The sequence below is a fragment of the Clupea harengus genome, chromosome 10 (genome assembly GCF_900700415.2).
Source record: "Clupea harengus chromosome 10, Ch_v2.0.2, whole genome shotgun sequence".
NCBI lineage: Eukaryota > Metazoa > Chordata > Actinopteri > Clupeiformes > Clupeidae > Clupea > Clupea harengus.
This window is the reverse complement of record NC_045161.1, coordinates 6210601-6354779: the sequence shown is the minus strand read 5'-3', so window position 1 is coordinate 6354779 and position 144179 is coordinate 6210601. Positions and strand designations below refer to the sequence as shown.

General features: G+C 41.7%; 6 protein-coding genes, 1 long non-coding RNA gene and 1 other non-coding gene across 10 annotated transcripts; 3 read left to right on the top strand and 5 right to left on the bottom strand.

Moving 5' to 3' along the window:
• Positions 1-28274: 28274 nt before the first annotated feature.
• LOC116222081 lies at positions 28275-30864 on the top strand. The gene is made up of 3 exons (XR_004164453.2): positions 28275-28468; positions 28957-29024; positions 30177-30864. It is a non-coding gene; the product is annotated as an uncharacterized LOC116222081 (long non-coding RNA).
• Positions 30865-53262: 22398 nt separating this feature from the next.
• Positions 53263-56425, top strand: nppc (natriuretic peptide C). Its single transcript, XM_012828342.3, has 3 exons — positions 53263-53492; positions 54730-55025; positions 55980-56425. Exons 1-2 carry the CDS (start codon positions 53400-53402, stop codon positions 55000-55002), a joined length of 366 nt encoding a protein of 121 aa, XP_012683796.1. The 5' UTR covers positions 53263-53399; the 3' UTR covers positions 55003-55025; positions 55980-56425.
• Positions 56426-59941: 3516 nt separating this feature from the next.
• Positions 59942-67024, bottom strand: ncl (nucleolin). 2 transcript variants are annotated; one of them, XM_012828370.3, is made up of 18 exons: positions 66876-67024; positions 65551-65649; positions 65323-65428; positions 65126-65224; positions 64860-64946; positions 64365-64475; positions 64154-64255; positions 63822-63971; positions 63660-63740; positions 63358-63481; positions 63086-63222; positions 62875-63001; positions 62508-62647; positions 62159-62297; positions 61917-62056; positions 61607-61733; positions 61048-61325; positions 59942-60555 (listed from the first exon to the last, which is right to left on the bottom strand). In XM_012828370.3, the coding sequence occupies exons 1-18, from the start codon at positions 66891-66893 to the stop codon at positions 60491-60493; spliced, it is 2130 nt and encodes a 709-aa protein (XP_012683824.2). In that variant the 5' UTR covers positions 66894-67024; the 3' UTR covers positions 59942-60490. The 2 variants fall into 2 exon arrangements, with proteins under 2 accessions (XP_012683824.2, XP_031430982.1); XM_031575122.2 differs by having other exon boundaries at positions 64365-64480; positions 64868-64946.
• LOC116222212 lies at positions 61417-61548 on the bottom strand. Its single transcript, XR_004164543.1, has one exon. It is a non-coding gene; the product is annotated as a small nucleolar RNA SNORA75 (small nucleolar RNA).
• Positions 67025-80446: 13422 nt separating the features above from the next.
• On the bottom strand, positions 80447-84638 carry b3gnt7 (UDP-GlcNAc:betaGal beta-1,3-N-acetylglucosaminyltransferase 7). The gene is made up of 2 exons (XM_012828375.2): positions 84423-84638; positions 80447-82552 (listed from the first exon to the last, which is right to left on the bottom strand). Coding segments are annotated over exons 1-2 (1236 nt in total). The 5' UTR covers positions 84425-84638; the 3' UTR covers positions 80447-81318.
• A 6157-nt stretch (positions 84639-90795) lies between these two features.
• Positions 90796-120216, bottom strand: LOC105900989 (lisH domain-containing protein ARMC9). 2 transcript variants are annotated; one of them, XM_031575121.2, is made up of 26 exons: positions 119925-120216; positions 119110-119198; positions 118824-118949; positions 118549-118719; positions 116651-116806; positions 116450-116539; positions 115470-115494; positions 114899-115056; positions 114629-114727; positions 113946-113987; positions 111921-111955; positions 111200-111311; positions 110755-110850; positions 107205-107295; positions 105975-106098; positions 105562-105701; positions 105069-105145; positions 104541-104615; positions 104252-104342; positions 103829-103887; positions 103113-103211; positions 102209-102318; positions 99896-100035; positions 96986-97091; positions 94946-95115; positions 90796-92272 (listed from the first exon to the last, which is right to left on the bottom strand). In XM_031575121.2, exons 2-26 carry the CDS (start codon positions 119158-119160, stop codon positions 92250-92252), a joined length of 2466 nt encoding a protein of 821 aa, XP_031430981.1. In that variant the 5' UTR covers positions 119161-119198; positions 119925-120216; the 3' UTR covers positions 90796-92249. The 2 variants fall into 2 exon arrangements, with proteins under 2 accessions (XP_031430981.1, XP_012683830.2); XM_012828376.3 differs by lacking the exon at positions 113946-113987.
• A 3653-nt stretch (positions 120217-123869) lies between these two features.
• Positions 123870-126350, bottom strand: polr2h (RNA polymerase II, I and III subunit H). The gene is made up of 6 exons (XM_012828333.3): positions 125435-126350; positions 124953-125045; positions 124716-124799; positions 124539-124632; positions 124352-124435; positions 123870-124233 (listed from the first exon to the last, which is right to left on the bottom strand). The coding sequence occupies exons 2-6, from the start codon at positions 125023-125025 to the stop codon at positions 124116-124118; spliced, it is 453 nt and encodes a 150-aa protein (XP_012683787.1). The 5' UTR covers positions 125026-125045; positions 125435-126350; the 3' UTR covers positions 123870-124115.
• Positions 126351-128805: 2455 nt separating this feature from the next.
• On the top strand, positions 128806-143275 carry ap1m3 (adaptor related protein complex 1 subunit mu 3). Its single transcript, XM_031575120.2, has 12 exons — positions 128806-129058; positions 131712-131868; positions 132045-132112; positions 132327-132457; positions 134373-134520; positions 135440-135566; positions 138083-138225; positions 138789-138860; positions 139590-139748; positions 141057-141182; positions 141422-141497; positions 142010-143275. The coding sequence occupies exons 1-12, from the start codon at positions 129017-129019 to the stop codon at positions 142030-142032; spliced, it is 1272 nt and encodes a 423-aa protein (XP_031430980.1). The 5' UTR covers positions 128806-129016; the 3' UTR covers positions 142033-143275.
• Positions 143276-144179: the final 904 nt, after the last annotated feature.

Genomic DNA, 144179 nt, shown 5'->3' with positions numbered 1-144179 from the left:
AATACAATTCTGTGTGGAATAATCTGAAACATTTCTTTATTTTGCAGAATAAAAACATTTACTGAAGCCCATGACCAAACCAAATTTGGCAAAGAGCTGTTCCAACTGTAAATGACCGTCTTGCGTACTAAACAGCACCTCAAATATGCCTTTAAAACCCAATAGATAAAACAGGGAAGGAAATCACTGTGCGCAGTAGACAAAATGGACCCGACTGCAGCAATATTATTGTACAAGCAGGTTTTATGCTTTATTAGCACACTCTTCCTCAAAATCAACATGATCAAATGGTGGACAGGGTCAACTGGACCCAATCCAAAACATGATTATGCAGTGTCTTGCTATTTTACCAAAAGTTGAACCCAGACAAGGGTTAAACACAGAATGGTTCCTTGGTGACTGACAAAAAAAATCAGACCCATCTGAAAAGTAATATCGCCTGCACAGGAATTGTGGGGTTAGGATTTCAATGGCACATCTTGGAAATAATTGCTTTAAATCTAAAGGAAAATATGAAATAGGAAATGATTTATAGACGTGATTCACAAAGGAGGGGAGAATAAAAATCCGGGGTAACATTACAGTTCCTGTGTTTACGCATCTGGTTTGCATGGGTACGGTGTAACATATCCCCTTACACACACCTACAGTTTTGCATATGTTGGCAACCTGCACGAAGCACATCATCAGATCATTAGTTCCACATAAATGTAATTGATTGCATTTTTGATTGCGGGAAACTTTGTCGGTCGAGCTGAAAAAGACATTGTGAAAAGTTAAGTTTGAAACAATGAGTGCTAGTCAGCATGGCGAGCGAGTGAGCGGCGCACATGATGTAGAACGCAGGGATGAGGGGTAAATCCCCTGTGTGTGGTGAGTTTTCCCTGAGTTCAGCCGGACAGCTTAATGAGACTTACTGCAGCTCAGAGATGCAAAATCCCCCCTCCAGTCTTCTCGTCAGCTCCAGGCTCACAGAGAAGCATGGCAGTAAACAACCAAACCCATTTAGTAGTGGTGTGTACTCGTAGGAGTATGGGGTATATAAAACATATGTGGTATTGTATAGTATTTTCCTGATGTTAATTGACACTCATTACACAGATTAAAAGCACCATCAACCGTTTAGTAATATAAACCAGGTGAATACAAGACCAGCTGCACGCTGGCTACCACATAGAATAAAGGTTTAAGCTAAACTCGCACAAAGTCTTAAGCAAACAGTCAGACACACACAGATACATTCAAATACACAACATACATGAAAGAAATGTTACAAAGTTGGCTGTGAAAATTGTTCTGAAGGCTTCAGATATACTATGTAATGAAAATATGGTGAATTAGGCAAGTAGGTAACACCCGACCCAGAAAAGACAGACTGCTGTTTAGACAAAAACACATGCAAATGTCTGTGTACACACACACAAGAATACACACACAAACTCACACAGCAGTATCAATTAATTTGTGCATGTCATGGATACAAACAATGCCTTATGGATTGAACACGTGTACATTCTTCTGTAGCATATATGAAACATGATTATGTGAAGGTACGGAGATGAATTTAAACCCTTTTCATAAATTTTTTAAAAATCAGGGATTAGTGTGCTGTAACAGAATGAGTCAGTAGAAGTGTGTCATACCCTGTGGGATTCCAGAGGGAAGATAAAACAAGACAATTACAAACTAATTGATGGCTTAATTTGGAATGGAGGCGTGACTATGTCAATCTAATATGCTTTGACTAACTTACCTAATTGTCTACAACAGTCAGTCAAAGCTGATGACACAGATGTGTGTTCAGGAACTCTCACTCCAGCTGATAGCCCCCATAGCAACCCTATGTCTGTAAACCACTAGATAAGGAGGCGGAGAAAACTTACATTTAGACCTGTTGAAAAATTGTCTCTTAATGGAAACTTTTGCAACATTTAGAGTATTTGGCCAGTGTTTGTTCAAGAACACAGAATGATAGTCTGAACACATAATGATAATTTCCCAGGTGACAGGTTTCCCAGGTTCCTGTGACCAGCAACATGAATGGCAGGTGGCTAACTAACACTAATGGTCTGGAATTGTGTTTGGTCTTTTTTGCTGAGAACTGATGATAGGAAAGTCTGTCACCTTGAAGAGGCTTGATATAGATGTGGGGGTGTAGCCCATTGTACACATCACGGCTTCCTCTAGACGAGGCGATGGAGGCCATAGTCTTTTCAGTCACTATGTAGCCATCAATAAAGGTGTCTAGTTGTAGGCTTTTTGACCTTCTAAAAAAAGGCACAGACTGTTCAAGACATCAGGGTGGGGGGTGATGACTGCTGGCTTTTTCACCTTTGTGCAAAGTTGGGCCAAGAGGGACATCACAGTCCCTGCCAGTGTAACAATGGCCAGCGGGTGCAGTGAGTACCTTCCTCCCCGGCGCCTTAAGAGATGTGTTAGTGGGTGGGGGTTCAACTCCAGTGCTGGACCGTGTTTCTCAGAATGCAGATTACATCAGACCCACAATGGGCTGTGCTAAGGGCATTATGCTGCAATGGATAAAGACAGCTCTGGAAGAACTCTGTGTGGGACCCTAACACCTCCAGATGATCACAATGACTTGGCAGCATGCTGTTCACTATATCATGCAATCATGAATGTGGACATCATGCTTCCACAATAAAAAGATGTCTGGATACTTCAGTACTGAGTGGTGGGGAAAACCCCTCTTTGGGTGCCGTTCAGTGCGGATCATCAGTGCAGAAAAATTCATAAGAATCAGCATCCAAAAAGACAGTTTACAGGTTTTTTTATTTTAGTTATACACAGGATAAAAAAAATCATCATGCTATTGGTTGGGGACTATTATAACAACAGGGTGTACTACAACCATCATACCGATACTTAACAATACTTCACAACAACAAAGATGCCTCCATGAGCATTTCACTGGGGTTGTCAAGCGGGCACCTTCCTTCATCAGTGTTTCATTGAATTAGGCCCACGACATCTCCAGAAGGCTCAACAGTGGTGTCTGGCATCCCAGACCAACCCCCCTCCATAGTCACGATGGGTTAATACACGTGTCAATACCAGGGACAACAACAAATGCACTTCAAAAAGATTTCACATGCAAATTTAAACAACGGTCTCATTATACTATGCCACAGGCTATCCAGAGTAAGGGGTAAGAGGGCTGCGGTGTGCAAAAGGTGTACAAACTCAGGTTAGGGTAAGGCTTGGAAATGGATATGAATCCAGGTTAGGGTAAGGGAATGGGTTGGGAGACCCCCCGGGATTACAAACCCGAATTAGGGCAAGGGAATAAAATCGGACAAACCCTGGTTACCTCAGGCACCCAAACATCTTGCGACAGGCTTCTTCACATCATACAGGTTAATTCACATTTCCCCAAGTAGTCTGTGAGCTCCTCAGCCATAACCACTAGCTTGCATTTTCAGCAGCCATGGTGAAGGCCAACGATGAAATGGAGCATCCAGCCATGATGTCAATCTCCAAATGCTGCCAGGATGTGGTGTAGTTACTTGTGTTGAAGAACAACTGAATCTCCTCAAAATATGCTTTGACTAACACTGAAATCTTCTCAGGGACATGAAAGTAACTGAATGCCTTCCGCAATAGACTGTTTAGCGCTGATCCTAAACCATTAGCAAGATTCAGAAATACCACACCGAGGTTTTCTGTCCTTGCTGCCTGTATTTGAAGCCAAATCATGCTACTATGTTCCAAACACTCAGAAAATCCTGGGATTCCTCTCTGCACAAAAATATCTATGAGGCTTCAAATAAGAGTCTAACCTACTTGCTACCACACCAAAGAAGATATTTCCTTCTACATTAAGGCCCCATGCAGACGAAGCCTAGTTTGCCTGAACCCGGGTTCATTTTTCACACATATCAACTTTTTAAATCGCGTGCGCATGAACCCAGCGAATCCGATTGACTCAGCTGTAGTACATCCCCCACGCCTGTTGGTGGCGCTTTAAGGTGCTACAGACTACTGAAGAAACGGAGAAGAAGACAGGAGCATGCTAATAAAGTAACATATGACAGTAGTTGAGCTCCAACTAGCAACGTTTAGCTTAGCTGCATAGCCTACACTTAATCTGCACAGTAACACATTATGGTGGTTTATAAAATCAGTGGTAAGAGCAGACTGTAGGTTAAGCGAAAAATAATTATATTTGTTATTGATAATAAAGAGTTTAGAACAGTGCAACAAAGCAATGTGCAACATGACATGTCTGAGTTGTTTAAATGCCTGTGCTTTATGGAGATGCTGAGCTTGAGCACGAGAGACCACAATGCAAGTGCTGTGGATCCTGGATGTTTCATGGTTTACAATTGCTTCCAATTTCATGGTTTTATTACTAACAACAAATGTAGGCTATTGTTGAGGGCTTTGTCCTTCATGTACTGTAGGCTACCTCTGAAGTAACGTTAACGCTAGCTAGTAGCTATCGCTATCGTTGTCTGACAGGACTAAAGCTAACGTATTCATCTGTTTTGAAACTTCCGTCTATAATAAAACATCTTTTCACACCAGATTTGCTCATATAGGCTATTGCTGACACTTTTAAAAACTGTTTTTTGAAAAATGGTCTGATGCAAATAGATTAAACAGTGATAGATTAAAGTGTGGCTTGTTAATGTCATCCCTTTCCTAACAACAGATAGATAGATACATTTGTATTAATCCTGTTAGGGAAATTCACGTGGAAAAGCAGCAAGGTAATAGGAAGAATTTTTTTTTAACTGGAGAGCTGTTATAACTGGCTCCCACACTCACTGCGCCATGGCAACCCATTCAGTTATTAAATAATGCCGGTTGTGTCCTGTTCTGGCTGGTCTAATGATGCGATCACGTGGGGCAATCCGATTAGGTATGCGGATAGCGTGCAGACGAACACCAACCGCAACCGGATTTCGAGTTTACTCACTTTGGACCCCCGATTCGAGGGAGTGCGGATACAGTGCGTTCGTCTGCACGATAGGGCTATCCGGAGACGGGGTTCTCCGGGTTCAGGCAAACTAGACTCCGTCTGCATGACCCCTAAGAAGCCTGAAAGGTCGACATTGGCAGGAGCTCCACCCTCCTCACCACCTCTGCCTGCAGTCCACTAATCCTTTCTCTGTTCATTTGCTCATTTCCATTGCTTCTTCAGCTGCCTCCTCTCTCAAATCAGCCTTTCTATATCAACCTGCTGTCTTCGCTTGACTTGACCTCGCTTTACCCTCCTAGCTTTCTGACAAACTCCATCTCCTTCCATGCCATAACATTTACATCAGTTCAATTCGTCTTTGCCAGTTCTCACCATTTCAAAGTGGAGGCCTAAGGGCTGATTTGTAAAGGTCAGTGATAAAAAATCCTTTTTATGCACCTGTGTATAGTAGACGCCTCCTATCACGTTAGTGATAGGACACCCAAAGGGAAGGTTTCCTTTTGTTATTCTTTTTTTGGAGTGTCCTTCTTCATTAGAACACTCCACTGAGGTCCCTCGACATCAGTAAGATCCAGGAATTGAAACCACCATTTGCTCTCATGTTTTGCCGGTTGCTTCACAGCGGCGTTTCCCTGGAACATTCCTTTAAACTGCCTCTTGACTTACTAGCATCAAAGTTCCAACCATAAAAACCTTATCTGATTTGGCACAAGACCCTTGAAGAAGGGAAAATGGATACTTCACTCTCGGTCCATACTGCCTCCTCTTTCTAGGTAGTGATGGCCTGCTACTTGGCAGACGAATGGGCCACCAGCCTCTATCCTGTCCCTGGTTCTTTTTGACTGGAGCACACTGAAACTTACCCGAGATCCTCAACCTCCTGATGCTGTATACTCACTTTGATCAGGGCTTGTCAGAACTACAACAGGTTGATCAGCCTGAGCTATTAAAAAAAAACATAGCACTCCATTTTAATGGGAAGTGGGCTGTAGCTCTGCTGTGTACTGGGCAATGACGGAGATGAAAGGAAGTCCAGGGGCATTTTATGGGGGGATCAGGTTAAAAGGTTTTAGCCATTCTTTCAGATCAGCTGAAGTGAAATGTTTCACATAGTGGCATCAAGCACAAACCCTGACTCAAAACTGTAGGGATCCAGCGTGAACTATGAAAACACTAATCTTGATACTGCAACATTGACCTCCAAAAACTATTTTCCTCCACACTGGGTTATTGTGATCATAGTGACATACTTAATTCCTGTAATCAGGTGTTGGAAGATGACTACATTCTGCCATGGATATTATAGGCCTGCTGCTGAGGTGCCACAACATCAGTTTCAGTTCTTTCTTTGTGTCCTTTCTTATATCCCTGCATGCTGAATGCTCCCCTGTAGCTTGGTGTGTTTTTTCTTCACTGTCACCTGGTTGGAGACAATAGGAGATAGAGTGGGGGACAATGATCATCGTGTTGGTCTGAGAGGATCCTAGTCATCTTTGATGAGAAGGGAGACACAAAAGACAAGCAGCAGGTGGCTCTTTCGGGAGTCTGTGTCACGATGTCGACTGCAAAGCTCGCAACAGATGATGAAGGACACATCTTGAAATTCAATTAAACCCTTTTGAAGTCAGCTGCATTGTCGGCAAAGCAGAGAAAGTTTCAAAATCCTTGAGAAATGCCTTGGCCTTTTTATGTTTTTCCCCCATCTGAAAACATTTCTCCCAGAGTGCTCATCAACAATAATCTGAGAGCAGTAAGGATGTCATTATTACAATATTTTGGATCCAGAGCTTTAGAAGATCCAATTTTATTGGATTTTTGGTTCAAATATTTGTAAAAACCTATATTCAGAGCTGCTGAGATATATAAAAAAAGACACACTTAGTGTTTGTAGTGAAGACAGTTTCATTTAGTTTGGTTACTAAAACTTACCTGCGATTAACACATTAAGCACACACACACACCTCCACGTCATCTTCCCAATCGCCTGCAAATAATGTTTTCTTAGTCTTCTAAAAGTGAATCTAAAATGATATAACAAAAGTATGTATTATCATAATTTGTTAAATGTAGCTATTATGTAGTTCTTAAGCATTTTGGTGTATTTGGACAGCCTGACATTTTTTTATTCCAAGATGCATAGTTCTTGATTAGTTGAATCATGTCTAATTAAGCTTGCTAGCTCGCTCCACCAAAACTAACGTTGTTATGATTACTCACATTTTTATGACGCAAAATGACGCAAATTGCGGTACAGCTGAACTTGAACTGATGTTTCGACTGAATGGCAATAACAAGGAATGTCACAAGTCACTGGCTAGCTAGCGTTAGCTAATTAGCAAGATTACATACAATCCATTCACTAAAGTTGACAATACAACACTTTGATATTTACCAGTATTCCTCACTTGTTGACAAGTTGCCGTGTTTGGCTTCCTTAATGGGTGTGCTATGCAACGAGTAAGATATGTGTAGTGTTGTTGCACTGGCTATTGGTTTTATATGTGCGCCCCTATTTTAATCATGTCTTTTTTTGTATAATGTAGAATAAATGGACATATAATTTTTTATATACCCGCCTCTGTAAAATCATTAAAAAACTATGTGACAGGGAGTAGGAAAACTTTCAATGATAAGGTACATCTTTTCTTCTTAACTCCACTAAAGTGCCGGGGGCAATTCACACATTCGTGAACGTTTTCTTATCTGGAATTCATTCTAGGCTAGAACAGGATTTAAGGATTTACCTTTCTCCTTGGCACGTTTCTCTTCCTCTTCCTTTCTTTTCTTCTTAAATTGCGCCCCGGATGGCTTTTGCCTCTTCATTATTTTGTTCTTCAAAGTTTCTTGAACACACACACACTCTAACCAAACGCCTGTGCTAGCATGTTCTGACAACACCAGGGACGTACATACCCCTTCCGTTTTCGATTTTTGGCTAATTTTACCCTAATGTTAGATTATTATTTTTTTATGTCAAAATATTGGTTGGAGATATAGAAGGGGGCGCAAAAAAAACTCTGTCCAGCAAAAAAAAAACACAATTCTTGTTTTTTGTTTTTTTTGCTGGGCGCAGTTTTTTGCGCCCCCCTCTGAGTTGCGCCCTAGGCGACCGCCTATACCGCCTGTAGGAAAAACCGCCCCTGAGTGAGGGTACTGGTGGGAGAGTAGAATTGGGCTTAGTGGACACATAAAGCTCTGTATCAACAACATAGCAGTACAAATATATACCACAATGTCAAAAGATGTTGCCAAAAGGGAGGAGGTAAATAATGAACAGGAGTGGCCCCAAGACTGAACCCTGTAGAACTCCACCGTGAACTATGGTGCTTTCTAACCGGTAATTTTGTATTTGTACTAAATGTGTCCTGTCTGCCAGATAGTAGGCTTATCACTGATAAACAGTGCCACAGACTCCAATGCTAGTTAGATGATCCATGAGGAACTAATGGGATATAGTGTCAAAGGTGGCACTGAGGTCAAGGATGAGGAGGATAGAGAGTATACCAGAATCAGCCATATAGAGGAGGTTGTTGGTGATCTTAACTAGGGCTGTTTCAGTGCTGTGTTTCAGTGCTGTGTTTCCGAGCGAAATCCGGATTGGAATTGCTCAAAGAGATAGTTGTTAGCAAGGTAGATCTGGAGTTGAGATGCAACTACCTCCTCAAGAATCACAATTATTGTACAAACCTTGTACCTAACCTTATTCAAACAAATAAATGTGATTTTTAACACTGTAAAGTTGCTTAAATAAAAAAAATATCATATCAGAACCAATAAAGTGCCTGAATCTAGGCCCAGACTCCTGAGTGGCAATCTGAAAACAGTGCTGTGATTAGTGAAACCCTTTATGTAACAGGATAAATGGCAAAACCCCAAAAGTATCTAATCTTGTTGCTTAAATAACAAAAAAGCAAGTGAGAACTTCTTCCATTTAAATATTTGTCAAACATTATTTGCACATCCAAGTGTTGACGTCTACCACTCCTTTTCCCCTCCAAATATTTACAAAGAATGCTAATGTGTGGCCCATGCCAAATAGCCCTCCATACACTCAGATACACACACATACACAGGAATGAGAAGCAGCCACCACCACACACACAGGAATGCAGGGACGAGATGTGACCATCACCAGAATCTATGACTGAAGTTAGATAATCAAAACACTGAAGAAAATAACAAACATAATGAAATAATATGCTAATAGGAAAGTAAAGCAGCATGACAGGACAACATTAAAACTATGTCTGGAATGCGTGAATCATTTGGCAAACCAACTTCATAACCCATGCTAATTTTTTAGGATGACTCTCTTCCCATATATTATGGTTGCTTGAAGATACTGAATCTGGCTATGGATATAGATACAGATGTTCTTTAGTAAGTTCATTTCACATCTTTCACATTTGCTCCAGGGTGGAATAGCCAATAGGCTTGGGTGACTTGGCTTGGGCCCTGGCTGCCTAATTTAGGGCTTTGCATTCCTGTCTTTGGGATCTGTAAGGAAATTCTGACAGCAAGAGTGTGAATGAACAGGGTGAAAGGGAATCCGATGGGTGGGACACTTGGTGAATGCTAAAGTGAGTGTCATCAGAGGTGAAGTAAGCAGTGTTCACAAGTAGAGGAACTTGGATCGACGCAATGGAAATTGTCCTCCCTACGTTTTGGTAGAAACAGTCCCATCACCAACACGGATCATGGAGAGAGAACCTCTGTGTGTAGGCAATGTGCATCAATAACCCAAACTAAATCTAACACAAACAGAATTGTACAGCATTGTATGACATGGGATGACTACAATGAAAATGAATGCCATAAGAATGTTTGCTTCATAAAAGATTAGCAAGAGGAGGCCAATGCCTCGACTGACCATGCATTATGATGCTTGGGTGATGCTTTGAGAATTTACCTTAGGGCATTTTTAAGAGCATTGGCTGTATTACAAGAGGAGACCAATCATGTTCACAAGCAAACAGAGAAATAATTCTTCCTTTTCCTTGAAGATGAGAAATAATGGTGTTTTCAAACGGTGGTTAATATATCCACCCTCTGATCATCCCTATTACATGTTTATCGTACCCTGCAGTCTCCATGTGAAACCATGCTATGCTCTATATTTAACAGATATTTCTTAAAGAATGAAAACAAATGCTTACCAAAAACCTGGTCAATCTCAGGTCTACTACCGCAGTGCATATTGTCTCATCAGTTATGAGGAGGCCCAGCCCAACATAACAAAATCCACAATCTAAGAAGTCCATAGAACTAACTGTGATATACAAACACTGTACTGTTTGGATTACAAACCAAAATCACATGTGCTAAAAAAAAAAAACCCACTCCATCTTAAATCCCTCTGTTTACAAAGCAATTCAGTGCTTCTTTCCTATTTCTTGCCCTTCAAATAGCCAAAACAAACATAAACATGTGAATTCTGACTTCAAAACGCAAAGGGAAGATGGAGGAAATGAAGAGATTTAATGGGCCGGCATCCCATCTCATGTTGCATGGGAATACAGCATTGCTCCAGCCACCGCCATTGTTGGTTTTCCCTTTTTGATTGAATGCAAAGTGTAAAGATAAAAGAGGCTTAGGGGTATTTCACGAGAGAAAACGCCATTTCATGCAATTCAGACACCGACTGATCCAACCAGCATGAAGCGCTACTATTTTTAACGTTCACCTTACCCAATGTGTGATTCAACAAGTTTCAGGTCACAGGAGTGTTTGTAAGCGCCATGGTTTGGAAGGGTGCACTTCAATTTATTTTTTTGGACGTGTTAAACCATTGATATGTGTGTGCTGCCACAGGCACGTGTGTTTATATGTGTGTGTGTGTGTGTCGGGGGGGGATGATTTTTGTCATCACACAAAAAAGGACCATTGACCATAAAAAAAAATCAGCAAGGAATCTCAGTCAGCCCGATTTGACGGCAGATAATTGTAAAGTGAGGGAGAGAGGGAGAAAAATAACATCAGCCTTTAGCAGTCAGGGGAAAAAAGTACTACACTGTGCAGATCCCAGGAGTGCTGGGGTGCTCGACTTTCCGCTGGACCACCTAAAAAGCTCTTCAATAAACTCAGCATGTTCTTCTAAGAGGACTCGCAAGGTACACACCCATACCATGTGCAACTCGGGCTCACCCTTTTACCCACGAGAATCAACATTAGCATTGTAGTCTTCTATCATTCCAATATACACTCTATGTCTGTTGTCAGTAACCACTTCACAATGAATGGGGGGGGGGAGAGAAGGCATGGGAAGATGGGGTGTGGTAATGACCTCATTTTCCTGAGGTGCTTGGGAGAGTGGGCACTGAGGTGCATGAATATTTTGTCGTTTGGCAATTGTTCAATATCTCATCCACCCAATTTTTCCCACAAACCACAGAGCCTCAGTGCATGTATGTGATGCAGTAGGAGGTACAGGTTAATTTGCACGTGTGAGGGAGATAGCGTCCACCTCATCCCTGCAGGTCTTTTCTTTGAACAGGAGAGGTCTGTGTTTACACTGTGCAGATGGCTAATCTAACAGTGCTCCGTGCTCTCACAGAGAGGTCCAAAACCAACATTATGAAATGAACAGCACAAATTACTATAAAAATAGAGGAGTACTTTAAAATAAACCCAGCTGATTTCACATTCACTGAAATATTAGTTCATCTGAGACTTTTTTCCGCTTTTCTCCCCCTTCTCCCTCCTCAATGAAAAATAAAATGTAAACACTTGCCTAGGCCTGTATTTCTTCTCTTGTGAATGACTAACATTTCCTTCCTTTTTAAAAGATCAAAAACCCAAATAAATATGTGGTCCATTCAATGCCAAGGGCATCCAGGTTCAAAAAACGTATGAAGGTCATGGCTTAAGTAAACTTCTGCCATCCTACGAACACAAACTACTGTTTTCCTGGTTTGTCCTCCACAATGTTTTGTAATCAAGAACCAATTCATTTCCTCAGGAATCTCCCCCAGGTAAGATGTAAGTCCCCCAGGTGTGATGTAGCCAATTGCTCTTAATGACTGTGGCGCCAAATCATCACTTCCTGTCAATACATTTTTTAACATCAGCTTCAATCAGTTTAATTTGACCCCCGTTTTAGCTATGGTCAAAATCGTTTCATGTAAAAACCACTAAAGCGAATAAACAGTTGCAAACCAGTGTTGAAAAATAGACCAGTGTCAAGACAGAGAAGTATGTGGTTTTCAGTGTGAACCCCCGTTCCACCTGATTTCCTCATCTTACACACGGGTGTCATTACTCCTCCATGACAGAGAGGTCACATGAGCACGTGTTATTCTAAAGGATGAGAGCTGACTGGCTGGCGTTCTCTCTCATGATTACCCTGCCCTGTTATAGCCATGGAGTGGGACGGCAGAGTCAGACTGCAGAGTAAATGCCGGAGTGATTAACATCATTTCATAGACTATTAATAGACGACACTCATTTATATTCAAGTACAAAAATAATAAATGGATGAAATAAAATTCATGCCTTTCCACTTTTTTCTTCCAAGCTAAAGAAAACCAGGGAGACAATGACTTAAGTGGAAGGGTATCGTATAGCTTGCAGTCTGTTTCGCTAATGAGCTTTGTCTGTTTGCATGTTGCTCAGCTACAGACCAAGTGAGGCACAGGCTTGGGCTCTGTATAAGATTTTTTTTTCTTTCGTTTAAAGCAGTAGAATTTTTTGAAACATAATTCCTTTGTGGAAAATCTTTAATGAGTCACATTATGTCATAGACCAAAATAAATGATTCAAATGAGCTTCAGTGATATTAACATAACAATTACCCTTTTCCTTTTTAAACTCAGTGCAATTAATCAACATACTGTAGGATTTCAAATACTCTTTACATTTCAGGAATAAAAAAAACGTGGAATCATGAGTTCACACAGACAGATTCAAACTTGACCATTTTGACGTCTTATTGGTGAGTTATTGATGAGATATTCTGACAGATAATATTTTGTTTTCAATTCATATTGAACCACAGTGTTAGGATTGACCTGCATGCATTGTTAACAATATAACTGTGTTGCATCCTATATCCTAGCCATTAAGGTGCATTATCACTATGAGTAATTATCATGACTTTTTTGTGATTGAGCATCATGTGTCTATTAACACATCTCATGTGAGTTTGTAGATGTCAGTTCTAATTTGAGAATAAAATGGGACCGTAAATGTCATCAAATGAGGGAATACTGTATATGGTACACCATCAGTTTTCACTGGATGTATTGTCTCTAAGTCTTTGAATGGTATGGTGTCAAATGAATAAAGATGTAGAACAAGCCAAGCCAGTGTCCTACCTTGATGGCTAGCACGCCCCCAAAAGTGGGGGGTGAATTTTCTTTTATAAAATACGATAGGCCACGGATTCATCACAGGACAAAAAACAATCACTCCTTCACCGTCACTCAAGTTCAAGGTCCTCACCCGAGCACCTATAGCCATTGAAATGAAGAAAGATTCAGTTCGTTTTAAATGTTTGGTCTGTTTACCGCGCACAAACGTCATCAATGCCTACAAAAATCTGATGTCCTACCTGAGAAAGCACGTCGTTGTTTAATTCCAGATGAACATTTTAAATTAAATTGTCTGTGCTTGTAGTAAAATGTTGAGTTCATGTTACTGACTAAAGTTCTTTCAGAAATATGTTTTCATTCTGTCAAACAAAAACTACTTTTAGTATGGATGGGTACCAAAACCTGGTGTTAAACGGCCCCGGGACTAAATTATTAAAGACCAAAGCATTCATAAGCTCCGACATTACCAGTTCTTTTATCAGTACTTTGAAACATTTTAGTGTAATTCATTATCACACTGCAGCCTCTCCCCTGATCCCTGTTGGGGCGGAGGTCCTTCACATACACACACACACACACACCCACCCACACACACACACACACACACACACACACCCACAACAATAAAACAATGCATTGACATCAAAAAGAAAATGCACCTTTTGAATACTTAAGTATTTCTAAAAGCAAGTACTCCAGCACTTTAACTCAAGTAAAACTTTGACATAACTTCGCTTGTATTGAAGTAATATTTGACCAGCCGTATCTATACTTTGACTCAAGTAATGGAGTCATGTACTTTGTCCACCTACACCCTCTGCCTATACTCTCTACACGTCTGAACACTGCAGCTGTGAGGACAGAGAGCCCCTGGAAGATGCAGGCCTCTGCAGCACCATGAGATGCCATCTCGGCCCTGTGATGCGAGCCCTGCTGTGCTGCCCTGGTCCCTGCCTGTATCTGGCCTCCTCCTCACCCTGTCATGTGGGGAGGTCTCCGGCTTCCACTCCCCCTGCCTTCGCCCTTTAAAGTGATTGCCAGCTGTGTGGCTCCTGACTCTGTTATGGTTACAGCCGGAATAAAGCCCAGTGTTAAAATCATTATGGTCTCCCTGATTAAGCCTTCAATGCGACTTCCACTCCGAGGGATTCCAGGTGTTCTCGCCGGGTCTCATAAATGTTTAATTATAGCCGTATTTTATTCAGTAATTTCCTCTCTTTCAAGTCGCATTTCCAATAAAGTGATTCACCCATATTGTGCCATCATTATCTGTCCTCTTTGTCCTGTTTGGAATATCCAGAACAAGGGAGGGCAGCGCCTTGAGCTTTCTCAACATTCCAACATCCTCTCGGTACAGACAATAAAAGTACAAAATGCTGCAAATCAAGGATGAACTTATCCTTACAAGGCTTTATTGTGAGCCGCTTCCCCAGGCAAGTGATAAACAGGTCAAAGTTTGTCTAGGTACTCTTTATCATCGTATAATATGCTTATAAATAGAGAACAACAAGTGCTTGTTTTTATCAGCACACTTTACCTGAAGATCATGTGTAGTCTTTTAGATTTATAGATTGGCTTAGTGTGAATGCTTTACCTCTTAATTTTCTTTGGAGTAGTAAAGGCCATTACCTCTGTGATCCATAGCCTTGTTAAAGTTTGTTTTGAACGGGATGACCCAAAACCAAAGCACAGCTCCCAGGTCCCTAGCATTTGTGGCCTCTCTGACTGATTGAGCGGGATTTGTTGATAGGCTGCAGTGAGAGCCTGGGAAGAAACAAACAATGCATCTCTGCACCGTTAAGGCCAAACCATTTCAGCCTCGATTTGCAGCACCTGTCACCGGTTAGCTTGCTAAATGCCTCTTTGTAGGCTGACCGACCAGTAGACCGGCCCCACTGGCAAGCGCCCTTACATCAGCCTGTCTTGGGGGGCGGTTGACTCAGGCTGACATCATCTTGCCCTCGCATCCGCCAGATCGCAACCATATCACTGCCCTCCACCTGATTGCTTTCTTCTCCCGCTCAGGAGCCCATCTGTCAGCAATCATCGACCTCAGAGGCCCGGACTCGGGTCCATTGTTTGCCAATTTGGTCCACCTGCTGACAATCTTCCGATCAGCGGCGTAAGATCAGGTCGATCTCTATTTGTTTCCCCCTGATGCTAATCACCTGTTTATTGGAGGGCGCAAGTTCCTGCTACGTGACACTGTTTACTCGTGCTCGACCCAAAATCAAAGCGCCGACGCTCTGGTTTGAGGGTCAGAGCCTCCGAGCTGTGCCACTGATGGCACTTAAAGTGACTCACGACTGTTCAGAACATATTATGGCCACTACATGTTTACTGTAAGGCCAATGCTTATTAGATCAGCACTACAGCTGGTGTCTGAGTTTGATGACATTTTCATAAAAACTTTTTAATGAGAATTTTGACCATTTAAATAGGGAATCCTGAATGGAAATGTTTGAAATGTGCATAAATCCTTCTAAGTTGAATAAGAAATTAATTCGCTAGAGGGGGGTGGATTAACTCCCGATTCACATTGGATATAATGCGACTAAAGTTGATGGAAACAGGTTTATTTGCATCAAATTGCATTTGTTGAGATTTTATTAGGTGTTTCCGTTAAAGTTAACCCACAGCTGTTCATAACTCCTCCCTTGATTAGGAGAGTGTCCATTTTAAACAGCACAGCAGATGGAAATGTGCACAGACATAAATGCGCTTAAAATCTGCGAATGAGTTGGATGGAAACCCAGCTATTGTCAGAGAGCGAGGGAGTTAAATGAACTGTAACTGAAGTTCTTTGATGCGCAGTCATCACTGATCTCTCAGAGAAAAGCCATTTGAACTCATTTCCGCCAAAGACATGAAATTGTTTATTTCCTTCTTCAAAGCTTAACAACACGCTCTGTCCAGATAGTTTTTTTAGTTGAAAAACGTCTGATGGCACAAGAGTCATAGCTAAAGGACACTGCACAGCTGCAGTCCAGGAAACTCACCTGAAGGCACAATTTTGTGTGCTGATCATCAATTTGTAAGGATTGTTTTACAGCACAAATGAAATGTGTCACCATAACAACAGATACATGGATCAGTTCTTTATTTTCTTTTTTCCACTGATGCCATAGCTTTTGCTGCAGGAGCTTTAGTTTTGAGGAGTGGCTAGCAGGCCTCTGTCCAGAGATGGGTTGAAATTCACTGTTTGTGAAATGGTCATTTCAGTAATTGCATTTGCTTACTAGTGTAGACCACAGTGCTCAGAAATCCTAGGATTACATGTGCCTTCCTTTTCCAATGGGAAAAAACTATTAATCCTATAATTCATTACATATAAGTAATATGTGATCAGTGCAATTAGCATTCTATGTTTCATCGTATAAAACATTTATATGGACATGGCCATATCTTCAGTATGTCTACATGTCTTATAGAATAAGTGTGTGAATGCTTGTGATCACAGTGTTCTTCTCTATCTGCTATATACCCACAGGTATTGGACACAATTTTCATTGGCAACCTTCAAAAGCAGAGAGCAGGGAACCTCAAAGTGCCATGGTTAGAGGGAAGCCGCGTCATGACTCCAGAGCTGTCTGAGGTGTTTGCTTGTGGCTCATCCTATCACGACACACAGAATCATCGCCTGCTTTCACTTCTGGGCTGACTTTCCAGATTTCATTTCGTTCTTTTTTTTCAGCCAGGATTTGGGGTGAGTTTGGAAGGGAAATCAACTCATCTCTTGCCTACCAAATGTTGGGTTGTGATATTTTTCTGCATAGCAATGGCCTCTGTGGCTTGCTTAAATCAACAACCTTTCAATTGTCTCCATTCTAGTAGATTCAGTTCTATAAAAACCCACCACAGGGCCTTATTTAACACTGGTTTTGAATTCGAAATAATTATATAATGTATTAATTTACTTTCATAACTTTGACATTGCTTTATGCACAGAAAATTGCTAATCCCATTACCCGATAGAGTACTTAATCACTCAAATAAAGAGAGATCCCTTGGGTTTATTCTCCTCACAATCCTCTAAAAGGGCATATCTAAAGTTGTTCACTTTCCCACATTTCATAATAGTAAACCATTTATTTCTGCCTTTTTTAAGAACAGTCGCATCGATGCCAAACAAGTAAAAGTCCAAAATAATGAGGAAAGTGTATTCATAAAAGTTGCATAGCATCTGGGAGTGGTTTTGAAAGACAAGGCATCGTCAAGGTCCTTGGCAGAGCTGGGGTCAATCGCAAACGCGCATTCTTTCCAGCAACTCGAACAGAAACAAAACAAACAAGTGTTTGGGCACCCGCATCACTACGGGATCGCTGGGAAACACCACCATAAACAGGCGCCTCGAGGAACTCGAACGGAAAATTACACCGTCACCGTTGGAAACTCGTGGAGAGGACTCCCTTGTTCATCTGGATGCGGCCTGCTTGCCAAGTCATTGTTAAAACCGTGACCAGAAACACACCGCTTTTACAGGTACAATGGTTTTGATTTGGCAAGTGGCACACGTAAAAGGAAAATAGGTCTTGGGAGGAAATTGACTTTGATCAAGTTCAAATGTTGTGCTAAATTAATTTTAACAGGTTAATGCTGATATGCTTGTTCCACTGCCAAAAGCTATACAGAGGTGTTTGGCTCCCCAGACTAAAAACAAAAAACAACAATGCTTCTCTGACTTTTACCATAACAGCCCTGTGTGTGAATATTCTCAGAGAGAGAGACAGAAAGGTTAATGTCTCGTAAAACCTCAGCTGTAGCTTTAGTTCAGGGCTTATACGTGTGGCCTTTGTCAACTTCAAGGGGCAGTGAGAGTTAAAATGAAATTGAATTTGAAATCAAACATCTCATCTTTAGGGAAATAAAGTGAATCAATCTTCTCAGTTATTTTTCTCCTGCTGCATCCTTGCAGTTAGTAATTTTTCAATTACATAAATGAGTTAGAGCCAACATATTATGAGGATGAGGGGCAGAATTTCATTTCCGAGACCCGTCTAGACCTAGAATGATACAAAGGGTATATGGTGACACACGCAATATGACACACACATTTCAGTAAGCAGAGTTGTCCTGTTACTTCCACTGATGTTGTTTGCTACTTAACAAAGGAAATTCGTCACTTTTCATTATAACCATCTTTCCTTGTCTGTACAGTTGTGCTGCGATAGGGATTTGCAATCAGTACACCTTCCTGCCATAGGTCAGGTTGAATTCACATAATTTACGAGCACTATTTGCTCATATTTACAAGCATGACTATCTTGAATAATCCAGAATTAAATGATCAGGATCCGGTGACGAGAAATACTCTGTTCTGATTGGCTGGCAAGTGTCCCAATATTTCTTGATAATGGGACCTGGAGTAGATCAGGTAAAAAAGTTCTGGAAACTTTGAATTGTAACTATAATGATGTTGATCATTTCGATGGAAACTTTTGATGCCCCATTAAATTGCACTTTATCGAATGAGCGCAAATATGATTTAGCGTTGCCTGTAACCATGGATACCACTCTAGAGTTCCACATCCTGCTTTAGGAAAGCAACATGATGTAGTGCTTCTTTTTTCTGCTTTAGCATATTGGTAGCAACATCTTTATTTTGCAACATCTTGTATCTGATGACAGTAATGTCATCAGTGATGTCATCGTTGGTATTGTTGGAGAGAGGGCAGATGAGACCTGAGTGTACAGTTTCATTCTGATTAGTTCCACTGAGAATACACATCACATTTTGAACATATTTCCATGGCAATGACATTATCAAGAATACATCCAAAGAACACAATGACAGATATTTCTAATTTAAAAAAGAACATTATTATTATTATTATTAATATTAATAATAATAATAATATCATAATAATTGTAATAATCAGATATGAATGTTATTATCTCTGATTATTTCCATTTTTAACAGTTCAATCAGTTGAGCTTACTCTAACCCTCAAAAGCATTATTTTTCTTACCTTATGACTGGCACAGCCTTCATCATCGAGATATCTATAATTTAGTGTACAAGTAAATAAGTCTTTTAATTTAGTGCAACATATCTTAATAAGCACTAATATGGGATTTGGAAATAAGAGTACAGAGGTTTATTTGACTTTATCACACGGCTGCAAAGAGCACGAGGAGGTTTAATGGCGTGCATGTGTCAGTACAGGCGTTGCTGGTTCTGAAGATAGTGCTCACCCTATTTATAGTCTCTTGCATTGTTTTAGACCTCATACGTACTTTCCTCATAGCCTCGCAACGATTCGTTTTTCCATGTAAGTTTCCGACACGCTTTATAGTTACCCTTTATAACTATTTGTCCTCCAGTATTAAAAACAGATTTCAATCCGATTTCACTTGGAAGGCATGGACAATTCCAGCAAGGCTGCATCTAATCTCTTAAAACAAAACAACAACACAGGGATTAAGCTACAGGTTAAGAATAAAGAGCAATGACTCCACAAAGGTCATTGGTCGATTACAAATCACATGCAGTACAGCTCGCCCGAGGGTTTGCCATAAAAAATAACATTGACTGTAATGCTAAATGTGACTGGCGAGGTCGGCCAGGCCAGGCCTTGTTTGTGTACAGTACCTGAGGAACAACAGAAAGCCTCCACAGCAAAGGATGCCGAGCCACACGATCCAGCGTTAAATCCAGATGCGGCGACTAATTAAGAAGGTGCATTCTGAAAGCCGTCCATAAAAAACATCAATTAAAACCGTGATTCATTATTTCCTCACTGCCACTGTTGCTAATTAAAGACAAAAAGATGAAGTGCAGCACGCACTCGGCTGGCCCTACAGCAAACAGACAAAACCAGCCCCAGTTAAACCTTCCTGTTATGTTAAAAAAAGACGAGCCAGTGGTACCCCCCTTGGACAAAGTGCCGCGGGAGAATGGTCGTAAAAAACATAATGAGGCCTGTCAACATGGGGAGCTATTGCATGTGCTTTTATGCACTCCTGAAAGTGGAGACACACTGTTCAAACTTACTGTAAATGGAACGGTGATGGGACTGTTTTCAAACTCACACCACTGTTTTTGTACGATGATGCATATTTGTGGGATGGGAGCACATTTCTGCCGCATCATACAAGGTTGGTTTGCACTTGCCTGAATCATTACTAAAAATATTGTGAAGGAGTTTATCTCCTCAAATAGTTATTGTTTTTTTAAAGAGTCATGACATAAGCCAAACCATATATTTTTGCTGTTTAAACACTGCAAAGTGGCCTTGGTGTCAACTGGCACCAAAGTGAGTATTCAGCTGTCACTACAAGTATGAAGAAAGAGGGAAAGAAACGTTTGGCTTAGAATTCCCCAAATGTTCCGTTTTATTTTGATGCAATATCGAGTTCCTTGAAAATGAGCCGTGGGCAACTCTCCCCTGGCTTGAAATAGGACAACTGGGCAAACTGTAAACACATTGAGCATTAAGCACTTTGAGCTGCATTCTTTTGCATGAGAGGTGCTATATAAATAAAGTTTTATTATTATTATTATTATTATTTCAACCAAAAAACCCTATTTGCAGAGGGAAAGCATGGATTCCCCAGGCAGAAGGAGCCAGTAACAAATGTGACACTCACAAAAAGGGGGCAAGCAACGTAAGATTGGCTGGAACAGGGAAAGAATCCTAACATGTAACAGTCCGCGTGTGGTAGTCCCACTGCTTTAATACATGCCACCAAAACAAGCTCCGGCACATGAGGGAAACACATACGCAGGGGAAACCGGTTTCTTCTACCCCTTTCCACAACATTTGTGGGATGGGGGATAGAGGGGGGGTTGTTTTTTGGCACCTAAAATGGAAACCCCCATGTGAAGCCAGCAAGTTCGTTTTAAACTTCAACAAGGGGGGAGTGGGGGGTTGTACAGAGAAAAAAATTGAGTTGGGGGGGGGGGGGGGGGGGGGGTGAGGGACCCCTGATGTATTCAGGGTGGTAAAGTGTAGCATAATTTAAGATTTGCCGCCACAAAGAAAATGAAGACAAATATCTTCAGAGCAAGACAACAACAACAGCTGCTGTAAGGAGTCAAAGCAAACGGGGGGATATGTTTGAATGGCTTTGCCCCTCTGGCCCTTTCTGATTCTCGCCATTGATCTGGACCAAATTTATGCAGCAGCTAAATTTCAAGCTCAAAGAGAATTGAGACGGATCACAGCAGATGTGAGCGAGGGAATAACAAAAGAGGAGTGCAGTCTATCCCCAACTTTGGCCTATATAATCTTGGCTGCCACTCTCTCAAACTGTTTCATAGAGTTGTTAAAGCTACTGTATGTAGTTAGGGAACAGTGAAAGAGCCCAGTAATGCAGTATACATTATTGTGTCCAAAGATGCCTGTTCACACTTGACTGCATAATCAGTCATTGTTGGAGGTATTGAACTAGAACAGTAATTTAATGTTTTTTATCCAGGCAATGAATTTGATGTTTTATATTCCTTTTGTAAAGTGTGTTTAACTCACAGTGCATCATTTCATGATGTTAGACATACTTTGTCATAGAACAAAACAAAATCAATCAATTTTAGAAAACACAAAAGCTTTCAAAAGAATAATATCAGGTATTTGATCCACTTCCCATGTGAATGTATGGCCCTGTTCACACTTGGGCTATGTCTATCATGGGTCTCCAAGGTGCCCAGCTGACCACTGTGTCACTGCCTACGTTTCGCTACTACCTACTGTTTTGTAGGGGGCGCATCAGGACACATTAGCGTTCACACTACAAAAGATATGTGGTCAAATGCGTCCCAGACCACATCACCACGTAGATCGAGGTAGATCCTTTCAATGCTGCTGTTTTATACTAGATGCAAGGCTGAAACATACCTGATAATTAACATGATTGAAATTGATGAGGTCACTGATTGAAATCCGTGAGCCTCCCCCAGCGCCCACACACGCGCAAACAAAAAGACAACACGTGCAAACATATTGTTACATCTGTGCACCGTTTTGTAAGCAGATCTATTTTTGCCCCGTTGAGATAAGTTGTTCAGTGATGAAGGTGCTGAGCCGCTGTATGTTGAAAGCTTGTAGCCTATAACTGCTACACGGGTTTGTCGTTGCACTTGTAATTATTATTCTATGCTATTGAGTGTGAAAGTCTGTGAGATGTAGTGCGATCCGTGAGGTTTAGTGCCACGTACATGACACATTAAACATGTTGAAAACATGCGCGTGAGACTTGACAGGGATGCTGAAATCAAAAGACCAGACAGTGTGAGACGGTTACAGAAACACTGCCACAGATTCTGCCAGTCTGGTCGTCTTTTAGAGGAGACCATCCACAAACAATGAGTTCACTTCCAGTAGGATAGCCACCACAGGGGAGCCTACCTGGGAATTAAGTGCAGTCAGATTGGAGACGGGGGAGAGATTTCCTAGTTTGGAGGGAGGTATGGAACAAATTACAGGGGCTTGTAATGGTTGCAGATCCAGAAGATATTCTAAGACTCTTTAGCCTGATGAGGCTCTTGGATCAAACAGACCCCCTTTCCAGACAAGCATGACGAGCTGACCGGCCCGCTGTCGTTGCCATGGCTTCTCATGCTTGCTTAGAAATTCTCCCCCCCTGCTCATCCACTCGATATTGGGAGTGACTGATTCACCATTCACGCTTGGTACGCATGGGGAAATCTATGTGAATCAGCACTAATTTTCCTTTCAGCACAAATTCCAGGTGTCCCACCAACAGTGTGTTGTCACCGATGGGTTCTGAGGTAAGTGGCTCAACATGCAGTCTCAAAGGGTTTGTCTCTTAGGTCACATCCTCACAGAAATTAAATGCAGGCTTATATGTCCACACGTAGAGACACTGATCTGTTTAGCTTGCAGCTAACGAGTTCTTTCATGTCTGTGTGATCTAAGTAGTTTAAAGACAAATACATATGAACAGGAATGCTCTTTGGTTTTAATTTGACTACGTTATTTTGAGGAAATAATCCAACACTGTACTAAAAATAGTATAGATATATTTTTGAAGCTGTTGCTTTTTTAACAGTCTTTGGTCACAAATGACCTAAGCATTTCTCTTTTCAAGATTGCATCACAGAGACAGTAATTTGCTTGAATTGCTAGGCAATTATCTATTTTAGAACAGTTTCCAACATCTGCATCTAATTCCATTTCAAAAGATTGACAAGACCCTTTGAGAGGGTCTCTTTTAAAAGCACTTAATTTCATCCATTTGATGCACTGCACCTACTACTCAATGTCATTTAAGCTAATGTTATTACCCATAAACACCTTTTAGAAGAAAATGGTGCCACTAGGAATAATTCAGCAACAGCAGCTAGAGTGATGATGAAATCGGCAGAGGCTTTGTCTGTTAATCTGCCACCAGTGATGAGGTGCAAATATACCACAGATGATCATGCGTAATTAGGGCACCTATGCACATACACAGAGGTTAAATGAGCTCTTGTGAAGTACCCAAAGTGTGTGCAGAAACATCAATATAATAAGGAATTGCTTCATCAGATCATGTGATGTGAGGATAAAACAGATTATATACACACACACATACAGGGTCAAACTTGAAACATAAGAGACATGACTACTACAATACATTCTGTAGCCACTGCAGCCTGTAGTTACTGGTGTAACACCTGTCCTGTTCACTAAGGACAACAAACAAAGTAGGTCATGGTCAGTGTCTGTGAGAAATCTTTAGCTGCCCTTTGGGGACATTTAACACTTGTCTAAACAACCGTGGCAATGTAGCACAGAGAGAGAAGTCAGTGGGGAAAACTCCCTTGAGATGTTGCTCTGAACTGTGGGTGACAACTCCAGGGGGCTCTGAGACAACTGCAGATAGGGTGAGTGGGTATGGAAGTAATTATCTGTGCGTTCAGAAGTGCTCAGCTTTGCTCCACAGCCCTTTGAAGGACCTTATCAGCCAAAAAAGCAGAGTTGGCTCGGATCTAATCTTTTCAAGAGAAAATAGATTGTGCTGTCGTGACATGCAATGATGGATGCATGCATCCACTGTATATTTGAGTGTGTCCTCATCTTGAGTTAAGTGTATAAATGCATCCACTGTATATTTGAGTGTGTCCTCAGCTTGAGTGTAGGGTATAAATGCACCAGTTGATGTTGCAGTTGATCAATAAAAAAACAGATATGAGACATATAAATGTATTTGAAAACGTGTTTTCCTGTAGGCAAGATTGACATTAAGAGACGCGTGACGCATTATTATATGACTCCAAAATAATATATTGGGCCTTTATTGCATGGTTAAAATCAGATAGCTGACCATGTAAAACTGGTGAGGCCACATGCAGTGTGTTGTAATCTCTGAAATCTCTGAAGAACAGACAGCTTAAGAAGGTTGCTTGAAGTGTGCAAATAGCAGCACAGACACGGGAAAAGGATAGTATCAAAGCTCAGCTGATCAACGTAAATTGCCCCAGAAACGACCAGGTGATGCACTCAGAGAAACTCCCACCATCTACCCACTCTCTTTGCAGCCCACATGTTAACAATTTTTTTTCTAGCTGCTCTAAAAAACAAGTCAATTAAACCGCCATATCTGACCGAAAAACAGCTTCAATGAGAGGGAGTCTGCTTGCCCTACTGAGATGCACCTTCATATTTTTTTCACTATGATATGGATAGGATAGGATATGTGTAGCTTGAACGCAAGCTGCAGCTTAACCCAAAGAAAACTCAATCCATGGTAAGGCAGAGATTTAAAGAGGCTACGGAGGCCAACTTTAAATCCTATCTATCAAGCCCTAGTCATATATATATATATACCCCAGTACACCTGTTATCCTCCACAGCTCCAAAGAGCACAAGACAATGTTTGCCTTGTTGCTGAAATATTGTATTACTTCCAGACGAAGGTTCTTTTTCTGTCTCTTTCTGTCTAAAAAAAAAAAAGAGGCAAAATGTCAGGTTAACTGATGTGAACCAATTATTTTTGGAATGATGCTAAATATTACCCTGTGAATGCCTTGAGTCAGACTTGGCACGGTAGACAATGTGAATCGGTCATTTGGCGCTGGCAATACAATCACTTATTTCATCTACTGTGGTCCCTCAGTTGCTGCATGCAGCCGATCGGACCTGACACTTTGGGATCACTTTCAATAATATGCTCTGTCTGTCACTTCCAATGAATTAATCAAACGCAGAAAAGATGTGCACATGTTTTAGTCTGCAAGTTCTGACTTCTCCGGGCTCATTCCTACTTCGGGAAAGGTAGCATATGCTGTAGACATTCAGCACCACTGCTCTAATACCTTAAACACGGACATTCTGTTTAAAATAGATTGTTACGTCATTACTCAAAATCCAAAGGAGTTCTTTTTAAAGATTCATATTATTGTAGATTTGATATATATATATATAGATGTGTAAATGATGTAGGTCCGACAGTGGTCCCATCCATGGACTATCAAGTGAAGTAAGCCAGTTAAAATACAGTCATAAAAATAAGGACTTATAAAAACAATTATAGAATCATTGTTGGTTTGTGTCAATGGAAATAGACGAGGTGTGTCCCGAGGAGTGCCCTGCGGTGCGTTTGAGGCAGTCGTCATGGGAATTTAGGAAGGGAATTGGATTAGCACTAGTCTTCCTGTTCACGTGTCCAGCAGCGGGCCTTACACTGCCGATAAGGGCCAGCCAGAAGAAACGCTCTGTTGACATTAGAGGCCAGCCCTACATCATAAAAGGGACTCAGTTTACGGTGCTGTTGGAGAGGGAAGCGGCCATGCTTCATATGCTGTACCCACACCAATGGGGAAAAGAAATCACCATTACATAATGAAATAATATAAAAATATCAGACATGCGGGACACTGAGTTTTATTCATTCCTTTCAGCTGACACCAATATGACACAAGGAACTTCAGATTTTGCAAGTGGAAAGACAATATACTTGAACACATGCAGAACTTGAGGGGGATGCTTATGCTTGAATTCATTCTAATATGAACTCGATACATGGCATTTTAGTTATGATAATATAGCACAAGCGTTGCTTGCGAAACTGAGTAAGCACACTTGTCACAAACGTACATATTTTCACGATGGCTGCTCTGGAACGTCTCGATTCTCGACTTATTTCCTACCTCTGTACATGGCAGTTACTGCTAAAAAAGTATGTATACTGTACTGACGTATGCTTTCACAGACATCATACTTCACAAGGAGAGACAGCAGACTTTCCATTAGCAAATCTCCAGAGTGGATAATAATAGTGATGTAACAAGAGCGTTTGTAGCATCAGTGTGAAAACTCAGCCCAACATTAAGTGTGCATTAGGGGCCTTCTTTTTGTCATCCTCTCTGAGCGACAGCCCATATTCACACACGTTTCATGGGTCCAGAGCCCAGCCCATATTCACACACGTTTCATGGGTCCAGAGCCCAGCCCATATTCACACACGTTTCATGGGTCCAGAGCCCAGGCCATATTCACACACGTTTCATGGGTCCAGAGCCCAGCCCATATTCACACACGTTTCATGGGTCCAGAGCCCAGTCCATATTCACACACGTTTCATGGGTCCAGAGCCCAGCCCATATTCACACACGTTTCATGGGTCCAGAGCCCAGGCCAGGTCTGGGCCTAAGTGCAGCATGTGTGCACATGTGTTGCTAACATTCTAATCACACTCTGGGTCCATTCCGTCCGTTGATGAGAATTAGACTTGCTTTGGGAGTGGGAATGGTTGCCCCCAGTGCAATGCCAGGAAAATGTGCCCCTAAATATTACAGGACCACCAGGGTCCTCATCTACCCAGGTGTTTCCACTTGTTTCCATTTTCCATTTGTTTCCAACATGTTTCCATTTTGTTATTTAATTTTGCTATTCTTTTTTTCTCCAAAACCTGTAAATATTCTTGTTAGCACAAGCGAAACTGGATAAATATTTAGATGGCAGTTAAGTATTGCTAACCAGTGTATGATATGCATTACTATGCTGTAGGTAATTATGTCATTACTGTACCCTGCTCCACCCTTGATGAGGTAACATCAACAAAATGTAAGAAAATGGTTCCTGTACATACATAATCCATAATCAATGAGGACAGGACACCATGTTCTATGAATAGTCGTGCATGTCCAAGCACAAAAAACTCCCCCACAACATTTCCATGTTTTAACAGGTGGGTGAATGATTTGTAGGTCTTGAAAAATAAGTTATCATTAACCATGTCACTCTGACTGATAGTCGAGTACAACACTGCGTTCATTACAGTTCAAGTGCATTGATTCATAATACTTCAAACATGCCCCTTCAATTGGCTTGCAGTATACGCACATAGGTCATTGAATTATAGGTGACATATTTAGTCATAACACATCATAAGGGATTTATTCATAAATAGGAGAAAGATGGTGAAGGAGCTTGGAGTTTTTGTACGCTGATTAATCTTAAATGGTTTGACTTTTGATGCGCTGCTTTGGTAAAGCACACACAATTCCTCCCTTCCCTCGCAAATATCCCTCAACTTGTCCTTCGTGAGTCATCTGACTTTTCAAAGCATTGGATTAGGTATCAACCAGTGCTTTCAAGGAAGAAACACAAGGCAATCCGGAATGGGATGGTTGCTGTAATGACTGCGTCACTTCACCATCATCTGTGGCAAACTCACTTAATCAGTGTAACAGTGAGCTAAAGCAGAACAATGCCCAGGACATCACCTAATGCATGGTGATTGCCACACTGGGTTGCATTACTTCAGAAGCAACGGTGAGGAAATAGGGCAGAGAGGTGAGTCAGAGTCGTGGTGGAGAGCCAGACTGTAAACTACTCCTTTGTTTGGGTAGCGAGGTGTAGTGAGAACATAATACCCCCCCCCCTCCCAGACAAAACTCCGGCGAGGAAGTGCAACTTCCGGCTAGCGGTAAGAGAGCGCACGTGGGAATACGTGTGTGTGTGTGTGTGTGTGTGTGTGTGTGTGTTTGCGTGCGTGTTTGTGGTCATGTAGGTGAGTGAGCGTGTTTTATACAGGAATGACACATTCTATTTAATGAGACGGATCTGGTTCACACCGGGGACTGTGACTTGTTTCTGTTTTGCAGATTCTAATGCAATGACAAGACTCATCCCCATGACAACGCAGGTCTCTGTCCTTGGCAGTCCTGCCCATGTAAAATCATTAGATTTGTTACTGACTGCTCTTCCAGCGACTCCCCGGGCTTGGCTGTTCAACTGGAGCACATGACACGGACAAAGGCAGCCTCCAAGTAAGTGGTCTAAGTAAACATAATTAACTGTCTCTTGCGCATTGTGGAAATCGTGATTTCATATCGTAACGGGAGTGTCTGTTAGCTTCGTGAGCTCCTAGACTTTCCAGATCTCCTGAATATGTGATCTTAGAGGAAATGTTTGGTCAGCCACCGGCAGTGCATGATAATCAGCTTTATGTAAGGCGCATGTAAAGTAATACCTCTCATAATCACTCGGGCAAACAGTTTTTGTCCTTTCTGTAAACAAACGTGCTTTACATCATCAGTGCTAAGAAAAGTGTATTGGGTCATCATTTGCTCCATCCTTCCATAGTAAGACGCCTCCTTCTGAGGACCCGACCAAAACAACATTTGCGCATGTTTCCCAGCATTCCGGCCCTGCCATGACATGTTTGGACTTCTTGACTCTGCACTATGTAGACACAATGTGAACTCAGCCAATGCTATTACTAATTTATTACATTAACCGTTATATATCCTCACAGCAATCCGAGACGAAGAAGCCTCAGTGGCTTTGGCACCGTGGAACATTAAGTGGCAATCCCCAGATGCGGTGAGCCACATATGTTTTAGTAAACACTCGAAAGGTCAGAAAAAGTACACCTGGGACAGACCACTGCTAAAGGAAGCAATCCACTGCCAAAGGAAGCAATAGAAATTTCCAGTTAATTCACCCGTCTGCAAAGATTCCCTTGCCTGTTCACCTCCTCTTTCTTAGAGAGCTCCAATTCACACTTGTGCAGTTTGTTCAACAGGTCAACCTTTCTCTGACACCATACCCAAAGTCACTGCCACTGAGGTATATAAAGAGTTCTTCATAGTTATTCTATGGGCATAAGTCATAATGCTTCTGGATTTAAAAAAAAGTTACTGTTACTTTTTCAACTTATTGCAAAAATAGCAACTCTTCTATATATTGCTCTTACGCAACCCTGTAAGTATCTTTAACTTCTCTTCAACTCACTGCACACCTCTGGAACCCCTTACTTTTTCCATTTTGTAAGCAGCTCATAGGTTTCCCGCTATTTGGTAGAAAGACATAATATCAGAATTCAAAAGTGCTCAATTAGCATAGCCTCCTGCTGCTATTGTATGGTAAACTAAAAGATCCCAGTGAGGCTCTCTCCGATCCCATGCATGATCTGAGGGCAAGGCCTCCTCATATAAATGTGTTTAATAAGTTTCCACTAGTTATGACATTGTAAAACATGCAACGTTAATTCACTCAGAACATCTAACAATTGGGTCTCCTCCATAGAGTATTAAAATGGTTCATAATACTTAATGTTTTGAGGCCATCAAAGCTGAAACACAATGTAGTCTTATTCAGTAGAGTGGGGCCAACTGTTACATGACAGTAGGTATATTACTATGTTGGAATGCAGTTTACAGCAATTTTGCCGGAGTAACTGTAAAATATAATGATATAATGACCTCTTTGTACTTATTTGTTGCAGAGTGTGTCTATGTGTGCATGTATACATGTATATGTATGTATGTGCATTTCATTCATGATGTGACAGTACATGATTCATTTCAGCACTATCCCTGTAGTTATCTATTCACTGACATCAATTGTTCTGGTATAGAGGAACCTGGATTTGTATTTTGGTAACCTGCGTCATGTAAAAGGGGAATGATAGTTCTAGAAGGAAGGAATTGAGACATTCTGTAGTTTCCCAGAACTTGTTGAATGTCTTCACAGGGTGGAGTTATCTGATGACGCCCTACCTATAAGATATAGAGATCAGCATATCAGGTTGGGAAGAAGGAGGAAGTCGTTGGAAATTTCGTCTGAAATCAACGGGGGGAGATCCTACTGGCTATAACCCCTGACACATCCACTACAACTGTTACCAGTGAGTTAGAACTCCATATGATCTCACATGAATCACCAGCTAACCAGCGATAGTGACACCACTGGATTCACATCAAACCACGTTGTGATTATGTTCCACTGTATACCGGCCTTATCGGACACAACCATGACAACCAGATAAACATTTGTTCTGAATTGTGTTGTTTTCTTGTTATTCTTTGGACTTAAAAGCTTTTATCTAAGGGTATCTGAAGGGGATGGGCAACTCAAATCAGGCATATCATCCTTTCTATTTGCCGGAGGCTTTATTTCAATAGAAACGTGAAACAATGAGAAATAAAGCTATCCACATGACACCAAAAACAGACTCAACTTTGTGATGCCAAACACTGGTTTTCATTTCGGTTGTTTCCTTGCCTGACACAAATCACAGACAGCAACTCAGTGAGAAAGCATTCATCAAAGTGGCTGCTACATACGAATACAGATAAGATGACCTTGTTGCACTTTGTGTGGAAAAAAATGATAAACATTTCCATATGTCAACAGCACATATCTACATTTTAAAAAACTTGCCGGGGCACTAAAGTACAGATCAGGCAGAAAAGCATTGTTGTCTAGATTATTTCTAATAAAATAACCTAGTTTGCAAAAAATTAATCCTGAGGGAATTTTGGAAGCTTTTTACAAGTTTTACATGTGCTTGACAGATAGCAACTGACCTTTCATGACAAAAGACAAAAAAAAGTGGCCCTGTACAAATCCCAATGCAGAAACACGGAGCAAGACTGTCTCAGTGAAACCATGTCCATGCCATGGTGTAATGCCAGTCAGTGACATCAGTGAAACCTGCATCAGCTTGAGGCTTAATGCTTTTGTGACCTTTTGATGTTACGTTTCTTTGGATTTAAATTGCAATAATTTGCAGTGGAACCATGGGCCACAGTTTCCATTGAAGCCAGCTTTGTGGCACTGTTCTTAGAGGGGGGAAAAAGCCTAACGTGCATTGTACAATGATGAAGGAAGAAGTGAGGCTCCAGGAAACCCAGCATGCATTACTGGGAGAGGGGTTAAATGAAAAACATAGAGGAAAACATGCACTGATTAACAACATTTGGGGTTTGAGCTTAAAACGGCCATGGGTGAGTCACTGGATGAAAATATCTTACATGCAGATCACACATCATGAGTGTTCGTGATACAAAGTGTTTGCCGTCCATGTTCATTTATTTCAGTTACATTTAATATACTCCAGTGCTTCCCCACAGCACAAGTCAACATCATAGCCTGCTTCATGGAGAAGACCAACAAGTATTGTTTAAGGAGAGAGTGCTCAGTTTGTCAGGAGGGTTCAAAGGTTTGTAAGCATCTCTATGTGTGACATTGTATTTCCTTGATGAACAGAAGTGTCAAAAATGCAATTTATCAAACCTGCTGACAGCAAGTGTGGTTCTTAATTATGAAAGTGCAGTTTAAAAATGATGAGTCACCTAGGAGTCAAGATTCTGATGAACCAGAGAGGAGGATGAGGCTATGAATGGGCAGAGGAAAGGAGGGGAGGGGGGCGGCAGGATTTGAGTTGGGTATCTCCTTGGTTCTTCCTGTATTGTAATGAATTGGCGGCTGTTCAAATTAGTCTGTTATCTTTTCTACAGGCAAACGGTGTCTTGAATAGAGCAGCTGGAGTTCCTCAGCCAGCTGCGTTGGTGAGATTAGGGGAAAGCCTGGGCGAAACGTTATTCTTTTTGAGGAGGAAGCACGGAGAGGGTGCCCAGGGAGGACCCCTGCCTCCATCCTGGAAATAGCATTTTTTGCTACGACTTAAATGTGACTACACAGGTACAGACTTGATATAAGTCTGATATAACAGTAATTACGGCTTTGATTGAATGTTTGTACTGGTTGGGATTCCCCCTATTTTAGGTGGCGTAATGTTATTGCGAAGGGAATTAAGGAAGTATTTACTCATGATTTAATCTTAGTCACTGCATGACTACAAATTTTCTTGAATTCACAGCATTGTTACTCCAAATCTGGGATAAATGGCCTGTTCCATCAGTGCAGTAGTTTCTGATGTCACTTTGCTAACAATATTCGTTTCAATCATCTGTTTTCAACCTTGAGTGGAATATGATCACACCAGTGTGAGTAAACAGCGAGATCTCAGGGTGATGAAAAATGAACTCACGCTATTAGCTAGCAAGGACAGGTTACACATATAACTGCAGTTCTACAACTCTAGGCTATGTCTATGACTATGTGATGTTGACTAATGTATGTTGTGTCATGTTTTCTTCTGAGGTCTTTTCACCTCTAGGGTTGGCTCATCTTTAATCTAAGATAACAGCAACTACTGAAGACACTAGAACTCTCTAGAAGCATAGGTAACCACCAGCTGCCCTCTGTGTTGGCATTGGTCTTGCCATTTTGTTTGTTTGTGATATTGTTGTAAATATACAGTAGGTGGTGCAGTGATATTACCCTTACAGTACTGTTACCCTTCATCAGTTGGTGCTAAATGCATCTCCCCCAATCTATAGTTTTAGTTTTCATGCCCCTCCGGCTCAGAGCTGTTTACTGTTTTCACCCAACTGGTGTTGGTCTAACCTAGGTCACCTAGTCAGGTATCATAGCCATGTGATGATGACGTGTCATGGATGCAAACAATTACCATGATGCCTGTGTTAAGCTATGCACGCTCTGACCATATCATCCATTCAATTACGTCTGTGACCCAGACGAGAGCATGTCTGGCCAGTCCTAAACCAGACTCTTCCAGGAATTATTTTTAGTGAAGTGCCAACTGCTGCCCCAGCTCCTAGGTGTAAGAGGGTTCATGTGTCTGTGTTGTCTGAAGAACTGGCTGTAAGGCCTGACTAAGATTCTAGCACTGCTAGTCCTTTTCCTGCCTCCTCCTCCTTATGCCGCGCCTGTACCGTCGGGGCGGAAGAGATGATTTATCTGCTTCCCCTGGACAGTGACATGGTGACCTGCTACTCCCTCAGAACTGGGAGCTCATAGGCCTGTTAACTCAGGCTTTCATGGCGGCACACTCGTCGCTTATGGACACTTACTTCGAGCTGTGACGAACACAAACCTAAAGATTTACAGGTATATATATACCTACCTAAACAATATAATCAATCCATGTTTCTATCTCAAGATGGACATTCATCTAAATCGCAACCTGATTAAACAGGTAAAATATGAGTAAGTTATGCTATACTGTGCACATTGAGGTAGAATAGTTTTTGTGCAGTATAGTGTAGCTTTATAAATATGTTATAAAGCATTATAACACTTATAATACATTGTGATTACTTGCTTTAAGTAAGGTGTTACTGACCCCCCTGTTCAAATGAAGGTGTACTGTGATGGTGCGCACACTTGAGATCAAATATGGCGTGCAAGATGAGACTTAACATCCAGTTATCTAACAGCCAATACAAGGATTCACTCTATGAACCAAACATCATATTACTAGTCCAAGGCTCAATCAAAATATGGAGTGCTCTTCCCACGGATATGAAATACATTCTTTTTTTCCCAACATCAATTCTACTTTTAAATGAAGAGGTTGAAAGAAGTGTCTGTTGTTGGTAACAAAACATGCTCCTGGAAATAATTTATTAATGGATATAGGAACTGAGAAAGATAATGTTCATCCTTGATTAGTTGATTCAGACAGAAATATGACAGTTGGCTGAGCAATTTATACCTGTGGTTAGAATCGGAAACACCCAGTGTTTTTACATCCTTCACCTGAAGACATGGGAACAAAGCCCTATGTGTTGTGCAAGCCCCATAGTTGTCTCAAGGGATGCTTTTTGATGGATACCTGAGTAAACATTAACGACAGGCTTCATTTAGCCATTTCCCAATGATTTATTCACTGTGGTAGTTGCTCTGTAAGATCATTAAGTAAGATTTAAACGGAGTTCCAACAAGACCATGACTACGAACACAGGACATATATATATAATCCTAGAACATTCTTAGTGCCTAACAATAGGCCAAGTCCTTGTCATTGTCACCACAAAATGTACAGATTGCCTTAAACGTTTGGAGACACATTTCCAAAGACTATAAAAATACATTGACATAATAATTGTACTATAATTATAGCTTTACCCATTTCACTGTGGTTAATAGGTTTTTCTTTTGCCGGTTTTGATAAACCTGTGATAAAAAAAATCAGAGATGATCGGTGAGAATTCTGAGTGAAGATTCAAGTGAATATCACGTCCTACAGCTACCAGTCACTTTGTCTGGCTGTTTAGGATGATCTGAGTCATTTTCTGTCTCTCTGCACAGTGGTCTGAGGCAGTGCAGACAGTGCACGATTAGTAAGGCTTTAATGGGCAGGAAACTAGTAAGAGTGACATTGCCCTTTTGCACACCCTCCCAGGCCTTCCCTTCATTTGAACGGCGTGTGAACTCCCAGCTGGTCTTTTGTGTACAAATCAGAAGTGGGCAACTCCCTCGGAAAAAGAGGGGTCCTTATCTCCAGTCAAGGCTTGACCTGAAGCTGTTCTTGAGGGGTTTTCCTGAGGTCAATAATGTGTCATTTCCCGCTTTAGCCTCTGAGTATTATGCCGATAAGTCAAGTATTTTGGGTCGTAAGACTGGCGATGAAAACGAAAATGAATGTACAACAAAGTGGCCCTGAAAGCCCTCTATTTTAAACAGTCAAGAGGTGATATTCAAGACTTGAAGGAAACACATTTACCGCCAGGGTGTACCGTCATACACTATATATATATATATAAACCCATTGACTTTAATATATCTACACCCATTGACGGTAGCTGATGGGGGATTACAACATAACTTTAATTCATGCACTGAAATGTCTCTCTTTTGTCCTCGCTAGCCACTGCACTGTGCTGCACACACATGCACAAGGTAGTTTGAAAGGTAGTCTACAGTTCACCTTTGAACTTCCTCAAAGTCACAACATCATTACTCCTCCCAGGTAACTTATTCCACATGTGCCGGGCCTCGGAAAACTCTCAAAAGAACAATTGTGCGCTGAATTTGTCAGACACATTAACACAGGGCAGGTTCCATTTGCACTCCGATCCTGCACACAGTGCCGCAGAAGGGGAGCCTGGCACATAATTGGGGTTGATCACAGCACTTTGTGGCACATTTTTTTCTCTCTCTCTCCCTCTCTCTCTCTCTCTCTCTGTCTCTCTCTCTCTCTCTGTCTCTCTCTGTGGAGGGTGTGCAGTGTACCCCCATCCAGCAGGAGCTGCAGCTGCACGCCAAGCAGAAAGCAGGGCCTGAAAACAGGTACATGGAAAGAGAGCTGAGACAAAGCAGAGGGCCTATCCAAAACAACAAGGGCGGGAGGGAGGGGAAAAAAGGGCTTTCTTTTCTCTTAGGTGGGGACCACCGTGAAAAACAAGCCAGACGAGAGCAGCGAGGGGGGAAAAAGAGCGCTGCCACAGCCAACATGTTGAGCTGCTTTCCCAAAACAGGCTTTTTTTAAGGATGTAGCTTTTCTGTCACGCTAGTCCACGGGCACCTTTGGAACCCGACATAGACAGGCAGAGGCAGACAAGCACCACATGCTGATTTTACAGAAAGTGTTAAACATGAGTGATGGTTAAAGGCTTGAGAGGTATTAATCTCTCGAGCGCTTCAATGCCCTTAGGTCAGTTTCAGCTGAGGTGTCAGCCGTATTGATATGAATGAATAAGCGGAGTTGATAGGACTTTACACATATTATGCCGACGTCTCCACGGAATGTTTGAATGGGGATGAGTTCCAATAAAATGATAATCGTCCAATGGAAATAAACATGTCACCAATCCATCATGACCTTGCAATTTCCTTCGCTTTGAACTGCTACACATGACAGCGATATTTTGGTAAAGTACAGTACAGCTTGATGTAGACACAAAAAAAGCCCTTTTTATCTCAGAGCCATCTCTCGCTTTTTCACCCACCCACCCACCCACACATACACACACACACCTGTTCACCTGAGACAGCTCTGTTTGTTTCTACATTTATGTTCCTTAAAGGTCATGCGTGTCTATAAATCTTTAAAAAGTGTCAATTACACAAATTTCCTCTTACAGTGGAAAGGTCAATAGCCTCAGCTCTGTGGACCTGTAAAAGCTCAACAATAAGCACATGCAACTCATTAAACAGCTTCTAGTTCGCCTGCACCATAGACCATAGACTGCACCATAGATCATGTGTCCATCACCCTCGCCCCCGCCTGAGTCGAGTCCTGCTGGGCTGTGCAGGGTGAAGCACCACTACAGCAACTAGACTCAACCCCTGAAGAACTCTTTCCAGTATGTCCAGCGGGAGTTAAATGCTGTTATTTCCTGTCATCCAGGGGACATGAAAAGGCAGAGTATTACTAAGCAGGCCAGAGGCAGACATGACACAAGCCCTATTTCCTCGTAAGAGTGAGCAAAGCTGGGACTGTCTATGCTGAGGTTAGGGGCACCAGTCATCAGCTGTGCTCCGTGCTCCAGGCCCCAAAACCAATGGCATGTCTATACACACATTTTGACACCAGACTAAAAAATATTGCTGAGGCTTCTTATGATATAATAGATTACGCTCATTGCTATATAATGATACTAGAGGTGGTACAAACTGGGACCATGGGACCATGGATGTAAGCTGAAAGTTCAGACCATGTTTTATAAATGCACTTTTTACATTTTCTTTTTCTGTTCATTTTTTTAAGTCTTGCTTGTTGGTTGTTTGGTTCAATAAACAGGAATGGAAATGCAGCCAGGCACAATGCACAATGTCATGGAAACGAATGGAAAGGATTAGGGAATTAAGAGACAATTAAGACCTAGTAACTTGCTACAAAGAAACCACTAGGAAGGAAGTTGTCCTTTATGACTGTACAAAAGCCCTCTGCCCAGATCCACACGTACACTTCCACTAACCACCGCAGGGTTTTAAATTGGGACATATGGTTAAACTGAGTTTGTTTTGATGCATTTTCTTCTAATTGATTTCCTTGACTCACTGCATGACTCCTGAACCACGGAAACTATTTAGAGTAGCATTTCCACTCTCACCCTCTGACAGACAGACAACTAGGCTCAGTGCCCCCACCAAGACGTCACCCATAATCAACCAATGGCCATACAACCTCAAACTGCTGGTTTTTAAAAAGTTGGTTTAAAAATGTGAGCAAAAAATGTCAAATTGCATGTGTACTGCGTTGTGAAATTTTATTTTGTCGACTCACCTTGTGGTATTTCAGAATTATGCCAAATGTCAACCGAACAGACATCACCTCACCTGTCAAGTTATACTTAGCTAATTGTGGCATCCCATTACCGTAAGCATAGTTGTAGGTAAGTTCCAGTAAATTCAGAGAGATAAATGAAGCGCCGCGGATGACATCAAAAACCCTAAAAGACCGGAGGGATGCCACTGTTTTTGTACGCTACTGAAAACGAATTCATGGCAGGGAGCGATGAAAGCCAGATAAGTAAACCAATGCTCTGACAAAACCTGTTCAGTCAGCCCCATCATTGTCTAAACAAAAACCACAAAAATGACAAACTGATTTGGTAATTAAGGCAGTGGGAAACATGATTGAGGAGAGAAGCACCCTGAAGCAGCTTTGACATGGAGTAAAAGTAAATGTGTGTGTGTGTGTGTGCATGTGTTTGTGTGCATGTGTGTGTGTGTGGTAGAGGAGGTGGGGCAGGGGGGGGCTTGAAGCAAAACAAAAAGTGCAACTTTTTTTTCTCTTTTTTTCATTTTTTTTTCTTTAGCAGCTAGCTGACACATAAAAGCATTGTTTGGATCGGGACAGATGAGCCTACGTGAGGCGGAAAAGAGGGTTTGGCAGTGCCGGGGCAACTTCACTCTGAACACTGATGACTGTGCAGAAGTGAGAGGCCCCTCGGGGGAAGTCAATCAGTAGCTGAAGGAAGATGCCCCAGGAGGAGGCAGCAGGCAGGAGAGAACAGGGCGAAGACAGTCGGGAGCCCAGAGACCAGGGCCGTCTGCCAAGAACGCTCCGTCAGCCCTCATCTGATGCAGGAAGGCTCGGCACTTCCAGGCCACACAGGATCTCTTGGGTTACGGCTCTGTTGCTGCTGTTTGAGGGAGTCTCTCCGCGAGCCACACGCATGCTCACGAGGCAGTGCGCTACAGTGCACACAGATAGATAGTCACAAGAAGATATACAGAATACATTGACTGTTCCCGTGAAGTCGTTGATTAACTTATGTCAGTGAGGGCTACTTTGGACTCATTTTCAAGGGGAGGTAATGGCAAAATAGTCCTTGAGAAACCCGCAAGTGCATGCATATTCATTTATTCTCATCCGTTCACTCATGTTATCCATATAATGTCAATTGCAGTAGTAGTTTTAATGTTGCCCATCAGTGTTGATAAATGTTTTTGACTGACTGACTGATTGTTTGATAGACTGAATCATTCATTCATTCATGATGACGCCGCATACCAACCCCTCCATTAGATTTTAGGACTGAACTAAGCTCCCTTCACTGTGTAGCAACAGGTTGTTGTTAACATTCTGGGAAGAACACTCTCTTAATGACTTTCTTGATCTTCTGCCCAAGGAGTATTAACATAATTTGTGCATAGCGTGACTCCAACACATATGGATAACAACATTTTATTGAGATTCGGAGAGTTATTGATGCCCAATTTGTCATCCATTCCAAAAAAAGTCTCTGAAATGTACATCTAACTGTTTGTGTGCAATACAATCCTTCATTAGCCCCGCATACCAAACCTTTTAAAGCCAAACATGTTAACTGAGTTGACCCTTAAGTAAGGAAACACTGTATTGTAAACATCATCATGTACATAAATTACGCAGTCATATTGACTAAATGACATTGACATGAGCACTAAATTAGCTGCCAAAAACACATCCTGAGTTGTTGTTTTTTTATTATTATTTTAGCCTTGAGGTGAAATAACCTTTACATAACATATCCTCTTTCATTTATTCATTCTTGTGTTTTTTTCCAAGGCTTAATTGGGACATAAAGCGCTTGGGGCTGAAGCAAAGACAGTGAATTGCCTTTGCAGCATGTTGTTCCTGGTGCCAGGATCAGGCTTGCATGAAACACCCACTGAGTCACAAAAAAAGGCCACTGACATAGATGTTAAAGAGAATGGAATGAGCGTATTAAACTATGCATTTTTTTGCGCCACAGAAACTAGACTAAAATTTGCATTAAAAGTGTGCTTTTAAGGCACCATACAGGAGAAGGGCGCTAAATAGATTCTACTGACTTGGGTAAAATACTATATAAAATCCTGTTATAGTACACTCAAATCATAATGGTCATTTCTAAGGCTCATATTAAAATGTTGTGATATTGATCATTGAGGTCTTATATAAATCATCCAAAATAATAATTAATAGGCTTGCAATGGTTCCTTGGCACCTGACATTTTAATAGTGAGCCTGGGTCAGTATTTTGTCTAATGTGACGACAGCTCTCTTTGCTACTGAACCTTTGAGAAGATAGAATACTGACAAGGTGATACTGGCCTATGTCTCTTCAGCATTCTTTGCTATGAGAGGAGACGATTCAAGAGAAGTCTTGAAGCCCTCCATTGAGAATGTATTGGTCTGATAGATTTTCCACTTGGCTAATCAACTAGCCATGGGGAATATATTTTAGCATGTATATTTGAGTTAATATGAATTAAGTCTTGTAAACCTCAGCACAAAGTCCAGCAGTCTATTCTCAAAGGTGCTATGGCTCTTTCCCCAACAAAGTAAAAAAAAAAAAAACCTCGTGAGCTCAGAACCTGAATGTGAAGCACAAGCAGACTCCATTTCTTTCTATGTCATTTTGATTGACACACATTAACGAAACCCCTAACCAAAGCGAAATCCAATCGAGGGTGTCCAGACTACAATGACCACAATCAAATTTGTGGGTTGGTGACGCCATCAGGCTAGCCAAAGCGAGCTCCTCTTTGCATTTCCTCGCTAGTGAAAGGCATAGAGTGGGTCCTCCACAGGCCCAGTAAACGGCTCCTTTTAGAATGAGGTAAGGACAGCTAAAATTGGGTCCTGAGTGACAGAGTACTGAAGCCTGGGGCCCGGGGCTGCATTTGGGTTTCTTGGTCTGAGAGCAAGCGTTAGACCACACCAGTCCCGGAGGGCTGGTCTACTGTTTTAAAAATCAATCGCAAAAGCCTCCAAGGAAAGCAACCGTACACCAATGTGATGACAAATGATGGCCATAATTTGGGAAAGCCCCTCCCTAAAATAATGGCAGCCCCCTTGTCTTGTAAAACGAAGAGCTCCCAAGTTTATTGCTACCCGCTTGCCCGGTCATTGAAAGGTTTCCCTTCCGCTCTATGAGTATTTTTTTTGGCAAACCAAACCCTTCTTCTTCTTTTCCCTAAAATGTGGTAGTTAGACCCTGAGCAGACCAGCATTCTCAGGACACACTAGTGGTGCATCATGGAACATATGATAATGACCAAAAAAACAGACCAGGCCACTTTGAGTCATCTCAGATTAATTATATTCCCATCAATGGAAAGTCATATATTGGAAATTGTGAGAATTTAGATGGATTGTGATAAGATGAATATTGAAATAAGTTCAATGTCCATTTGTGAAACCACTTAATGACTTCCTGTATAAACATTCATGCCCCTGTCAGGAGTAAATCATCAAACATTTTGGTGAAGTTGCTAGATGTAGGAATCAGCCTTTTCTGATGAAATTCCTTAATAATCTACATTACTGGTTCTTTACAAGCATTTACACACAGACGCTACTAAATCAGTAAATACTGTCACTGACAACTTGTTCTCCCTAGAGTACTTTGCCAGTAGAAGCCACTGTGCCTTAAGGTCTTCTCCTAAAAGAAAATTTGGTAGGATCTCCAAGAGAGTTTATGAAATCTGCATTTTTTTTTAAATGATTCCCACAGTGTAAATGAGGACATGCCTGAATATTTCAGATGAGTGATGAGAAGAAAATGCTTGGATAGTTTCTGTTTACATTTTCACTCAAGCAAGACACATAGATACTGATAAGGAACATGAATTAAGTGGTTGCAACCACAGTAATTAAACTGAGTGTCTGATGAAAATTGTTTTTCTACGTATGAGGAGTAGCCTTTGATGTGGTAAAAGCCTCATGCCCATCCCACACACTACATTTCAACACCTAAATATCTCTCAGCCACAAGAAGCGTCTTCTTGTTGAGGGCTTAAACCAAACAGAGCATTAGTGTGGCCCATGTTCAACCACACCGCCTGTTTATAGACTGACATTTGTAAGGACAAGTAATGAATATGCATTTGATTGGATGTATGTGACTTCTTTGCTGATTTTCTCTGAAGTTGCTATTTTACTCACTAATCCCTAGATTAACTGTTAATGACTAAAAGCTGAAAATGCTTGAGATGGGATAGGCGGAAATAACGATGGAAAAAATCAGACAGGCCCACACCCTTGTGCATAATGCTTCAAACGCAGACTTTATAGGCATTACAAGACATTAATTTGATTCCTCTGCACAATCCGGAACAATCAGCTTGGATACGTCTTGGAGGACAACTGGCAAAGCTCTCAAAGTGGAAAAGTTAGTTTACATGGCAACTGCAGGTCTGGGGCGTAACAACAACAAGCACCGCAGCCACCGAGTCTGCAGTTTAGCTTAAAAAACCCGGGGAAGTCATCGAAATGGCAACAACACCTGCACAAGGGACCATCCGCCGGCACCGGGAGGAGGCAAAGGTCACGCTCACATACAAAAACGAAACCCCTGACTCACAATGGCAGAATGATCCGAAGGCCACATACGCCGTTGAGGAGGACGAGACCTGATGGAAACTTGTTCCTCATCATGAGTCGCCATGGTGACTTTAACTGCTTTTCCATGGGAACGCTCCGATAGTCCAGCGACGGCGCACAAGCCAAGAGATGCCGGTTTTGAACTGCCGCCCGGACCAACCAACATTAAATGGGTGATCCCAGCACAGTGGTTAGCCTCCAGATGCCTCAGTCCTTCCTGCTGTAAAATTAGGGTTAAAGCAGCGAAGCCTCGACACTGCCTCGCTCACTCAGCCTCTGAAGTACAGTATAAACTGCACGTCCTATGAAAAGCATAGGCTAACCTGTGCTCACTCAGCACAATGCAAAGAAATCCTGAGCGATGGACTAAACATAACCACAATATAACCCCTTTTTTTAAACCCCTTTTGAGGAAAAATTGTGGTGCACAGCAACAGCACTGTGTGGAATTATTTTGTCATTTTAGCAATCAAGCAAATCCCCCTAATTAGCAACGTCAAGGGATGTTACTGCAATAAAGTTGGAGAACTGAGCAATATGCACCAGATGAAAACAGAAAAGGCCATGAACATTTAATGCTCTTGAAGTGTCACATATGAAATTACATGTAAAATATCCACATTCAGACATAAAATATTCCACGTTCTCTGAAAGCAGACATAACACACATACTAAATTAAAAGTACCTTCTGGCTACATGATGGAATATGATTTTTGTTCAATATATTCCTTTCACATGATGATGACCTGTGGCAATGTCACAGTAAATGACCTTGCATGTGTTGTTGACTCCTCTGAGGGTTTTTTGTATACTTCAGTTAACAAACCAGAAGCAGACCACACTCCATACTTGACTGGCACTGAATTCATTGGCTCCAGATTTTCCAATTTCAAAATTGAATATTTGTTAAATATTTGTACAAACACAACAGCTTTGTTTTTTTCTTGCGCTCTAATTTCGTTCAAGTCCTGTGTGGCCCGCTGGTGAACACGTCAACAGCACAACGCAATTCTTCTCCACTTGACGCAAGAGACGTGCCATGGATTTCAGGCGTGTGTCATAAAAATGAGACGTTTCTTTGAAAGCTCAACAGAGCAGCCTGTCTGAACGCAAACCCCCCCCACCTGTTCTCCGTGCCACTCCTCAGATCTCTTGTTTGGATCTGAGCGCTGCTGTGGCGTGCAACCTGCTCTCACAACACTGAGTCCACATGGCCAGGACTTCAGACCAAACTCTGTCACTCTGATGTAGTCTATTGCTTTTTTTGCGTCAAACATAAAATGGCTCTTGGGTCGATTTCTTCTTGCTTATTCACGCACGTTTCATTTTTGGTGCGTAAGCAAAAGTGAGGTTACGCAGATGAACAATGTCTTCACAGGAATGACATTTTCACAAGTACATGGTCTCTATGGTCACGCTTCTGGAAACATCACAAACACACCACAGTAGCCATTACAAATTATGACTGAGAAAGAAATAAAGAATTGAATGCAGAACTGCTGTTAGACACAAATACGTACATTACCCAATTTAACCATGAGTTAATTAACTAATTAATTAACTATAAAATGCTCCTACACTACATCTCTACACATGATATAGAGGTAAAATGCTAAACATTACATACGGCAAGTACATTTGTCCTCTGAATTAAGACAGTGTGTAAATCAGTGTGATCAATAGGGGATCATTTTATCATGTGCCTTAAACCATGCGCATTATTGGAATTCTGAGGACTTCACAGTGTCTTCCTCCAATTTGTGGAATATCAGGAATGACCTAAATAATTGTGTTAAGTAGAGCTCTGCTGGCATGTTTCTCTCGCACGCTGCTTCACTGCTGTACACGCTGCTCTATTCTATTCTATTATGTTCTATTCTGTTCTATTCTATTCTGTTCTGTTCTGTTCTGTTCTGTTCTATTCTATTCTATTATGTTCTATTATGTTCTATTCTGTTCTATTCTATTCTATTATGTTCTGTTCTATTCTATTCTATTCTATTCTATTCTATTCTATTCTGTTCTGTTCTATCCTATTCTATTCTATTCTGTTCTGTTCTGTTCTGTTCTGTTCTGTTCTATTCTATTCTATTCTATTCTCATCTATTCTGTTCTATGCTACTCTACTCTGTACACAACAGAACATGGATACAGGGTTTTTTATCATCACTGCAGTCAAAAGACTTCCCTTTGGCACAACCAACTTGACCTACAAGTTTATAGCACTTCTTTCTTTCGCTCCACTGCCATAATCCCCTTCCCAGCATCACACCAATGTCGCAGAAATGAGAACATCTTATGTCATGCAAATCAAAATCAGATGCCACTGAAATAATGTACTAAAATTACTAGGCCCACCAAGTAAATTCAAGGGGTGAATTACTGGCTTTACACAAACAGCTGACACCATGAGCTGTGGTCTGGCAGCCAAGGTGTCATTTTATCCTGACAACACAAACAGACCATGTTCCATAGCAATAAAGATGTTTGTTTAAGTCACAAGAGAAATAATCACTCCCCTGATAAATGATATCCTTTTTAACCATTTCGACTGTTAAATAAGTTCATGGTGACGCATGTAGCGACCTGTTGGAAGGGTGCTAGGCTGCTCCTACAATTACACACTGATCCGTCTGGGCTCCATCTGTTGGGAACTGGATACCACATTCTCATCCTGGGACTGTGTGATGTGTGATGTGGAAGGTGCGTGTGTGCCCTTGTTAGCGTCACATCTGCCTCTGAAGTCATCCCTGTCCGGTCCCGAGTGACCAGAGAGTCTAGAAGCCTCCCAACAGGTCACAGAAACTTCATTCTTACCACCATTTCTGATATCGTGAAAGCAGAACATGCAATGTCCTATCTAATAAAAACAAGAGTGGGGCATTATATGGAAAAATCTATTAGCTATTGATAAATATAGCCCATGCTATGCGATTCATTCTACAACAGCTTTCACTACACTAATAGCATAGCTATGGCTAATCAGAGCAGCCTATGAAGTTACCAGAGCCCAAGCAGATTTCACTCATCTCATGAAGGCTCACACAGAGACTTCAACGTCTTTCTGTCGCCCAGTGGGCAATAGTCTTTAGATGGTGTCGAGCCCTTTTGACTTTCTCTAAGCCACACAAGTAGTACATCACACAAGTAGCACCCTACATGGATCTCACTCGCACCATTGGCTTCAGAAAGGCTGTTTTATGGGAAATCATTTCATTTCAGCATGGAAACAGGAGCCCAGAAGGCTAGGATACGCAATAGTTCAAAGAATTCCTGAAATCCAAAGCTGAACCACTAAACCTACTAAGATGTCCCCTAAACTCCTATATTGTCTTCTGTGCTCCTGTAGATGCAGACTGTAAGAGAGACCAAGCAGGACTGACCTGCTGAGAACAGACCTTGCAAAACATCTAAGACTTTGCATTACAAGATGTCTAAACCTTTATTTGTGTGGGCAATGCTATTGACCTGCACCTCGTTAAATGCCTGAGCACATACGAAATGGCAAGCATTTTAATATGTGGTTGAAATGTCTCAGCTCCAGAATGGAGGGGAAGCCACAGTCACAGTCACAGCCTTTTTGGGGTCTCAGAAAATATGAGAGCCCTTCCGTCATTTTGAGTGTCTGCTGAAAGTAAAGCATATGTTTCTCACTTTGATGCAACCAAGATGTACCACTCCACATGAAGGAGGCAGCTAGCAGTGACCTATTTACCTGAAAGCTGCAAAATATGCCTCGCTATCAGCATTCAGAAGGCGAGAAGATGAAACAGGCATGAAGATGCACCTCTTTCCATGCCACACCATCACAAGGTATGCCCTGCAGTTCTTTACAAAGGAAGGCAAGACCATTTCAATTTTAAAAGTCACCTAACACGGACAGATTTTCTTGTAGACTTCCTATTCATTTGGGATTTCAGATGTGTCTCGTTGTTGTGTAGCCGTAGCTCCTGCTGCTGTGGGAAAGGAGCAGGACCCTGTTTCACAAGAGGGTTCTGGATTTTTGAGCTCAGAAACTGCTGCTTTCTTACGTCACTCTTTAAATGCAGCCTGAGCTCAGACATTACAGCAAACATTTGTATTGGTCCACTGACCTTGTGAATGAAAGGATATGCAAGAGTGAGTGTGAAGATTGTCAAACTTGTGAACACTTGTCTAAGAAACACTGTACCTGTTGTGCAATATATTTGTATTTGTATGATCTTCATAACGCCATGAAGAAGATTTAATGGAGGATCTTATCAAAGTAAGAAGAGATGATTATGCAAAGATCTATGTCCTACTTACTGCCAAATGGATGTTGCAGAGACGTAGGCTAATCAAAAGAGAAACAGGGAATGTTTGTAATCAACTATTCTTTTAGCAGTTACTGTGAAATAATTTAGCCCAAACCTCAGTGAAATTAAAAACAGCCTGCCGCTCTCTCCCCTTTCCGATTCAGAAAAGTACATTAATATTTGACTCAAAATAGCAGTTGATCTAAGAGGGCTCTTAGTACCTCTTGTGTAATGTGGTATGTGTCTCAAGTTGGCAGTCAGACCAACACCTCCTTAAAACATAATTAACTGTCTCAAAAGGCATAATATAAGTCCTAACAATCATTCTGAAGAAATCTACACGTGTAGACATTTGAGGAGCATGTTTAATATCTCAACCTTTTACACTTTCCTTTGATTACAAGACAAGACATGGGACCAGTAAGACACGGCTGATATAGCATGAAAACATGTACTTTGGTATGGTTTAGCTGTCTGAGTTTAATTTTATACATTTCACCCATCAGTGTTGCACTGCAGCGCAACAACGTGTTTGCCAGTTCACAAGCTGTCATTCCTTCCATTAGAATCTTAACAAATACCACGGGGTTATATGGTTATGGAAACACAATAAGACAAGCATAACTGCATGTTTTTGAACAAGGACGAGCTCTTTCTCATGTGTGCATCTCCAGGCACAGAACTATGTTTAGAAACGTTCCAGTTCTGGCTTTTCCATCGTCCATATTTTGTTGGGTTTTAATAATGTAGCTGTCCCAAAAGACCATGTACAGGACTATACGGTGGGCAAAATGACTTCATGGTCCCTTTCTCACAGAGGGAAATGGGGCGAAAACATCGCCTCCCAATATCACTTCTTAACAAGGAGTGGGTGAGAGGATGGGTCTTGATGAGGCGGCAATGTTTATTATGCCAGAGGGCAGGAGCCCCACACCCTAGTCAGCGTCACGCTGGAGGAAGTCTGATGACCTCTTACATCAATATCCCTTCCTCATCCCACAAGACCTAGGGCCCATGGCTGCCTCAACGATCCCCACATGCGAAAGCCTTCAGCGCTGCACTTTGCAAAATGCATTAAAAAAAAACCAACATAATAAAACCGTTATTTATAGGACTGTAACAGGCTTGTAGTTTGTCTTGAGCTAACCCCAGTGGAGAAACAGAGACACTCAATCCTGGCCGAGACTCGCACTGAGGGGAAGTGCATTACACTGCGCAGGCATGGAGCTCCACCACTGGCCACATTCGCACAACTTCCCTAATGTTAACCAGTAGGTTTCGATATTTTTTTCCGCCACATGAAAGCTGAAAAACGTATTAAAAATTAGGCATATAACATTTTGTGGCCTGGGCTTAAAAAATGCTCTAAATATTCGTCATGATGTCATTGGGAAAAAATTGGTAACATCGTTAAACGTACAACAAGAGGAGGAAAAAAAAAAGAATCTTGTAACACCACACTTGCGGCAATGCGAAAAAGTGTCCCCTGCTTGTTAAAAATTAAAATAAAAAATTAAGGGGAAAAAAAATCTTATATTGAAAAGCATGACGTGAGGTGTGTTGAACAATCTCAGAGGGCCATATCTAGCACTGAGTCAGTCCAAAGGAAATTGACAAAGTGGGCTCTCTCCTGAGAACCAGTGTCCCTACCCAGCTCTCACACTCTGCTGAAAGAGTGAGAGGGATTTTCCAGTTCAGGACGCAGGAACTGGGTAGCACTATTAAGATTACTTACAAAATGTAATCTAGTGGTGACAAATTGCATGACTAAAGATGTAGTCCGTACAAAATCGTTCAGGCCAAAGGATGATCTAATTACCTTTGGACTGTTCTTATCAACCTTGGATTAATTTGGATTCAGATGAGTAAAATTCTTATGGTAGCATAATCCTGTATGACTTTTTATTAAAAAATTGTATTATTATATACATGTTATTGTATATTGTTATTAGATATATTAAGCAAATGAATAATAATGTTAGAACTATCATCATTTAGTACTGTTTAGTGTTAAGTGAAATTCCTGTGGATGTACTGCAACATGGACCAACATGACATCCTTGTATTGCATCACACCTATACTGTCACTGCCACCTCTTTAAGAATTGGTTTAGCATTCTTAAATTAGATTAAAACATGTTTTAAATCCATTCCCATATGTCTATGGTGACAATACCTCTGGCTCCTCTATTTTAGCAGAACTAGTCCTCACACTGATGCGTCTGATGTCTGCTGTCTGATGACCTTTCGTGCAAACAGTATGTGTACCTTTTCAATGATTTGTCAGCTCAGTTGCAAAATTTAAGAAATAGAAATGACCTCATATGTGAGGTAGGGTAAGGAGGTAGGGAGGTTTGTTGTTGTAGTTCTTGAGTTCAATATAGCGCTCAAGCATCATGTCTGATTGGTCAGCACCTGAATGAGCTCGCTTCTGTTGATCTGATTCCCTGGGCTGCACCTGTGTGTCCATAACAGTCACCACGGGCAAAAACATAGCAAGAAAGTAGAGCACCATGTGTTAGACAAACTAACACCAAAACAGCATGATCACAACAGCCTGGGGGAGATGGGAGAGCTGTGCTTGATTTGTTGAGGGATTTAATTACATTAAAGACAGCCAAACACCAATGGAAACGGCAACTTGGCCGACCCAAATGGTACCGAAACAGTGAGATGATTGAAAAAGTTGCTTAGGTGATGAACAGATTTGCCAAAGAACTTGCAGATAAGATGAAGTGGTATGGATAGAAAAATAAATGTTCTGTGCTTTCAATGTTATAACAGGTTTGCTTTGTAGGCTTCGTTAAAAAAATAGAAAATAAAAAAACAGTTGCAACATATGTCCACATATTTTATCTCAATTCTCATCATATCATAATCCCAATAGAATGATGCCACAGCACAGGCATTCTGTTCATACCATATTGTGGGGACTGATTTATAGCCTTATTCGTATGGCAACATTTCACAGAATATTCTGGCAAAGTTTATTGTGTGAGCATGACTTACCACGATCCAGTTACAGAAAGATGCAACCAGTGTCAATACTGTCTCAACACACTTCGTATCTTCTAGCCCTACAATGTAGTAAATGTGGATCATTCAAAATGAACTCAAAAACTAACAATGGCAAGTCCCTCCCTGGCCTATAATCCCATTGAAAACATGTCACTCTGCAATGCGTATACCAGTAGTATTCACAGAGATGATTAATACTTGTAAACACACAACAGTATCTTACCACGTACATCCACTAGAGACCATGGTATGGTGACGGCCACAAGCCTCTTTGGAAAGTGTCTTTTGCATTTCCTGGGGAAAAAACATCACTGTGATGAGATCAGTGGCTTTATTCGAAGCCCAAACATTCCATAAGACGTACTTACACAGTTGTGAGCAAACAGTAGGGTTTTTTTTTTTTTCATTTAAGAACATGCCCTGCCTAGCGATTTACTATTTCCCTTTTGCTGTGAACCGTTAAACCCTTTGTGGTCAGTGATTTTATAAAAAAGTGATTTTTAGAAACTCATATTCGGCATGCTTGGCGCAGAGTGTGCAATGTGGTTCTGTGAAACAACAATTATTAAGACTGTGGCAAATAAATTCACTTCTGAACATTATAAGTCATGAACAAGTTGTTCAAGCTGACAAGTATTCATTCTACATTCTTTCTGGCATGGTTTATACTTTTTCTTGACAAAAGAAATCTGAATAAAGCCCTCTCTAAAACACATACAGTTAAAGTTAAAGGTGCCATTCCAGATTATAATCCAATGCACTTTTTATCAATTTGAGCAACATTCTCCTCTCGGTCGTCTAGCTGTCTGTTCTCTGTGTGCACTCAAAGACAACTCTGGTGATCCTACATAGTCCTGGGAATCCAAAAAAGTGGATCGGACCGAGCAATAAACTATTCCAGCCAAAACAGTGTTGCTTCAGGAGCACTGAAGGGCGGGGTGCATTTGATTGGCTTTCGAGTTCAAATATCAAATACTTTTTGCCAGGTTCAAGGACTGCACCTTGAATTTCAAACAGTGCAAATTAGATAAGTGGCTATTCTGAGGTGCTTCATTATGTATAAACTTTGACAATATGTCCAAATCTCAACACTCTTTGCACTACCACTACCAGGTCTACCCCCATCACTACTACTACTACTACTATTACTACTACTACTACTACTACTACTACAGCTACTACTACTACTACTACTATTACTACTACTACTACAACTACTATTACTACTATTACTACTACCATTACTACTACTACTACTACTACTATTACTACTACTACTACTACTACCACTACTACTACTACTACTACTACTACTATTACTACTACTACTATTACTACTACTACTACTACTACTACTACAACTACCATTACTACTACTACTACTACTACTACTATTACTACTACTACTACTACTACTATTACTACTTCTACTATTACTACTACTACTACAACTACTATTACTACTACTATTACTACTACTACTATTACTACTACTACTACAGCTACTATTACTACTACTACTACTACTACTACTACTACTATTACTATTACTACTACTACTACTATTACTACTACTACTACTACTACTACTAAGATCAATATCTCCTCATACTACTACTACTACTATTACTACTACTACTACTACTACTACTACTACTTTTACTACTATTACTATTATTACTACTACTACTATTACTTCTACTATCACTACTACTACTATTACTACTACTATTAATACTACTACTATTACTACTACTACTACTACAAACTACAGTACTTCATATTTGCTGATTCATTGAGAGTAAGCACCCGTGTTCTCCGATGAACACCGCATGTCATATGTCTGTTCTCTTGTGTTGGACACAACACCAACCACATTAGCCCAAACGTGGCCTCAGGAGAAGACTGTGCAGACCATGGAACCCACCACACATCCAGATTTACTCTGACCATAGCCATGTTGTAAATGCTCCCCTAGTTTTCACCTCTCTATAAGTTATTATCTGGCAGCTTTATGGGTATTCTGGCATCGGAGCTCATAGCCAAGGGGCACCTTCCATCTCCATCACCACCCTGTGCCTGCTTACGCGGGGGGCTCACAGCACTGTCGGAAACCATCAACATCCACATATCACACCAGTATGAATCACATGGATTGGTTTCCATCCAAACGGGCACATATTGTTTGGGTCACTTTTTTGTAATTGGCAGCAGCTTTTCCCCTTACAATGTAGGGGGTATGTCAGATGTACTCCATCAGTGCTAAATTCACAGCCAGAGTAGGCCAGTGTTCAGGTCAGGCTTGTAGAAGTCCCTTTTAGGAATTAGTCAAAAGTGCCTATGAACATCACAGCCCATGGATGTGACAGATTAAGGCTGATTATTTTGACGTGGATATCAAGCCACTTTGATCACTAATGAAAAAGGTGTAAAGCACTAGATACTGCATAGATACATATAGCAATTGTGTCAGTAAGCCAATGTAATCAATTGTGATGATATTTCATTGCAGTTCAAACTTACCAAACAAGGGAGAGTCATTTTAGATTTTGACTACTGGGTTACCTATTTAAGTTGAAATGGTCCTTAGCGTTTCAACATAGCTTACACTGCCACTCTGTGTCTCAAAACAGAAGGTGCTTCTTACACGGGGGCGTTTGCATTTACTTTTGGGGACAGAGTCTCACCAATGGGAACGATTGGCGCTGTAATACAATCCAGACTTATGATATCTACTATGACATAGGATGTGGCAGAAAATGGTAATTAACTGGTAAGAAAGGAGTGACAAGCATTTGATTCTGTGCAATGGCCCAGAAACACGCAGGTGTCGTCTGCGATAAGCGCCGAAGTGTCAGGCAATGTTTTGGCTTCATTAAAGGTTGTTAGGTTTTCAGACTTGAAGGGTTTGTCTTCAATGAATCATTGCTTTGTGTAGGCTAAAATCATCATGTTTTCTATGTTTTGTTAGTTTTTTTCAGTCGTTACAGAGGAAATTCAATACAAACAAGGTTGCCGAGTGACTAACCTGCATATTAATCACTGATAAACAAAGAGGTCATGCTACACTAATTGCTAAGTGTCGGCGACAAGGCATCTTACACAAGCGATTTACAAAGGAACTCGGACATTTTCATCTGCACGTCTGTCATGGAAGTGAGAGCGTGCCTTGGTTCCCAACCAAACTAAGTAGCCTAAATGGCTACTTGCTCACAAGAAATGGTCGAATGTATTACAATTTCAATGACTATACATGAATGAAGAAACACCATCAATGCATTAACACAAGGCAACACGCAGTGTCTACCACTGTACCCCCTCTACAATTTCAGTTCCCTACTTTAATCCATACTGATACTGAAGTAATTACCTGAGATAAAGAATACGGTTGGTTAATTCGTCCGTTTTGACAAGAAGGGCTTGCAAAGGCAACATATAATAAAAATTGACTGCTGTGATAAAAGAAAATATTAATTTAATTAATCTCTCCATAATGAACAACTGCGATGGCTGTTGCATATCCTTATTTTGTGATGTCAATGAGAAGGATTAAACAAGGGGAAATGTTTCTGAGCTAAAATAGCCTACTATCTTCTCCGATATTAAAGTAGGCTACATGTGATGTTTACATTACATTTACAACTTACACCGTTTCTGAAGCAAGGTAGCAGCTTGTGCACTCTAAAAGCAAAAGACCGCTCTTCACTTATCCTAATTACAAATGGAATACAGACATAACGGTTGATGTAATTGATTTCAATAATTAGAAATCATATAGAATGACGCGACTCCCTTTTACGCAGGTACTTTGAAAAAAAACTGGCAGCTTCGGAAGGGAGGAGGCTGGTGTGACATCACAGGACGTGACTATAAAAACTGAGCTCTATCGTTAAGAGTCAGAGAAGCACTTGAGATTCTTGGGAGTAAAAGCATAGACAGAGGAAGCCAAGATCCAGTTGGTTGCGCACCTTATTTACAACGGAACCAGTAGCTTGCAAACTATCAGAATGAACGTCTCGCATCTTTTTGCTTGTGGACTATTGATGACTCTGCTTTCAGTCAGCATAGAGGCCAAACCTTTAACACCGGCACAACAGAAGGTGAGATAACTTACATTATCTTAATGCGCCATAGTTCTTGCCCAGGATATCCTTTGAGCGATCAGAGGAGACTCCACTGATGCTGTCTCATAAGTATAAGATTTGCGCTCGATATGCTACCGGCTCTGCCTTGGCGACAGACACGCTGACTTTTGAAAGAGTTTCCGCGTATATTTGAGAAGTCTCTATGTCATTATGTCTCTATGTTTTTGGATTGTATGGGTGCTGGTGATATTTAATTGGGCATATCCACAAGCATTTTCTGCGTGGAACACATAGTATGCCTAAATTGTGCCAAAACTCTGCTGTTGGAAAGTGTGGGGAAAAGGTTTACATGTAGACGGAATTTGCGCGTCATTGGTATCCACTGAATATCAGGGTTAAAAGGTTCTTAAAAAGATAAAGAGTTGCCCCTGGCTATTAACATGTATAGAATATATACTTCACAAATATGGACCTGCTTGAAGGCTGAACAGTCTAAAAAATGTAACGTGCACTATTTGCGGAGGTGAACGGGGGCATACGCAAGGTGGTGTATGGCAAGGGCGCAGTGCCCAAACAGGTATAGTGCGAGAAGGCACAGTTAACTGAAAACGGGATCACTGTATATACAACATTTTCGACCACAAGTATCTTCTGCAAGAGCATGTCATTTAATCTGACTTTTCATTGAATTGGTAGATATTCATGCTCTCCGCTAACCACTTGGTTGGTTCGATCCTCGGTGGCCTCTAAACTCAACAGTTACAGTACAATCGTCATGACATGGTTGCTTAACCATAGGCTAGGATATCTCCTTGTCCCACAGATGTGTTCTGTTATTGCCTTCATTTGTTACTGTTATTTTGATAATCATGAGTTAGCCAGTCACTTTTGTAGGAGTGACTATTCCTAGTCGGTTCAGGCAGCACCTGTCCATCCCCAAAGCAGATTGCATCACACCCGTTTCGCAGCCCATTTTTTATATCAACATATTCCAACATATCGCTTTTATGATAGTTCTCTCCTGTCTAAATTTTGGATCGGTACTGAACACTACTGTTAATATAGCAGAACAAGGTAAATGTTTGTGTAGTGACCGTGCGTGGTGCATGACAAGAATAGAGGACAAAACGCGAGGGATCCAGTCAATGCACAAGAAAAACCAACTAACTCTCAAGAGAAAACAATACGCTTTATAGTTTCGACTGGGTGGTAAATGAGTCTTGAATATATCTTTTTTTCCCTTTTTTAACAGTCTCTTCGATCCTTGCTGGGAGAAGAGCTGTCGGACTTCCTTGAGTCTGGCGAGAGGGAGCGCAGATTGGAGAACATACGCACCAGAGTCCGTCTACTGCGGGACCTCCGTCTGGACACCCGCGCCAAAGGCATGTGGGCGCGCATGATGAGCGATCAGCCCGCCGTACGAAAGCACAAACAAGGAAACAAGAAGGGAGGATCCACATCAAAAAGCGGTTGCTTTGGACACAAGATGGACAGAATAGGAACCGTGAGTGGCATGGGCTGTTAGAAGCAAGAAATGGGAATCTATTGGTAAGCCATTTTTTTTGTTAGACAATAAAACACAACATCTCGTAATTTCTAAATGTGTGACTGGAATTAAGTAATGTGTGACTGGAAAGACTGTTAATAATTTCATTCTGAAACAGACCACACTAGTAGGATAGTAGGCTATTCCGCTTCAAGTCTGTTCTGTGGGAGGAATGATATTGACCACAATTTCAGTACGTGTAACCAACCCCGCCCTGAGTTAGTTATTTCGATTATGTGAAATTACATTTCTGATCAAATGTTACATTTAAGATATTTTGCAAAAGCCATAATAGAACCCATTGTCCAACCCACCTGCCAAACCATATGCAGCATTTACCAAATTGTAAGTTCAGTTAAAGGCAGGTGAGAGTGGAATCAACCAAAACAGAGGACGAACTTCATTGGTTAAAACGCAAACCCCTATCCCAACCAATGAACCTATGTTAGGCTGCGCAAGACGTCCACTGCAGCAGGTGTCACATTCAAAGTCGTGTGCTAGAGATGGAGCTCTACTGCTTCCCCTGGTGGACGTTCTAGAACTGTCCGTCAGTCAGTCAAAAGGGGAGCGGGCGGCATTCCCCAATGAACACTCCAAAGACATAAAAATGGAACCAGATTGCACAGTCTCGCTTGTGGTAATAGGCTCTTAGCAGTGCACACAATGAGATCAGAGTGCAGATTGTTTTGGCAGTGGTGTGTGTGTGTGTGTGTGGTGTTATTCATAAAGTACATGTGACAAAGTCCCCACACTATTTAGATGGGAGCCCTCAATTTTCCCTCCTAATACTGTATTGGGACTATGGTGTGTGAAACCCCTGCCTCTACATCAGTACTAGCCTTCAGTTAAAACATTAGGGAAATAAGTTTGTCATCAAACATGAAGGATAATGATAAGTGTCTGTGGCAGAGTCAAGTAATCTAAAATATTTCTCTTTTGTTTCCCCATTCTTACAGAATTCTCAGAAGACGATAGGTTTGGACAACTTTGTGTAGGTTGGACCTCACCTGAGGCAGAACCTTAAAAGAAGCATTTTTTTGGTACGAATGCCACCCTGACCAGCACAAATGAGGACTATGACCAACATGTTAAAAACAACCAACCTATGTATAACATAAAAAAGACATCAAACACTACAAAACGGCGGGCATTGGTGTAAAAACTAAAACCCGCAAAGCTGTATATTGTCGCTGCTGCTGTACATTCATGTACTTTATTCCTGCATAAATGTATTTATGTTTTAAAAACTATTTATATGTTTATAAAAAGAGAATATTTATAAATATGAGTTCTATTTATGTAACATTTTGAAAATGCAACTGCAGGTCAATTCTGTTTGTAACTTTTGTTTTAAATAGTTGTAAAGGTTATAAAAATGATTAAAAACATTCCACATGCAGTATTTCGTTGTCCGACTTGGTTTGGATAAGATGAGAGCTTTATCTAACAAGGCGAGTGTAGCTTACTAATCACGATGGAGCTCTTGTAGTTTAACATGATTTTAGGCACCATCAGGTAGATAGAATAATTAGAAAGAAAACAATGAGCAACTACATGCAATGAAAAGGTTTCTGAGAGCTTATTCCAACAGTCAGAGAAGTTAAAGCCACCTCTGACACGTCCGGTTTCATTTCTTTCCACAACCTTGAAGCAACTCGCACCCTTTCCCCAGGCCCGCCACGTGTCTTGCTCAGGCTCAAGGGACAAGATGATGTCCAAAGGCCCCCAGCGCTCTACCTGTGCACAGATCACTGACCGGCCAGAAGGGAGACACAACGCATGCTTCATTTGCACACACCAAAACAGCCTTCTTCTCCCACACTATTTCATCGTAGACCTTTACACGGGCCCCTCTTTGACCCGCTTCCCCTCAGTACCAGGTTTTTGGGCACAGGGAAAGAGCTTAAGCTCAATTGCTCTAATAAATAGTGAATACTCAAGGTGAATTCCTAACTGAAGTGTGGTTGGTTGCATGTCGAGGACACTTTGAGTATAGAATATTCAGAGAGCTGCAAACCACAAAACAGAAAGATTTTTCTCACTCTACCAGTGTTTTCAGGAAGTGGGTTGGAATATGGAAACTCTTAAAAGCCCAGTCATACCTTTAATGTAGACTTCACTGTCACGGAACTTTGCCCAAGTCCGTCCAATTCAAGCACCAGTCTGCATTACTAATATTAGCCACCAGATGTCAGCCTTTTCAGCTGCAAGGTCTTCAGGTGTGATTATGTAAGCGAGTGTACAGCTGATACAGGACGGGAGCCTCTTATTTCACAGTGAACATGGTTCACCTCCTTCTGTAGTTACAGTAGTACACAAATGTGTACAGTAAAGAAGTATTTACTTATTGTTACACTAGGTCTCTATTGCTCATGGCTTGATTGTTCTCTTTGGATAAAAGCGTCTGCTAAATGACTAAATGTAAATATTTTCTGCCATAAATTTGTAGTTTGCCAAGAAACCAGAAGGCCAAACATGAATTTAAATGGACGGTCCATCTAAGTATTTAGTCTCTGCCATACATTCAGTACAATGACTGCAAAAAACTTTTTACAGCCATTGATTCAATATTCAATACCACAATAAAAATTACTGCCAAATCCACACCAGGCATCTATACATTGTGATTTCATGACATCTTACTTGACCCAAATTTGCATGGATTCAATCCGAAATGCCGAAAAAGATGACTTGTTAATTGGGATTAGCCAGTTCCTCTACACCCCAAAAATGTATGATGTAGGGTGGGTGGCTAGACACATCCTGGGACATTTGCCAGCCCAAAGAAATGTAGAGAATTTACAACATCTTCAAAATAAAGGGTAAAATAAAGGGTAAAATAAAGCAGTCTGGGAAATGAAGTGTTCAAATCAAATGGAAATACAAAGCCACAAAATCACATTATGAAAAGTTGCACCTGAAGTATTCATATGAACTTGAATTCTATGTTTTAAAGTTCCCACTTCCTATTTACTTACTAAAGTTAAATTCCATTCAAGCTTGAGAACCAAGTTGACAATCTGACAAAAACCGTCATGAAATAAAATTGATAAATGTGACTTACATACCCCGACCAGAGAGTGACACGGACGCATGGACGTCATCACGGTTGGTGCCTTGTTTCCTGTTCCAATAATGCCTCCATATATCTTCACTGCAACAGGGGAGGACAGGTTAAGGACATTCAACAGCCAACGTATCCCCTCACTTTAAGAACCCCTTACAGTTAGTTTGAAGGCGGCTTGTAAGATATAGTCTTCACTGGTTTGGGCTTGGGTAGTCTCCCATTTCCTCCCCCATTATCTTAAATAGTGCGGTCACAGAGATTATCCATAGCAGCCGAAATGTTGGAAGAATTTCTTCAAATGTTTTGAATTAGTATTGCTGCTGCATCATTAATGTAGCTCTGAATGTATGCGAGACTGTAAAATTAGGTAACAGTTAAACAGGCGTCATGCCAAGTCCTTGAAATGTCCATAAACTTGTAAACTGGAAAAATAACAAGTGGCATTTTTGGCCCTCATTTTCAAAGCACATAAATTGTAAAATCAAAATAATTCAATAGCCATTATAGTTGAAGTTGTCTCATTAGCTAGAGCAAACCTCTGGAATACCAAGGGGTGTCGTGCACATTTGCAGTACTTCTTTTAGGAGCTTGATATGCAAGTTGAAATAGGTTTACTGTGTTAATCTTCTCCATACAGAGGTCACATCATGTAAACTAACATTAGTTTTAAAGTAAAAAAGGCAACACATTTTGCCCTTGAATACGTTGTAGTCTGTCACTGCAACATCTGTTAATTTCAAGTATTCCACTTCAAACGGTTGTTTGGATTTCTGACAATGTAGTGGCACTGGACAGTGCTGATGAAATGGTAGATTAAGATGAAGCCTAGAAAGTCCTGACAGAAGTTCACCCTTACCATAACATCTGAACAAATTGATCCAGATGCATAATCTACTCTAATCCCAGAGATTTAAATAAAAAAGTTGGCCTCATCACTTTAACTAATTCCCATGGTTTGCTATATGGTAGTTTTAAAACTGGACTTGCTGTCCCAAATTCAACATTTAAGAACATTTATTCATTTGGCAGACAAGTACCCAACATTACATCATCAGAGTATGTTTTCTGTAGAATAAAGCCAATGCTCACAGTTGAACTTTTACAGAAGCTGGTCAAATAACAGTTATAAAATAATATAATTTGCAAGCACATGGTAAAATAGCAGTCATTTAATAAACTATTAATGAAATAAAGGCATTAATCAGGTCTACTAGCCAACTAACTGAACTACTTCACACAGATCACAATGAAGAAGGGTATTGCTCTGAGTATACCAAGAAATAATCAATAAGGTCCCTGGGCTCCTTAACTGTGAAAGACACTGCCCTGCTAGTCATCGTTTACATTGATTAGAATAGGCTCCTGTAGTGTTGGCCTTGTAAATCACCACCTAGAGCCAGATCATGGTCTTAAGAAGCACCCCGTGCCACGCTTTCCTATATTGGCATCTTTGCCTTCCTCACAGTGGTCTACTAGTCTGTCCAAATCTAGCTGTCTGACAACTGACTTGACGAGTGGCAATGAGCTGAGACTTAGTCTCTCCTGAGTTTTATCCTAAAAGCAAAAATGTCCACTCATCCTAGCAGTTAGTAACTGGCAAGGTTAGAAAAGTGCCAAAAACCACTGGGAAACTGACTGACTAACGTTGTCTAACAACCCCGTGCTAGCAGACTCAAAGTACAATAGAGTAGTGCCTGGCGTTCAACTTCATTTGGCCTTCATTTGCCTAGATCCCTACTAGAGTAGAGATTTAAGTCATGGCCATCCACAAAAACATCCTTCTTGAAAATCCGATGCTGTTCTGGTACAAATAAAAGTGAAAGTTTGAAAAGAAAAGGAGACAGGACTAGATAAAAATCATAACTTTAGTTTTTATTTAAGTTTTACATTTGTGAAAATCTTTTAGTTTACTTAAAGATTAGCCAATAGGCTACACAAACCACTAGCAAAATACCTTCCTCCAAGTGCCTTGGAGGAAACAAAACAACTGTACCACCTCATAATTATTTCAACACAAAAACATGACATTACACATTTTTCCAGATTCTAAATGCCCAAAACAAACTGGGCTAATTTAATTCTCAATATGTTTTGCACATTTACAAGTAAAATAATAACTAAAGGTATAACACAAAATAAAAACTGACTTAAGAAAAAAAGAAAAGGGAAAAAAGATTATCGTACAGCAAGACGATGCACAGGGTGGAGGGCTTTTCTGAATTCATTCTCTACTCAGAAAGGGGAGAGGGGGTAGGATGGGTGTCTGGGTGAATATTGGGCCATTACAGTTCAACAGATGACACTTCTTGGAATGTCCAAAAGGCTCCGTCAGCATAAATGTGGTGATGAAAACAGAGTCCATTCAAAACTGACAAAAACATAAAAAAAGGACTTTGATGCTTAATCATCAAATGTAGTCTTCTTTCCCTGTGGCTTTCCGAATCCTCCACCACCACCTCTTCCACCTAAACAGGATAAGGAGAAATTAGCATACAATTTATTGCTTTGCTTACACGTTGTAGATTTTCCATTAAAAGGCAAAAGATGATTGTCTACAGAAGTTGCTGAGGCAAAGGATTAGAGCATCACACATAAGCTTCAATAACAGTAGTCTGAGGTAGTGCTAAGCAACATCATTTGTATCGAATAGATTTTGATGTGCATATTCAGTAAACGGACAACTGACCCATACCCAGAGACCAGTGGCTACATACATCCATTTTGCCTGAAAGGGCTGCTCTCCAATCAGAGCTTAAAGCCTAAGAATTAAAAGGTATTTGAGCATTTCCTTGCCAGCCAGAAGTCACCCAAGAGTGCGAGTGGCTATGACCTTGTTGCCAAACCAACTCAAAAATGGTGAGATGAACATTTTGTCTGACAGGACAGACCTGTTCATTTGGCTCACAAGGTCTGACCTACACCACAACACACTGAAGAGCACGCTTTCGAGTACCCACCTCCTCCTCGTCCTCCAAAACCTCTTCCTCCTCCGCCTCCTCGTCCTCCTCCAAAACCTCTTCCTCCACCTCGTCCTCCTCCGAATCCTCTTCCTCCCCCTCGTCCTCCGAATCCTCTTCCACCTCCTCTGCCGCCGCCTCCTCGCCCACCGAAGCCTCCCTCGCCCTTGGGCCTGGCGTAGTCCAGAGTCACCTTAGTGCCGTCAATTTCACCACTGTCCATGGCTTCCTTGGCAGCTTTGCAATCATCTTCAGATTCAAAATCAACAAATCCAAATCTATGAGGGAATAGGAGAAGACAAGTGTTACTTTGTGTGTGATCTCAAATATCTCAAGACTTCATAATAATTACTATAACTATTAATGTGCAGTTGTCTCACAACAAGACTTGGGCAACTCCCTCTAGAAGGGAGACGCCCGTTCATCTGTGAGTTTTCCTCTACTTCTCGTGCGAATCCATACACCGCCACTGATTGGACAGAGAGGAGCTCATGAGAAGAACACAGGCCACTCTGTGCTCCACCACCTCACAGGTTAGAGTAAAGCAGTGATGCATTACCCCTTCGATGATCCCGTATCGCGGTCTGTGACAACTCTTGCTGTGACTGCTCCCTCAAAGGACTCCATCAACGACTCTTCTGTCGTGTCCTCTGACAGACCTTTCACAATAAGGGTCTTTGTGGGACCTGCAAAGCAACAAACAGCTTTTAAACAATCATTCATACACACTCATAGGTGGCAAATCCATCATTTTCACCTCAAACAGAAATTCCAGTGGGTTTCACTGTGCAAATGTTTTAATCTCAAATTCTAATCCATCCATACTGCACCAGTGTACATGAACAAATACATATATCGGAGAAACTTACCGCCTTTGCCAAACTCTGGCTTTGTTCTGCTTTGCTGACTGAATTCTAATCTAATGGTCCTCCCCTCCACCTCTGTGTTGTTCAAGGTGTCCATTGCCTCTTTTGCTTCATCTTCGCCCTCAAATTCCACGAAAGCAAATCTGAGGAGAAAGAGCACAATTTCATTATTGACATTCCCATGTTCATACTGAGGTTTATACAATTACAAACGGGAGGAAACAAACACCATTTCAATCACTTACCCTTTAGCTCTTCCGTTGTTCTGTGGTACTCTGATAGAAACTGCCTTTTCAAATACACTCTGAAGAGTCTCCTCTGTTGCACTGTAGGCCAGGTTATTGACTACAAGAGTTTTGCCGGCAGATGCAGAACCACCACCACCTGGCAAAAGAACAAGATCAATCAGAACCTATATAGACTGTCCAAAATACAGACATTTGGAAACGGGACCACATCAGGACTTGACTATCTGAGATTTTCCATCATTGTGAATAGGAAGTGAAAGTGTCATCATTTCAGGTCCATGTCTGAACTGAACAAATGCAGCTTTTACACCGCATGTAGATCAGGTTAGTGGGACGAAGTGCGTACCTTGTTGTGCTTTGCCGCCTTGCTTACTCTTGTCGCCGATGAAGTCGAGCATAATGGAGCGGCCTTGGACTTCTGAGCCTTGGGCTTCCTCCATCACTTTTTCAGCGATGGCCTCTGACTTGAACTCGATGAAGGCAATGCTATTGACAGGAAAAGGTCAGTCATCAATTAACATCAAAATTACAACAGGATTTTACTGCAGATACTGCAAAACGGAATTATAATAGCAAGCCTGATCAGGAAGTTTACGTTGACATCACACATGTCAGTATTAAGTCCCTTAGTGGTCATCATATAAGGCTGCCCTGCACAGGTAACACTATACAACACAAATATCCAAAAGATGCTTGTGGTAATCGTGCCGTACCCTCTGTTTTGTCCATTCTGGCCTTTGGGTATCCTAATGTCAACTGCCTGGTCGAACACTTCCTTCAAGTCTTCTTGCGAGCACCCATATGAAAGGTTTTTCACAAACAGCGTCCTTGAATCTCTCTCTGTAAGGAAAAAGACAACTTGGTTTAAGCATCATGCTTGAGCTACCTGACATCAGGTAAAGCACTGTGGACAGAAGAACTAACCTTTCTTGTCTCCCTGGGAGTTCTCTTTGCTCTTAGCCCGGTCCAGCTTCACTTCCATGCCCAGTAGTTTTTTACCATTAAGCTCCATTGCTTTCTGCAATTCTTCCTCTGTAGCAAAGTCAACATAGCCAAATTTCCTGAGGATTGAAGAACATTAGTTAGCCTGAATTCAAAACACCAGACCTAATGAGGCTTGAAATAAAAATGCTAACTATAACTTGAGGACCATAACCATTTCCCCCCAAAACTGGTCTATGATCCATTTGACTCACTTTGATCCACCAAGACGCACATCCTGAATCTCAAGACCGCCTTTAGCGAAGAACTTGGTCATGGCTTCCTTGAGTTCATCATAGTCTTTATTGGAGTTCAAATTGCCAACAAACAGTTTAAAACCTGAAAAAGAGTTTGCCAACATGTTAGTAATTTTACTGCAGATACTGCAAAACAGAATTATAACAGCAAGCCTGATCAGGAAGTTTACGCTGACATCACACATCTCAGTATTAAGTCCCTTAGTGGTCATCATATAAGGCTGCACTGCATAGGTAACACTATACAACGCCATTCTCACCTTCTCCTTCCTCAGATTTGGCCTTTTTAGCCGGTGGGGTATCTTTCTTGGCTGCAGCTTTCCTCTTGGCAGGTGCAGCAGCTAGTGAGAAGTACAGGTTTAGAAACTCATTTGAACAATTACATTAAGGGCATGAAAACAGCTGCGCAGAGTTCTAGCTACCTTCATCGTCGTCATCATCCTCCTCCTCCTCGTCGTCATCATCATCATCATCGTCGTCCTCCTCCTCAGACTCCTCCTTAGCCTTCACCATACCCGCTTTCTTTGCTGGCGCTGCAGGGGTCGTGTCCATTTCTTCCTCCTCGTCTGAATCTGTGGATACGGTAAAGTTTAAGGGCCTCGTTCTAAGTGAAGGTGGAGCATGCAGGGAACTAGATTCTAATTCAGTGCCACAAAGCGTCTGCCCGTACATTTGATCTTGCCCATATAAGCACATCAGCAATCTGATCATATTTTTGTTATGAAACGTGCAAGAGCCCGTTTACATTACATACCATCATCATCATCTTCGGACTCTTCCTTAGCAGGGGCTGCCTTGGCAGCAGCCTTGGCAGGAGCTGCCTTTTTAGCTGGTGGGGCTTCTTCCTCTGATTCATCTAGAGTTGTTACAGAAAGAATAATTATTATACTACAAGTAATAATAATAACAACACTTTAATAATTAGTGTACACATAATATTCTGTTAAAAATGCGGAATACTGTACCATCGTCATCCTCCTCATCATCATCAGACTCTTCTGCTTTCTTGGCTGGAGCTGCTGGCTTCACTGGTGTAGCTTTAGCGGGAGTCTTCTTGGGTGGGGGTGCTTCTTCCTCTGAAATATTTAGTATAAGACAATTTTAACACCTTTTCCCTTGAAAAATCAGCTTCATAACAGTCTAAATTTTTGGTAAGGACCAAACTTACTTTCTACACTTCTATAACTGTCCATGAGACCATGGCAGTAAGGACCAGATTAATGCTTACTAGGATCCTCAAAAAATATCAGATAATGCATTGCATTATTAAGTCTAGTCCAGAGAGTGCCAATAAATTCACTTATATGTTGTCAAAAAAAACTCCAAGAAATGAGACTGATTAAAGTAGACTGGTTACAAAGGGTACACAAGCAAAATATTCTAATAAATGGGCAATTTACTGTTCAATTAAGGGTTATTCAATTGACGATCCTTCCACTACTTCTACTGTTGACGTATACCTGAATCATCATCATCATCAGATTCTTCTGCTTTAGCTGCAGGCTTCTTAGGGGTGGCTGTCTTCTTAGGGGGTGGTGCTTCTTCCTCTGGAAAATTAAATCAGTCTTAATACAACTTAACCTGGTTTGTTCACCAATAGGACCAAATCAGCACTTGAATATCTTATGAAATCTTCACAGGAAATCAGGTAAACAAAGTTTCATCCCATTTGGTGCCGGGTGTTTCAAAGTAGTAGCGTTAGCATCAAGTTCAGTTGTGTACATACCAGATTCATCCTCCTCATCAGACTCCTCAGCCTTCTTGGCTTTTTTACCAGCTGGCACTTTGGCAGGTGTGGCTGCTTTTTTAGGAGGCGTTTCTTCTTCTGTAGATGTAAATTTTAATGTGAAAATATCCAATCAAACTAAATCACAAATCCACTGTATTGACATGCAGCCAATTTAAACTCAAATAAAATGTTACCTGAATCGTCATCTTCGCTGCTACTTTCTTCCTTAGCAGCAGCCTTGCCATTTTTTACTGATGCCTTAACTGGGGCTGCCTTTTTTACAACTTTAGGTGGTGGTGTCTAGGGGAAATAAAATGTAACATTGTGAATACAATTGGCATTATATAACGTCACCACAATACACAGCAAAATAAACCGTTATAGAATATGCATATTCTAATCCATATAAATTAACGACTCACCTCTTCTTCATCTTCACTGTCTTCTTCACTAGACTCCTCAACTTCTTTGGGAGGTGGTGGAGCCTTCTTTTTCGGTGTGGCTGCCTGCTTTTTAGCTGCCTGTGTGGTGGGAACATTATAAAAGGTCAACATTATAGAAGCTGAGTGGAATCGTTGGTGGCCTTAGATCCACATCAGTAACAAGAACATCCCCAGATGTTAACAGTCATACGACATAGTTGCGAGGTGTAGCGAAATTAAGAAAAATCCCCAGATGTTCTGAGTCACCCTATACTGTTAAATTTGCGTGGTGAAGTGGAAAAAAGACCGCTATGAATACATACATGTGGCATATAACTTTAAACGAACGTATCTTACGATACTACTACTTCGATAAGGAGATAGCCAACAAGCTAACGCCATGCGACAACCCACGTGGTGGACAATTCCCCGTAGCTAGCTTGCTGCTTTGCTAGCCAAATGCACGTTAGCAAACTCGCTCGTCTAACTAGTTAACCAGAAACCCACCTCTGAAGGTAATTCAGACTGTGAAAAGTAACGTTTACGTTTAATTCCCTGTGAAATTGCAAGACCTGTGTAATGCGCCTATGGAAGACAATAATCAGTTATAAAAGACTAAAATTGTCTGCCTTATTGTTAAAACCATTCTGTTGAAATAATGTTACCAATAAACGTGTCCTGCTCCTATGGAGGTTTGGTAAGCTAAAGCTGGCTAGCTCGACTGCTGCTAGTCTCAACGACGATTAGCCAAATGACTTGTCGATAAATACTATTCATACTGACTCCACTCCATAATGTCTTAAAAGAATTTAGTCGATAACCCTGGTGTGGTTTACATTACAGAACATTAATAAGTCATGAAAACTTAAACAATTCTACAACCAAATCAGGCCCACAAAAATGTGCTAGGAAAGAACAAACATGGCCATTTTGAGACGAACTGGCCGACCATGCTACGCTGGGCACGTTGTAGTAGAGTGCAAATGAGGGAAAACATGGCTGATCAAATCCCATTAGACTTAAGGCCACATACAACAGTGCTAAATCTCATGAATGCATCGATGACAATGCTTAAACTACACATATTAAATGGAATGCGGGTAATTCGTCTCAAATAATGCAAATTGCATGACCCCAAAATGGGTCATTTTTCCAAAAACAGCCGAATTTAATAGTACGTTATAGCTAGCTAACGCTAGTTGGCTAGCAGAACTAGCCACATAGCTACGTTAGCTACCTACGCATGAACTTCGTTCCATTCCTAGCCCTACTGATAACATGGTAAATAATCCCAATTTACACAAAAAAGCAAAACGTATGCTTACCTTTACTAGTTTCACCATATTTATGGTGTTTCTTTGAATCTCAAACGGTTACAATGCAGTGAATTAAAACGTACTAATCTACACGTGGTCGTGCCTACAAACTGAGAACATTAAGAAAGACAGAAGTACAGGAACTGCATGGGTTGGTTTTCTTCTCTGTACTTTACTTGCCACCCCCCTGCGAACCGTTTTCATCCAATCACAAGACATCTATCTTATTATGCATATACTGCCCGCCTCCTCAAACGCCCCCTCGTCCAATCAAACGCAGGTAATTTACGTAGCACTCAATGGCGCAGGGACATGAAAGTAGGTTGGGTTGCAACAATGGTGGAAGGAGAGAGTAACCATGTTTTCTGGAAACATGTGTTGTGTATTTTAAAGACGTTAGAAGAATGAGCAAAAATGAACACTTGCACAAACACGCAAACGCATATGTAAGGGTCATTTAAGCAATTCGTTTTCGAAACCATCCATACAACACACGGGTAAAGCGTTACAAAAAATATTACATGATGCGGAATTGAATAGGTTGTTTCGATTCGTGTCCCACGAGTTTACATGAAGCTAGCCTACCGGGGAGAGTGGACCGTTTTTACTTAAGTCTACCTAAAGCCAAGGCAACATCAGATATAAATAAATACTGCTTAGGTGTGCTATGAACTGAATCATTATGTAGTTGTGTGCTTACTTGAAATAGACAAGTTGACCCATGTTCGGGGTAAGATGATATAGACAGTATATTGTGCCATCTGAGAAAACCACTGTATTCACCAGATTTTTGTTCTAATTCCAAATAGAGTCATTAACAATACCCCATTAAATAATATAACAACTACTTTGTCTACAGTTCTTAAACTTGAAGATGGGTTGCCAAGTAGGCTATCTAGGATTAAGGAATAGACATGGAAGTCTTAAATTGAATAAACCTTTATTCTTTTGTTTTTCGTTTTTCACATGTGTGTTGACTCTCAACTGTATGTTTGGCATAACTGCTAACTTCTTAGGCTTAAACATAATATAAACACAACATGTCACATATTGTTCTGAATATCCGTATAATCGCAAACTTTGTAGCCAATGACATAAACTTTAAATGTCACATATGTATGGAAAACAACATTGATGCTTTTACGTCAACATATCTGATACAACTTTTTTGGTGTGTCAAAAAATGCTTACCACTTCATCCACATGTTGCTTTCTATCACAGCAATTTAGTGTCAAATGACAACAATTGTGCATGTGTCTATTGCTCAGATACACGTGGTGGCTCATCTTACCCCATTCTCCTGTATACGGTTTTTGGAGCTCCACGTGGTTAGTGCCTCATGACTACTGTATGAAGCGCCCTCTATCAGGGAAAATTGATTGGAAGACGTTGTTAAATTAGGGAACATATGGGTTCTTTAAAACTTGATCACACAGTGGCCTACAATGAAGCGACATTTTGTAAATTACAACGACATATCTTGATACATTCTATGAACAGGCAATCACGTTCCTCATTTCCTGTTAATTAAGTGCTAACCGATTAGCAGTGTTTAGTACTCAAAATATAACTAGTGACCAGGGCCCCGTTCGTCGTAGCTCGTTTACTGAGTAACCGAGATAGTTTTCAGGATGAGATAATATAAGTCCCTCCTTTCGGTTCGTGGAAGCAACTTTGGATAAATCACCATAGCAACACATCAATTAGCTCCAACCTGCTCCAGCGCAGGCTAATTTAAGTGAAGCTGGAAAAGCTTGCCACACCCCCGGAAAAAAGGAGATATCCCATTGACCAAGGAGCGATATTAGATAGTTAGATTAGCGTAGGGAGAGAGTTATTTGCGGTCGCCAAAATACGTTATTCCATCATGATGAGCATTTCCATCATGATTGCATTTCTTAATAATACATTACAGTCATTTAACAGATGCTTTTATTCAAAGCGACTTACAAGGAAATGTAAAACTACACTTAGTTAGGAGGTGAGGGGAATAGAACTAGCATCCTTGCAACTTCTAACTGACAGCACTACCCACTGTACCAGATCACACTTGCCATAATTTATACATAGGCTACATAGATATCCCCCCATACACAGCTTCTTGTCTTGCTCTCGCAGCGGTGGCGGTGTTGGATTTTGCCATGATTATGGTCTTGTATTCTTCATAAGCGTTCATGATCATCTCCTGCTCGCCAGCGGAGAAAAAAAGAGTCTCTTTCTTTGAGTTTAGTAGCCATTGTACCGTCCATTGAGGCAGAGGTACTGTGTGCCTCACATCCGTGCTTTTTCAATGCGGTTTTATCTCAGATCAACAAGACTAAATAGGTTCTACGCACGCAGACGCTAAACCCAGTTTGTGAGGGATTGCGCAATCTGAGGTGAGGCACTGCCTCACCGTCTCGCTGTCTCCTGTCTGTTTGAACAGGACATGAGCAAATTCAGCCATTTTGATTATAAAAATGCTCGAAATGATTGGAATCATGCAGAAATTACATTTATAGCACAGATCAGTAGAGAAATATTAATATTTATTTTATTTTATAATTTTTTTTTTTTTACTTTTCACGATGACAGGTGAGGCTCTGCCTCCCCTGCCTCCCCTGGGGTTTATGTATTTGTAAATCTGACTCTGAAAGAGTCATTGCCTCACCAGCCACGAACCTCACCGCACGCCACTGATGTATATAGATATATATATATATATATATATATATATATGTCTATGAGAAACCCCCTACGGCATCAGCCATTATCTTGTAAGAGCTTGTATCATGTAAAACGCAATTACTTCCAATGTTACTAGAAACAAAACTGCAGGCGATTGGAGGGAAAGAACAGTGGTTAGTGAGAATATGTTATGATGACTGTCAAAAGAATGGCAACGGTTGAATTTGTCACTTCTGATAAATGGGTTGTCAATTCCAAAAACAGCTAGCTAGCCACCAATGGGTCGGAGTTGGAGGTGCATTTACGAAAGTAACTACAACCTGATTCTCAAAAATTAGGTAGCATTGGATTTTTTGGATCAAGCCGAGTGCTATGATCAACCATATTTGATTTGCAAAGGCCACATTTCTGATTTTCAGAACAAGTCTCACAAAAATTATCAGATATATTTTAGAATTTTTAAAACCATTGGTCTGTTACAGCCAATCGAAGTCAGCAGCAAAGCCATAGGTTTAGATCTACTTCTTTTCGATCTTCAGTGTTTAACTGCTTTGCTTCTAATATCAGCTTCACTGATATGTTGTAAATTAAGCTACTCTTTAATTAACAAATACCAAAAACAACTAACAGGTAGAGTTAAGGTGCGGCATAGACATGAAACAACTGTTGCACATGCTTGCGAAGCCTGCATCGATGCAGACTTGCTGTTGGAGGGTTTTTTTAACCCACTTCCACTCCCCACTAATTGGTTTGAGACTTAATGTGGTGGACCCTCCATGTGAACGTGCAAACTGAGTGGAAGTGTGTAGGGAAATGGTGTAGTGGCTAGTTTGGAAAAGGCCCTTGGTATATTGACTCCCTTCTTGTGGTTGTGCAAAAAGATTAGATCATTTGACCACCATTGAAATGGGTTTTCCCAATTGCAGCAGATTAGCATTTTTATTTCTTAATCCCTATAAACAATGAATGTGGGTTTGGAAAATCGTCAACATAATGCCTGTGGTAGTTCAATAACTTCCAGAAAAGACCCCGCATTACATGTCCAGGCCCAGGGGCCCATGGTTTCATAATCCGTCCATGTGTATGGCGTCTCCGTATAGACTTTAGACCATGAACGAATTATGAAACCATGGGCCCCTGGGCCTGGACATGTAAAAGGCCCCCTCCCCTTCGCGCTGATTTGAGTTTGTGAAAAGGAGGACACTTCGTCGCGGGGGGAGGGGTGGAAATGGTTTGGACATGTCTTAAGGAAACATCCGAATAAGATCACCACAATATCAGCCAGGTGGACTCAGCGGCAAGAGACGAAGGGGAGGGCCTAAGAAAACATGGAGAAGGACTATATTGAAAGAAGCAAAAGAACTAGGGAAGTCCATGGGAGAGATAGATATATTCTACTAGCAAAGGATAGGGAGAGGTGGAAGGCCCTACACGCCACATAGGCGTAAAGGATTATGATGATGATGATGATAGTATAAATCAGATGTTTTAGGCATTAGAGCTGTAATGTTAAGTTTCATAAGAAACTGCAGCGTGTGAATAAAGAGTTGTCTGTAACCATGGAGCCCACACGCTGCTTGAGGAAAGCGACATGATGTAGTCCGTCTATTTTCTGCTATAGCAATTTGGTAGCAACATCTTTACGAGACAAGACAACAGTTTGTTACAACTGATAACTACATTTTATCTGGGTCTGTTTTTAATAACCTGTTTTTACTGCACTAACAGCAGATAGACAATAGATTATTAATTTTGTATGTAGTATGGTTGGACAGATCTGACAGTGTACAAAGCTTTAGCATAATCTAGGATGTAGCTGAGGCTTTGGATTTAGAATTTCAGAAACATCTTAAAAATATTGGTGGATGTGAGCTGTGCTGGTATTGTTCTCTCCAAACCAATAGAAATAGTTTTCAAAGCTAATAAACAACCACACTCAAACTAAGAAATATTGTATTAATTAGCCTATTAAGTATTGTATTGTATTAATTAGCCTGTTGTTAACCTTTCCTGCTAGTCGTAGTCGGAGATTACAGGGGAGACTTTTGTTTACTGCTCCAGAGCCGAAGTGCTCTATATTCCAATCTCCCTTTCCCCTCGGTCTGCGGTTGATGAGCAAATGAATGGCTTTGGCCCGAGGATGTATTCTCCACACTGGTTGCACAAATTTCAATGTTGCAGCAACATAACTTTGCTCCGGTCGCTACATCTGATCTATCCGTGTGCATCACCGTTCTCTCTCTCTCTCACTCTACCACACCCACCCTGTAGCCTACGTTTTGCTCCATTATACATTATACATAATAAATCCCGCACCATTATACAACACTGTATTAACATTATATGGGGGACCGGGATGAAAATGTGACCAGGAACCAGGTGATTGGCAAAAAAAACAGCTGATGAGACAAAATTAAAATAAAAATAAAAAATAGATACACACCCGCTCTGCCCCTGTCCTGCTTAGTTGGGCCTGGGGGCTGAGCGGGTGAGAGAGACAATGCCTAACACGGCAGGGAGGCTGTCCTGCCAGACCCGGTGGCGCACCTCTTAGTTCTCTCAATCCTGTGATGCTTTCCATGGACCACTTGGTAGATAGGTAAACAGATGCTAGTGTAAGACAAAATTACATAAACCAAACAAATCTAAACACATGTAATACCCCCCTAATCAACTAAACTGGACTAAAATCTAAATAATATATTAAATAATATTCCCTTACACCTAGCCAGGCAGCCCCTCTCCCTCTCTCTCTCTCTCTCCCTCCCTCTCCTCTCATATCACATTGCTAATGCTTATAATAATACTGATAAAATGGCCATATTGCCTACTGTAAATCTACTACCCAAAGGTATCTCCTTATCTGTTTCTGAAATAAATGTCTACTAACAAAAATGTTCTCTCTCCCTTGTAGCATGTTCCAATTGCTGATGGAAGTGGAAACATTGCTACTCACCCCCACTACTCCTCAACTACGCATATGGACAGCCAAACTCTACCCACTCACTTTGTTCTTTTTCTTTTTCTCCTAATCCAGACTATCTTCGCTATAGGACGCTGCTGTAATCTCTCCACCCGGTCTACCCGTAGAAACCCTCTGCCAATTGCACCCACCGCCACCGCACTGCCGTACACTTACTCTACCTCATACCCTATGCTAGCATTTATATACAATATATAATATTGCCACCATCAACATGTTTCTCTGTTCCTACTCCCCTTACCCCTGTAACAGTAAACCTTTGAGCACAGTGTATACCCACTAAACTGGTCTTGTTTGTATCATGTATTTACCACCGGATGTCTGTATATATATTATGTACACCTACCAAATGCAGGATATGTACAACACCTGTTGTTTCCCATCCCCTTCTGCCACACAACCCTCCCCCATCCCCCCTTCCTATCTCTACCCGGCCGACCTCAAGCAGATGGGTCCCCCCTTATGTGCCGTGGTTCTGCTTAAGGTTCCTTCCTGACTAACGGGGAGTTTTTTCTTGCCCGTGTTGCCAATGTGCTTGCACTAAGGGGGTTCAGGCTCTGGGCTCTGTAAAGCGCCTAGAGACAATTGTATTGTTATGGCGCTATATAAATAAAATTGAATTGAATTGAATTGAATTGATCCACCAAAATCTCAACCTAAGAGAAAATCGAAAATTTCAATAGATTACATTACATCATTACGTCATTTAGCACACGCTTTTATCCAAAGCGAAGTACAAGGGAGATTTTAAGCTTGGCCTACCATTGATAACACAACTGCATAGTAGGCCCTTTTTCTTTATTTTTGGAACTCAGCCCATTTGAGGCAATGATTGACACCATTGCACTTTTATTTTCTCTATTTCTGAACTGATGTTGTTTGTCATTGATTTTCTCTATCTTTGAACTGATGTTATTTGTTATTGATTAAGATTTAGAACTTATCGTTATCTCAATACATTTGACAATTTTAAGCTTGGCCTACCATTTTATTGGAGCGATGAGGGACAGGTGGGGCTTGAAAAGACCCCCTTGTTCAATGACAGAAAAAGTTTGATAACCACTGCTTTAAAGGAACACTTATATATTTACTGTACTAAATCATAAAACGACCATGAAATGTCATCAGAGATGAAGGAAACATGCTTGAAATACTGGCTTCTCCGACAACAATGCTACAGCCAGTAGGCCTATGTTCTTTGAAATTTCCGTTCCAGAGCGGAATGTCTGTTTTTGTTGTGGCCTTTGTAATCCCGCCCCACTGCCCATTTACAAGTACAGTTTCGCCCCCCCGGGTTGCCAGATACTAAACAAATTGGCAGACATTTACAGTGTGCTGTACAGACAGTGTGTCTCAACTGTACCCCGCCAACCACCTCACGCTTTTCGCTAGATAATGCAATGACCTTGCATGACATGATAGCATGGAATATTTAGATTTACAGTGCACAGAATAACGTTTGCAATGATGCAAGTTGTGTTTGTTGATGACGTATATGGTTAATAACATATTCATTGTAGAAGGGACGTGATAAAACCAAATCTTAGCTAGGTAAAAAAAACTTTCGCCGATATCTCCGTACGGGAGATGGGTTAGGTCCTCAAATTTCCCGGGATCAAAGAGGACGTTAGTATGCATGTGCAAACTAAAAATCACGTATCAGGATTGATATTATTTCGGGTGTATCAACTGTACACATGTCTCAACTGTACGCAGTCTACCCTACTGGCCACGGAAAAATGAAATAAAGTTAGCATATATTAGAAATGTTTCATGCTTGGTTCTGGTGTATTTTAAAATTATTTTAAATGTCAGTTAGTGGTCACAATCAGTGCTATAGCCTCTAAATACTTGTCTAATATCATATTGTTGTGACGTCACATATTTTAGTAGAGCCTACAGCACCCCCCGCATGAAAGAGGTTCCAGCGCGCCTGACGAGCATGACAGAAATATACGACAGAAACCAAAAGTTTGACTCTAAATTGTCTCAATTTACTAATTCAATTACTAGATACGTTGAGCGAATGGCGTTCAAATCAAGTAACGTTACTCGTGCCCATCCCTAGCAACTAGCTATGTATTTATCTTATCTAATATAAAGATGCAGAGAGCTAAGTGGCCACCTTTGTGTCGCCTGCCTGGTGTGTGTTCACACATACGCTGTAAGTTACTTTGGTTGTTGTTAAATTATGTCGATCTGTTGTTAACCATCACTTGTTGCTCCAATTTTTTTATTTCATATTGTATTCCAATAAGTAGGCCTACATATCTCTACAGATGAGCCTACTAAAGAAGGCAGGATCAGTTTATCCCAATATGAAGATGACCGTGACTTGCCTTCCAAAATATCTTCTTACATTATTCCGTATAAGGTGTCCACACACATTTGTAAGTATTACAATTAATATATAAATATTTTATTTCTAGCAGTTCCTTCACTTTCCACCTTTTGCTCTGCTCACGATGTACACATGCAGAAACATGCCGGTCACTACATCAAGTATAGTACACACTGTATTCTGTACTTTTAAAATTAAAAGGTTCCTCTGTAGATATGTTGATGGTGGGGATGGGGGTAGGGTTAAGGGCTTTTGCTTCGGCCCCGAGCCCCTAGAAACTTACATCATAACATGTGTAAAAAAAATGTAGGTGTTTCTTGAGATCTTGTAGCTACTCTATTCTTTCTGAGTTGGTGTAAATAAATGTTACATTGAAGACCACTTTCAAGCCCAACATTTTTTTAGTTTTAGTTCCATTTCCAATTTGGATAGCAGACAAACTTGTTCTGACAAAAAAAAAACTGCATGCCATAGTTTTCGTCAGGCTTACAGCTGGAAACGGCCTTTCTTTCATCTGAGTTCCACTTAGGTAGATTGCATGACAAGTAGATTGTGTTCATGTGGATTGTTTTTCATCTTTACCTTGAAAGTTTGGGCTTTGACATGTGCAGCAGAGATTGCACGTTCTGTGTATTTTAGTTGAGGGAGGAGTGTTGGTGCATTTATTTTAAGTCTGGCTGAAGAGGATTAGGTGAATTGCAATGCAGATGTTTATATGACTTCATTTTTTCCAGTGTATTCTGTATAATGGAACTCCTTACATTTTAGAACCACTAAAACCATGTTAGATGGGCTGCACACCACCATCTTATCCATATCCTTGCCATTGCTGTTTGCACCTATACCCAGAAGGTGGTGTACTCGGCAAGGTTACCAAGTATCCTGAAGGTAGTCTATGACTAAGGAGGACATGATTAGAATTTGCTTCTGTGGAAAACCACACCAGCCCATGAGCACAGGATATTCTCAGTCTAATGAGTCTTGCACTTTTATGATACAAATGCAGTCAAAAATGTCTCTGTTCCATATCAATTAACAGGTTAGTTATAACTATAGCCGCTGTGGTAACTAAAGGGGTGATTATATTTAAGGTTTAACACCAGAATCAAATGTGTTTTGGATCACAAACATGTAAAATGTCCCCAATTTCAAATTTAATAACACACTCCACACCACTTGGCCTCGTTCAGTGCCTCCAACGCATCCATTCTTTTTTAACAGCAACATTTATACTTACCTTTCCCTGTCAGTAGATGGCAACGAACAGATTCAATACTGGTATATTCCCAGTCTTGCAGGAAAAATGATAAGAATTTGTATATTTGACCGCTTATACTGCAGGTGTTGTAAGGAGTATTGTCTAATCCTTTAGTCACATAACAGAACTGCAGAGGGGTCACTCCAACATTATAAGTGTGCCACGAAAGGCTGCATCCAGGAAACAGTGGTAGAACACATAGTTTATGTTAACACTGTTTTCAATCAGTGTTGTTTAATATTTGATTTCATTTTCATTGATAAAGTAAGGTGTCTTTTGCTGATTGGATAAGACAGCACAGCATGAACGGAGTTGTAGTTGCAACTTAAGTTACAGCTAGGCTTCTGCTGACATCATGTCAAGACAAGCATGGCTGCTCTGTCATTTGCGGAGCTGTGGTCTGAACAGCTAGCATTGTGTGGGAAGGTTCTGTGGTGAAAGCTGCTGGGAGGGGAGGGGGGTTGGTAGCTAGTCCGAGGTGGGAGAGGAACGCTAATCTGACAGACACACACAACTGCAGTCATGCCTCTGAACACTGCTGACTGTTTCTGTGATCAGGGACCAAGATGTCTAAAATGACCTGGTCATTTAAACCGGACAGTGGTAGTTTCTCTCAGACTGCCTCCATTTTCTTCCCGCTCCAACACCAACTTCCCTCGTGCGAGCTGCTCTGTGGCATGTGGTTTACAAGAGACAGTCTACCATTCTGTGGGTCTGACGCTCACTTTGACTTATTTGAATTCATCCTCCCACAGGGCTCTTTTCAACGAGAGTATACAGTTCAGTGTCAGATTACAATGACCCTTTGTTGTGAAACATGGTGTTCCATAGCATATAAGGGTCATAAAAAGTGAGCTTGTGGTGCTCATTCCCACATTTTAGCGAAGAGGTGGCTATTCTCTTGTCCACTCATTGTGTAATATGCCAATTTCGATACTGGGATTTGTTCCAGCAATGTGGTTGATACACCAGTGAGCGGCAAAGAGCAATGTCATCCTGTGTGAACAATGAAGAGTTGTCAGAGAGTCTGTCAAACTGTTTGGGCTGCAAGCGCATCTAATTACATCTGTTGTCTCACAACAAATATGACTTTGTAGGGGTCAGACCACATCAACAAAGTGATCATGTTTAAAAGCTGTTGCTTTCAGTCAAGTTGTTTTTTATTGAACCAGGACAATTTATTTTAAGTTCTTTTCTTTTTTGTTTGTTTAACATTTTGTTTGTTTATCTGTTTCTCTCTCTCTGTCTCTTTCTCTCTCCCTCTGTGTGTATGTGTGTGATGAACTTGATTCAATTAATGAGATCCACTATCAAAGAGAGGACAACAGCCTACTGCTTTTAGCAACAACTTCCCTCTAAAGGGCTTAGTGCAAAGTCAGCCCTTGCAATAACCAAGAACTTGTGGTAGTTCTCACAGTGATGCAATGTTAATCACATCACCGTAGTGAGGACTCACAGCTGACTTGCAGCTGAATAATTGATAGGTGTTGAGTTGACCCTTTGTGCCCCTGTGATTACACCATGGTAAAGACACTCATTGTCCCTCTTTCAAAGGCAGTCTGCTGTTGTCCAAGAAAATGAGAAGTGTGTTTGATTTCCCAAACCTTCCAACCTTTCCGTTCATTATCCAAGTGGACATCAAGAGAATAAATACTTCACATCTCCGTCCTTTGCTCCACACTGAGCACCCATCGTGTCTCCACTGGATGGGCAATCCAGGAAAGACGGATAGGTGAGAGGAGAATTTCCCAACTTGTCAAACCAGTTTGTTTTTGTTTGACAAATCAGTTTGAATTGTTTGCCTTCTGTCTATTTGTCCACAGTACTGTTTAAATAGGCCCACCCGCTTTGACATCTCTTTCTTAAGACAATAAATTCACATGGTCTAGGCTTCAGATTGTTGTTTATGTGACCATATAATGAAGATAGTTGTATTATTTTAAAGGGATAGTCATAATCAAATTAATTAGTGAGCACATTTGTTTACATTTAACACTACTTTCATTGATTCCTAGGACAGCTTATAGATAATAGCTCAAATGCATGATCTTAGAGCTTTGATCTAAGTTTATTAAAGGGTAAAGTTTAACTTTTTTCTTTAGATAAAGTATGTAACTAGCCGTAGCCTGTTCAAATCTTTAGCATTTTTGACTTGATTTGAGACACTATATTGAACTTCGCTGTGCTATACAGTTTGTATTTCCACACCAACAGAGATGCAACAATAGAGGACATTTTTCTTTAATCATTTTTAAAACAAATTGTATCTGAATGTCAGAGCCCAAGCTTTGTTGGAGGTTTGTTGTGAAGTCCCTGCCACCACAGACCCACCAACATCAAAGGCTTTTCAAATGAGTCTGTAAATGAAGGAGTCCTCTGACTAAACTGTCAAGAAAACAGATGTCATTGAATTGTACTTCACGTGTTGATAAATTGTAGTCACCCTTATGGGTATGTTGTATTTATAAAATGAAGTTAACTTGTTTGTGACTACATTGACTCATTGTATTGTTGTTGTTAAGATTTCTATAAAATTATATTATACTGGAATTCATGCAGAAAATGGGTTTACGTTATTTGTATATTACCATTTAGTTTGCACACATTTTTCTCAGAGATGAAATGTTATCTATGCCAGAAATATTGACATTTGAAGGAAACCTTTTATTTGGAAAGGTACAGACAAATTAGCTTCCTGTGTCTTCATATATTTATCATACATCATAGATTCAGTTTAGCTTTCCTATCTAAAAGCAGATTCTGACAACTGGTTGTCCAACATGATCAAGACAAGTTTAGACAGTCAAAATGACTTGAGCCTGTTTCCACAACTTTACTTGATGACAAAAGCTGGGAATCATTACATAAAGGGACTAGTCCATAGATTATTGAAATAAATAGGCCGTGTTATTGACAGAAGCTGTTATTCTCACTGATCTGTTTGTCTGACATTGTGGTGATGCCGTTTGAGGAACCATACTCCCCCTTCTTTATGGCGCATGATCAGATCATTTACATTGGCTCTTATGCAGCCAATTCTGTTATATTCTCCATACCAGGTCTCAACTGTGTGCATGTGTTTGAATGGTCTCCAACCCAGGACTCCTAGAATGTCCTTACTTGCTGTCCTTACATGTGCCCGATCAGGTCCTAGTTCCTTACATGTGCCCTATCAGGTCCTAGTTCCTTACATGTGCCCTATCAGGTCCTAGTTCCTTACATGTGCCCGATCAGGTCCTAGTTCCTTACATGTGCCCGATCAGGTCCTAGTTCAGCAAATCTATAGAACCAGGCCTATTCTAGTGGGATGTTGTTCCATAGACGTATATCTATCGTCTTTGTCTTTCAAGTCTTCTGTCTTGAAAGATGCAGTTGAAAAGCAAAGTTTGATGTTTTAAGTTGTCTTTTTTACCCTGTTGTGAGCGTATCTCTTTGCGAGACCAAATTATATAGTTTTCATAGACAATATTCCTTGGCTGTACAGTACAGCTACTCTCCCCAAATAATGGCCTTTATGTGACTGAAACTGTATACAGCCGCTATCCAGTTTCTACTCAGATGGTTATCTGCATGCCCCCAGAACTCATTAACAATGTCAAGAATGTAACTGTTGTGTTTTGACATTCCCTATGGTCTCTTTAACCCTACTTAAAGAAGTGAATGAAATGATCTCCATGAGCTATCAGGAAGATGATCAGGAGCTCCAACACCAACACTGAACAGGTTCAAACTTAAAACTGAAGATCATGGAACTGGTCAAACAATATATAGTGAATCTATAGCTTGTCGGCCTTAGATTTCTGCTGTGTGTAAACATATAGCCTGAGTTGAGTTGTGTTGTGTATACATATAGCCTGAGTTGAGTAAAGTATTTCTGTTGTGTGTGTACGTATAGCCTGAATTGAGTAAAGAATCTCTGTGTCCATCACAGAAGTAGTTGTCACTTTATTTCACTTTAAAAGAAAAGCTTTCAGTTCTGATGATGCGTACCTGAGATGATTATCCTCTTAATCAGCCATTCTTCTTTTTGTTTCTCTAATTTAGAGATGATTCCTGCTTTTACAGAAGATGCAGTAAATAACTGGAATAGATGTTATGTATTCAGTGAAGTTCTGAAAAACCTACAAATAAATTCCACTAAAACACTTCAAGGGAAGGTCTGTTTTTGTAGTAAAAAATGATAGCACTGTTTGGGAAAATAAATTGAAATATAAAAGATTGTAAAATTAAACACTTTGCCTCTGGTAGGTCGATTGGTTGTAAAATGAACACTTACTACAAATCGCTAACAGTCATTTTCATGGTTGTTAAGAACTAACAGAGACACATACGAGTTCATATCATTTATTTACAAATACCATTCTGTTGTATGTACATACCTTTACACCAATATTGTTTCAGGATGAAAATCACTGTTATATACATAATTTCTATTTATAGAGGTGACATTGTGTCATTTACAAGTTAAAACCAACCCCAAACCCTGAATCCCCTATTCTGCAATAAGGCATTTTTATATTAATATAACATCACCAGTACCAGCAGTCGATTTTCTTTGTTTCACAGTTTAAAAGCATACCCTCTGCCCAATTCAGCTCAAGTATATCAGCATTTCCAAATGTGCACATTTCTACAGTTGAAGATAAAGTATTCTAGACGTCATGATTATACACAAGTATGCCAACTCTACAAAGGGTCTGGATGAAATGGCATCATAGCTTTATGACTAGAAGTGTCATCTCATTTGAAGTGTTACGGGAATCAACATAATCATTGTGAGCTATACTGATGAACAAAACAAGTGTGTATGTCATGCAAAATGACCAGCAAAACAAAGTTTAAGACAACATTGGTGAGGTAGATTCTATTCTTGGATCTTCCTTTCTTTGTGGTTCTTCACACCACAAAGAGTAATGTAGCAAGATGTCCCTTTAAAAAACCTGCCTGCTTTGCAGATCAAACTGCCATCAAAGTCCCGCCGAACAAATGTCAATGAAATATTCCAGGGAGATTTCATGTGCACATAAATACATTCACATCATAAGATTTTATAATTTACTTGGCCAATGATTTTATTTGACAGTACATAAATAAAATTTGTTATACATGTTCTACCTCCAAAAACGGAGTACTTCAACTTGAGTGAACTCAAAATTGATGTCCGTCTCCTGACCGATAAAGTTTATTTAAGAAATGGCCAGGCTATAAGAGTTGTACTTTCTGTGCGCAAACCAGATTGCTGTTGACGAGTTTCCACATATCCATGAGTTCTTTGGGCAGCAGCTTGTGTACTACGATCATGCTTCTGAAGAAACACGGTTCTCTATTCAGTTTGCTTTTTTTGTTTTTCATAAGTCCAAACGTCTTGAACGCATTGTGCCTGATTGGTACAACTTGGAGAGCTTCTAAACACATGCCTAGGAAAACATCATCAATGGGATATAACTCCAGAGTCTCGGAGACCGAGTACAGTTTTCGGGCAAGAGGGCCATCCATTAAAAATCCACCACCACCGGCATAGGGTGGATAATGAGTCTTGTTGTACAGGGCTTGTGGAATGTAGTATTTGTTATCCTTCTTCCGGATGGGTTTTGCCTTAAAGATTACGTCGCCGGCAAAAATATTTTTAACATCGGAACTGATCTCCAGATACTCTAATATGTTTTGCACGCTGACAAACACGTCATCGTCACCCTTGAAGATGTAGCGCACGCCAGGACAGTAGGAGGAGAACCACTTGAGGAAGTGGGTTTCCTTAAGGGTCAGGTTGAAGAAGCTATCCATGAAGTCCCACTGCAGGATGTCCCCATAGATGTAGTCCTCATACTCTAGCAGCTTCTGGTGGTTGGCCTTCTCTGCCTCGTTGGACGGAGCCCCGAGCAGGAAGAGGGTCTTGATCCGTTTCCCATTAATCACCTGCTCCTTGCCCCACGTCTTGCGTATAACTTCCCTGCGATCGTGTTGCGTGATGATGGACTTCACCACCATCAGTAGGTGGATTTCCCCTGAGCACTTCTCCGGGTGGTTTATGGTCATGGGAAAGTAACGGCAGTGCCGGTAAAGCAGGAACTGCTTGAAGTTGGGCTCCAGCCCTGCAAACCACTCGGTGCTGGTGAAGTTGAGGTTGGCACTGCAGTTGGCACTGGTGATGTCCCAGCTCTTGGAGACCCCGTCCTGGGTGATGTGGTGGGGCTCCTCCGTGGTGGGGGCCCCCTGCTTGGACTTCATGGGCTTCCAGAAGCGGCTGGCGAGGGCATAGGGGCCCTTCTTGTGCAGATCTCCGTCATCAGAAATCTCCATTCTGGTCTGCCTCTCCAGCTGAAACTGAGGCCCGGTGCTGATGTTGCCCCTCTGAACAACTGTCAGGGTGACCACAGCCAGGAACATCATCAGGCACACCCTCTTGTAAACCCTCCATTTGTCTCTGGAAGCCATCCTACAAAAAGAGGGCAATTAGCATTATAGAGGGCAGCCGGCACTAGTAACCATGGTGGTGATAGTGATGACTGATGATGCTTGTGTATTTATTTCCATTACTCTTGAAAAACCTGTTGTTGAATTTGTCATTTAGGGGTCAGTTAGTTTCAACCCTTTTACCTTATGGATACAAATAGATTACAGAATACAATACATGTTGTCCATGCTCTCTATCTGCTTTTCACAGCAAGAAATCCAGAGTGTTTCTGACCCTACATGCTTTGCTTGTGTACTTAAAGCCACTTTGATGATGATACCAGACCATTGCTGCAGCTGTATATTGTCAGAAGAACAAAGTGCAACCTTCGTGTAGCCCATCTGAGATCTCAGGCTGATTTACAATCATTTACAAGCAACCAAAGGCTTCTAGGTGTCTTGAAAATTCATACCACACAAAGTGTTGAGTGAAGCACGTGTTCCTTAAAATTAGTTTATTAGTGATGTGTTTATTGTGTATGACGCCTAATTTATGAATCAATCTATTTAGCAAGTCCTTAACTATACTGCAAAACACAATAGTTGAAGCAGTGTGAATATATAGAAAAACAGAAGTTTGATAGTTTTTCACTTACTCCACCCCTTCATGAAAGACACTAGAGACCCAACTTTAAATGTGTTAAAGCAGCAATACGGACTTCTGTTCCAAAAAGATAACTACCTAAAAGGCATGCAAAAACCTTGCAAACACCACGAACAGCACAGCTGACTGATAGAAGCTTGCCAACACACTTACTGGTGTCTTTTGGCAGTTTAGCTGGCATAGTCATGCGTGTGAAAGCTTTTCTTCCATTTTTGCAGGGTGTTCCAGCCCGTTACACAGAACTAAATAGGGCATATTGGCCAGTGGGGAAGACACAGGTGTTTATCTGTCCTTCACATGACCATATGCTATCAAAATTAATTTGAGGATGGTACCAAAAGTAGTTGCCTATAAAACCATACCACAAAAAGTGTCAAATTGTTGCATAGTGTTACTTTAAAATATGTAGCATAATGCTCAGTATAATCAAATTAAATGTCACGTGCTGATAATGAACCCAGCCATGAGTGGAGAAGTCCACGAGGTTTGTTCTTTTAAGTAAAATAACGGTTTGGGAAAATATGCAGTTCTTGAAAGCGCTCAGGTGTTCAAAATCAATCACCAAATTACGAGGGGTGAATATCCAAGAGGCGTTTAAAAGGTCAGCCATTCATTGATTAATTAACGAATCAGGTGATTAAATGACAATGGATAAGTTTAAACGTCCTCGGGGGCTTGTTTAACGGGTGTCTAATACAGTTATATGGGCAGTTGGCAAAATGGATGCACTGCGGACAGGCTGCCGCACTCGAGTTTGCTCAAGAAGAGATTTGCTGGGATGCGAAAATTTCACCGACAGGAGCAAAGCTATGTTTAACAAATGTTTAGACGTTAACCAGAATAACACAGGCTTGACACCCTTCGTAAATTCGGCCCAATGTGGTTAACTGAAATGCCATTTAAATGACTTAAGACACCTCAAGACGTTCCTTATATAGTCTGTAAACTGAATGAATACAGCTGACTGTAAACTTAAATTGGGAATTGTATCCGAAGATAGCCTACAGTTACGCGCAGTACGCACAGAACATTTTCTTTCAAAGCACGCACCAAATCACACCTAATCCAAAAATCTAGATCAGTCCTCTCACTTAATTAACGTTTACGGTTACATGTTAAATCAATAGACAATATTGAATATAGCCTACAACAGATCCAGATTAACATATACGGATGTCTATCTATGACACTGAAAAATTATGCTTGAACTTAATCTTGAATTAAGATAACAATTCGTAGTCATACTCACATTTAGTCACAAAAGATCTGCCGCCCAAGGTATGGAGATGGTGGAGAATACTTGACTGAAGAAACAAGTCCGCTGTTATAGCCGACAGAAACACGGGTGATCGGTAAACGACAAATTACTGATACATAAAAAACTTCCACGGAATCAGACACAGGACTTGTCCTAAGAACACTGACATTCGTCTGGACAGTTCGCTCCAAGCTTTTTAAGGCGTGAGTGAAGTTACGTAGATGCAAATATAGAGTGGACAAACTACTTGAGCAATCACTTACTCCACCCCTTCATAAAATGGGCGAGAGACCCCACGCAGTCGGTGCGCAATCACGCACCTCTGAAAGAGATCATATAACATTATTAATGATTCAGTTTCCTTCATTTATAAGACTATGGTTTAGGCATCAATGTAACAGTAAGTGAAAGGAACTAATGTAGCTAATATACCTAATGTAGCTCCACGTCTTAATCTTTACAAAATACTATACTGTGAACCAGTCTTTGTTTTATTGATGTATTATTGTTACTTTTAGGCCTTTTGCAAGAACTGCACTCTGCAAGTAGCCTAATATCACCGTAAAAACGACCAGTCTTTGAGGGTTCTCAACAATGTGAGAATGAGAATTTATTTCAGTTTTCAGTTTTTCTATGGTATAGAGAGGTTCAAATGTCCCACAAGGAACCTCTTTTGAACCTCTTTTGTAGACTAATGTGCAGCCAACGCTGCCATTTGTACTTTTAGTCATACTCTTTGCAACCGCCTGTGGGACTAGAGGTGGTGGTATTAAAAAAAATGTACATATTTATTTGTGTAGTCTTTTATTTAGAGTGTTAGACCATGTAATCATAAAGGTGTCTTACCAGAAATGCATTCGGAGACACAGCAGCAAGATATGTTTTTCAAACAGGATATAGCATTGACGTCAAAGTTTAAACAATGGTTATATTTCAGCAAGTGAAAGAACTGGTGATCCCTGTAAAAGAAAGTGTGAGAATATGAAGTTCATGTCGGAAACCTGTTGAAACATGTGGTGCCGAAGATGTTTGAATTTTTTCATGACAAGGGGTCCACACAAGTACACACACTGTGACTGGGTGACTGACAGTGGCTTTCCCCCCCGAGGAAGAAAGACATCTCATAGCTTGATTTACGAAGGAAAAGGAATGCGTGAGTCAGTTTTCCGTAGACATTTATTTCTACACCGGAATACCTTGTGTTCTTCTTATAAATCAGGTGAGCTAATTATTAAACACCATGGAGTGTTTGAAAGAAATGAAACTGAAGGAATAGAGAGTGTTGCATCAGAACTCATTTTATTTGCGAAAGCGTCTGCGTTACTGTGATAATGTCCCTGGGGTCGAGGGCCCATGCTCTACTTCACACTGCGTGATCGGAATCTGATCAACCTTTAGTCAACCTACGATGACAAGCCTATGCACCCTCATGGTTACATGCTTTTCACAAACCTCAGAATTATACACTTATTTACTGAACTCGAGGTCCACTTTCCCTGGTTTAAGAATGGTAATTCTGTGTCCAGCTGGGGCTCTGACTTATCATCAAGGAGGTGTGGTGGACAGATGGAAGTATTATTTAAAGGCACAGTGGATAGCATTGCTACATGAGGACAAAATCATGGTGGGTGGGATTTTCAAATGGTGGGAAAGGTTAAGAGAGCAGTTTCTGGTTTTTGCACACATTTATCTCTTAATTTTAAAATGGTGGTTTATCGGTATGCTTATCATGGTAATTGTTGTAAGCCTTTTGTATATGAGTACCAGTAAGGTGGAAAGCTGCCAAAAAAAGCCTTTGCAGGAATTGCTTTAGCTTTTTTGGCCAAAAAGCTAAAACTGTTTGTAGCCCATCATGTCTTGATATCCCTCATTTCCAAGAAGTCTGAAAAAGTGAACTGATACTCAGTTTGTTAGGTATTGGCAACCAAGTAGCTCTTAGAGAGCCATTGTCCAGGTTGGTGATGCCCTGCCCTGATTACCTTTCTTTTCCTTTGGCTCCTTGTTTGCTGTGAGAACACCTGTTTGTTCACGGAAAACAACCCCTTCCTCAGTCAGTGATCAAACAACTACTCCATGGTCCTCTACTGACCGCGCTCACTTTAAGGCCATCATTATGGATTGATTGACTTGGCTAGCACTTTTGACTTAGAGAACCCTCTCTCAGGAAAATAGGAGATGGGTCAGCCATGCCGGAGAAAGGTTCATGCAAACAGCCATAGCAGAATATGCTCTTTGATGAGTCATAAAATCATCATCCACTCCAACACTTTGCACTTAAGGTTTATTGATGAAAGCTATTTGATGGATGTGTAACAGTGAAATGTGCTGACGCTTCCATTGTGCTGAAAGTCCATTTGCTTTACAAGTCTATATGTAGCGTGAAGGCTGTAGGCTTCGTTATTCTTGTAAGGCCTTGAAAACAATATAAAAGATTGCTTCACAACAGGAACAATTCAGTCTGATCTCAGCTGTGTCCCAAAAAATCCCTTCTTCCTTTTCTCTCTCTCTCTACTTCCTGCGCTGCTTCATCTGTCCCTTTTTTCCCCATGTGCATCCTGTCCTGTTTGCAGGGGGTGATTTTTTTTTTCCGTTGTTCCCTTCAACTCCAGTGTGCTCAGCTATCTGAATGGCATGCACAAGTGAAGTGTTATGAGATAGGGCTGAGCTGTTCTGCTGTTCTGAATTTCACAAGGCAACAGGCTTTCTGTATACCCAAGTAGATTGGGGGTGGGGGAATATATTTATTTTACCATAACAACGTTATTTATTTATTTTTGGTCCAGAAAACCAAGTTAAGAAGATGTTGAAGACATCTGTTAAATCACCCCTTTTAGTAATTATACCCCCAATCATGGACTGCCTGTTCAACCCCTGTCAGGGTAAGCCTTGACAGTCCAATAAAAGTCCCATTATTTATCTGCAGAACGAGGAAGTTCAAGACCACTGGTGGTGAACGAGGGCTTCCTTAGTGAGGGTTGGTTGGTTTTCTGGTGAACGTGTCTTAACTTGCCTGATTGCAACATCTGAGGGTCGATAAGATATTCAAAAGAGACTAAAGGTCTGCCTTTTGAGTGTGACAGAGAGGCGCACAGGAAACTGTGGCTCACTGATGAGTGAAGGGCTTTTTTCTCTCTCTCTCTCTTTCACACTCTCTTTCTCTCTCTCTCTCTCTCTGCAGGAATTCAGATAGCCCCTGGGGCCTGTGCTCTCCTGCTTGCTTTTTTCCACATGTCAAGCTGGGTTGTTTTGTGTTCGAACGAGAGACATCTGAGTCGTCCCTTCCACGCATCTCTTCTCAGCTGTGCAGCAAAGTAAACACCTGCAGCTCCCTCACCCATTTGGCAGCTCGCGGTGGTCATCGGCCGACACAGCTGACATGCTGTTACTGGACGTGGGCAGAGAGAGCTTTGATTTCTGCCGCCTGAACTTATATAATGATCCTCCAACACAACTGTCAACAAAGATACTGTCCTATATGATATTATGTAGATATTAATGCATATGGTCATGGATGAATCACGTGCCCATTGGCTACATGTAATTCTACTATAAATGTTGTTTTGTTTGCAGTTTGTAATTCGATGAAGACATGATCTGTATAAATTGCATCGGTACATGTATTTGTGAGAAATGTAAAGGCTTTGGCAAACCAATTTGATTGAATAGCCACTCCAAAGGGTGGTAGTTCATAACAGGCCATCTGTCACGTGTCATTTATGAATTCATACCAAAGCAGACACTGGGCATGCATGTGGGGGGGCTTGTGGGTAATTGCAGGACTTACGTCACCTGGAGGATAGTCAGGAAGGGCCAGAGGAAGACAGAGCGCACATCTGAATGAATCCAAACAGTGTGACACAGAACAAATGAACTTTTGAACCTTAAAATGCTCACTCCACACCAACTGCGGAGATGACTTAAAGCTCATATCAACTAAAGCTGAGGACTGCGTACGTAGTTAGTGAAGCACCAAAGCACAGCAAATATAGTTTCTCAGCTTACTGAGGAACGTGTGTGTAACAGGTGTACACAGTCAACACCCTATATGCCAACAGCTTTCTAATTACATCCTGTAAGATGTCCTGTAAAATTACATGTTTGGATTATTTAACCTCTACTAAGTTAACACTGCAAATCCATGTATTTTAGGGACATTTTTTTGCACTGCTTATGTAAACAGCAATGTCATGTTTAGTGTCCTCTGTATGGTCGTATAGAGGGCAGGTGTGTGTGTGTGTGTGTGTGTGTGTGTGTAGAGGGTTGATGTCAAAAAAGTGGCCCCTACTTGGCATCGTCTTTTATCAGCAACGCTCAGCGCCGTCTCCAGATAAACACAGCTGACGGAGTGTGAGCGATCCCGCTGACAACAACAGCTCCTGCCGCGCAGGCTGTCCTCAGGAGAGACCCACTCTCTGACTGCTCTCTGTCTGCCTACACGGGCATTAGGGCTACTAAAATAATCAGCCATTACCGTACCATTAAAACTGATTGATTTATCATCTGGTCCACAAATAAATATAGCTTTGATTGCAAATGTAAAAATAGTATTGCCCTATATGAACACAAAGACCAATGCCAACCAAACAAGCATGGTCGTAACTTCATTGTTTTGGGGGACCACTGCTTTAACTGCAATTTCCCAGTCCCAATGATCTGAGAACATTAAGAAAGAAATCAGTGAGCAAGAGAGCGAGCGTTCACAGAACAGAGCTTTTACGCATTTCCTCGCCGTGTTGATTTTATACGGGACAATCATTCCACTTTGGACACTGTGGCCCACCGCTCCCCTCTCCAACACTGCTCTATCACCCTCCAAAAACCTCTGAGCCGTGTTTGTTTTGATAGTGAGTTGCTCTCTTCCTCCCTGTCGCTGTGGCGACCAGTGTGATAGCAGTGTAGCGGGCTTATATGGAGAAGAGGCCACCTGGAGGGAGTGCATGTTGATGACATGTACAGCGTGTTCCCACTGCTGCGTCACTGCTCTGCGGTGCTGCAATCGGGTCTTTTCAGCGACTCACTGAAAACAAACTGACAAACTCAAAAATGAAGACGAGTGTATCAAAACAGCTGCCTTCCTGACATAGCTGGAGAGCAACTTTCAGAAACTAAGAGGCCAGGTTATGATTCAAACATCTAAGACAAAACAGTCACAAAAAAAAACAAAAAAAATGCTTTGCGATAGGGACTGCATGGAAATAAAGACTAGACTAAAAACGAATGGCCTCTCCATGTAGATTACTACTGCCATTTGCGATCGAGTGGTTTGCCTAGGCATCATGAAAGTGGGAAGCTCTGGTCCCGTCTCACCCAGCCAGCGTTACTGGCTTTCTCCACTCTGCAGCGGACTACATTCTTCACAGAGATGGCAGCGGAACGGAGCGACCGGATGTGTCCGATGCGACGGCATTGGCAACCCACTCACACACACTCCAGCCTACGGGCAGAATATTCTGGACAGTTCAGAGAGAGAGAGAGAGAGAGAGAGAGTGCAGAAGGAAGAAAATAACATTCAACAAAACAAACACCTGCTCAGGAAAGTGACCAGGAAAAGGCTTGCTCTTGAGGGTCAACGTGACATGCAATGCCACTGTACACACACACACACCTCTCAGGAAAGTGTCCAAGAATTTTTTTTAAATGTTTTATTTTAGTCAGGACACAAAGAGGACCCTTCAAAAACAATGGCAAGTACAATGCAACTCCTGATTACTCCCACACACCTACACAGACACACTTCCACCAAAAGAGGTTGTTTTTGTGCGTATGCAGATGTGCAGCTGTAGGGCAAGCCGGCGAAGAAGCCATGACACACAACAGGACATGAGCTTTCTTCCCCTGATGGGGGGTTTGACAGCTTTATGTGGCAATACGCACAAAGGCCACAGTGTGGACAACGGCATCCACGGCTGCCAGCCACCTCAGTCCCTGTATTTTCTCAATCACGAGAAGGTAGAAGAAGAGAAAGAAGGAAGAAGTGTAATATGGGAAAGCTGTTTGAACAGAGTAGCTGGGAAGCGCTACATGCTATTGTAATGAAAGGGAAGGCTAGCCCTGTCATTTTTACGGCACTCACTGTATCATCAACATTTTTATCTTGTGGGCCAAACTTGCACAGTTAGGGTGCTTTTGTGTGTGTGTGTGTGTGTGTGTGTGCTCCTGTGAACACGGAGACTGATGTGTGCCAAAATTGACGTCCTCTGACTATCTGTTACATGCTAGTTGGCTCAAAAAATACCTACTCATGCCTCTAGGCTTCCTCTTGGCAGTTGGCAGAGTTGCCACTTGTCTGAAAACATCATCAATATAACCATCATGAATGAATCAATGAATCTAAGTTGCCATCATGGAACTACTTGAGACCATATATTGGACATAAGGTGTTTATTCAAATCTCTGTATTGTACCTGTACAAAAATAGCAGACATTATGGCTGGCAAAATACATGTCACATGTTAAGCAGTACCTCAAATCTATTAACAACGCATTCATATGCCTGTACAGACATTGCAGCTAGCTATGTTGTGCATCTACAAACCCATGGTGGGATTAACATTTTGCACAGTAAACAACAAACAGGAAGATACTGTAAAAATCATACAGTATGATAGACAGTGTCTCCTTTGGATATGCAATGACCACTACACCGGTAGTGCACGAGGACATGAGAGAGTTGACCAAGTCCTTTTTCACGGATTGATGCGGTTCACAAAGTTTGTCAAAAAAGCGCAGGTAACGTAAGTGATAATGCAACATAGTCAAACTTCATGGAAAATATATGTCTTCTTTCCTGTCAAATTAAATGTATGCCGGTGTTTCAAACTACTGATACTGACTGGTGGTACCATTACAGTGAAAATCAGGAAATTCATCTTAGTTTCATACTGAAACTTATATAGCATACTAGAGTTCTTCATGTCTCCAATATAGTGGAAATGGTCATACAGTAACATATGGACACGGCAGCAAAAGAAACATGAGAAAATGAACCAAAGAGGAAATCCACTCTCATTTGAGAACAATTAAATGTTATAATAATCTGCTGCACCTGCTGGGAATCACTGACTTGTTTTGAAGAGGAAACCATTAATAAAGATGAGAGAGAGAGAGAGAGAGAGAGAGAGAGAGAGAGAGAGAGAGAGAGAGCGCGAAAGAGAGCGAGAGAAACATACATAGAAGCAGCCTGGCTCTAAACAGCTGATCCAAAGATCAAACTTTATTGACACCTGAGAGTATTCAAAATCCATGAGTGAGCAAAAAGTACCAGCTTTAGTCAACACAAATGTATGGAAAACACCACTAAATTGTAAACAAAACACTTCTAATCACTGCACTCATTATGGCAATAATTAATAGAGTAAAAAATCATCGGCTGAGCAAATAAGGTGTCTTCGAATTTAATTTCGGAGGCAAGTCACATATGTAAGTAGGGGATTAACATTCTATGTAAGACATTGTCTCAGCAGAATGGAGAGAAGAAAGGTGTTGGTTGCCCGGAAAGGGCACATTGGTGGAGAGGCAGGTTGTGGAGGTGAGAGCGAAGGAGAGAGAGGGGAGAGGGTCTGGGAGGAGGAGGGAAAGTGCTTGTTGTGATTATTGCTGGAGCGTGTTGTGTTACAGGAGTTCTTCTGTTGCGGGGTCAAAAGGAGCGAGGGGGGGGGGCCCACAATCCTGGGCATTGTTCTCACCGCGCTCCCGCTCCCGCTCCCTTGTTGGCCCAGGAGGATTCTCTGCTGGGCAGACCCTGATAAGGCGCGGATGCTGTTACAGGAAGCTGGATGCTCCTCTGGAGATAGGCCTCCCCTGGTGTAAGAGACCTTTTCACTTCCTACTCGACAGGCTGCCTGGAAAGCAGAGGAACAGAGAGGGGAAAAGAGAAGTGAGTGAGGGCCGGGAAGGAAGAGAAGAGAAGAGAAGAGAAGAGAAGAGAAGAGAGAGGGATGTACAGCATATTGAACTGTTTCCTTCATTGGAAATGTAACCTGCACTAGAGTCATAGCAGCATGGGATGATCTGCACAGTTCAGTACCACCTGAGCCGTGACGTGATGTTTGTCTGTTATTATATTATGTTTTATATTATATATTATGTTATGTTTATTATATGTTATTATACAGTGGCAGTGACTCGGGCTCAGACAGAGACAGTGAGCCAACGAGTAAAGTCCTTCTATGGATCGAAGTAGGTAAGGTTGCATATGGGGCCTCAGTCAGAACAGGTATGCAAAGATTAGCAAAACATTTACAATTATGGGTACAAGCCACCCACGACGATGCGGTAACTGAAAGTCATCAATCACCAGTAAGTGTCACTGCCAACATGAACAGAAGAGCATTACGTAGCTGGCAAACACGGCGCCATCCAACAGCAAATGCAAACAATATGGACACACCTCAACCTAAAGGGTTCACGGAGTGCTCTTCTGATACTTCACAGCCACGTTAACTTCTGATTTTACAGTGACCCAGGCCGTCTGAATTACTCTTAAAAGCAAACATACATTTGATCTGAATAAGGTCCCTTTGGACCGTGTTTTCACTAGACTTGGACCCTAGATCCTACTGGAGAGATAAAAGAGCCAGACCACATGAGTTTGCTCTGTGTAATGATTCTTAAACATATTGTGGTAGCACCATCTGTCTGTACATTAGCGTAATGTAATGGGCTTTCCGGTCAGGCTTCTTGAGGCCGGAGGTAATCATTCCCAAATGCAATAAAGGGAAAGTGATGTTATCGCAACTTCTGTGGGGACCAGACCACTGTGTGGGCTACATGGGATACAGATGAAAGGAAAGAAACTCTTCTGCGAATGTAAACAGTTGGCTAGACTAGTGAGTCGGGAAGCTAGCTAAGCTAACAGCCCTGAATGACAGGAACTACAGTATGGGGATCATAACTAGGAAGGGTGTGTACACTAGGATATATATACACAATTTTCAGTTTCGAATTATAACTGACAGCATGTCATGCTTTATCTTTAGTAGTTTGCCCATTGCGTTGTGACATCAACATAATTCAAGAATGCACGACACACTGTTTGATCGTCACGTGATTCGGAAAACAGAATGTACCACCACCACCACCATCCAGTTATCACTGGGGCAGGCTGAGGCTGATCCGTAACATCATAGTAGATATCAAGCGAGAACATAGGGATCTGCTGCGGAATCATTCAAGAAAAAAAAAAAACGTCTGTGACTAGGACGTAAGATCCGGGATATGCGACATCAAATCTTTGCTTTGAGCATAAACGTCCTTATGTAACATAACTCTTCCCTTTGGAATCGGATACTCTGGGAATACCTGGCTGGTTGGTATTTAACAATGCGAGTTACAGTCAACATGCCTCCCTTTTTTCCTATTACCCATTCAACTTGTTCTCTTCCTCTCTTTCGTGCCAGGCGGAGTGTGACCAGGTAATGCTTTGCCAAGGGAAACAAAACCAATGACTGTAAACAGGAGCATGCTTTTTTTTATCGGAAGGAATTAATGAATAGGGGAAGTTTTGCAAGGGATTGTGTGAAACATGAACACAATTATAAACAATCTCACCCCACAGCAAGGGGTTATGTGAAACATGAACACAATTATAAATAATCTTACCCCACAGCAACGTTTGGCCATGTTGCATAACGGAGGGGTACTCTTGGTCTGATAATCCACAAATCTAATCTGGGTAAGGATTCACTGGGTAGCTCCTTATACATGGACTTTATATGTTTGTTTGGTTTTTTTACCTCTAGTGTAATGATAATTATCAGAATGTGAAGCCTACTAGCGTCCTAAAGTGTCCTTTAAAAAAGCATTACTTATGGCAGCTTTAAGTATTTATGAACAACAATACAGAAAAAAAAGAGCTCAATGGATCATGAAATATAATAGTTCATTCTTTATTCTTTTCATTTTCTTTATGAAGCATGACTGCCATTAACGTCATCTAACTTCTTCTGACGTCTGGTGAACAGCAACATAAGCCAGGCCTAAACACTCCTCCTCACATATTAACAGAGTAGGTGTGGGTGGGAACGATTAAACAGTTAAAGACGTTTTATTAGTATAACATTGCCACCCTACATACACCATATAGTAGGCTACTTAAAACACTTAATACAGTCTTTACTCCTTAGTAATACACTTTACTTCTTAGTAAGCATGATACAAATGGACATATGGTACATGATATGTGAATTCATTTGGGGTAAAGAGAAAGGCAGCCCAGTTGGTTTAGAGGGTGTTTCCCATTTTATCTCTTATAAAAGCCTCTAATATTTTGTAGTCTGTATACAAGTTTGAACTTGTACATATAGGTGTGGTAAGCATTTTGTGTGCATTTCATATGTGTGTGCAAATGATTGCATTGAGTGCACGAGTCAACATATTGAATGGGCGTGCATGTATATGAGTAAGCATTTGTGAACAGTAAATGTCAGGCTTGTCTATATGTGTGCATCCCCACATGTGTGTGTGTGGGTGTGTGTGTGTGTGTGAGTGTGTGAGAGTGGCAGAGAGAGACTCACTGAGTCGGTGGCTCCTTGAGGCGGACCCTGATGAGCTGGGCCGGCTGCTCTGCTGGGGCTCGGACTGGGAGAACTGGGGGGCCATGAGGGGCGAGCGCAGCTTGAGGCCCACGTCAGTGTCAGGCGTGCGTGGAATCTTGGGCCGGCTTGCAAACGCAGGGACGAACTCACTGAGAGAGAAGAGGGGGGGAGGAGGTGTAAGAGATCAGTGGCTCAGCAAAATTGCCTTCACTGATTGCCTGGCTTGAGAAAAATCAGGGAAAGTGACCCTGAAGAGCTCAGTCAGGTCTTGAGCATTGGGGACAATTTTACATTTCACTACCACTACTACGCAAAAGTGATAAATTACCAAACAAAACACAAACAAACTAACAAACAAACACATCTAACCAAACACACCAATGAGGGATGTTAAAGGAAATTTGGGAAGTAATCATCTGATATGTGCATGTTTAGGCAAGACACCACGGCTGTGAATAGATTTGCATAAACAGACTTACGGCTGTGGAAGCAGGTGAAAGGGATGTGGTTTAGAGATTTGACATGTTTCGCACTGACAAACGACATAACAGGAAGAATCAGGTCCCCCGAAATGGTACTCAATATAGAATATAAAATACAGAGCATAGATTCAATGGTTTTGAGAACTTTGCTGAAATGACAATTGTGTGACAAAAGTGTCACACAAAGACACAGATGTGGCACTTTGAAGAAAGAACGCTGAGGATTCTAGTGGTGAACTCAAAGAGAGCCTGCACACCGAAGGGTAGAGGACCGGAGAGGAGGGGAGGGGAGGGGAGGGGAGGGCCCAGAGGACCGTATGGAGCGGTAGGTATGCATTCTTTACAGAAGGCCTGCGTTCCTGTGCTGTGCCACATTTAATTAAGCCCCTGTCTCCAGGCATCATTACTACAGCAGGCCTCCTGGAGTCAGGTTCTGCCAGGAGGCTGAAGGTTGTGTGTGTGTGTGTGTGGTGGGGGGGGGGGGGGTTGAGCATCTGAATTGAGTCCTTTGTTGGGTGGCCGGTTTGAGCGCATGTCACAGATAGGCCAGTGATGGTGTTGAGGCAGAACTACACACACATACACACACAGAGAGAGAGAGAGCCCCTCCCCTGAAGAACCACTCCTACTAGGCTTTAAGATGAATGCCCCTCTTGAAGAGAGAGAGAGAGAGAGAGAGCGAGAGAGAGAGAGATATTGAGTCAGACAGAGCAGAAGACACAATTAGATTGATAGAAAGTAAAGGTGTCAGTGAGGTAGACAGAAAGACAGAGATCGCTAATAGGTGGAAAGACTGAGAGAGAGAACAGACAAAGAGCAAGGAGAAGAGATAGGGAGTGAGATATACAGGAGAGAAATGGAGGGAAAAGACGGTGGAGACAGAGAGAGAGAGAGAGAGAGAGAGAGAGAGAGAGAGAGAGAGAGAGAGAGACACAGACACAGAGAAGGCTACAGCCCTCACAGAGCCCTGCACATTCTGTGGTGGGTATGTCACCCTCTGTGAGGAATATCACACAGCGTCAGGTGGCCGCTCACGTCTGACACCACAGCGACAGGCTGGAGGTCAGCCAGCCCGGAAGGTTCTCGACCTCCAAAATAAAGCGTTCTGTGCCCCTAGCATGCATGGTGGGGGGCGTCTGTATGTGGTGTGGTGTGTGTGTGTGTGTGTGTGTGTGTGTGTGTGTGTGTGTGTTTGTGTGTTTGTATGAATGCATGCTTATAAGTGAGGTTTGACTTGTGTGGGCATTTGCACAGGTTGCATCAGTGTTTACAAGTGTGCAATTGTCTGTGTGTGTGTATGCATTCAGGACAGGAATGTGGGTGTATGGGATTGATGGGAGACATATACACCTGAGTGCAGGTGTGCATGAGTTGAAAGTAGTATTGTGTGTCTGTGGTTTGTCTGTGGTGTGTGTGTGTGGTGTGTTGGTGTGTGTGTGTGTCTGTGGTGTTTGTGTGTGGTGTGTTGGTGGGTGTGTGTGTGTGTCTGTGGTTTGTCTGTGGTGTGTGTGTGTGTGTTTAGTGATGGTGGTCCTACCTGCTGGGGTGGCCATTGCTCTCGGTGGTGGCTGGAGCAGGATGCCCCTCCACTGAGCCCTCCAGCACTGACTCCTGGGAGGAGCGCCAGCACTCCGACTCAGACACTGCAGGGAGACAAGAAATCACACATCACACATGCTGATCAACACACACACACACACACACACACACACACACACACACACACACACACACACACACACACACACACACACACACAATACTACTTTCAACTCATGCACACCTGCACTCAGGTGTATATGTCTCCCATCAATCCCATACACCCACATTCCTGTCCTGAATGCATACACACACAGATACACATCTGACGCTCCCATGTCTCCCATCAAAAGCAGATCTAGCATTTAAACCACACTAGGTGTTTGACTGTCTCTGAACAAGCATGCCCCCCCCCCCGCCCCACACACACACACACACACACACTTCCAACACAAGTAAAGAAGAGCAGGACAAGTTTATCATCATCATGTCATAAGTTTGTTCCTGATGCATATGTGACGCTAGGGATATAGCCAGTTTCTTTTTCAAAAATGCATTTTGATTGTCAGCCATTCAAGTAATGTACAAACTGCAAGGTCAAAATCTCAGTCAATGCAAACAGTTTTACTTTGGGGGGGGGGTAGATAAGAGCAAAGCTTGGATTAAGTCTTGGCAGAGATATTGAAACTGAAAGAGTCTGCTGGTTCTTTGACGAATTCCCTGTTGAAGTCGCCAAGGCCCGTACTTGTTCAAGTTAGCTCGTACAGAGTAAGAGAACTGTGGAAGACGGCTTAGCGAAATAACGCGTTTATTCAAACACTAGCCACAGTTACCTCGGCACAACACGCAGTCTTCTTCTGCGAGGAAAGGTCTTTGTTACGAGGACAGTCTTCTCTATACATTACAGAAATTTACAAACATTTAAAGTGTAGAATTAACAAGACATAATGTTAGGGGAAGGAGTGGGTGTGTCTGGAGGTCAAAGTAGGGAGTGTGCTTGACCAAGGGCTATGGCCATATAGATGCTAATATGTTTGGCTTAAACCACCTTGTCGTGGCTGTAGACAAAGGCCAACAATCAGGGTCTAATAGCTCTAGCTAGAAGACACACAAAAGCCAGGATCCATGTCTGATGACTCTCGACATAGACAAAAGCCCAGGAGCCAATCCTGATGGGGGGGTGGTGGTGGTGGGGGTGGGGGTGGGGGGGTGATCGCTGCTCGATCACTTCCTCTGGCTACTGGAACAGACCCTTGAGAGACTCCGGAGGGGCCTGAACTGATGCCTTGGAGCAGGCGGATGCTGTCACTGCAGCTGATGCACTGCGTCACTGCTTTCCAACACTGACTGTGGCTTTAGGGGAGAATCCGCTGCATCATCTGGCGCAGACACACTCCTCACCCCCGTGACGCCATTAACACACACCCAGCACTGCCAGAAGCTTGAGCTCAGTCCATCTTCATGCCAGAGTGTCAAATGCCCTCCAGGACTACCGCTACGTCAATGACATCAGCTCAAGGACAAGAGGGAACAGAATGAAAAAGCCCAGCAGCAGCAGCCGCCCCTTCAGTGAGAGCGAGTATGAGGACCAAAACGGGTCGGCACAGTGATCAAAGGGACACTATCCAAAATCAATATCAGGCGACTGAGCATATTACACTTTATGTGATTTATTTGGCAAATACACTGCAAAATCACTTCCACTCTTGGGAGAAACACATTTTCTTCTTCTTTCCTGAAATAAAATGTCTTCTCTTTCCCTTTCTAGCACTTTCTCTTGTCACTTCCTGTGTCTTTCTCCCTCATCAGCTGTTTCTCCAAGAGTGAATACAGAGGAGTAAGGTGTTGCCTTCAACATCTAAAACTGACAGTTGTGTTCTGCGGGGAGAAACTGCTTATTCAGAGGCAGTTCAAAGGGAGTGGGCACAGGGAGTGAGCAAAACAAATCACTTCTAAAGGCCAGTCCAGGAACTTCCCTAACCCAGGGGCTCTGGGCATCAAAAGAGTCCCTATCCTAAAGTGCAAACTATGAAGCCGTGAAGAAAGGCACTTTACCGGAAAGCTCCAACAGGCGGATATTAAAATCTTGTTACAGGGGGGAAAAAGTTAAAAAGGAACTGGCAACCACACTACAATGTAAATGATGAAATCTTTCCCCAGCCATGCTCTCCCTCATATTAAAACTTGTGATACATCTGCATTTCTTCTATGTAATGAATACAGACAGAATTGAGGCAGAATATATACAACTTACACAATAGTTATACAATAGTTTCCTTTTAACTAATTTGACAACCTCGAACATTTGCATGTGGATAAATAGGCCTTCCATGAACAAGATACATGTTGCTCTATAACCTGAAAGCCAGAAAGTTGATTTCTTCACCAAATGTTTAAAGAACACGTCTATATCTGTGCCACAAACCACCAAAATGAACATGCTGTTGTTTAGTGTCAACAGATTCACGTACACCTTTACTTGGAGAAGTGGCAGGATGTGTGACATAAGCCACGCTAAATAAGACTTGACCACAGTGTGCTATAATAATAATAATAATAATAAACTTTATTTGTATCGCACCTTTCATGTAAAACAATGCAACTCAAAGTGCGAACATAAAGTAAACCTATAACGTCAGTTTATACTGCTCTGCATCAGAGGTGTGGTGTGAGACATGAAAGAGTGAGAGTCGTGTGGGATGTCAACGGTGAAAGTGAACTGTTGAAGGGAGTGTAGAGGAGTGTTGTAAAATGCGTTGAGGGTGAAGTGTCAGGTGGGGGAGTGGGGTAGGCGTGAGGTGTTAGGTGGGGTCGGGGGTGGTGTGAGGTTATGTTACTGAAGGTTACTGAAGTGCGTACTGAGGGTGTGAGGTGTGTTTCTAGCGGTGAAGGCGTGGCGCTGACGTACCGAGAGTGCGCTGCAGCGAGTCTGAGGTGCTGGGTCGGCTGCCGCTTCTCGTAGGGGGGCGGGAGTTGTATCTGGACAGGGGGAGGCTCTCTCGGCTGCGCTGCCTGCTGAGGGGGTCGTCTCCTTCTCGCCTGGACTCTCTGGAAAGAGAGAGAAAGAAAGGGAGAGATATTAAAATAGGCAGCTAACTTTCAATGGCACAGAGACGTTCTTTTCCAGTATCTTCCCAACCTGTGGATTCAAAATAAGGTTTGGGGGGGGGGGGGGGGGGGCGGCACTGTGGTGCAAGCCGATAAGCCCCCCATTTCAGAATCAGAATGGGATTTATTTACGGGCTACATTGCCCGCGGGGACACAGGTTCAAGTCTGGCCTGCTGTCGTTTCCCGGTCCCCTCCCCACCTCTTCTCCGCCTCGCTTCCTGTCATAACACTTCACTGTCCTGTCCAAATAAAGGCATAAAAAAGCCCAAAAACCAATCTTTAAAAAAATTAAAAATAATTAAAATAAGGTTTTGATTTAAAGTTTTGACTGAGCGTGAGTGAATGTAAACCCACCTAATGTTGTTGTAAGGGATTCCTCCATAATGAATAAGGCGGCTTGCTTGCCATTACACAACTGAAATGTTGTGTTGCAGGGTTACACACATTATACTTTTCATGCACCACTGGCCTTATGTTTAAACTGTTCAGTCCAGCATAGAACACTGGCAGACTCTCTGGACTACTTCTCAACCTCCAACTCGGCAGTTATGAGAGCAGTTGTATTATTTCGAAGTATGGATTCAATCCAGCTCAAGCCGCTGCCTTCGTCTCAGTGTGGTCCCAGAGTACCTGTGACCCTCTCCAGCCTTTTCATCAGGACAAGAACAGGCACTTAAGCATCATAACAATCACTGGCGCTCCACAAAAGTTAAGAGACTGTGCGGCCTGAGCATCAGATTTTGTATTATTTCGGAGTATGGATTCAATCCAGCTCAAGCCGCTGCCCCGTCTCAGTTTGGTCCCAGAGTACCTGTGACCCTCTACAGCCTTTTCATCAGGACAAGTACAGGCACTTAGGCATCATAACAATCACTGGCGCTCCACAAAAGGCCCACAAACTCTTGGCCATTGTTCCCCCCATCGAGTCAGTGAGGCCAGTCACTAACAAAGCGCTGGGGAACCTGACACAGGCCATTGTGGGATTTGAGGGCAGCCTTGCTGACCTCAATATGGCACTGCACACCCTTAACTGATGGATGGGATTTCTGACAAAGTGCTCATGACAAGGATCCTAAAAAGAAAGGGCCGACTACATGTGCATGTAACAAAGACAGTAACATTCAAAATGGCCGAAGTAATATTATTCATAGAATACCCTGCAGGAATGGATACCGTTCCAGATAGACTCTTGGCAGTGGCAATTCTGCCACTTTAATGTTATGTTTGATTTCTTAGGGGGTGTTAACAGCGGAGCACTTTTTTTGTCTCTAAAACATGAGGCATGTTGCTAATAGTTGCCTAGTGGAAATAACACCAGGTGGAGACTTGTAGCGTGTGTTGTTGTTGCTATGATACGTTATAGTTAGCTAGATAGTTAGCTACCTTGCATAGCATAGACGGGTAGCTAAGGAACGACCCATTGTTGAAAAAAAGAAAATGTGACCAAATATTTAACCTTGAGCACCTAGCAAATTGTTTCTTTTTCTACTTGTACCTCGCTCAAATAGATGCGAGGCATGACGCAACGGTCTAACCTTTCCATAGTTGCGTCAAACAATTGAATTTGAGAGCTTGGGAGGTGAAAAAAGCGTCTGACTGTGAACTTGAACTTATCATAAAGGTAAGGCAACCTTGAAGCATGCCAGACCAGGTCCAATATCTGCCTTTTGTTGATGCAAGAGACATAGTGGAGCGATAAGATCAAATGACCCGTCACAAAAGGTGGGAATGAATGTCCATACCACCAGCAATGATTCACCATAGCAGCTGGCTTTGTTTCACAGGACTCTGAGCAGCAGAACTTACTTAAGTGAGGTCACACATCTCTGTGCTGTTTTGTATGGGTCACTGGTGTTTCCGCCAACCATTTAAAGGATAACTGAGTATGTGTGTGTGTGTGTGTGTGTGTGTGTGTTTGAGCTTCTGTGTGGCAATTATAGAGGGTGGCAATTACAGTGTCACTGGGAATATGTTACTTTTAAAATATGATAACAATGGCATCACAGGCAAGTCTGAGATTTACATTAGAGACAACGGAGATGAAATAACATTTCCTCCTCTGTTATCATACACTGATTGTGTGTGTGTCTGTGTGTGTGTGTGTGTCCTTACACTGTGTTTCGATGGGAGCTTGGTGTGACTGGCCGTTGTAAGGGTTCGTCCACGCTCTGACCTGCAGGCGGACCTGACCTCCTCTTTGTCTTCGCCATGTTCGTCATGATCTAGAAAACATTCCAAATCCTCTGTCACATATGTCCTCACTCTACAATCATTCAGCAGATCCACTGACAGCCCGAGGGGTCAGACTGTAGACCAAATCTTTGGGTTTGGGTTATACAATGACACGGCATTCAAAAGAGTCCCTGGGGTGTGGAACTGTGTGTGTGTGTGTGAGGGGTTTGACTTGAACTTGAAAAAGTTCTTACCATACAAAACAATTCATAACTGCCACAGACAACATGAATGCAAAAACTGCACACTGATAGAATGTTTAACTGTTGTTTAATTGTATGTTTAATTACTTGTCCATTCTATCGTTACACATGTGATGATGTAAAATATTAAGACGAAGTTTACCAGTCAAGTTTAAGTAATGTAGGAGAAGCCAATTTTAAGCTGGGCATTGATAAATTCAAAATAAGTTGTCTTTTTGTGTGTGTGTGATGGGAAATCTAATTCAACCAACTCAATTCAATTTTCTTCTTCCCCTTCAGGTTGCTCTCCGTTTCAAGCTGGCATTAGGTCTACGCATTTATACTGCACACTGATGATACACACCACGTCCGGATATGTCCTGATAACATATGATCTTATATGAACTTGAAATGTAGCTTTATATGTAAACATCAGCGTGCGTATTAGGCTTATTGTGTGAACTCCCTGGCTAATTTAAAATGATTCACATTCATCAATTGTTGCATAACAGCTTTTTCAACATCTAAAGCTAAACTTGTTTCTACGCACGGATAAACAAATGAGCCCCATTGTAATAGCTACATTGTAGTAGCTGTCCTACCCCCAGGTACTCTATCGTGAGTAAGGACTCTCCGGAAAGTTCTTTTGGCTGTGGCTGGAGCACTTCCTCTTTGTCCAGATCTGCCTCCATTGCATCCTCCTGTTCAAACAGAGATTTAAAAAGAATGAAGCGCCTGGTATGTCTCACTGTGAGGCAACAATAGAGAATGTATGGCCAAAGCTCAAAAATAATAGCAGTCAGATAGGTCCTGAGGCACTGGATTTAGTGAGTGAACTAACTTTGACAATACCATTCCATGCAATCCCAGAGCTTTTGTGTCAATTCTGTGTCTTTAAAAGCAAACTTCGTCTTTGTCTTTGAAGAAAGCCAATATTTTGAAAAATGAATAGTCTACACAATGGTAGTGAATTATACTATTCCTCAATAGTAAGCACAAACATGCACACAAAAATGCGTGCACATACACAGATACACACGGAGTTGAGTAACAGAGCATTGTTCTAGTAGTCATGTTGTTGTTTTTTTTTTATCTTCTGACCCAGTTTTAAGAAGAATCAAATCTCCATACCCAACTGCCAGGTGGTCGACACCTTATATCTGTGTCATGGAGAGATTGCCATCAACCCCTTTGGGAGAGGATCACAGAGAATATCTCTCTCCCTCTGTAAACAATCCTCATCCTCTCATCCTTCCTCTCCTGTCTGAGGGGTTACTGGTGTGGGTCAGGTGTTTTGAAAACAAAAAACCTTCCTCACCTCGTCGTCGTCTTCCTCCTCTTCGTCGTCTGACTCGGACCCATCTTCCATGGCGTCCCCTGGGAGGCCACGAGCACACAGAGAGACAAAGGTGAGTGTGGAGTAGGAGTATCAGTAACACAAAGATAAATCAGCTACAGTAACTAGTTATTGATACCTTTGATCCCTAAGACATTAAGCCCTATCTCTATTTTATTGCCTGCTGACTAGATAGCATGATTGGATAGATGTGTCAGAAGTCAAGTACACATCAGTCACATAAATCAATAATAAATAATAAATCAATCAACCCAGGTAATCAAAATTCTGCTACTGTCAGCACAGTCTGCTAACTGAACTGTGTTTGGTCACAGTAATATATTGTCAGTGAAACACATTTGTATTCTGTGGTCATGGAGACATATGGAGACTGGTGAAACCTACCTGAATTGAGCTGTTTGATGATGAACTCTATCTGTCTGTTGAGCTCTGGGTTCTCCTCTTTGCTATAGCAACAAAGGATCTCCTCCATACTCTGTCAAAACACAGGAGAAACATACGGCACTTTGTTTCAATACCTCATGTTAATCTGCAGATCCATTTGTGTGGATGTACTGTATGAGCAAAATGTGAGGTTGCTTATGAATGTGAATATGGCCATCCATCCTTCTCATTCACAGTAAAGTAATTCATCAAGAGAGATGGTCTGTACGGATAATGTGACTTTACTCACCATTTCTCTGGCTGCCTCACGCACAGCAGAGATACCCAGTATGCTATACAAGGCTCCATTCACATAAGGCCGGATCTGCCATAGAACACACATGTACAGAATAAAGGTTACATAATTGCCTAACATAATTGTTTTATTTCACCGTGATCGTTACAATCTGTGTAAACGACTACCAAGGAATTATTTCTTTGTGGTACTAAAAAAAGCCAGATTACCCAATAGGTGAGGCTACGCCACAATGTTTACTTACTCTTTTTTAAATAATACGCACATCCACATACAATACCCAGAGTACACACACCAGTGGCTGCCTTTGATGCAAACCAGACTCTGCAAATTGACATTAGGCTGGGTTCTTTTTAAAGGCCAAGCGGATTCTCAAACAATCGTAGGAAAGTGACAATTGACACATACAGATAGACCAAGTCACACACATACACATAAATAAATATAGCCACAGCCATGTGGACACAATAGGTGTGTCCCTATACATGTGGTCTTCCTAAGGGATAAAGCTCTGGCATTTACCTCATGGTTCTCATGTCCCAGGAGGTCAGTCAGAACCTTCAGCACATGTTTGGCATTCTCTGCACACCTTCTTTTACCTGCAGGCACACACACACACACACACACACACACACACACACCACGATGGTCTCTTAATTGAACTCATGGAAAACACACTTCAAATATTTTGGTTTTAATAATAATATGGGAACTTGGCACCTTGGATGTGATTATAGTGATTTTTCAAGTGAACTTATGTGTGCGGGCCAACTCAAAAAATCTTCAGAATCAGTTACAAGAGTGGGAAGCAATACAATGTAAAATCAGTGGCAGCATATCAAGACTCTGCCCCAGGTGACACATAATTCTCTACTTTGGCTAAACTTTTCATATTTTACACACAAATACAAATACTAAGGGACACACACACACACACACACACACACACACACACACACTCCCAGTCTTTTTTCTGCCAGTGCAAAACAGGAAGCGATGGGGACGGAGCCTCTACCTTGTGTGCGCAGGCACAGGTTCATGAGCAGGGCCACGGCGTACTCCAGCGTGTAGTCCGTCAGGCAGTCTGAGTCATGGAGCTCGTCCACCAGCGAGCCAATCAGACCTTCCCTGATCATGGCTGTCTGCTGGGCCCTCCTGTGAGGAGCCAATCAAAGAGGGAAGATGTAAGGGACTGACATGTCAGGAATCTCAGGAATGAAGATCACTCCGATATGTTATGTAAATAAACAGGCAAAAAAAGCTTTATCAAAAATGATTCTGTCCAGATAGACAGAATCAGAGAATGGCCGTAGAGCATAGTCAGAGAGTATGGTGGCTGAGTAAGGCAATGATGCCAGCTTTAGTAACGCCATGGATTCAATCAGCTTTAGTAATGTCACGGATTCTAGCCCTAACCCTAGCGCTAACCTGAGGCTGAGTTTCTGTAAGGCTCCCAGGACGTTCTCTCTGGTCAGCGAGTCCTTCTCCTCTGATTTCAGGGAGTCCAGAAGAGTCTTCAGCAGTGAGGGGATCTGAGACAGGTACATGCGGCCTAGAGAGGGGAAGACACACGTGTTCAAATTAACAGTAAGGGTCACAACATATAACCCCCCCCCCCCCCCCCCCCCCCCCCCCCGGATTTACTACAGCTCAGACAACAGAGAGTTTTCCACTTTTAAAATGGAAAGGTTGATAGTTTTGTTCCTAACCTGTACCTGTTAGTTTTAGAATAGATTTCAAGGTTCTCCTACTAGTCTATAAATCACTCCATAGTCATGCACCTGAATATATAACAGACATGCTCTCAAGGTACACACCCAGTAGATCCCTGAGGTCCTCCGGCACTGAACTTCTAACAGTTCCAAAAGCCAGGACAAAGAGACATGGGGAAGCAGCTTTTAGTTTCTATGCCCCCAACCTTTGGAACACTCTGCCAGAATACCTAAGAATGGCCGAAACGGTTGAAACCTTTAAACATGCACTTAAGACATACCTCTTTGATCTCGCTTATCACTCACTGTAAAATGTATTTAACATTTATGGAACATTTATTTATTTACTTATTTCTGTCTCTTTACAAGTATTTGTACCCCCCCCAGCAGCTGTCTCTTAGTTTGACGATAACTGTGCTGAGCAGTCCTTTATGGTGCCAGTGCGGTTAGTACGTAATTTCCTGTTCATTTATCTCTGGCAAAATCTGTGTCTTTTTATAAGTGTTTTGTAACTTGTAAAATGTATTTATTTAACATTAATGTAACATTTATTTATTTAAATTTAAATTTATTTAAATGTATTTATTTACTTATCTGTGTCTCTTTACAAGTGTTTGTAACACCCCCCCCCCAGCAGCTTAGTTTGACGATGACCGTGCTGAGTAGTCCTTTACGGTGCCAGTGCGGTTAGTACGTTTATTTTATTTTATTCATTTATCTCTTGAAAATCTGTGTGTTTTTTTTTTTTTTTTACAAGTGTTTGTAAACCCCCCCCCCCCCCCCCCTTTTCTTTCCTACTGTGAGGCGCATTGTGTTACTTCCTTGTATGAAATGCGCCGTACAAATAAAGTTTGATTTGATTTGATTTGATTTGATCTGTAACAAACACTGGTTGGATGACCTAATGACCTCTCATGAGCGGCCAGGTCCTCAGTTACTGACTTACCATCTGACAGGGAGGCGAAGGCATTGATGAGTCGGGCCACGTACTGACGGACAATCTCATTTCTTGACTTCATCAGGTGAAGCACAGCTTTCTGCAAACACAGGTAGAACTGAAGTTATAATAACCATCAACTTACAGGTTTAAGCATAAAAGACTTTTCCCCACTTTTTATCAATATTGTAATTGTGTGCAAGTGTGGTTGTGTGTTCCACGTGCGCTTCCTGTTTGTGTGTAGTTCCCATAATTCTGTGTGTTCTCTAGTGATGTTCATTTTATGATTGATGATTGAATTTAGAATGTATTCACGCTCCCTTTTGTGTTCATGTCAGCGTGTGCTTTCTGTTAGCAATTAGAGTCAGTGTGTTGTGCACAACTGCCCTGGTGTCATGTTCGTCACGTCTTAGCGTCTTTGTCTACCCTTGCCCTGAAAGGTTTTTCAAGGGTATTCTAAATGTCACATGACATGTCGCCGACACTTCTGACGAGATGTTTGGAAAGCGTTTGTGTTGTTGTTTTGGTTTGGCAAACGTATGTAATATATAACACAGTGGAATAGTGGCCAATGCTCAGTCTCATTGAGCTGTTCATCTGAGTCCCAAGTCCACTGAGGTCAAATAGACTTAAGGTAAGGGGCGAGGAATAACAAGAAATGCAATTGGGATCTGCGAAAAGACTCACTTCAGAATGTAGGAATACATTCGGAAGTCATTTTCCACTTATTTGAAAAATGACCCTTATCTGTATATTAATGTAGAATTTCACATGCACTCTGACAATAATCTAAAACCCAGTGGTGAAGCCCGTAAAAGAGGATTGTTAGAACTGTACAGGTGACGTGAAGTGATACTAAATGCATTCACAAGGACATTTAAGGACACTGATTTTGTCCCATAGTGTTCTCCAAAAGGAAAGAAGCTAGGTAAAGATTAAATCCAATTACTGTACTTCTACCCTACACCCTTGTCTATTGTATAGCATTGAAAGCTACGTAAACGTCAGAGTGCTTTAGCGTCCCATATGGATTACCTGCTGTGTGGCACAGGGAACAGTGACAATAGGCTGGGACCTTTAGCTTACAAAACCCCCTTTTGATTTTGCAGCTTCAGGTAATGTGCAGAAAGACTAAATGTGAAGAGGGATGCATACAAAGGGAAATAAACACCAAAACAAAGAAGATTCCAGAATCCTCTGAGTCAGTAAATCCCAGTTTTACCTCCAGACATACAGTGCCCTCCACAATTATTGGCACCCCTAGTGAATATGAGCAAAACAGGCTATAAAAAAATATGTCTTTGCTGTTTATCCTTTTGGTCTTTAACTCAAAATATTCACAAAAATCTTATCTTTTCATTGAAGTAAAATTATTGAAAGAAAAAGAAAACTGTTGACATTAAATAAATATGTTTCCCCAAAACATGTGTGCCACAATTATTGGCACCCCTAGAAAAATCTTATAATTAAAATCTAACTGAAGTATATTTCCAGTCATGTTTTACATTTTTAAGTTCACCTGTTTGATAAGGAACTCTTAAGAGGTCAACCATGACTTCCTGTTCCACTGGCGTACAAATATGAGGTGACACAGGCCAAATTCCGTTAGTCATTCATCACTATGGGAAAGACCCAAGAACACAGTGGCAATGTGCGACGGAAAGTTGTGGAGCTGCACAAATCAAGAAATGGACACAAGAAAATCTCTAAAGAGTTGAAAATACCAATTTCCACTATCATGGAAATAATTAAGAAGTTTAAAGCGACAGGAGATGTTAAGAATCAGCCTGGAAGAGGACGTGTGTGTACATTGACCCCACGCACCGTGAGGAGGATGGTTCGACTGGAAAAATTGGAGAATTGTAGAGGTGAGTTGAGTCTTGAGGTCAGAAAGTCTCCAAAACTACCATCAGACACCACCTACATCACCACAAGTTGTTTTGGAGGGTTGCCAGAAAAAAGCCTCTGCTGTCAATCAACTACAAACTAAAGCGCCTAAAGTTTGTCAAATGTAAGTCAGACTTTCAATGGGGCTGAGTTATATGGTCAGATGAGACCAAAATAAAGCTTTTTGGCAACAAACATCAAAGGTGGGTTTGGCGTAGACAGAAAGATAGCCATACAGAAAAGACCCCCATACCCAATGTGAAATATAGTGGCGGATCTTTGATGTTGTGGGGCTGTTTTTCTTCCAAAGGCCCTGGACATCTTGTTAGGATACATGGTATCATGGACTCCATCAAATACCAGCAGATATTAAATGAAAACCTAATAGCCCCCTCAAGTAAGCTTAAAATGGGCTGTGGTTGGACCTTCCAGCAGGTCAATGATCCGAAGCACACCTCAAAATCAACACAAAAATGGTTCCCCGACCGCAGAATAAAGGTTTTGCCATGGCCATCACAGTCCCCCGACCTAAACCCCATATAAAATCTGTGGGATGAGCTGAAGCCGAGTCTACAAACGTTGACCTCAGAATCTGAAGGATCTGGAGAGATACTGCATGTAGGAATGGTCTCAGATCCCGTGCCATGTGTTCACCAACCTCATCACGCATTATAGGAGAAGACTCAGAGCTGTTATCTTGGCAAAGGGAGGCTGCACAAAACATTCAATTAAGGGGTGCCAATAATTGTGGCACACATGTTTTGGGGAAAAATATTTATTTAATGTCAACAGTTTTTTTTTCTTTCAATAGTTTTACTTCAATGAAAAGGTAAGATTTTTGTGAATATTTTGAGTGAAAGACCAAGAGGATAAACAGCAAAGACATATTTTTTTATAGCCTGTTTTGTTCATATTCACTAGGGGTGCCAATAATTGTGGAGGGCACTGTATGTGGTTACTGAGGACAAGCGACCCGTATCTGTTCTGAGATGGCAAAGAGTGAACGCTTTTATTTTCCTCAAGAAATGACCCTATTTGTTCTGTGGTGCCAGGATGGCTGGTCACATCGTGGTTGATATATATAGGAAAGCCCAAGTTTGCCCTCAGATTGAGAACGAATGAAGACAGAATGAAATCGATGATAACACTGAGTGACGTTGAGGTGTGCCTGATTGACATTTCATTTCTGGTACGTTTCCAGACCATAATCCCAGTGAGAAAAACTAAGCTGCACAGCTATACGCTGTCTGAGCCAGGCTTAGGGACTCCCAAGGCTCGCAGTGACTTATGTGGGGGGAAAGAAGCGAAAGGGCAAGAGCGACAGTGGTACAGGAGGTAAAGAAGTCGTTTAGTAAGCAGAAGGTTGCTAGTTCAATTCCCTGTCGAAGCGTCCTTGAGCAAGACACTGAACCCCTAATTGCTCCTCATGTGCAGTGTGCCATCAGTGTAAATGTAAAATGTGTATACATTGTAAGTCGCTTTGGATAAAAGCGTCTGCTAAATGACTAAATGTAAATGTAGCTACATTCTGCTCTTTTGGTTGTCTCAGAAAAGGGGTTCATGGTAGACATGCGCTGTGGGGGATACTTGAGTGGGGTGTCTGCTCCGTCACCGTGTGCCTGGCAGGCGGCCATGGGCAGACGGTGGAGCAGGGTTATAGAGAGTTATGTACCTTTTTGGAGCTACCGCCGCGCTCCAGGAGATCATTACTGATGAAGGCCTGAAGGACAGTGTCACGCTGCTCACCGTGGACAGATCGAGTCAGCCTCTGAAAAGTCCAAACAAGCAACACACACACACACACACACACACACACACACAAACACATTGACATAAGCCGCTGAATACAGCACAATTGGTGACTACAGTAAAAACTGGGAAACTGAGGGTAAATATTCCATCAATTACTATTCCTAGCAAAGTAGTAGGACAATCGCAATGCTCAGTGACAGTAAACTACTGGTGTGGTCTGAACAAAACTAACAAGTACTGAATCAATCATACTTGGTGGGCCTGGCACCACGATCAGAGCACTGGTGTTTCTCAGGCTTTCTAACACGATTTGAATCCTTGGGGCTTTGGGTCTGGCCGTGTTAAATGCGGACTCCACTACTCACCCAGCGCAGAGCCTGCAGCAGGAGCGCCCGGAGCCGATCCGACCCGTTGGCCAGGTCCCTCTTCAGCTTCTCATAGTCCAGCGATGGCAGCAAGGGCACTTCTTTGGGCCTCCTGAGGAGAAAACAGCAAGGGGGGGGGGGGGGGGGGGGCATTCTTAGGGAGGTCTAAACTAAGATGCCCAATTCGGCACCACAAACACCACCATTCCCGCCAGCTCTCTACCGGTTCGGTGGGGATGTGATGCTATCGCTGGGCATTTGACGATGCGCGTGACTGAATACACTCCAATAACCATGCAAGAGGACATAATTAACTTTAAAAGAAAAAGACTCAACAAGAGAAGGAAGTCCTGGCAAGATGATAAAAAACTGAATGTAATTATGCGCCAGCATCCTAAGAGGGTGCATTATACTCATCAGATTACAAAGAAAAAGCCCTTGAGCTTGCATGGAAGAAAAGTCAAGCAATGTGCCAAAGAAGGAAAAGAGTGGGGGAAAAAAAAAAAAACATTCTACAGGTATGTTAGCTCATAATGGTAGTTTCATTTTTACGACTTTACGAGTCATAAATCTCAGACTTGGCCATGATTCTACATGCACTCAGTGCTCAGTAGAGTAAAGCAGGAAGAAATACTAGTTCTACAGGGTGTCTTCTAGCGCCACAGGGCCCTGTTTTCTGTTGAAGCAGATGGTTGTGGATGGAGACTTGTGGAGAACTTACGGGAGTGCAATGGAGGCGCGCAGCATGGACGAGGCCTGGGGGAGAGGAAGAGAGAGAGAGAAGCATACTGGTTAGCAATTCGCCTGTCATCGTCTCCGTCATTCTGTCAACACGGGTTTGTATGGAGGTTTAGACTAGTTTTCAACACGGGAAATGGTGGCTTTGTTGGCAAACGTGACCATGCCAATGAACATGCCTTTTGTATTTATGGAAAAAGAGCATGGTTAATAACAGGATATTTTGGTAAACTCATGAACATTGAAAAGCTCAGGGGAGACTGGCAGCTCTATTCTCAGTGGCTGCTGTGTTCCTGTTCTGTTAGTCACACTGTCAGAACAAACTGACGGTAAAAAACATGCTACAAGGAATACAAATTGAAACAAGCACAAACGATTCAGACTCACCTGTTTAAGGCTAAAAAAAAAAAAGAACTACACGAGAGCTCGGACCGCATTCATAAATCATTTCAGAGGAGGTGCGAATCTGAATCTGTACTTGGATCTCAATCAACTTCCTTACAACTCATTTATTTTTATCACTTCATTAATGACCTTTTGACCAATGTTTCATATCCATCCCTTATGGACAAAGCAATGGAAGAACCAATCTTGATCCTGGATCAGAATGTGCAGCACCTTCTCTGAAATGCTTTACTCCGGCCCTTGAGCTCACCTCTCCCTGCGATGCCCAGAGCCCTCACTGAGACACGATCAGCAGGAAGTTAGGCTTAACTAATGGTAGTGGGACATATACATGCTGGAATACGAGTTTTGGTCACATGCAGTACCTTCAGGCGCACATTCAGTAAACATTCCGGGGTTTTTTCCGCATGCAGTGAGTGGCAAGGGCAAGGGGGTCCCCATTAAGGGAACAGGAAGTATGGGAGGGGGTTAGTGAGTGGAGCGATTCTCTGCCATCACTATCATATTGCACCTAGGCTTGAGGTCCGGTTTCTCTAAACAACCACTAATGAAGGCATAGGGCAGAGATCTCAGAGGTCATTTGAATGTTTAACTTTGGTGGGACGCGTGAGAGAGGCCCCAAATGTGTTTCGCCTCATGAAAGGGGTGGGAGATTATCCATATCAGCGGTGGTTCAGAGGTCCTTTTGAACTTGGCCTGTCCTTTGTGAAACACGCAGGCATTACACGGATCTGACTCTCCAGGCATCTCGAGCATGAAGAATGAAGGAGCTAAAAGCTATATCCTTGGACCAATAGAGGAACTTTAGGACCTGCGTCACCAAGACAGAAAAGGGTGTGTGCATTTACAAATGTACTGGAGGAGCTTAGTCTTGGTCAAACTTTGAGATTAATGATGCCTGCAATTAGGCAATAGAGGAAGGATATGGAAGACTAATATCGTGTGTTTGTTCACTGAATCAGGCACTCTTGGGTGAGGCAAAGTATAATTTTACTTCAAGAAGATTAAGAGAGTCCAGGTACATCCTGGAAATTCTCAGCCTATACACAAAGGCGGGTGCCATGGTAACCACTGTAATTGACCTGTGGTATAACTGCACTCCAGAATATAGCGGTGTTATTTTCCATGACCAAATCAGTGAAGTACGAACCTAACTCTAGTGCTGATCAAACTCTAGCTCTGAGGGTTTCGGTGAGAGACGTTCTCCAAGTGTGCGGGGGCTTTAGGAACCAGGCTCAAGTAAAGTCAAGCACCCCACTATCTTGGTGACTGACATAAACCAATGGCAACTGAGGGCCTACGCAGGGGTAAAGAAGAACACTAACTGCAGTGAGACCACTACGGATTCAACACAATATGCCATATTCCTGTCAGACAAAGAGCAGCATTCTCGTAGAGAGGGAGGCCATACACGGAATCGATATAATAGGAACTGGAGCCAGCGGTGGGTTTCAGGAGAAATATAAAAGGGAAGGAATCGATGAGCAGTAAGTGAGAGCGGAAGAGAGAAGGAACGGAGGGGAGGGCAGAGGCATGGTTGGCAAGGCGATATGGGGGGTGGGGGATGGAGCAAGACAAGAGGGAAAAGAATGAAGAGACTTACATATCCATCATCATTGTCATATGGGCTCATAGAGTAATATCCCTTCAAGGGCAGAGTCACACGCACACAAACAAACACATACACAACAGGAAGCTGTTGAATGAAGGTGTACAGACACACAACCAAAAACAGAAGGAGACAACAGGATTTGCCCGCAGGCTTGGTATTATGGGCATACCCCTCGAGAGGAATCCAGAAACACTGATGGTGGTTTGTGTAAGGCAGATATCTCAATCATCTTTAGGTCATTACCCTTCTCAATAACCCTCCTTCCTATGCAGTACATGAAATAGGTACACGGTACAAGAACAGCTCATAACAGAGAGAATGACAGTTGGAGGTATATTATCATTACACAGGCAGCTACAGGAGGGTTATAAACTAAATATTAGTCACACATCATAAATACCTAATATCAAAACAGAGTTCCATGGACAGCAATGAAGGAAGAATGTAACACAGCAACCTAGAGAACCCACGGAACACTTAAACTAAGAAAAAGATTCCAAAGGAAATATTAGTGCTGCAGGTCTTTAGACTTGGCAAACAATGGAATCATCATCCTCCTCCTATCCATCAGTATCAGTGAGAGTCTGAACATTTCTAAGGGGCCATTTGTTTGGTTCCAAGAGTCCCTGACAGGATGTAGCGGTCACATGTGGGCAAGGGTGTTTCTCACTCACAGTTCCAGGCCGGGTGAAGTCGATGCTCTGTGCCACGCTGTGCCTCATCTGGTTGCTGAAGAGGCGCACGCACACACCCTGCAGATACTCAGGGGAGATCTGCAACAACAGCAACACTCCCATGAGCCAACTGTGCATGGGTTACTGAGCATGACTTTGCATTCGCGCGAGTGAGCGGGAGTTTTAGGTTTGCACGGATATAACATTTCTGTAAGGCGTTGAGTATGTGTTTCTGTGCGTGATTCGAGTAATGGCAAGGGCTGAATGTACCATTTTTCCACTGACGGTAGCTTCAAGCGAGTCCACCAGTTCAGCCGTGATACCAATGAGGTTATGGTGGTCGGCCTGCATCTTGTGGAACTTCTTGATGTAGGTGGAGGCCTTCATCTCAGCTTCTGCCAACTGCAAGTGCAGTTGCTCTACTGTATCTGCATACACACAAATACATACATTTACTGTTGCAGACGATAAAAAGCTAGTTTTAAAAAAACCTATTTACATGAAGCTGGTATCACTCAACAAATGTTATAGTTGAACTCTGCTGTAACAGATTAAAAACAGACAACTCCTCATAAATATACTGGAATACATGACACTGGGAACGGGAGGATGCATGACATTGGAACACGGCCTCAACATTAGAGGCTTGTGGTTTTCAACAAGTACACAAAATTATTCAAACTCAAGCCAAGAATTCAAATGTGTCACATCAGACTGAAAAGCTGCCAGATGCCATTACTGGGACACTCCTTCCCTCTGGCCACAGGCTCTCACAAAACACACACAAACTGGGACTACACATTACTGGAGTTTAGTTCAATCTAAAAGATCAGCTGCTTACCTTTGTTGCTAGGGATACCATCCCTCTGTGACAACAGTGTTAAAGAAATAACTAGAAAATAATACCAGTGATCATTCAGACATCATTCTAAGGCACAAGAGGAATACCTATTATCAAACAACGTCAAGAATGCGGTGTCAAAGGCAATTATTTAGGATTTAGTATTGTAGTCTCATATCATTATTGTGTTATTGTAATATGCAGAGATCATTTTATATCATACTCAGTATCACCTCACATGGGCCCAGTTCAAACAAAAGGACACAATAACATAAAGGCCTCACTGGTGTCATTCATAAAAAAAAACAATTGAAAAGCAACACCAGTTGTCGGGATTTAAACCTCAATGAAGAATATTACATAATCCTAATAAAGGTCTTTCATGGCATGGGATAGTCTTTTCCTACAATAGACCGGGAAGGAAAGCTTATACAGCAGACTTCTCATAAGGCTGTAATTGTTTAGATGTCAGACCTATCCAAGTTGCCTTTGGCTGCCTTTGAACCATCAGGGTCACCGCAGGGTGAAAGTCATATGAGGTTTTGGCCTGAACCACACACGTCACTGATGAGGAAAGGAAGAAAAAGAGAGTGGATTCGCCTTTGCCGCTGTGTCTGAATGACTGCATACAAATGCAAGGGCTAACTGTCTGCATATTAATGATCCCTTTGGTCCCTTGTGGGAAAGGCTTTTATGAAGGTCTTGAATGTGTTCCTCACAGCTAAAGGGAAGGGAGATGGCATGTTTTCCGTCTGCTTTGAATCTTAGGCTATTACGTTCCGATTTATTTTAACCTCATTGTTCGTCTCCGTAGCTCACTTCTTTCATGAGGTAGGAACAGTGCTTTAGTCAGGGTGGTAGGAATGACAAGGGCCTGGGGTAACATTTATAGGACTGAGGCGAAAACCTGTAGTATGGAGAGTGCAGTAGTGTAGTATGGTGATGCAAGATGAACCCCTTTTAGTAAAAATTAAGGATACATATAAAGTCACCAATGTTGGACTGTTGGAAGCTTTCAGTGTGGAGAGAAACTGCTCAAGCCTCTCCTTCATCTCTGGCATCCAGGAATCCTGCACAATAAGAGTTAGACATCGGGCCTCATGGTCAGACACTATGACTTCCAAGGGGTGAAGCAGGCATTAATGACATTAGTGTTCGGGCTGCTCTGAGGGTGAGCCTACCTGGAAAAGGTTCTTGAAGGACGGATGCACCACAGGATTGGGTACAAAAGGGAGGGCGTAGAATGGCAGGAACTCAGTGGTCTGACTCAGTGCTGACCCTCTGGTCTCCAGAAAGTGTCTGAAGTGTGTAATCCTCTCATCAAAATCCCCTCTGTCCTGCTCCAACAAATATATTAAAAAAAATAGCTCACTACCACTGATAATTATACATAATTTCTGACTGGAACCTCTGAGCTACATCACATTAGGCCATGACCTTCACCATACTTCTTTGCGGGTAGTGGGGCCATCTACTGGCTAAAAAGGACAGAAATGTAATATGCTGTATTGTGTATGTATATGTTGCATTTTCACAAGGACAAGAAAAAGTAGGCAAAATGAAATGTTGTGTATCTTAATACTCTAATGTATTCTATGGACCTTGTTTGTTTTAGCCTTTCTACAGTGAAAACCATAAAATAGTATGCATACCCAAAATGGCTTGGACAAAAAAAAAACACAACACATTCTAACTTTATCACATGTACTGGAGGAGACAGCATCTCACCATTGGCTGTATAGGAATACGGAAGCATCGAACACAAACTACATAAGGGAAGTGATCACCTGGTATATTTAAAGCCGATTGTACTTTTTAAGTTTTCCCCTTTCCTTTCGTGTATTATAAAGCTTTTTGTGCATGTTACAACAGCCCAAAAGTACAGCACTGTCAGGTTTTCATAGTGTAATGAGTGTAATTGACTGTTTACTCATAATGAAACACAGGCACAAGGAAAGAATATTTGAAAAAAAGAAGTTTGATAATTGAAAAGCAATTCCATTTAAGTAATACTCAAGTTATTTGAGACTCCACCAGTACCCAAGTTATTTGAGACACTTGCTAACATTGTGGTACAATGGCCTGAGTGATTGATTCATTCTTTGTTAAAACAGTGAATGGTGCAAACTACAAAATGCAGAAGTGCGTGATCTCTGGACGAATACATTGTCAGTATATTAATTCATCCTTTCTTTTTTTAGATCATTAGTGCTAAGAACACAGACATGACTCAGCTGAATATAATAAACCCACAGGCTGCGCAGGAAGAGAATTTCAAATTTAGCCAAAGGCACGCCTTCCTTGGGATGGTTTACCTGGAAGATTTACACTCTGACCAATTTAAGGTGTGTCTCGAGCATATAAGCATCATTGTGGGGGTGGATGTGTGCACATGATTTTATGTTGATTTGACTGACTTTCAGAGTTATGAAGAGAATGGGCGTACATTGTGTTTAATAACTCTGACGAAAACCCTCCATACACAAACCGTGGGATTGTGCGTACACATTGTGTACAATTTGCCATACAACTAAGATTAATACTTTTAGCCTGCTGTGTTTAAGCATACCTCATTCCAATACCTATTGAAAACATAACATTGCTGTGGATCAGGCCTTAAAAGGGAAGAACAGTGGAAAATACTAGGCCTTTTCAAACATATAGCTAGGTGATGAGACAACTCTTTGATATTTGAGTGATGATGTTGGTGGAGTTACTAAAACTAAGCTCTATGAAAGGCTGTCTCTTATAGAGAATATATGAGATATAAGTGTATTAAATTTGTGGGACAAAATCCTGTTGGCTGTCCAGTACTTTGGGTAGCAACTTGCAATAACTTGCTTTTGTGCAAATCTTTTAAACTTCAAAACAACATTTCAGCAGTAACCACAAAATGAGTCTTAAGAAGAAAAAAAAACCAAGTTCAGCCAACCCATGACAGTTAGGGTTAGACTCTGGCAACTGTAATGTCATAAGATGTCTGAGCATGGTAACTGGCGTTCTTCCCATTTGAGAGGTATCAGCATTTCTACAAATAAAACAATAAAGGACACAGCAGGACATGGCCTTAGCAACTCACTGGTCTTCCAAGGCAGTGCTTCAGAGGGTAGATGGTGAAATGGATGTGCAGATAAAACTCAAGCTTGTGAGCTGTGGGGTGACTGTCGCGAACATCTACAGGGATGCGTTCGTTCCAGAGCTCAAAGAATACCTTGTAGTCTCCGTCATCGAATGAGCTCATAAGGTCTTTCTATAAAGAGATTTGGATATGGTGCTTATGTTTCAAGGCATGTACAGGCACAGATGAATACAAAGACTATTGACAGATGACCTCAGTCATTCTAAAAGGCTTACCTGAATGATAAGGGCTCTGGAATCTTGAACAGCATTGCCTTGAGATTTGGGAATTGGTTTGCCCTTGATTTTACATTCCTTCTCAAACTGTTTTGCAGTTTCTTCAAATTCACCAAAGTTGAGATACTGTACACAAATAAAATGATAGGCCTCTAATCAAACAAATTCATTTGTATAATTATTATTTCTGTTAGTTACATGTGCAGCCTGCAGTTTTTCTTCATCTCAGATGAAGAATTTATGTATAATAACATGACAGTCAGGCCTTCTAGACATGTGTATGTACCTCCTTGATCATCCCATGAATATCTGCTTCATTTCCTAACATGTCACCCATCTCAAGAGTTTTCTTAGATGTCCTTTAGATGTTGAACACTGAAACAAATCGATGAAATACATGGTATTTTAGGAGAAACCAAAGAGTTACACATTGTGTAGATGTACCTGCAAACAATGCGCAGGCAATGTAGCCTTATTAGACTATCAGGATCAACAGCAATACGCTATCTATCTAGGATACTAGCTTATCCTCCTCAATAGCGTAACATGCTGGTTGTTTCGCACATATTAATTGATTTATTTAAGATAACTGGTTACTTGACAACGTGCATTATAAATAATACGTTGTGTATCTTGCTAGCTATCGACAATCAACAGCTAGATAGCGTTAATATTTAACGTTATCTCACCAAACGCTAGCTACCAGAGTTAACTCACAAGTAACACGGTTATCTACTCGTCAGAACTTAGGAAACTTAGACTAGCCTGAGAGAAATTAGCTCTTTGGCTTTGAGATCAACATAAAGCTGATCCTTTTGTGGAGATGATAGCTAGCTGCTAATATCAGCTAGGGTTTGTGTTGATTCTCCTGTACAACCAAGCTAGGAGCATTAATGCAAATATCAGTACATGCAGCTGGCAGTCTTCATGCTTGGTACATTTACTAACATAAGCTGACTGTTTTCCGAGATTGATTAGCTACAACACATGCACATCTGTAGCTGAACATGCTATCGGTAGCTATGTTATCCTAGCAAACTAAACATTGAGATATCTGATTAATCTCATACATCACGTTTAGGATGAAGAAACGCAACTCACCACTATCACATCCCGGTGTTATGCAGTTGGTCAGATTACAAATAGGTATTGAACAGTAGCTAATACCGCTAGGCAGGTATCTTTACTTAGTCGAACCTTCATGATAATGTTGAACCGCTACCCAGTAACCAAGGGGAAGACGCTCGTAAATACACCTAGCAACCAAACCGACGGGGTCGTATGGCCGTAATGTGAAGTGTTGTCGCAAATAATGTAGTTTCCATAGTGTTAAGCATGGCACAATGGCATCGGTGTGGAGTTACATCAGTCCTATGATAAACCAACTTGCCAGTGGGAAAAGTACGTTTATAACAAAAGAGTTGAACTGCCACAAGGTTTGACTTTTGATTTATATGTGAATCCACCAGAGGTGTAAAGTAACGAATTACTTTTACTCACGTTACTGTAATTGAGTAGTTTTTTTGTGTACTTTGTAATTTTTAAGTAGTTTTTGAAATCGGTAATTTTACTTTTACTTAAGTAGATTTTGACTGAAGTATTGTACTTCGCTACATTGGAAATTACATCCGTTACTGAGTAAAAAAAAAAACATAGTTCAAGGCGGGAATCGCGCACCACAATTCTCACTGCAATGGTGGATGCTGCATAGAGTAAATGATGGAGTCATGCAAGGAGCCGGTACGGTGCCGAGTCACGAGAGATAGATATGGAGGAAGATGATAGTGCGGACTACCAACAAGCTGAAGCACCGAACTTTCCGCCAGTTGAAATTAAAGAAGATGAAGAAAACCCGTGGCCACATCTCAGCAAGCAGTTTGCCTTCCAACGTAAAAGAGGCAACAGCTATATGCTGTGTAAACTGTGCCTAATCCGCCAGTCAGAACTTTCTGCTTATACAAATTCACCTTCAAATCTGCGCAAGCATGTGTTGGTAAGTACAGTATTTGTCCCTTTCCATTAGTAGTTCAGACAGCGTTTTTGTCATTTAGTTAGCTTTGCTCCATTAAGCAAAATATGCGTTTCATGGCACTAGTAGGTAGTAGCCTAATTTTGGCTAGCACTTGCAACCGACCTGAGTATGCTAACGTCGACAGCGGTCATCCAATAGACTAATAATACCATTCCTGTCTTCCATTCGTTTCAGGTCATAGAATTATTATGTTCAGTCTCTCATATTGTGTTAAAAACTGCAGATCAGTCATCAGCAATGAAATACACCACATAAACTGATATTAGGCTAATCATTTGGCTGCCTCCCATGCCTTGAAACAGAACAATGTGAATGCGCACACCATCGTTTTCAGACAGTTGGACAAGTCAATGTGTATGTCGTTATCTGCAATTTATCACGATGTTTAGTCAGATATTGATAACGATAAGTGGTGGCTTTGTAACGTGCACGTCTTTCATGTTCATGCTAAGGGGTCCCGGTTAGCAAGAATTGAGGATTATGAATTGTGATGCATGTAGAAATAGAAAATAATGCTATAATTCTGTATACTGTAGGTCTGTCATCTCAATTAGCTATTTATAGCTATTTCTGTGTTATGATGCACTCTTGATGGCAGCTCAATACTTAATTGTCAGAAATGTTGTTTGTCATTCTACAGGTCTAGTCTATGTCAGACAACACCTTGACCGGATGTTGGAGGCTGGAGCAAGTTGGACAACATTCATCAGATGAAGATGATTTATTTTCCTCAATGAAGTCCAGAAGGTCAGAAGGTTCAGGGGAGTTAGAAGGGTACCTAGCCTGTGTCTCAGTCAATATGGATCTGCTGAACGCCTTTCAGAATATCAAAAACTGTCCCTGAAACTCAATACTGGCCTACCTGCCTCGGCCGCCTGCGAGCGACTCTTCAGCTGTGCTGGATTGCTGTTCAATGCAAAGCTAGCCCGGATGAACTCTACTCATCTTGAAAATCAGATGCTGCTCAAACTCAACAAGAAGTTTGTAGACTAATGCTCTAAAGGTGGACACAAGTAAAGTAACCAAAGTTTAAGCGGGGCAGCGGTATTTTAACTTTTTATTTTAGCTGTCATGTCTTGACATGTCCTCCCAAAAGTTCTTAAATGTTGTGTTGACATGTTTAATGTTTGACATGTTTAATATCATTGCACTTATATTTCTAAAGATTCTCCTTTAATAAAAAATAACTAGTTTTTGTATTGGATTTATGACCCCTTGTCCTTTTTTGCACTATATAGGAGCGGCCCCCATCAAGTTGTTGAAAGTAACTAAGTAACTTTTACTTAAAGTACATTTTAAATGAACTACTTTTTACTTTTACTTGAGTAGATTTTTAGATGGGTAATTTTACTTGTACTTAAGTAAAATTTCATCAAAGTAATTGTACTTTTACTTGAGTACAACATTTCAGTACTTTTTACACCTCTGGAATCCACCATTCAATTTCTTTAAGCTATACATTTTGTGCCACAGTCATTTGATAGCCATGTAAGTTAATTTCCAATCTTCAAGACATCACAAAAATAAATACTTACAGACGTGGACAAAATTGTTGGTACCCTTCCGTTAAAGAAGTCACTGAAATAACTTGAAACTGACAAAAAGTAATAATAAATAAAAATTTACCAAAAATCAGACATTGTTTTTGAATTGTAGTTCAACAGAATAAATACAAAAAAACTAACTAATGAAACTGGCCTGGACAAAAATGATGGTACCCTTAACTTAATATTTTGTTGCACAGCCTTTTGAGGCAATCACTGCAATCAGGCGATTTCTGTAACTCTCAATGAGACTTTGCACCTGTCAACAGGTATTTTGGCCCTGTCCTTGTGAGCAAACTGCTTCAGCTGTCTCAGGTTTGAGGGTGCCTTCTCATGACTGCATGTTCCAGCTCCTTCCACAGATGTTCAATAGGATTTAGATCAGGGCTCATAGAAGGCCACCTCAAAATAGTCCAATGTTTTGCTCTTAGCCATTCTTGGGTGTTTGTAGCTGTATGTTTTGGGTCACTATCCTGTTGGAGGACCCATGACTGAGACCAAGCTTTTTGACACTGGGCAGCACATTTCGCTCCAGAATGCCTTGATAGTCTTGAGATTTCATTGGTCCCTGCACTGATTCAAGACAACCTGTGCCAGATGCAGCAAAGCAGCCCCAGAACATAGCTGAGCCTCCTCCATGTTTCACAGTAGGTAGCTACAGTGTTCTTTTCTTTGTATGCTCCATTTTTGCATCTGTGAACATAGAGCTGATGTGACTTGCAAAAAAGGTCAAGTTTTTTCTCATCTGTTCAAAGGAAATTCTCTCAGAAGCCCTGTGGCTTGTCAATATGTATTTTGGCAAATTCCAATCTCGCTTTTTTTTATGATTTGCTTTCAACAGTGGTGTCCTTCTCGGTCAACTTTGGCTCAAACAGCGACAGATGGGGTGATCTGACACTGATGTACCTTGACCTTAGAGTTCACCTCTAATCTCTTTGGGAGTTGTTCTGGGCTCTTTGGTTTTTGGACCTTAAACTTCTGAATAATATGTAGGAATATCAAGCTGCTTGGAGATGGTCTTATAGCCTTTACCGTTATCATGCTTGTCTATAATTTTCTTTCTAATCTCCTAAAACAACTCTCTCCTTAGCTTTCTGTGGTCCATGTTCAATGTGGTACACACCATGACACCAAACAGCACAGTGACTACTTGTTTACCCTTTAAATAGGCAGACTGACTGATTACAAGTTTGAAGACACCTGTAATGCTAATTAGAGGACACACCTTAGTTTAACATGTCCCTATGGTCAAATTATTTTCAATCTTTTCTAAGGGGTACCATAATTTTTTGTCCATGTCAGTTTCATTATTTTTTTTTATTATTCTGTTGAACCACAATTCAAAAGCAATGTCTGATTTTCATTAGTTAATTTTCAGCACATTTTTATTTATTATTACTTTTGTCAGTTTCAAGTTATTTCAGTGACCATTGTGGGTTTTTCTTTAGAGACTTAGAGACAACTAAAACATATAAAACATGTTTTATTTACAGGATTGACCATGAACAGTATTCATTTGTTTGACTAGTAGTTCTTCTTCTAATTAGAGAAGCTGCTTCAAAGAAAGCAAACAAAAATAAAAAAAATTCCCAGGTATTCCTACAAAACAATCCACAGAGATGCAAGTCCATGATCCTCAAGAGATACTGTCTTTTGGGTGTTTGAATGCACTGTATTTTGAGTCCACACAAAAGACCAAATAATGGAAAATGGAGTTTAGAAGGCGAGCTTCTTCATTAAGAGGTAGACCCGTGAATCCACTTCAAATCCGTGCAAGTTGTTGGCATCACCCTGTAGTCTCATCAACAAGCCACCATACGAGACATATGCAGAACTGCACAGAAAAACAAATCAATGATTAATTTAAATTAGCATCCTAACAACTGGGCGATTAAAACAAATGAAAGGTTGATTGTTTATAGTTAGGCTGGGAGACCAAATCCAATACTCACAGACGAGTGGCTGCTTCTGTAGATGTCTCATCTCCTTCAATTCTATAGACCTTTCCGTACATTACATAATCAAATTGATCTGCCCTGAGGAGAAATCATAGATATCTCATTGCAAATCTCTTCTAAACTTAGACTTAGACACACACACACACACACACACACACACACACACACACACACACTTTACCTAGAAGGGCGGTCATCTGTTGGATTGTATTCCCCATCATCTGGAGTGCCATCTTCATAAAGGGTACTGGCTATCACCAACCTAAACTTGTCCCCTGAAGTAAAAGGATAGTGTTGCTTTGTTTAGATTATTGAATGATACTTCACAGCTAGCTTCTTTGGTCACCAGTCGTCTTACCAAGGTCCACAGGGTAGATCTGAATGTTCACGTCAAGTATGAGGTCCATCTTGAAAGATTCACTTTCACAGTGAAGTCGAGACACTGCAATCAGAATCAGAATAGTATTAGTAATAGAAAGAAACACAGTGTGTTTGAACAATGGTAATAATGTAATTAATCCTTGTAAGAAGAATTTTTCCAATGCCCCTTGGCTGTCTAAAACCATACAGCACCAGAACATGATATATACACTACCTCTGTCAAATTTCATCCCATCTGGGTCGATGTCCTTCACATCAAAAATGTCTTCAAAGAGTATTCCAGCCATGTCGGCCCTAGTCAATCAATCTAAGGAAATAAACACTTGTACATCAGCAACAAAGTGAAGATGAGTTAAAATATACGATTTAAAATAACGTATTAGTATGGGCAGATAAAATGCCACCTCAAAATAAAATCAGCTAACGTTACTGGCTTAACATTTCTCATCATTTCAATTATTTGAGAGAACAGATCATCCAATGGTTTGATTGCTAACACTATTTAGTCACGTTTAAAATATTAACTAATATTTCAACAAGATGCAGAAACGAGATCTTTGCCTGTTGGTGTGGAGGTAGCCATCAGGTGAATATGAAACATTTGCCAGAATAAACTCATTTGCGTTATCTTTTGCACAGGCACCCTGTGAAGCTAGGCTAGGCAGCTAGCTAGTGAACTAATTTCTCTTCACTTACTTCTTCTATGATACGTACGATCACACTCCGTAGTCGTATTAATCTTCTAAGAGGAGGTTGTAGGAGAGACTCCAACAAAAGCCCTTTGGAACAAATAAAAAATAATGATACGAATATCTCAACAGAAATGAATTGTACCGCGCTCATACAATGTGCAACTTGTTGACCTTTCTCGGTATTCACTTCCGTGTCAAACCACAGACACGTTTTCTATTGGCAGAGGTCTTGCCATTCGATTACGTTGAAAGGATAATCTGTTTTTTAGAGATTGGTCTGATTACGTTTAGTTTAATTAATGCGTTTCAATTGTGAGCCTACGTTTTCCGTTTTTATTTTTCATAATTTGTCCTTTTATAAAGGCCGCATATGTTAATCAGAAGCAGTTTTTGAATGAATGAAGTCTTTCGACATCTATCGGGCGAGCGCCATCTGCTGATCTCAGGTCGGTACTGCAAACACTGTACAACGTCCGCCTTCGTACAGTGGTTTAACCTGTGGTTTTATCGGGTAGGATACTGTTTTCCAATCCGCAGCAGCAGGCACGGACTTGCCGTCTGGAAGTTCGGGTATTTTCCTTATCTTGCGAAGGTCTTTTTTCCTTTCCCTTTTCCAGCCCCGTAGACATCACACAGCCTTTACAAATACTTAATAGGTCGTCTCAGCTGTAGCGACATAGCTGGTGCAACCTGTAATAGCAACTCCAATGTATCCAGCCCTCGGGCAGTTCGTTGTCGATATATGAAAATAAAGAAGAAACCCGCGGCCGACAGTGCAGAAAAAAAAAGAAAAAGGCTTTGCTGGCTCCGCTGCACGTGACGAGGGGGGCAGCGAAGAGGCAGGGGCATCAGAGAATGAGCAGGAAGCAGATGCTGTGTCACGCAAGGTGCTGTGAATTAGCTAAATTAGCTAACTGAAGAACAGAAATGATTTTGTTAAGCTTTAAAACTTTAAACAAGGCTAGAGTCCCGCTGAAGGGTTGACAATTTCCAAGGTCAAGTAGAGAAGTCAACGCAAAATGTTGTGAAATAATGAGAATGGACTGCTAATACAATATATAAATGCATATAACAAGGTCTGACTAGTTAATTCAAATTATTTATTGTTGCATTATAAAATAAAACAAATGGAAAGTATGTTGCATAATATCCACATATGTATTTGCCTAACGTGGGGCTATTCATTCTGAATTGAATGAATACAGCAAAACGTTCCAAATTAATTATGTCTGTTTTATGCATTATTTTTTTTTTTACAAACAGGTGAACCTGAGTCACAAACATGAGGAGGAAAACGTTAGAAAATTAGGTTAAAAGTTTTACATATTAACTTAATACTAAAAAATATTAATTATTGATTTGTTGGTCGATAAACATGTGGCACTCTGCATTTGGTTAATCAAATTGGAGTCACTTGACAGCAAATTCCCTAGCTGCTTCTTATTTCCAGTCCGCTCCTGCACAGGATATATTAATAGTTTTTCCTCTCTTGGTAAACTTCTCCCTTGTACATAAAATGTACACATTGTATCTATCCATTGCATGCCAGACAGTGCAAACAAGACTGACAGTGTGGTCTAAGGCTGTACGCATGCAGTGTCCCTTAAATGTGAGATTCAAATTGATATTTGAGTTATTTAGAATGATCAGTTCCATATAGAATCATTTTCACACAAAGAACCCTCTCACCCTTTAACAACAGGTTGTTCTCAGACAAGTTCCTTGTATCTGAAACACACAAAACAAAGCAGAGGGATGTAATTAAGGTTTTTTGATTTTTTTTTAAAGAACGAATCTCCAGAAAGTCTTAATTGAAAACCCTTATTGGGGCACTCTTACAGTATCATAAAATGATTATTCAGCCTGTGCTCAATGTGGCTCGGGCAAAAAAAAATGAATTACAATACCTGTTCATGCTGCTGGTATAGTTTCTTTCAAACGTTATAATCATATGAGCATTTCTGCTAGACCACTTTTGCTGGACATTTCTACAGTCAACCCAAGTTGAAATCATAACCGTCTGTGGATGAGTAAAAGACTTTGTAGACACTCAAAGCAGATGTATGAACTGATGTGCTTAAAGACACCCAGGACATGGTATCTACCTCTGAGAAGCCCACGGGGCCTTTAAGGAAGCTACACAGTAATCCATGAAGATATGTCCTGGAGCATCTCTCCAGTGTGAGAAAAATTGTGAAATTGTATTGCCATCCATAAACCATGACAAGGGACTGTCTGCTTTCACAGTCAGACCAAACACAAAAAATAATAGTCAGACTCTGAACAAGAAACTCAAAAAAGGAAACAGCTATGTCTTCAAAGGTGAACATAGAGGTGTTTCATGACTACTTCCTCTCAGACATCTCTGAGAATGTGTGAAACAGCATAGCAAAACAGTTCTCCTCTCCCACACACTATTTAATCATAACGTTAGACCTTTGCATGGGCATGGGTCATCTGCATGGGCATGGGCATGGGCACGGGTCACCTGTACCTTTGACTCCCCCTGATGGCGGGCCTGAAGCTTTGGCATGAACGGTGTTCATCTCATCACAGCCAGTCTGTAGCCCACAAGATCTGCCAAATTGATAAGCACTGTTGACATATGAACTTAATTATAGTCCAATCTGCAATGCCAATGCACCGACTGCTAGGCATACAAAAGCAAAGGCTTTAAATGAAATGGTCAGAAACAACACCAGGAATGAACTTGATCAGAACAACCAGTATAATGAAATGAAATCAACACGATCAGCTGTTCTCCACAATACAAGTAGCCTACTGGTTCAGTGCATGTGTGTATGTCTGTGTTTAATAGATCATTTATTTGCGCATGGAAAATGGACAGCAGATTTCTAATTTAATGAAGGCACTTAGAAATGCTACATATTGTGCCCTAACATTTACCTACATGTATAATTGACTAAGCTTCTTCTTATAGTTTTTAAATGTAGGCTACATATAGTCTATGCTATGTAAATCAAGTCTTCTGTGTGGAAGGGTTGGACATTTAAGAAGAGGTAAAATTATTTTTTTCCTTTGTCCTTTCTGACTTACTATTCTCCACTCTAACATGTTCGTTACAGAATTACAGCACATTACTGACATTGCCCCATCAATACAAGTTCAGCCAGATAATTGAATTAGGGTTTGGCCTATTTGATTTATATTTTGACTAGTTGATAAGATGCAATGTAATAGTGCATATGATTAATCTCTTAATGTAGACATAAAATATTCCGGGCAAACGAAATTTATTTAAAAGATTCCTTTAAAATAATCACATTTGTAAGCACATTCGTGAAAACGCCATCACTGAGTATGGACCTACAAACATTTCACACCCGTTTTAAATGCAACCGCAAAAGACTTTCAGTAGTTAGCCAGTGAGGGACAGTCGTTTCTTTTTTTTTCTTCCCCCACATGAAACCTCTTTCGAAAGCTGCTCTACTGGTTACGCTTAAACCCCGGAAACACAGAGAGGATGGAGAGAGACTCTGCTCCGCAAATTTAAATAGTTTATCGTTCAGATAAATATCAGAAACAGAATCTGTCAAGTCGCTACAGCATATATTCATCAGCCAAGATGTCTGCGTCAGCTATTTTTATTCTGGACCTGAAAGGCAAGGTAAGACAAAATAGTATTGACGTACAGTTGGCTAGTGACAAGAGAATTGTGTGCGTGTACCTCGGGGAATGTATACTACATCATACGTGTAAACTTTACGATTCTAGGCAACAGGTAAGGAATGTGATAATGTTAGTGGTAGTGTCAAGGTTCGTTTATTTAGAATTGGTTAACTTTCCTGAATTGGAAATTGGATTTAACCTATCACTTGGTATAGGCTATCGCAGCCTTATCGTGACAGAAATTAGTGAACATTTTTAAAAAGCGATATCCAAATAGATTTAGCTACTCTCTGTCTTGTTACTTACTCAGGAAGGATAAGACGTTATAAATGAATGGAATTATGAAAACTTAAGGCAAGAACCCCTCAAATGAACACTTTTCGTTGCTTTACGTCCCCCAGCCACAGGCTGTCTTGGGCGGAGCCTGGTAGAACAGGTGTATTAAACTTACAAAACACGTTCTACCGAATATAATAAGGGCTTTGATTATGCCCCTACACGCATTATGTAAATTTGCACAACATATGTTAAGTGTTTAATGTTGTCAGTCGTCCCACAACAGAGCATTCTCCAATAATATAAACAATTTTGTTAAAAAATATCTCAAACTTCAAATTTTCTTGAATAATTTTTTCACTTTACAAACTCAAGACTGTGGTATGTCATGCATGACAAAGTCAATACATTTCCAGTAAAAGTATTGTATTCCTGTGAAAAGGTTAAAAGCCAGTAGAATAATGTATTCCTGTGGGGAAACTATAAAGCCAGCCTGGGGGTATTCATGAAATGGATTTCCTCCAGATGTGGGCCTGGACCCCGGGCAGTGCTGATGAAAGCTTTTTTTGTGCCCGAGCCTGAGAGCAACTCAATACCTCCACCTCAAGGTATTTCTCCACCAGGTTCCCTAGTCAGAGCCCATTGGTATTCAATCTTAGTGGGTTACTATAGTACACACCTGTCTCGTGCCAAGGTCACAATTGTGTCAATGCTGATATTTGATGTGCAGTTGTTCATAATCAAGGATGATAGGAATGTTGTGCCAGTGCACTCACAGTGAACGTGGGTGTGGGCCTTGACCATGCCTAATGAAGGTAAGATAAATCGTTTCTATACTTTAGTGAAAGTCGCCGGTTTCCTTGATGAGGTAGCTGTGTCCGCATTAGAGTTCATGTACAGTATTTCAATGCCAACGCTGTTGAGTTTCACCTGTGTTCAGAATGACAAGAGAGGCCAGTGTTTTCTAAGGAAATGTTTCACAGCTGAATAACAATAAGGTCTGTGATGTGATCACCCTGTGGTTTCAGTTGAAGATAAGAGGTTAGCGCCACCATATATTGAAATGTAGGTATTTTTTAAAAGTTTAAAGTGTTTTTTGGACCAAAATTCAGGTCTAAAAAAACTAGCCTGGTTCCTCAGCCTGCAAAACAGCAGCCAAATCATTCAGTAGCTAAATCCTCTCCCATATTCATGCTGAAATGCAGTGCAAATAAAATACTTTGATTTCCTTAACATGCTTTGGGAATAATTGCTTTAAATATAGTCTTTGATGTTTATAATGAATATCAGTCAGGTCTTATTTGGCAGGCCTCACTGGTATATAACATATTTCATGTACTTAAGTTACAAGGCACGTACATTAGGCACAAGCACAATGCGTTGTTGCACTGCACACCATTGCGTTGGGGGGAAGTCACCTTGACTTGTCCTCCTCTGCTTATGTTTTCTTTTGAATATTTTCCTACTTCTTCATTTCCTTTCGTTCCTCTGAACCCCACTGACCCTTTCTCACACAGACTCTGATATTAAAAAAAGAAACATGACTTATTTATGAATAGGAACCCTTAAAGATTCTTGCCCACTGCATCTACTTGAGAAGTATAAGCGGTGAAATGATTGCACTGGAGCTTTGTGTGTCTGTGTTGGAAAAAAAGTGTCTCTTGGGCCTTTCTTGCACAATGTACTCATTTGGTGTCATGGGTAAAGGTTCCTGTCAGTTAATTGGCATTTCACAATAACTATTCAGAGAACCTCCATGTGTTGTTTGTTATCTGAGTGGAAGTGGATCTATGTATTTGTGATAATTGTATTGCAAATACATGTAACAGAGATAAATAAATAAACAATGTAAACAAATAAAATGACCGAAAAATGTTGCCTGTCTTCAGAGGACTAAAATCAGGACAAGAAAAATAGATTGTAAGAAAGAAAAAAAAAGGAATCATATTAAAGATGCTAATCAAAGAGTTATGCACTGAAGTGACTTTTAGCACAGTGAGATTCTGGTGTACATGCAGCATGTGCATGCCAAACAGCTCTCCCTCTCCCCCCGCTTGCTTTGTTCCTGAGGATACTGAACAGACTAGCAATGGTAATCCAAGGGCTCAGGTTGGAGTATACTGACAGGCATGGTGTTATGATGCAACGCTGTGAAAGGGTTGGTGGATGACAGTGAAATAAACATATTTAGGAGTTACTGGAGGCCAGAAATTATGCTAAGAGTAAACTTACCAAAGACAAATATAAATTAAGGTATGATTGAATATGCACTAAGAAATACCAACATTTTGCTGCGTTGCCAGTAAGATGATAGATGAAACTGCTGTGAAACTTTTTCATATGTATTCATCTTTATGCTGCCTCCCACACCGTAGGTGCTGATATGTCGGAATTACATGGGGAATATGAATATGGGTGAGATTGATCACTTCATGCCCATTCTAATGAAGATGGAGGAGGAATCTGAACTCTGTCCTGTGCTGAACCATGGATCGACCCATTTCCTCTGGATTAAACACAGCAACCTCTACTGTATCCTTCGATTTATTTTATATTTTTTTTATATAAATCTGCCTAATCTTACATTTTGAGCAATGCAATTACTAGTCCATAGAGTTATTTAACTCAAAGCCACTGTGAGATTCTGCCAGTGAGCTTTCACTTTCCCTCAGAAAACAGAGTTTGACCTTAACACAGTCACCATTCAGTGGTTGCAATGACTAAGAAGAACTCCAATGCAGCCCTTGTGTATTCATTTCTGTACAAAATAGTTGAGGTCAGTGCAAGTGTCCAGCTGTGCCCTAACAGTGTGTTTTTGTTTAAGTGCTCAAAGAAATGTCTCGAAGAACACTGGATTATTAATGTTGGTGTGGCCATTGTGTTTTTAATACTATGTTTCTGAATGCCAACCTACTGCCAACAATCACTTGTTATTGCTCCACGCAGCTGCCTGTGTGGCATGAGCTTCATGTTTCTCCTGCATTCCCAAGGTTTTCACGGAGTATTTCAAGGTACTGGAGGAGGAGAGCATCCGGGACAACTTTGTGACTGTGTATGAACTCATGGATGAGGTGATGGACTTTGGCTTCCCCCAGACCACAGAAAGCAAGATCTTGCAGGAGTGAGTACAGTGCTCTGATGGTGCGGTACAGCGTCTGAAACATTGGGTGTGCATTCGTCATTTGTATTCTGCTGCCATTTGCCTCTGCCATTTCATACTTCCCTTATTGCAAAACTTCCTATTACCCAGTTCTGGTGTTGGCAGAGCGCACTGCCATCTAGGCGTTGTATACAGTAGAAAGCCTTATGACACATGACTAGTCTTACTGAGAGGAAGAGTGTTAGATATCAACTTATTTTAATGGATATCATTTATTAATGGCTACAGTCTTGACATGACGGTCCTCTTTGAGGCTTCTCACATTACAGTACATGGTTGATGCTTAGTTGTCATTTGTAGTTTTCCTTCGGTCTGAAGTTGGTGTGTAAAGGGCCGAGTGGTGGGTGAGTTCTTCAGAACTTATGGACCAGCCGTGCTTTTTGGGAACTTTGCTGTTTTGTTGTTTTTTTGCCGTCTTCTCCATGCTTTCGTTTGGAACACAATGTTTGCAGTCTTCTACAAAACACAGACACGAATCAATAATTGCTGCATATCTAATTGACCAGCACATTATGTCTGCAAGCTGGGTGATCTATACCCCATCAACACACACACACTCACACACAGACACACACACACCTCCACCCCGCTCTCTCCCCCAGCAGGCATGCCCTGGCTCAGGCATACTGCCATGCCAATGCCATGCCAAGAGGGGCAGGACAGATGCAGGTCTGGGCTTTTATGTGGGCAGTGTCCATTTTGATGCTAATTCCCTCATTTTCTCTTTTTTTGTTTCTGAGACACGGGCAGATGCCCACGTTCATGTATGAAAGGCGTGCAAGACAAGACAAATCAAACACAGATGTCGCCTCTTTGTCATCTGCGGTCGGTCAACAGTTGCAATGAGATGCCCCCCTTAGTAAATGATAGAATCATGCGCAAAATGTCTTTCTTTAAAATATATTCTTTACTTAGAAGACCATGATAAATGACCCCATGTCCCCATCAATATCAAAATCAAAATTCACAGTTTTTAGATACAGTTATTCATTTTCTCAGTTCATTTATCAGTGTTGTTTTGTGAGCATAGGGCTTTGGACCGTTACCTTGAGTAAGCAAAACAACTCACTGCTCTCTGGAGGGCTGGGTCATAGCTCTGGGCGACGGTGTTTCTTGGGAAGGAATTAGGTCAGAGTTAGGGGCGAAGGAGCAGCATCGATCCCACAACAGCAGAAAGGGTTTGGAGATCAGATCAATGCAGCCATTCCTCATTGGCAAAACATGGCTTTGGAAAGAGAGTAGGAGATGAAGAAACCTGCTAGAGAGAGAAGGAGAGAGAGAGAGAAGGAGAGAGAGAAGGAGAGAGAGAGAGGGAGAGAGAGAGAGGGAGAGAAAGAGACAGGGAGAGAGAGAAGGAGAGAGGGAGAGAGAGGGAGAGAGAGAAGGAGAGAGGGAGAGAGAGAGAAAGAGACAGGGAGAGAGCTGCTCTATTGTCAGTGTGTGGTAAACAGAACCGTGATGCAGGTGGTAAAAACAGTGTCAACAGGCCCCGATGTTTGCCCCCAGGATTCCATAAGCTTCTAAGGTCTGGTCATTTCTCACTGCAGATCAATTTAAAACAATCACATACACAAGAACAACACTCTCAAAACATCTCTCAACTTATTTCTACAACTTTTGGATCAGCTCAGTTTTGACCAGCAATAATATTTTCAACAAATGATAACATCACATTGGTCATAGATAATTTATTAACAGAGCTTAACTACCATTATTTTGAATATATAAATCATTCTACAACTATTGTTACAGATAGTTGAACATATCCTGACTGGCTGTTCTTGTATGTTTTAACATTTTGGGTCCCCAAGGTCCATTTGTTTTCAGATGTTGGTACTTGAAATGCCTCTAATTTCTCTCATCTTGGTCCTGGTAGGTACATCACCCAGCAGGGACACAAGCTGGAGGTTGGGGCTCCACGGCCCCCGGCCACAGTCACGAACGCCGTGTCCTGGAGGTCAGAGGGCATCAAGTACCGCAAGAATGAAGTCTTTATGGATGTCATTGAATCTGTCAACTTGCTGGTGAGGAGATTTTTAGGATCACTTTTAGAGATAACTCCCTCGGTTATGGGCTTGGTCATGTATCTCTGCAAAAGCATTAAAACAATTAAAAAAGAAAAACAGAGCCAGGTTTCTTCATGGTTTAAACATAATAGATTGACATTCGTCTTTGAACTGAACTGGCTTATTGTCCACCTAGGTTTATATTTGCACTCCCCAAATACAAACAAATCCAGCATAGGCCCGGCTCACTTATCTTAAGAGCAGCAGGTTCAGGAAACGGGCTTACCTCAACTTCCTTGAATTCAAACTGAGACAAACAATCCCTGATTTCCTTTAATACGTCAGCCTGTGGCCTCCACTGTGGCCTCGGCCCACCCCGACCGCCATTCCTTGCTTTAATGGTGTGATGACGTTTCCATGGGTCAGGAAGTCGAGCGCAACTCCCCTTTTCACAGCCTAATTAAGGAGAAGCTAATGCCTTATTGCCCTCTAATGGGGGCATTACCATTCACCCATGCAGCCCCCAAATGGCCCTTCCTGTGACTGGACACTTTCTCAGCCTCATTCTATCTGCCGAATGATTCAGGATGGCTGTTTTTTTTTCTCTTCCCACTGATCTGGTCTGTTCTGCTATTTGCCTCGTCTTTACAGTCTCTTTGTCCCCTTTACTTTTTTTACGTGTTCAAATTTAAGGTTGGTGTTTTGGCCAACTGCTTCATTTACCTTTAATTCACCCTTTGTATGTGTGTGTGTGTGTGTGTGTGTGTGTGTGTGTGTGTGTGTGTGTGTGTTTGTGTGTGTTTGTCTGTGTGTGTGTGTGTGCGTGTGTGTGTGTGTGTGTGTGTGTGTGTGTGTGTGTGTGTGTTTGTGTGTGTGTGTGTGTGTGTGTGTGTGTGTGTGTGTGTGTGTTGCGTCTCTTGTTTCTGTCCTGGCACAGGTCAGCGCCTCGGGCAGTGTCCTTCTCAGCGAGATCGTAGGCTGCATCAAGCTCAAAGTCGTCCTGTCTGGCATGCCCGAGCTTCGCCTGGGCCTCAACGACAAAGTGCTGTTCGAGATCACGGGCAGTGAGTAACACTCCTTTATCCCCCGTCTCTACCCCTGCCCTCCCTCCCCTCCCCCCACGGTCTTCTCATCTGCATGCCTCTCTCATTTGCACTCGTTTGGTGTGGTGCGATGGATTACGCACCCTGGGTGAACGTCTGTGTCCTAATCCTCACCCCAGGCAGTAGGGGCAGGTGGGAACCACCCTGCGCATCAGCTCCCACTCCACCGCGCTGCACATCACCCTGGGTTACAGCTGCCACATCACCCTGGGTTACAGCTGCCAGGGTAACAGACAGGAATAGTAAAAGGATGAAGGATGCATCTCTCTATGTTTTGAAGCGCTTAAAGTATAATGATAAATAAACCGTTTATTGGAATTCCCTTAACCATAAATAGAGTGATAGTAAATTTCATATTCAATTCAATTTTATTTATATGGCGCCAAATCAATAAAATTGCCTGAATGCGCTTTACAGAGCCCAGGGCCTGAACCCCCTTAGAGCAGGCAAAATGGCGACAGGGGCAAGGAAACACTCCCTGTTAATCAGGAAGAAACCTTTAGCAGAACCACGGCGGCACATAGCTTGAAGCCGGCTGGGTAGAGATAAATATTATATAGGGTATTACTAATTATGCTCATCAGACTACCAAGCTGCATTTAGTATTATGCTTGTTGTCCTTCACTCACTGTAGTCATGAATAGTGAGGAAGTGCTTTTACCTCAATTCATTTATCATGCAGACGAGGTGTACATTTTCTTTGTGCGTGTGTTACTTGAAGCTACTCATTAAGCTCCACTGGCTGCCGGTAGCTGCTCGCATTAAGTTCAAGTCACTTATGCTTGCCTACAGAGTGCTTGCTGGTTCTGCTCCCACCTACCTAAATGCTCTTGTAAGGGCAAATGTTACACCCAGGACCCTGCGCTCGTCTAGTGAGTGTCGTTTGGCACTGACGTCTGTGCAAGCACGGCAATCCAGACTATTCTCACTTGTAGTTCCACGTTGGTGGAACGAACTGCCTAGTACGACGCAGGGGCGTCCCTCTCTACCTTCAAGAAGCTTTTGAAGACCCAACTCTTCAGAGAGCACCTCCCCTTCCTAAACTGGCACCTTGACTAGTGCTTAACTTGCACTTCAGCAGTTACATTCCTGCACTTATTTTTCTTTCTATTTTCATATGTAAAGTAGTATTTATTGTTACACCAGGTTTTTATTGCTCTTAGCTTGACTGTTCTCTCCCTTGTACGTCGCTTTGGACAAAAGCGTCTGCTAAATGACTAAATGTAAATGTAAATGAAACCTTGAAATTAGCTAGCAGTAAACATGTGTGTCTGTACAAAATAGAGAAACTCATCAAACACATTCATTTATGTTATGTTGTGCCATGGACCTAGTTACCAAATCAGCCTTCTCCTCAGTAACAGTGCCCTCTTATGGACGGGATGGGTAAATGTTTACTGTCTCTGCTGAACAGACTAGTGAAAGAGTAGATGATCTAGTATCTGTGACTCAATCTTCCATGAGTGGATCAGTAGCTTCAGGGCAGAAATCCCTTTATGGACATGAAAGGATGACAGCGATAACAGCAACCCAGCAGTGACACTGAGAGAAAATGGGGACAGGGGTTAGATGTGGGGCACTGTTCATCATCTTATCAGCATTTATATAGAGTGAATCCTATCTTATACAAACTGGCTTACCAGAGTTCACTCTGTGAGGGCCACCCCACCCACCCCCCTCCTCTCAGCGGGGAGAGGTCCCCCGGGAGCCAATCACAGAGAGCTGCAGTGGGCACTTCCCGTGTGACCTTTTGCTTATGGCACTGATGTTCGTATGTGGCGTCCCCTTCCTGCTTCTAAAGGGAGCGAGCCAAAGGATGCCTCAGCCAGGGAGAGCCCACAGTGGCTCGCACGGCTCTCTGATCTGGCTCCTGTGCTCTGGAACCTTCTGAGAGCGCAATGTATTTTTCAGTGGAATGTGACACTCTCAAATGCGACACACACACACACACACACATACACCCAGACTGGTCACTATTTCTTTGTCTATCTGTCATTTTATACACTGTCTTTTATCACTTACACACACACACACACACACACACACACACACACACACTTTTTCCCTTTGTTTCTGACACACTTTGACTCTGTCTCTCAGAACTCAAACACATCCAGTGCTTTTATCACAGCAGGCACATACACATGTCACCCACTTCAAGAAGCCATTGGGTTTGTGTAGATTTTAAACTGACATCGACTGCTGTATGACTGTAAGCATTATTAAGGCGAGGAGACCAAAAGGTCCCTGGTCATTAAAGTACTTTAAGCTGTCCTGATTTACTGGTCTACTTCTTCTCTCTCAAGTCTGAGTCAGAGAAAACAGCTGCTTATTTGCAGACACGCACCCTGCCCAGCAACACTGACTGACTGACTGACTGACTTTGGATTTGAATTAATAAGCAAAATGCAAATCTGTCTTCCTCAGTGAATACGTTGTTTGTCGAGTATGAAATGGAATGTTGATTTTTGCATCAGGGGAGAAGAGCAAAGCAGTGGAGCTTGAGGATGTGAAGTTTCACCAGTGTGTCCGTCTCTCGCGCTTCGAGAATGACCGCACCATCTCGTTCATCCCGCCTGATGGCGAATCAGAGCTTATGTCCTACCGTCTTAACACCACGGTCAGTGTGTCAATGTGTCATGGTCCCATGCTCTCTCTCTCACTCTCTCTCTCTCTCTCTCTCTCTCTCTCTCTCTCTCTAATACACACACACACACATCTAAATTTAATATGTATTATAGGTTGGTCATCTTTGCTCACGCGGCAACCACACAAACGATACATATGCAAAGGCACACTCGCACATAATATATATATGTATATACTGTGTGTATATATATATATATATATGTATATAAACCCACATGCAACCAATAGACTCACAACACATTACTCTCATCCACCTGACTGCACCTTTTTATATCTGTTCAGAAACTACTGCAGCACATTACTGATCACTAGTATATTTGTGAAGTTAATGTGATTTGTAAAGTTTTAATGATGACTAAGTTAGCAAAGGCTTTACTTTGTGTACCGCGTTGGAGCCTTTATATGAACTCACTGCTTTGTGTGAGCTGCGCGGGCCTTTGAAGAGAGGCCAGTGAGCTGCAGAAACAATGGAGCCTGACGGGCCCTGCCACACCGGAGCCGGTGATTCATTACTGTGTGCCTCGCTCCTGACAGGTGAAGCCTCTCATTTGGACCGAGAGCGTGATCGAGAAGTTCTCCCACAGTCGAGTGGAGATCAAGGTGAAGGTATGGGACACACTTGACTGGCCATGCGTGCTGCACGGCAACCCAGGGTTACGTCTCAATCTCGGGAAGCTCCAGCAGTGTTTTGACACGAGGGCACTTACAAGAGTGTACACGTCAGCATTACGGGTGGTGGGTGGAGATTTGGGGGGGGGGGGGGGGGGGGGATTACTTTATGGGAAGTCATAATATGATAATAGTATAAAGACATTTGAGTAGTACACATATGCAAATCATGACTTAATATCTTTTGACTTTCCATTCATAACATTTTCCAAATAATCATTAGCACTTTTGGGTTGTTGCATTAAAGTTGGGCCATGTTTTAGTTGCTGTTAAATGCCTATGGTGCACAGCTCATAGGAATACAGTAGATGTAGATGAACACACTCAGATATTCATGCAGTCTTTAAGTTTGATGAATTGACTGTGATCTCGTCATGGAGGATATGAAAGAGATGTAATTAGACAGTTTCCTTCTCATATACCCCAGTGCTACTCATTACTGATGAGATGTGCCTGGTAATTGCACTGACTGTAACAAATGGGTGGTTAATGTCTGTCTGTGTCTGTAGTAATGGGGGCTAGGGCGCAGTGTTAGACTGGACATGGCAACACTGTCAGTACTGTCATTTTTCTCTTCGCGGTTGAGTCAGACTCTTCTCTCTTCTCCTCTTCTCCTTGTCAATCTGTCTATCTGTCTGCCTCTCCTGTTCCGCTGGTCATTCCCAGGCACGCAGTCAGTTCAAGAGTCGATCCACGGCCAACAACGTGGTCATCCTGGTGCCGGTGCCCAGTGACGCCGATTCGCCCAAATTCAAAACCAGCACGGGCCAGGCCAAGTGGGTCCCGGAGAAGAACGCTCTGGAGTGGACCATCAAATCCTTCCCTGTGAGTCTTACATCTCACTCAGTGAAGCATTACACTCCAAACCTTCCTGATACTGATGGCCCAGTCTCGGTCAGTGTTCATTGGATCAGTCAGTCAGTCGTTATTCTGTACAGCAGATCCTACTTGTGGCAAAGTTCACTAATACACTAGATTCTTTCACAATACCCTCCTGCAAAATGCAGGTGTTACTTGTTTACATTGTGATGCATTGAGTGTCTGCATTCAGTTCCCTGTCTATCCCCAAGTCTATTTCCGCATACCTATTCTGTCCCTGATTGAATTCCTAAACAATCCTCAGAGGCTGCTGTTAGGGTCATTTCCCTGCGAGGAAATGCGGCATTTGCGTCGATATCAGACTTTTACAGCCCACAGATAAACCGACAGGGGAGTCTCGGAGCTGAGCAGATAAAGCCAGAAGGAAATTAGAACGGACTGATGTTTGCTTTTGATTGGGGCAGCGAGGGGCAACTCTGCCACCCTCTTTGCAAAAAAAAAAGCATTCAGGATGTCACTCTCAAGCTGGCAGCAAAGCATCAGCACATCCCTCTGTCTGCCTATCTTTTGGAAGGGGCTGTGGCACACGGTCTGAAGCAGGAACTGTAAGGCAGCTTCAGAAATGTTTGTGTGTGTGTGTGTGTGTGTGTGTGTGTGTGTGTGTGTGTGCGCGTGTGCTGTGGCTTTTAAAGAAAGCACTATGCAGAACAGGGTGAATTGAAAAGGTTATGTGAACACAGCTCTACCTATTCAGCACTTTCTCAATTTTCCACCTTTAATTAAGGTTTTTAATGGTTGTACCTTATCTATCAGAGCAGTTACTTATCATAACATTGAGGACAATTTCTTTATTAGCAGAGAAGACTTAAGAAGTAAGGTGTGCTCTCTGATGGGCCACATTCTCTACATTCCTCTACATTGTGTGTTCATGCCATGCATATTTGTGTGTGTGTGTGTGTGTGTGTGTGTGTGTGTGTGTGTGTGTGTGTGTGTGTGTGTGTGTGTCTGTGTGTGTGTGTCTGTGACTGTGTGTGTGTGTGTGTGTGTGTGTGTGTGTGTGTGTGTGTGTGTGTGTGTGTGTGTGTGTGTGTGTGTCTGTGTCTGTGACTGTGTGTGTGTGTGTGTGTGTGTCTGTGTCTGTGTCTGTGTGTGTGTGTGTGTGTGTCTGTGTCTGTGTCTGTGTCTGTGTCTGTGTCTGTGTCTGTCTGTGTGTGTGTGTCTGTTTCTGTGTGTGTGTGTCTGTCTGTGTGTGTCTGTGTGTGTGTGTGTGTGTGTGTGTGTGTGTGTGTCTGTGTGTGTGTGTGTACTCTAAAGGGGGGGAAGGAGTACATGATGAGAGCTCATTTTGGACTGCCTAGTGTGGACAGTGGTGAACTGGAGGCAAAGCGACCAGTCACAGTCAAGTTTGAGATCCCTTATTTCACCGTCTCTGGAATCCAGGTAGGCAGTTTGTCATTTTTGTTGACTTGTGTACTTCACCTCAGCAGACAGTGAATCCTGTCGACATAAATGATGAGACTGAAATAGAGTCTGTATACAGTCTGTATAAAATAGATGTAATTATAAAATAAATGTACTTATACATTTATCTTAGTCACATATAGGCCTATGTTGATATACTGTGAGCAGATTGAATTGGAAGTGACCCTGTTGTGACCCCTGCTGTGTTTGAAACCTAGGTTCGCTATCTGAAGATTATTGAGAAGAGTGGTTACCAGGCTCTGCCATGGGTGCGTTACATCACACAAAGTGGAGGTAAGATAGAAACGTAACATCACACAAACGCTCCCCTTACTGTGTTGGAATCCAATTAATTTGCATGGGCCTTCAGGAGGAAGTAGAGGAAGTGAGACTGGGTAACCAGACTCACCGTGTTTACTTATTCATGGAGCTCTCCATAGTCATGACTCTACAGGCACTGCTTCAGTTCCATGGAAGCAAAGACAATCTTATGCCTTTAGGTCCACTTATGTGTAAGATCCTACGTCTAAGTACAGACTTGGCTTCCCCATGAACACACAAACACACTCAAGCAGAAAAATATTTCCTAACCTTGATGCCTCCCAATAAACACACCTTAAGTCACACACCATTTTGTTCAGCTATTGGTAAAGAAAATGTGTTGCTTACCTTAAGTACTGCCAGAATCGACTGTCTGCTCACATCATGACACACACATTTGTCACGGCCTAATGTGGCATTGAGCCTGATAGTCTCTGGCTGGCCATGTGAACGCTACACTCACTCTATATCATTGCCTCTGACAGATTACCAGTTGCGGACAAATTAGGAAGGACCCAAACACACCAGTGGATCGTTACTGCCTTGGATCTCTTTTTTTCTGGACATTCCAATACGCCGACAGGAGAGGACCAAGACGGAATAAGTAAATCAAATGACTTGAATTAAGCAAAAAACACCAGCTTTTATCCCTTCCAGATGCAGAACACTGCCTCTGTGAGTGGTCCTCCCACCTGCAGAGACTCTTTTATCTTTTTTACCTTTTAAAAGTGACTCTGGACTCAGCAGTGAGGACTCCTAACCTCTTCCGTTTTTATTTTATGATTGGACTTTACTGTCTATTACAGTCTGTGTGTTTTAATGTAAGTAGTGTAATATCTGCAGGATCGTTGAGGACGGGAATGCTTATCCCATCCGATCAGGTGTCTTTGGTTGATGGAGTGCGTCTGATCTGAGGTTACCCTGTATGGTTTTATTACTTTGAGGGCTGTAAGCATTATATCCCAAGCCCATGAAATGAACACCAAGAGCACAAGATCAATGATTAATAAGGCTTGGCTTTGCCAAAGCAATGCTGTAACTCTATATCCAAACTAGAGACTTTGTATCACCAGCTGAATAAGACCAGAGATCTGAACTATGCAGTCACTTTCCTTACTTTCTCATGTCAATTGTAAACAGAGCACGGCTCAAGACAGACAAAAACTACACTCTGACTTCAACCCAAAGTCAGTATTTGAAAAGGTTCCAAGATGAAATGCCGTAGCCAGAAATGACTTGCACTTCCAATGACGATGCTAATTTGAGTCATAACGATGCCAATGAACATTCTCCTTTTCAGAAAACTGGCAGAATTGAGAGACTCTCTCCCAGGGATATTAATGCTGTGCTTCCTAAGTTCTGACACCCCCTCACACATTCAGTTTTTTTCCGGCCATCTTGGCAGGTGCGGCCAAAGGGAAGATGCTTTCATAATGCTGCCCCCTTCAGTATGCATCACACTCTATGCCTTATCAGTGATGGTCCCTGCCTGGTGGAATACTGTAGGCTTTACTGCAGAGGCAGCAGAATTCATTATTTGTTGTTGGTATGAAGACTAAACTTTTTTGGATGACTTATGCTGCACACAGCGCAGTGTGATAACCTCCTAATATTTATTCCACACTGTCGCACAATATTAGATGTGCTTTTTACATGTTTATTTAATAAAGATGTTATACATTTATGGGGCATTCAAAGGGTCATTTTGAGAAAAATAAATAAATGAATTCATTTTATCAGCATGTTTGAAATCATTACTTTATTGTTCGTATTAAGGACGGCATTATTGAATAACATCATTCAACATAATTGTGTATGTTCTTTTATTTAGAGCTTGTGTGGTCACATGGATGCACTCTTTGTCTCCACTTTTATGTGGTGAACAAGTATGAACTTGATGACACACAACCGGCTACTATTGAACAGAAGACACTGATCTATTCATCTCATGATAGTATCTTTTTCATGAAAAAAGCATGAATTTATACCAAAAGAGCAAGCCTCCTGTTTTGTTTAGTTTTTTTTTTGTTTGCTTTCAAACCACATCAAACCATGGTGTGAATATCCTTCGATGTACACTTGGCTGGAAGTCTCAGTGAAACAAAGCGTCTGCTGATCTGCGTTTGAGGGGTTGGGGCGTAGGGTCAGAGAGAGTACCAGAGACGGACGCTCTTTATCGGGCCCTGCATGTGCACAGCCTGCGCCTGGGTGACGGCGGGTCACAGAGCGGCCCATTGTGAGGCGGTCGAGGGATGCTGTCCGTGTCACAATAGCCTGCTTGTGGTCTGTGGGAACTGGCGTTGCCCAGCACCGGCTCACTGGTGCACTGCATCGTGCACAGTATCTGTGTGTATGACTCAGCTCAACTTAGGCTCCCGCTCTACTGCCTTCCTGTTCGTTTGACACATACAGTACACTACTGCCAATCACAAACACACACACACACACACACACACACACACACACACACACACACACACACAGACACACACACACACACACACACACACACACACACACACACACACACACAGAGACAGATACACACATACAGATACACCAGAGCCTGAGAGGTGTGTTATAAAATAAAACCACTATAATTGACACAGGCATAATAGCATGTCAGTATGACTTCATACACACACACAAACAGGC

Bases quoted from the DNA above. Each gene is read 5' to 3' on its own strand.
- nppc (XM_012828342.3), top strand. From the start codon at position 53,400: ATGAACGTCTCGCATCTTTTTGCTTGTGGACTATTGATGACTCTGCTT. The intron at 53,493-54,729 runs GTGAGATAACTT...CTTTTTTAACAG, and splicing joins TAACACCGGCACAACAGAAG to TCTCTTCGATCCTTGCTGGG.
- ncl (XM_012828370.3), bottom strand. The intron at 63,223-63,357 runs GTGAGTCAAATG...TTCAATCCTCAG, and splicing joins GTGCGTCTTGGTGGATCAAA to GAAATTTGGCTATGTTGACT. The intron at 62,057-62,158 runs GTAAGTGATTGA...CTTTCTCCTCAG, and splicing joins AACAACGGAAGAGCTAAAGG to ATTTGCTTTCGTGGAATTTG.
- LOC105900989 (XM_031575121.2), bottom strand. From the start codon at position 119,160: ATGGGTGACATGTTAGGAAATGAAGCAGATATTCATGGGATGATCAAG. The intron at 105,702-105,974 runs GTTAGCGCTAGG...GGCTCCTCACAG, and splicing joins TTACAGAAACTCAGCCTCAG to GAGGGCCCAGCAGACAGCCA. The intron at 95,116-96,985 runs GTAGGACCACCA...CTTCTCTCTCAG, and splicing joins AGCAATGGCCACCCCAGCAG to TGAGTTCGTCCCTGCGTTTG.
- polr2h (XM_012828333.3), bottom strand. From the start codon at position 125,025: ATGGCTGGAATACTCTTTGAAGACATTTTTGATGTGAAGGACATCGAC. The intron at 124,633-124,715 runs GTAAGACGACTG...CTTTTACTTCAG, and splicing joins GATCTACCCTGTGGACCTTG to GGGACAAGTTTAGGTTGGTG. The intron at 124,234-124,351 runs GTGAGTATTGGA...TTTTCTGTGCAG, and splicing joins ACAGAAGCAGCCACTCGTCT to TTCTGCATATGTCTCGTATG.
- ap1m3 (XM_031575120.2), top strand. From the start codon at position 129,017: ATGTCTGCGTCAGCTATTTTTATTCTGGACCTGAAAGGCAAG. The intron at 129,059-131,711 runs GTAAGACAAAAT...CCCACACCGTAG, and splicing joins TTCTGGACCTGAAAGGCAAG to GTGCTGATATGTCGGAATTA. The intron at 135,567-138,082 runs GTGAGTAACACT...TTTTTGCATCAG, and splicing joins GCTGTTCGAGATCACGGGCA to GGGAGAAGAGCAAAGCAGTG.